This window comes from Triticum urartu, chromosome 1 (assembly GCF_003073215.2).
Source record: "Triticum urartu cultivar G1812 chromosome 1, Tu2.1, whole genome shotgun sequence".
Taxonomy (NCBI): Eukaryota; Viridiplantae; Streptophyta; class Magnoliopsida; order Poales; family Poaceae; genus Triticum; species Triticum urartu.
This window is the reverse complement of record NC_053022.1, coordinates 333,488,610-333,632,788: the sequence shown is the minus strand read 5'-3', so window position 1 is coordinate 333,632,788 and position 144,179 is coordinate 333,488,610.

The following is a 144,179-nucleotide window of genomic DNA, read 5'->3' as shown; positions in this document are numbered from 1 at the left end:
CAGTAAAATCATTTTAATAATACCAAAATTAATTCAAATTTATTTCTCTCCAATTTTCTTATGTAGGGATTCATATGTTACCCTATTTTTCGTATATTTTATTTTTGGAGAAAAATAATTTGAATAAAACGCAAATAACTCCAAATTGAAAATAAGTTCAACGAAACTTTGAATTTAATTCTTTTAAAACTCCCAACTCATATTTCATATAATTTGAAGAAGTCATTTTATCTTCTCTCGTGAAAATCATTGAGTTGCATAAAGTTTCAGAATTGGAAATATTTCCAAGTGAAATTCAAATATTTTCAAAAACCCTTTTCATTTATTTAAATGGAAGAAGTCATATCATCTTCACTCAAGAGTTTTGTATTTGAAAAGTATTTGAATTCACGAAGATCAAAATGCAAAAATGAAAGTTTGGGAAAGTCCTTTTATTCCCTCTCATTTAACTTTCAAAAAGTTTCAAATTCACTCACTTTCAGTCAATCAACCACACAACAAACAAACAAACAATCAGATCTATCTATTTATTATAACATTCCAAAATTTAGAATTTTGGGATGTTGCAAACCTACCACCCTTAAAATGAATCTCATCCTCGAGATTCGGAGAGGTTAGCAAGAAAAAGGTTAGGGTTTGGGGGTCTCCTCAAAATCCATCAATCATCACCGGGGTCTGGGGCGCTACCACCCTTTGAAACATCGTTACGGTCCCATCAATACTCATATACTCCATCCTTATTCTTGACAGGGCCGGTCTTCTCAGATCTTTAGGATAATTCCTCCTCTAGCTCTTCCGGTAGTGGCATAACCTTTACCACAATTCTTCTGTACTTTCATCCTGGTAAGGTTATTCCGAGACTGGGTCTTCTTAGCTGACGGGTCTGGCGCCAATACTGAAAAACTATCGATATCTCATGGTGGTCAATGATTTATGGTTTCTCCTGCAGGAAATGAGTCTGGGCTGAACCTCACCGTATAACCTATGGTTGGCAAAAGCTGCCTTGTACCAGGGAAAATTGCTATACCATTCTAAGGTTCAAACAAGGTTTAATACCGTTGTCTCTCTACTATAGGTAAGTCACTCAGATTTACCATCCCATATAGCAAGGCGAATAATAAGAGTAAGTCGGTATGGTGATCACTCCATCCCGCACCCAAATCATTACCCTGTATACGGTTTAGCGAATCTCGCATTCTAACACTCGGTCATCCTCACAAGCATTGCAGAATTTCTCTTGTCGATGAACTGGGTTCGGAAAAATCCATTGATTCTGCAAGCCAAACAAACATCTATCGTTCCTTCACAACCCTCAGGTTTCGCGTAACTCCTATAAGATCGTCGATTGATAAAGTCGTAACTCCTTCCAGGGTTTTTCCTTCAGCAGGAGTGTGCTTGCCTCTTGGCAGGTCTTGGGGCCTGTGGGTTATGGCCCATCTCATCACTTGTAGTCCTTGAACTTATCATCGGGCAACTGATCATTACTCTAACTTCCAACTTCCTAGTATTCTTAAATCCATCCCATTGTACTATCTCTTCTTCCTTCTTTTGGCACCAACTAATACGTGATTACTCAAACTCATCATGGGGTTTCAATTGCTCCATATTTCTGACATCATACCTCCTTTATATCCAATAGTAATTTATCCCTTCATCCTTGTGGGATATCCCACATACTGAGATAAAAACTTATTATTATGAAGTCCATATTCAACTTCATGGAACATCATTATCCTTTCCAGGGTCAAGCGTTCTCACAGGGTAATGTTGGCCATCTCTGCATGGCACTTCTTCCACTGGGAAACGTGAAACACATCATGAACTCCTGACAGTCCTTTGGGTGACTCCAACTTGTTGGCCACTTCTCCCATACACTCCAAAACTCGGTATGGTTCTACAAATCTCGGGGCTAACTTTCCCTTAACTCCAAATCGCTTAACTCCTCGCAGAAGGGACACATGAAGACATGCTCTGTTTCCAATTTCATAGACTACCTCCTTGTGTTTTTGAGTCTGCATAACTCTTCTGCCTGGACTGAGCTACCTTCAGTCTATCTCAAATCAACTTAACATTCTCTTCTAACTCCTTGATCACATTTGGTCCAAACAACCGACGGTCTCCAACTTCATCCCACATACTCTTGGGGTATCACACATACCGAGACAAAACTTGTATTCATTTTTTCCAAAATCCACTCAGTGGGGTATCCTTATCTTTTCCAGGGGTCAAGGGTTCTTACAGGGTACTACCACCCTTAAAATGTACAAATCTTCCATAGACCATATTTATCATATCCAAAAAATGGTCAAAATCCTTCTTCATAGAGTAACAACTCATAAAATCCATATCAGTACCAACGATGCTAACTTTATTCACTCTCAATTGATTACAATCTCTCGCTTTTCCATTACATGTCTCAACTCAACACCTCAATATAAAAGAAAAAAAATGCTCTCACTACTACTACTATACTTCTCACAGACATCACTAATTATCACAAGTCTCCTTCTCCTTAGGGCATTCTCTGGAAAAATGCCCTGCTCCATTACAACGAAAACATATTACCTCTGACAAGTCTCGAGGTTTCCTTTTTGGGCAATTGCGGAGGTAGTGCCCTGACTCCTTGCACCTATAACAGGTGATATGACTCAGATCCTTCCTGGAATCCACTCTGCTTCTCTTTCTGGACTTTTCCATTCCAATTAGGACTTCTATTTCCTGTGGGTCATACTATACTTCCTCTGTCGGGAATACTACTAGATCCCCATTCAAACAATTCTGGGAGATGTGTCCTTCTTCTCCACATGAATAGCATGACTTGGTGCATGGTTTAATTGGTTCTTCTTTGGGTGTGTCCCCCACCTCTTCATTCATCAAAGTTTCTTCTAAAATTTCCATGAGGGCTCCTTTCATTACTTCTTTCTTCTGCTGTACGGTTCTTCATACCATGGGGTAAACGTGACACTGAGTAGGATAGTGGGTAGTCCCTTCACACAAGAAACAAGTAATCTGCCTAGTTGGGCATTCTTCAGCTGGGTGACTTCCTTCACAATTAGGGCATTCATCCTTGTGTTCTTTGTGGGTGTGTCCTATTTCTCCCCAAATCTTGCATGCACAAGGTTTCTTTATATCCTTTCCATAAGGCTTCAACTTCTGGGACACAAGATGAGATCTTTGTAGAGTCAACTTAAATTCTTTCCAAGTGGTTACTCCTTGCCATCCTTTCATGGTTTGGTACATCCTCCACCAAGTAGCAACACCTCTTTCAAAACATTGAAGAGCATGCTGGGTCATATCATGTCCAACTATAGGGTTATTCTCCATGTGATCCTCCATGTTCTGAATCCATCGGTCTGTCTCCAACTGACTCATCGGTCCAGAAAGTACAAGCTCATCTCCATTCATCCTCTATTAGGTCCAAGGGTTTGGGATGAGATAAGAGAGATAGAGAGGGATACACACAATGCAAACAATAGTTTTAAAAAGACAGATTTTATTGTGGATGTCGAAAATCATCAAACAAATGACAGCTCACAATCGTCGCATCTAACGTAAGCATATAACAGGGGTTGGGTATTCTAAAGGTCAATAAATCTTCGATGTCATCAAACTCTTCAAGTCTTGTTCATGTCTCCGATGGCTTCTTCTGATCATGCTTGTCCTTCTAAAATTCTTTTGCTAGATCATCTCTGTTGACGCGAAATCTCTCGTGACATCCTTTAATATTTCTGGAGTTGCATTCCAAACTTCTGGGTTTCATCAACCTCGACATGGACCATGATCCTACTGTCCTTCAGTTCATATCGAATCTCCGGTATCTCGAGGTTTTGCTCCTCCAGCTTGGCTACTTTCAACTTCTGGGTCCTGAGTTCTTCATGAAATACTTCCTTGTCAAATAAGGCCTCCTGCAAGTCCATCTTAACTTCTGCGCCAAATCCTGGGGATTCACCAGCTAAGGTTAAAACTTCATCTTTTACTGATAGGTGCTCCATCAGCCTTCTACCATCCAATCCTTCCAAATAAATGCATACTTAACTCAGCACGCTTACAATAGCATAAGCGGGCGATAACCTCATGGATAGCCGTGTTTCTGCTCTTGTCATTTCCATGAGCTATCTCTCCATAGTTGATATCTCCTGCCTTAGGGTTTTCCTTGACATAACTTTGAGTTTTTAACTCTCCATGCTCCGGTCTTTCTCCGATACACCTTGATCTCGGGTATTGACAACTTCCATAGTATGCCAAGTTCCATAAGGGTAGCCTTCCTAGGTCACACAAATCTGGAAATTCTTCGGAGCCTCCAATTCTCCTAGTCTTCACAGTCTTCAACAGTTGTAGTTTCCATTATCATAATGTATGGTAAAATCCTCTTCATTTCGAATGGTCTCGGTTGTCCGATATCTTGTACTTCTTGGAGTGGTCTCATTAGTCGAATCTTCATGTGGTCAAAAGGGAAAAGGGGGGGGTATGGTCTCACTAAAAGGGGATATTTGAATAAGCTCAGAAGAGAAGAGAGGTAAAAGATCTTTTTGAAAAGTAAAGTTTTAGAGAAAATCTTTCCTATGGGCTTGCCAGTTTCTAGGGTCACGTCCTACAGTCAAGATGTGCTCTGATACCATCTTGTAGTGACCTGACCTCAGACGGTCAAGTCTCTGTGCTTAAGTGTCATCCCTGGATCGGTATGCTGACACACACATTACTCGAGGATTTATAACAGAGGTAAATCACATGTACAAAGTAACGTAAAATACTATTACCTCAATCCAAAATAGTGGAAGTAACAAGGTTGTGGATTCCCATCAACACCAACGACAAAGTTGAGTGTAGAAATCGTAACCCTAACGTATCACTTACTCGTTGTAAGATTGCTGCAACATGAGACGTTGCGGCCACAAAGGGTCAGTATATTGAATGTACTGGCAAATTCACACTGTAGAGCAATGCTGATATTTGGCTATCACTACATGCATATTTGGCCGGTGGAAAAGCTCTATGGTTATAAGGTTTTTGCGTAAAGCCAATTTTTCCCTACTGCAAAGGAATAAATTTTATTTAACTATCATGGTGGTTGTTAAACATTGAGAGTGTAGACACCCTCTCAATCCCAATTAAATATCATCATTAAAACCCAACAAAATTAATTAAAGTAACATGATGAGATTCACATGATAATCCAAGTACTAGATACTCAAGATGTCCATAACCGAGGACACGGCTAACCTTGATTAGTTTATACACTCTGCAGAGGTTTGCGCACTTTTCCCCACAAGACTCGATCTCCTCCGTTGGGATTCTCGCACTTCATGGTGTTTGAGAAACGGATGACCGAGACATAGTCTTTCAGAAGCGCTAGCACCTTACGATCGGGTAGACCGTTACACCTACTTTCCCCTACATCTGCTAGTCTACCACTGTAAGAGTTCAACGACTTAATCAACTATGCTAGAGCCCATAGTAGCTTGTGGCTGCACACGGAAGTTTCTAGTATGAATAATCCCATGATCCCTTTAAGCCTGGGTGGTGGTCCATAAAAAACAAGAAATTGCTGGAATACCCAGGTGCCTAAACAGACAATTGCTGGAATACCCAGGTGCCTCAATCCACCCAGATGTGTGTTGAAGTTGCCACCTTAAGTAAACCATTAATTAACAATCTCACATCTGTCAGGAATACTCTCAAACCCAATCCACGTCTACGAGCATAGCATAGCAATATAAGCAACGTAATAGTAAATCCCAAGGTTTGAATGCAGGGAAATAGGTTCCTACCTCATCAACTACTTCCCAATACCCACATGTTATCAATGCTACTCATGCAATGTTTGCGGGTGAAACTAATGCATAAAAACTGGGTATGAAAGGGATATGATCAAAGTGTGAACTTTCCTACAATGTTGATGAAGATGATTCACACTCATAACTCTTGGTAGTTCTACTCATCACACTCTGGTCAATCTATTGTACGCAAGCAATAGAACCACACATAAGCAATCACTCAGAAGATCAGAAAGGTCGAAGAAGACGATTCGGAAAACTTCAAAACCAAGCAAATACCTCTTGCAACATAAAACAATTTCTAACAGTACCAAAATTAGGTGAATTTGGCCTTATCGGAAAGTCTAGGTCAAGAGCTTCGATTTGCAAAAAGAATCAACTAAAACGGAGCTACGAAACTCAAGTTATGATCAAACAAAGTTTGAATCTAAATCTGATCTAATTCAAAATTTAAAATTTCAAAAAACGTGTTTGAGTTGGATTAATGGATAGAGGAGATCGTAACGAAGAAGTGGGCATTGGATTCGTTGGATTTGGATAAACGGGTAAAAAGTTGTGATAGATTGAAGAACAGGGACTAATCTGTAAAGAAAAACATCACATATAGGTCCCTGGCCGGAATTAACAACAAACGAAAAAGACTAAATTACGAACGTTCGTTTATAAGAACTAAACAGCGGATGTTCGTTGTATAATAAAACCTAAAACAAACAAGATCTAGGGCTCGAAGAAAAAAAACGTAAAGAAAACCGGGAAAACCAATCGGTTTATTTACCGGTTCGGGACAGTTTTTCCGTCGAAAACCACGGCGGCTGGCTCTGGCGACGAGGCGAGATGCGGGCGGCGGCGCAGGCGAGCGGCGAGGGGAAGCGGCGAGCGGCGGTTGCAGGGAAGGGCGACGGGCATCGAGCAGCGACAGCAGCGGGCGGCACAGGCGGCGGCGGCGGGAAGTGCGGTGCGGCACGGAGGTTGAGGGGAGGAGAAGGAGAAGAGGAACAGGTCCCGGGGCGTCGACTTATATAGGTGGGCGGGGCGGCGCGTTGCGTGGAGGAGGGGGCAAGGCGGCGTCGTGTCCGGCTCGGACACGACCGGTGGCGTGCGGCGGCGGGAGGAGGAAGGCGACGCGGCTATGGGCTGTTGGGCCGCGGCTGCGGTTGTCCTTGGGCCGGCCCAGTCGGCGACGGAGATCTTTTTTTTAAATACAGTCAATAAAATAATAAAGCAAAAGAAAACAAATTATTAAATAGGCATATAATATATTTAAATTTTTCAGAAAAAGTTTTCCTACAAGATGAACCTTTTCCTAGCATTAAATAAAATTCACACAAATTTAGATAATTCAAAGAGTGCTACTGGTCTAATAAAATCCAGTAAAATCATTTTAATAATACCAAAATTAATTCAAATTTATTTCTCTCCAATTTTCTTATGTAGGGATTCATGTTACCCTATTTTCCGTATATTTTATTTTTGGAGAAAAATAATTTGAATAAAACCCAAATAACTCCAAATTGAAAATAAGTTCAACGAAACTTTGAATTTAATTCTTTTAAAACTCCCAACTCATATTTCATATAATTTGAAGAAGTCATTTTATCTTCTCTCATGAAAATCATTGAGTTGCATAAAGTTTCAGAATTGGAAATATTTCCAAGTGAAATTCAAATGTTTTCAAAAACCCTTTTCATTTATTTAAATGGAAGAAGTCATATCATCTTCACTCAAGAGTTTTGTATTTGAAAAGTATTTGAATTCACGGAGATCAAAATGCAAAAATGAAAGTTTGGGAAAGTCCTTTTATTCCCTCTCATTTAACTTTCAAAAAGTTTCAAATTCACTCACTTTCAGTCAATCAACCACACAACAAACAAACGAACAATCAGATCTATCTATTTATTATAACATTCCAAAATTTAGAATTTTGGGATGTTACAAAAGCGCTCAAAATCCTCATCATCCTTTTTGTTGGATGGTTTGGGAGGAAAAGGCATGGGTTTCTGAACCCATGGCTCTCTTTCTTTACCATGTTTCCTAGAAACAAAGTCTTTCTTGTCATAACGTTGATTCTTTGATTGTGGGTTATCTAGATCAACAGCAGGTTCAATTTCTATATCATTATCATTGCTAGGTTGAGCATCATCATGAACATTATCACTAGTTTCAGGTTCATTACCAGATTGTGTTTCAGCATCAGAAATAGAAATATCATTTGGATTCTTAGGTGTTTCAGCAATAGGTTCACTAGAAGCATGCAAAGTCCTATCATTTTTATTTTTCTTCCTTTTAGAAGGACTAGGTGCATCTATATTATTTCTCTGAGAATCTTGCTCAATTCTCTTAGGGTGGCCTTCAAGATACAGAGGTTCTTGAGTCATTCTACCAGTTCTAGTAGCCACTCTAATAGCAAAATCATTATTCTTACTATTCAATTCATTGAGCAAATCATTTTGAGCCTTAAGTACTGAAGGAAATATGCCCTAGAGGCAATAATAAAGTTATTATTTATTTCCTTATATCATGATAAAAGTTTATTATTCATGCTAGAATTATATTAACCGGAAACATAATACATGTGTGAATACATAGACAAACATAGTGTCACTAGTATGCCTCTACTTGACTAGCTCGTTAATCGAAGATGGTTATGTTTCCTAACCATAAACAAAAGAGTTTTTATTTGATTAACGGGATCACATCATTAGGAGAATGATGTGATAGACATGACCCATTCCATTAGCTTAGCACCCGATCGTTTAGTATGTTGCTATTGCTTTCTTCATGACTTATACATGTTCCTATGACTATGAGATTATGCAACTCCCGTTTGCCGGAGGAACACTTTGTGTGCTACCAAACGTCACAACATAACTGGGTGATTATAAAGGAGCTCTATAGGTGTCTCCAAAGGTACATGTTGGGTTGGCGTATTTCGAGATTAGGATTTGTCACTCCGATTGTCGGAGAGGTATCTTTGGGCCCTCTCGGCAATGCACATCACATAAGCCTTGCAAGCATTGCAACTAATGAGTTAGTTGTGAGATGATGTATTACGGAACGAGTAAAGAGACTTGTCGGTAACGAGATTGAACTAGGTATTGAGATACCGACGATCGAATCTCGGGCAAGTAACATACCGATGACAAAGGGAACAACGTATGTTGTTATGCGGTCTGACCGATAAAAGATCTTCGTAGAATATGTAGGAGCCAATATGAGCATCCAGGTTCCGCTATTGGTTATTGACCGGAGACATGTCTCGGTTATGTCTACATTGTTCTCGAACCCGTAGGGTCTGCACGCTTAAGGTTTCGATGACAGTTATATTATGAGTTTATGCATTTTGATGTACCGAAGTTTGTTCGGAGTCCCGGATGTGATCATGGACATGACGAGGAGTCTCGAAATGGTCGAGACATAAAGATTGATATATTGGAAGCCTGTATTTGGATATCGGAAGTGTTCCGGGTGAAATCGGGATTTTACCGGAGTACCGGGAGGTTACCGGAACCCCCCGGGAGGTATATGGGCCTTAGTGGGCTTTAGTGGAAGAGAGGAGAGGTGGCCAGGGCTGGGCCGCGCGCCCCTCCCCCCTAGTCCGAATAGGACAAGGAGAGGGGGGCGGCGCCCCCCTTTCTTCTTTCTCTCCTCTTTCCCCTCCCGAATCCTATTCCAACTAGGAAAGGGGGGGGGGAATCCTACTCCCGGTGGGAGTAGGACTCCTCCTGGCACGCCCTCCTCCTGGCCGGCCGCACCCCCCTTTGATCCTTTATATACGGGGGCAAGGGGCACCCCTAGACACACAAGTTGATCCATGTGATCATATTCTTAACCGTATGCGGTGCCCCCTTCGACCATAGTCCTCGATAATATTGTAGCGGTGCTTAGGCGAAGCCCTGCGACGGTAGTACATCAAGATCATCACCACGCCGTCGTGCTGACGGAACTCTTCCCCGACACTTTGCTGGATTGGAGTCCGGGGATCGTCATCGAGCTGAACGTGTGCTAGAACTCGGAGGTGCCGTAGTTTCGGTGTTTGATCGGTCGGGCCGTGAAGACGTACGACTACATCAACCGCGTTGTGCTAACGCTTCAGCTGTCAGTCTACATGGGTACGTAGATCACACTCTCCCCTCTTGTTGCTATGCATCACCATGATCTTGCGTGTGCGTAGGAAATTTTTTGAAATTACTACGTTCCCCAACAGTGGCATCCGAGCCTAGGTTTTATGTGTTGATGTTATATGCATGAGTAGAACACAAGTGAGTTGTGGGCGATATAAGTCATACTGCTTACCAGCATGTCATACTTTGGTTCGGCGGTATTGTTGGACGAAGCAGCCCGGACCGACATTACGCGTACGCTTACGCGAGACCGGTTCTCCCGACGTGCTTTGCACAAAGGTGGCTAGCGGGTGACAGTTTCTCCAACTTTAGTTGAATCGAGTGTGGCTACGCCCGGTCCTTGCGAAGGTTAAAATAGCACCAACTTGACAAACTATCGTTGTGGTTTTGATGCGTAGGTAAGATTGGTTCTTGCTTAAGCCCGTAGCAGCCACGTAAAACTTGCAACAACAAAGTAGAGGACGTCTAACTTGTTTTTGCAGGGCATGTTGTGATGTGATATGGTCAAGACATGATGCTAAATTTTATTGTATGAGATGATCAGGTTTTGTAACCGAGTTATCGGCAACTGGCAGGAGCCATATGGTTGTCGCTTTATTGTATGCAATGCAATCGCGCTGTAATGCTTTACTTTATCACTAAGCGGTAGCGATAGTCGTGGAAGCATAAGATTGGCGAGACGACAACGATGCTACGATGGAGATCAAGGTGTCGTGCCGGTGACGATGGTGATCATGACGGTGCTTCGAAGATGGAGATCACAAGCACAAGATGATGGTGGCCATATCATATCACTTATATTGATTGCATGTGATGTTTATCTTTTATGCATCTTATCTTGTTTTGATTGACGGTAGCATTATAAGATGATCTCTCACTAATTATCAAGAAGTGTTCTCCCTGAGTATGCACCGTTGCGAAAGTTCTTCGTGCTGAGACACCACGTGATGACCGGGTGTGATAGGCTCTACGTTCAAATACAACGGGTGCAAAACATTTGCACACGCAGAATACTCAGGTTATACTTGACGAGCCAAGCATATACAGATATGGCCTCGGAACACGGAGACCGAAAGGTCGAGCGTGAATCATATAGCAGATATGATCAACATAGTGATGTTCACCAATGAAAAAACTCCATCTCACGTGATGATCGGACATGGTTTAGTTGATTTGGATCACGTAATCACTTAGAGGATTAGAGGGATGTCTATCTAAGTGGGAGTTCTTAAGTAATATGATTAATTGAACTTAAATTTATCATGAACTTAGTCCCTGTAGTATTTTGCAAATTATGTTGTAGATCAATAGATCACATTGTTGCTTCCCTGTGTTTATTTTGATATGTTCCTAGAGAAAATTGTGTTGAAAGATGTTAGTAGCAATGATGCGGATTGGATCCGTGATCTGAGGTTTATCCTCATTGCTGCACAGAAGAATTATGTCCTTGATGCACCGCTAGGTGACGGACCTATTGCAGGAGCAGATGCAGACGTTATGAACGTTTGGCTAGCTCAATATGATGACTACTTGATAGTTTAGTGCACCATGCTTAATGGCTTAGAATTGGGACTTCAAAGACGTTTTGAAAGTCATGGAGCATATGAGATGTTCCAGGAGTTGAAGTTAATATTTCAAGCAAATACCCGAGTTGAGAGATATGAAGTCTCCAACAAGTTCTATAGCTAAAAGATGGAGGAGAATCGCTCAACTAGTGAGCATGTGCTCATATTGTCTGAGTACTAAAATCGCTTGAATCAAGTGGGAGTTAATCTTCCAGATAAGATAGTGATTGACAGAATTCTCTAGTCACCATCACCAAGTTAGTAGAACTTCGTGATGAACTATGATATGCAAGGGATAACGGAAACGATTCCCAAGCTCTTCGTAATGCGGAAATTGACAAAGGTAGAAATCGAGAAAAACATCAAGTGTTGATGGTAGACAAGACCACTAGTTTCAAGAAAAGGGCAGAGGGAAGAAGGGGAACTTCAAGAAGAACAGCAAGCAAGTTGCTGCTCAAGTGAAGAAGCCCAAGTCTGGTCCTAAACCTGAGACTAAGTGTTTCTACTGCAAAGGGACTGGTCACTGGAAGCGGAACTACCCCAAGTGATTGGCAAATAAGAAGGATGGCAAAGTGAACATAAGTATATTTGATATACATGTTATTGATGTGTACTTTACTAGTGTTTATAGCAACCCCTCAGTATTTGATACTAGTTCAGTTGCTAAGATTAGTTACTCGAAACGGGAGTTGCAGAATAAACAGAGACTAGTTAAGGGTGAAGTGACGATGTGTGTTGGAAGTGGTTCCAAGATTGATATGATCATCATCGCACACTCCCTATACTTTCGGGATTAATGTTGAACCTGAATAAGTGTTATTTGGTGTTTGCGTTGAGCATGAATATGATTTGATCATGTTTATTGTAATACGGTTATTCATTTAAGTAAGAGAATAAATTGTTGTTCTGTTTACATGAATAAAACCTTATATGGTTACACACCCAATGAAAATAGTTTGTTGGATCTCGATCGTAGTGATACACATAATCATAATATTGAAACCAAAAGATGCAAAGTTAATAATGATAGTGCAACTTATTTGTGGCACTGCCGTTTAGGTCATATTGGTGTAAAGCGCATGAAGAAACTCCATGCTAATGGGTTTTTGGAATCACTTGATTATGAATCAGTTGATGCTTGCGAACCATGCCTCATGGGCAAGATGACTAAAATGCCCTTCTCCAGAACTATGGAGTGAGCAACTGACTTATTGGAAATAATACATACTGATGTATGAGATCCGATGAGTGTTAAGGCTCGTGGCGGGTATCATTATTTTCTGACCTTCACAGATGATTTGAGCAGATATGGGTATATCTACTTAATGAAACACAAGTCTGAAATATTTGAAAAGTTCAAAGAATTTAAGAGTGAAGTGGAGAATCATCGTAACAAGAAAATAAGAGTTTCTACGATATGATCGCAGAGGTAAAATATTTGAGTTACGAGTCTGGCCTTCAGTTAAAACAATGTGAAATAGTTTCACTACTCACGCCACCTGGAACACCACAGCATAATGGTGTGTCCGAACATCATAACCGTACTTTATTAGATATGGTGCGATCTATGATGTCTCTTATCGATCTACCACTATCGTTTTGGGGTTATGCATTAAAGACAGCTGCATTCACGTTTAAAAGGGCACCATCTAAGTCCGTTGAGACGACACAATCTGAACTGTGGTTTGGCAAGAAACCAAAGTTGTCGTTTCTTAAAGTTTGGGATTATGATGCTTATATGAAAAAGTTTCATCCTGATAAGCTCAAACCCAAATCGGAGAAATATGTCTTCATAGGATACCCAAAGGAGACTATTGGGTACACCTTCTATCACAGATCCGAAGGCAAGACATTCGTTGCTAAGAATGGATCCTTTCTAGAGAAGGAGTTTCTCTTGAAAGAAGTGAGTGGGAGGAAAGTAGAACTTGATAAGGTAATTGTACCTTCTCCCTTATTGAAAAGTAGTTCATCACAAGAAATCTGTTCCTGTGACTACTACACCAATTAGTGAGGAAGACTAATGATGATGATCATGTAACTTCAGATCAAGTTAATACCGAATCTCGTAGGTAAACGAGAGTGAGATCCGCACCAAAGTGGTAGAAGTCATGTTACTAGACCATGACGAACTTGTGAACTATGAGGAAGCGATGATGAGCCTAGATTCCGCGAAATGGCTTGAGGCCATGAAATCTGAGATGAGATCCATGTATGAGAACAAAGTATGGACTTTGATTGACTTGCCCAATGATCGGCGAGCCATTGAGATTAAATGGATCTTCAAGAGGAAGATGGACGCTGATAGTAGTGTTACTATCTACAAAGCTAGAATTGTCGCAAAAAGGTTTTCGACAAGTTCAAGGTGTTGACTATGATGAGAGTTTCTCACTCGTATCTATGCTTAAGTCTGTCCGAATCATGTTAGCAATTGCCGCATTTTATGAAATCCAGCAAATGGATGTCAAAACTGCATTCCTGAATGGATTTCTGGAAGAAGAGTTGTATATGATGCAGCTAGAAGGTTTTGTCGATCCAAAAGGAGCTAACAAAGTGTGCAAGCTCCAGCGATCCATTTATGGACTGGTGCAAGCCTCTCGGAGTTGGAATAAACGCTTTGATAGTATGATCAAAGCATATAGTTTTATACATACTTGCGATGAAGCCTGTATTTACAAGAAAGTGAGTGGGAGCACTACAACATTTCTGATAAGTATATGTGAATGACATATTGTTGATCGGAAATAATGTAGAATTATTCTGCAAATCATAAAGGAGTGTTTTTAAAGAAGTTTTTCAAAGAAAGACCTCGGTGAAGCTGCTTACATATTAAGCATCAAAATCTATAGAGATAGATCAAGACGCTTGATAAGTTTTTTCAATGAGTACATACCTTGACAATATTTTGAAGTAGTTCAAAAATGGAACAGTCAAAGAAAGAGTTTTTGGCTGTGTTACAAGGTATGAAATTGAGTAAGACTCAAAAGCCCGACCACGGCAGAAGATAGAAAGAGAATGAAAGTCATTCCCTATGCCTCAGCCATAGGTTCTATAAAGTATGCCATGATGTGTACCAGATCTATTGTATACCCTACACTGTGTTAAGCAAGGGAGTACAATAGTGATCTAAGAGTAGATCACTGGACATTGGTCAAAATTATCCTTAATGGAATAAGGAAATATTTCTCGATTATGGAGGTGACAAAAGGTTCGTCGTAAAAAGTTACGTCGATGCAAGTTTTGACACAGATCTGGATGACTCTAAGTCTCGATCTAGATACATATTGAAAGTGGGAGCAATTAGCTAGAGTAGCTCCGTGCAGAGCATTGTAGACATAGAATTCGCAAAATACTTACGGATCTGTATGTGACAGACCCATTGACTAAAATTATCTCACAAGCAAAACATGATCACACCTTAGTACTCTTTGGGTGTTAATCACATAAATGATGTGAACTAGATTATTGACTCTAGTAAACCCTTTGGGTATAGGTCACATGACGATGTGAACTATGGGTGTTAATCACATGGTGATGTGAACTCTTAGTGTTGAATCACATGGCGATGTGAACTAGATTATTGACTCTAGTGCAAGTGGGAGACTGAAGGAAATATGCCCTAGAGGCAATAATAAAGTTATTATTTATTTCCTTATATCATGATAAAAGTTTATTATTCATGCTAGAATTGTATTAACCGGAAACATAATACATGTGTGAATACATAGACAAACAGAGTGTCACTAGTATGCCTCTACTTGACTAGCTCATTAATCGAAGATGGTTATGTTTCCTAACCATAAACAAAAGAGTTGTTATTTGATTAACGGGATCACATCATTAGGAGAATGATGTGATTGACATGACCCATTCCATTAGCTTAGCACCCGATCGTTTAGTATGTTGCTATTGCTTTCTTCATGACTTATACATGTTCCTATGACTATGAGATTATGCAACTCCCGTTTGTCGGAGGAACACTTTGTGTGCTACCAAACGTCACAACGTAACTGGGTGATTATAAAGGAGCTCTACAGGTGTCTCCAAAGGTACATGTTGGGTTGGCGTATTTCGAGATTAGGATTTGTCACTCTGATTGTCGGAGAGGTATCTCTGGGCCCTCTCAGTAATGCACATCACATAAGCCTTGCAAGCATTGCAACTAATGAGTTAGTTGTGAGATGATGTATTATGGAACGAGTAAAGAGACTTGCCGGTAACGAGATTGAACTAGGTATTGAGATACCGATGATCGAATCTCGGGCAAGTAACATACCGATGACAAAGGGAACAACGTATGTTGTTATGCGGTCTGACCGATAAAAGATCTTCGTAGAATATGTAGGAGCCAATATGAGCATCCAGGTTCCGCTATTGGTTATTGACCGGAGACATGTCTCGTTCATGTCTACATTGTTCTCGAACCCGTAGGGTCCGCACGCTTAAGGTTTCGATGACAGTTATATTATGAGTTTATGCATTTTGATGTACCGAAGTTTGTTCGGAGTCCCGGATGTGATCACGGACATGACGAGGAGTCTCGAAATGGTCGATACATAAAGATTGATATATTGGAAGCCTATATTTGGATATCGGAAGTGTTCCGGGTGAAATCGGGATTTTACCGGAGTACCGGGAGGTTACCGGACCCCCCCGGGAGGTATATGGGCCTTAGTGGGCTTTAGTGGAAGAGAGGAGAGGTGGCCAGGGCTGGGCCGCGCGCCCCTCCCCCCTAGTCCGAATAGGACAAGGAGAGGGGGGCGCCCCCCTTTTCTTCTCTCTCTCCTCTTTCCCCTCCCGAATCCTATTCCAACTAGGAAAGGGGGGGAATCCTACTCCCGGTGGGAGTAGGACTCCTCCTGGCGCGCCCTCCTCCTGGCCGGCCGCACCCCCCCTTTGATCCTTTATATACGGGGGCAAGGGGCACCCCTAGACACACAAGTTGATCCGTGTGATCATATTCTTAACCGTGTGCGGTGCCCCTTCCACCATAGTCCTCGATAATATTGTAGCGGTGCTTAGGCGAAGCCCTGCGACGGTAGTACATCAAGATCGTCACCACGCTGTCGTGCTGATGGAACTCTTCCCCGACACTTTGCTGGATCGGAGTCCGGGGATCGTCATCGAGCTGAACGTGTGCTAGAACTCGGAGGTGTCGTAGTTTCGGTGCTTGATCGGTCGGGCCGTGAAGACGTACGACTACATCAACCGCGTTGTGCTAATGCTTCCGCTGTCGGTCTACAAGGGTACGTAGATCACACTCTCCCCTCACGTTGCTATGCATCACCATGATCTTGCGTGTGCGTAGGAAATTTTTTGAAATTACTACGTTCCCCAACAAGTACTTGTTCTACTTGAGTGGTAACCATAGAAGCATGTTTACTAATGAATTTAAGTTCACCTTTGACATTAGCCATATAATCACCCAAGTGTTCAAGCATATTTGAATTGTATTTCAATTGTCTACCAAAATAAGCATTAAAGTCTTCTTGCTTAACCATAAATTTATCAAACTCATCTAAGCATGGGCTAGCAAACTTAGTAAATGGGATTTCAGCTTTATCATATCTATAGAGAGAATTTACCTTTACTACCTGTGTCGGGTTATCGAGACCATGAGTTTCTTCAATAGGTGAAGGATTAAGATCATATGTTTCTTCAACAGGCGGTAAATTAAGACCATGTATTTCTTCAATAGGAGGTAAATTCTTAACATCTTCAGCTTTAATACCTTTTTCTTTCATAGATTTCTTTGCCTCTTGCATATCTTCAGGACTGAGAAATAGAACACCTCTTTTCTTCGGAGTTGGTTTAGGAATAGGCTCAGGAACTGGCTCAGGAAGTGTCCAATTATTTTCATTTTTCAACATATTATTCAATAGAATTTCAGCTTCATCCGGTGTTCTTTCCCTGAAAACATAACCATCACAACTATCCAGGTAATCTCTGGAAGCATCGGTTAGTCCATTATAAAAGATATCAAGTATTTCATTTTTCTTGAGAGGATGATCAAGCAAAGCATTAAGTAACTTGAGAAGCCTCCCCCAAGCTTGTGGGAGACTCTCTTTTCTTCAATTTGCACAAAATTATATATATCCCTTAAGGCAACTTGTTTCTTATGAGCAGGGAAATATTTAGCAGAGAAGTAATAAATCATATCCTGGGGACTACGCACACAACCAGGATCTAGAGAATTAAACCATATCTTAGCATCACCCTTTAATGAGAACGGAAATATTTTAAGGATATAAAAGTCGCGAGTTCTCTCATAAGTAGTGAACAGGGTAGCTATATGATTTAATTTAGTAAGATGTGCCACAACAGTTTCAGATTCATAGCCATGAAAAGGATCAGATTCAACCAAAGTAATTATATCAGGATCAACAGAGAATTCATAATCCTTATCAGTAACAAAGATAGGTGAAGTAGAAAAGCAGGGTCAGGTTTCATTCTGGCATTAAGAGATTGCTGCTTCCATTTAGCTAATAACCTCTTGAGCTCGTATCTATCTTTGCAAGCTAAAATAGCTAAAGAAGCTTCTTTATCAAAAACATAACCCTCAGGAATAACAGGCGAGTCTTCGGCATCACTTTCATCAATATTATCAGATTCAATATTTTCATTCTCTCTAGCCCTAGCAAGTTGTTCATCAAGAAATTCACCAAGTGGCACAGTAGTATCAAGCATAGAAGTAGTTTCATCATAAGTATCATGTATAGCAGAAGTGGCATCATCAATAACATCCGACATATCAGAACGAATAGCAGAAGCAGGTTTAGGTGTCGCAAGCTTACTCAAAACAGAAGGTGAATCAACTGCAGAGCTAGATGACAGTTCCTTACCTCCCCTCGTAGTTGAGGGATAAATCTTAGTTCTTGGATCTTTCAAGTTCTTCATAATGATAAGCAGATATATATCCCAAGTGACTCAAAGAATAGAGCTATGTTCCCCGGCAACGGCGCCAGAAAATAGTCTTGATAACCCACAAGTATAGGGGATCGCAATCGTTTTTTAGGGTAAAGTATTCAACCCAAATTTATCGATTCGACACAAGGGGAGCCAAAGAATATTCTCAAGTATTAGCAGCTGAGTTGTCAATTCAACCACACCTAGAAACTTAATATCTGCAGCAAAGTATTTAGTAGCAAAGTAATATGATAGTAGTGGTAACGATAGCAAAAGTAATGTTTTTGGTATTTTGTAGTGATGATAGCAATAGCAACGGAAAAGTAAATGAGCGAAGAACAATATATGGAAAGCTTGTAGGCAATGGATCGGTGATGGAGAATTATGCCTGATGCGGTTCATCATGTAACAATCATAACCTAGGGTGACACAGAACTAGCTCCAGTTCATCAATGTAATGTAGGCATGTATTTCGAATATAGTCATACGTGCTTATGGAAAAGAACTTGCATGACATCTTTTGTCCTACCCTCCCGTGGCAGCGGGGTCCTAACGGAAACTAAGGGATATTAAGGCCTCCTTTTAATAGAGTACCGGAACAAAGCATTAGCACATAATGAATACATGAAACTGTGGTCATCACCGGTAAGTATCCCGATTATTGTCACTTCGGGGTTAACTGATCATAACACATAATAGGTGACTATAGACTTGCAAGACAGGATCAAGAACTCACATATATTAATGAAAACATCATAGGTTCAGATATGAAATCATGGCACTCGGGCCCTAGTGACAAGCATTAAGCATAGCAAAGTCATAGCAACATTAATCTCAGAACATAGTGGATACTAGGGATCAAACCCTAACAAAACTAATTCGATTACATGATAGATCCCATCCAACCCATCACCGTCCAGCAAGCTTACGATGGAATTACTCACGCACGGCGGTGAGCATCATGAAATTGGTGATGGAGGATGGTTGATGATGACGATGGCAAGCAAAAACTAGTATATGCAAGGAGGCAGAAAGAAACAATAGCGATCTCAACATAACGAGAGGTAATTTAGTAACATGAAAATTTCTACAATCATATTTTCCTATCTCATAATAATGACATGTGGGATCATAAGAAAATTCAACAAAATAGTTATCACATAAAATATTTTCAACATGATCCACATGAATGCAAAGTTGACACTCTTCCAAAATAGTGGGAATAACATTAACTAAAGTCATGACCTCTCCAAACCCACTTTTATCGAAAACTTCATAAGATTGAACATTCTACAAATATGTGGGATCTAAATTTTACACTCTTCCAAACCCACTTTCAATAATATTGCAAACACTATTATCAATCTCATATTCATCATGGGGCTTAAATAAATTTTCAAGACCAAAAGAAGAATCACCCCAATCATGATCATTGCAACAAATAGTAGACATACCAAAACTAGCATCCCAAAGCTTAGGGTTTTGCATATCATTAACACAATTGACATTAATAGAATTTATAATAATATCATTGCAATCATGCTTTTCATTCAAGGAGCTATCGTGAATCACTTCATAAGTTTCTTCTTTCAACACTTCATCACAATTTCCAGATTCACAAATTTCAAGCAAAACCTCATAAAGATAATCTAGTGCACAAGACTCACTAGCAATTAGTTCATCATAATTGGATCTTTTAAAAAGATTAGCAAGAGGATGCAGATCCATAACAATAGATTTTTAGCAAGAGAAGATGCAAGCAGATAGAAGGCACATGGTAACACGAGCAAACAGAAGGATGAACGGAAGAGGGGCAAATAAAACGACAAAGGTGAAGTGGGGGAGAGGAAAACGAGAGGCAAATGGAAAATAATGTAATGCGAGGGATAAGAGTTTGTGATGGGTACTTGGTATGTCGTGACTTGATGCAACCTCCCTGGCAACGGCGCCAGAAATCCTTCTTGCTACCTCTTGAGCATGCGTTAGTTTTCCCTCGAAGAGGAAAGGGTGATGCAACACAGTAGCGTAAGTATTTCCCTTATTTTTTGAGAACCAAGGTATCAATCCAGTAGGAGGTAAAACACAAGTCACCTAGTACATGCACAAACAAACAAGAACCTCGCAACCAACGCGATAAAGGGGTTGTCAATCCCTTCACGGTCACTTACGAAAGTGAGATCTGATAAAGATAATAAGATAAATATTTTTGGTATTTTTATGATATAGATTGGAAAATAAAGATTGCAAAATAAACGGTAATAGAAATAGAAAATTGATATGGAAATAATATGATGGAAGATAGACCCGAGGGCCATAGGTTTCACTGGTGTCTTCTCTCAAGATAGCAAATTCTACGGTGGGTGAACAAATTACTATGGAGAAATTGATAGAAAAGCGAATACTTATGTGAATATCTAGGCATGATCATGTATATAGGCATCACGTCCGCGACAAGTAGACCAGAACGATTCTGCATCTACTACCATTACTCCACACATCGACCGCTATCCAGCGTGCATCTAGAGTATTAAGTTCATAAGAACAGAGTAACACATTAGGCAAGATGACATGATATAGAGGGATAAACTCAAGCAATATGATTTAAACCCCATCTTTTTATCCTCGATGGAAACAATACAATACGTGCCTTGCTACTCCTACTGTCACTGGGAAAGGACACCGCAAGATTGAACCCAAAGCTAAGCACTTCTCCATTGCAAGAACGATCAATCTAGTAGGCCAAACCAAACTATAATTCGAAGAGACTTGCAAAGATATTTAAATCATGCATAAAAGATTTCAGAGAAGAATCAAATATTTTTCATAGATAATCTTGATCATAAACCCACAATTCATCGGATCTCGACAAACACACCGCAAAAAGAGATCTCCAAGAGAATCGAGGAGAACTTTCTAGCTAATAACTATGGACCCGAAGGTCTATGGTAAACTACTCACACATAATCAGAGAGGCTATGGTGTTGATGTAGAAGCCCTCCGTGATCGATTCCCCCTCCGGCAGAGCACTAGAAAAGGCCCCAAGATGGGATCTCACGGGTACAGAAGGTTGCGGCGGTGGAAACAGGGTTTCGTGGTGCTCCTGGATGTTTTCGAGGTATATGGGTATATATAGGAGGAAGAAGTACGTCAGTGGAGCTGCGAGGGGCCCACGAGGGTGGGGGCGCGCCTACCCCCTGGGCGCGCCTCCCTGCCTCATGGACTCCTCGCTTCTTTCTTGACGTCCACTCCAAGTCTCCTGGATCACGTTTGTTCCAAAAATAACTCCCCCGAAGGTTTCATTCCGTTTGGATTCCGTTTGATATTTCTTTTCTGTGAAACACTGAAATAGGCAAAAAAACAACAATTTGCACTAGGCCTTTGGTTAGTAGGTTAGTCCCAAAAATAATATAAAAAGGTAAATTAAATCCCATTAAATATACAAAACAGATAATATAATAGCATGGAACAATAAAAAATTATAGATATGTTGGAGACGTATCATTTACCTTCTTCCTTCAAGCAAGTTTTAGATTCTATATTTGAAAACGGTTTTCTTGAAGGGGATGCCTTTGATACTTATGAAAAGATGAAAGCCATATTTGGGCACCCTAAAGGAGAAAATGTTGAATCAACTACTCTTATGTGCTTTTAACAAAATGAAATAATTAAAGAGATGAAGGTTAGTTTAGATACGAATTTTCGCAGCAAGCTTAATATTTCTTCTGCTATCAATGGCCATGTGCTTTCACAAGATAGGAAATTAAATGCCATTGATATAAAATTTTCCCTTTTCTTTCCAAGGATCAAAGATGAAAAAACTTAGATCCTTGCTTTATGCCCAGCTAAGGGCGTAAAACTATAGTGCTTGTTGGGAGGCAACCCAATGAATAAAATTTATTTTTGCCTTTTTCTTTCTGTTCTTCTGTGTTAGCACAATTGTGCTACTATTATGATTGTGTTTTTCTGTTTTAGTTAGTGTTTGTGCCAAGTAAATCCTTTAGGATCTTCTTGGGTGATAGTTGTTTGATCTTGCTGAAAAAACAGAAACTTTTACGCTCACGAAATTAATTTTCATTTTTTACCGAAGAGCGATAAAATACTCATTCCAATTGAAGTAGATCAATGTACAAATTTCTCAGGTCTTTCTAATTTCTCAGAATGTTTGGAGTTACAGAAGTAGTTGAAATAGTCAGATTGCTACAGACTATTCTGTTTTGACAGATTCTGTTTTCTTTGTGTTGTGTGCTTATTTTGATGGCGCTATGGTTTTCTTTGATGAGTTTTTTCCATAGAAAAGTTGGAATACAGTAGATATAATACAAAAACAAAAACAAAAACAAAATATGAATTGTTTGATACAACACTTATAGTAGTGGTTCATTATTCTTATACTAACGGATCTCACGAAGGTTTTGTTGAGTTTTGTGTGGTTGAAGTTTTCAAGTTTTGGGTTATCTTATGATGGATGAAGGAAGGATGGAAGAGCCTAAGCTTGGGGATGCCCTGGCATCACAAGCTATTATCCAAGAATGAGCAACCAACTAAGCTTGGGGATGCCCCCGAGTGGCATCCCCGCTTTCTTCCAACAACTATTGGTATTTTACTCGAGACTATATTTTTATTCGTCACTTGATATGTGTTTTGCTTGGAGCGTCTTGTATGATATGAGTCTTTGCTTGTTTTATTTTTTGTTTTAAGTCATCAATCCTTGCCGGACACACCTATTTGAGAGAGCCAAAATTATGTCATCACTTGTTAGAATTGCTCTCTATGCTTCACTTAAATCTTTTATGAGCTAGGACTTGCTCTAGTGCTTCACTTATAACTTTTGGAGCACGGTGTGCTTAGTATTTTTGAAGAAATGCTCTCTTGCTTCATGTAGACTTATTTGAGAGTTAGTAAAATTTTGAAGAAATTCTATCTTGCTTCACTTAAATTATTTTGAGAGAAAGAAAATTTGTTATGCTCATGATCTTCGCTTATATTTGTTTGAGCTTATGAAAAGCAATACATGAAAATTAGTCCCAAAGTGATAGATATCCAAGAAGGATAAAGAAAATAAATGTGTCATGAAGATCATTGGACAAAATAAACTTGATTCTTAGTAATAGTTTTGAGATATGATGATGTGATATGTGAGTCATCTTGATGAGTAATTATGTTTTAGTAAGAATATCGGTGTTAAGGTTTGTGATTCCCGAAGCATGCACGTATAGTCTCTCGTTATGCTATGATGTTGGAGCACGATTTATTTTTGATTGTCTTCCTTATGAGTGGCAGTCGGGGACGAGCGATGGTCTTTTCCTACCAATCTATCCCCCTAGGGGCATGCGTAGTAGTACTTTGCTTCGAGGGCTAATAAACTTTTGTAATAAGTATATGAGTTCTTTATGACTAATGTGAGTCCATGGATTATACGCGCTCTTACCTTTTCGCAATTTGCTAGCCTCTACAGTACCATGCATTGCCCTTTCTCACATCGAGACGTGGTGCAAACTTCGCAGGTGCATCCAAACCCCGTGATATGATACGCTCTATCACACATAAGCCTTCTTATATCTTCCTCAAAACAGCCACCATACCTACCTATTATGGCTTTTCCATGGCCATTCCGAGATATATTGCCATGCAACTTCCACCGCTTCCGTTTGATGACTTGAGCATTCGCTGTCATATTGCTTTGCATGATCATATAGCTGACATAGTAGTTGTGGCTCAGCCACCATTCATCATTTTTTTCATACATGTTACGCTAGATCATTGCACATCCTGGTACATGCCAGAGGCATTCATATAGAGTCATACTTTGTCATAGATATCGAGTTGTAATTTTTATTTCTTTTGAGTTATAAGTAAATAGAAGTGTGATGATCATCATTATTCATTTTTAGAGTAGTGCCCTAGTGAGAAAAGGATGATGGAGACTATGATTCCTCCACAAGTCGGGATGAGACTCCGGACAATGAGAGAAAAAAAGGAAAAAAAGGGAAAAGAAAGAAAAAGAAAAAGAAAAATAAACAAAGAGAGAAGGGGCATTGTTAGTATCCTTTACAACACTTGTGCTTCAAAGTAGCACCATGTTTTTCATATGGAGAGTCTCCTATGTTGTCACTTTCATATACTAGTGGGAATTTTTCATTATAGGATTAGATGCACACCCCACTTAGTTTCCATATTGAGCTTTCATACACTTATAGCTCTTAGTGCATTCGTTGCATGGCAATCCCTACTCCTCACGTTGATATCGATTGATGGGCATATCCATAGCCCATTGGTTAGCCACATCGATGTGAGACTTTCTGACCTTTTTTGTCTTCTGTATATTTACCCCTATCATCATACTCTATTCCACCCATAGTGCTATATCCATGGCTTGCGCTCATGTATTGCGTAAGAGTTGGAAAAGCTGAAGCGCATTAAAAAGTATGAACCAATTGCTCGGCTTGTCATCGGGGTTGTGCATGATAAAGACTTTGTGTTAAGAAGACAGAGCATGACAAGACTATATGATTTTGTAGGGATAACTTATTTTAGCATTGATATTTTTGAAGACATGGTTGCTTGTTGATATGCTTGAGTATCTAAATTATCATTTCAAAACTAGACTATTGCTTAGAATCACATAAAAAGTCCAAATGTCCATGCTATAAAGAAAAGAATATGATATGACATGTTAAACATCACTCCACATCAAAAACTCTGTTTTTATCACTTACCTACTCGAGGACGAGTAGGAGTTAAGCTTGGGGATGCTAATACGTCTCCAAAGTATCTATAATTTTTGATTTTTCCATGCTGTTTTATTATCAATCTTGGATGTTTTATAATCATTTTATAGTCATTTTATATCATTTTTTGGGTACTAACCTATTGACATAGTGCCAAGTGCCAGTTCCTGTTTTTTCGTGTTTTTTACATCACAAAAAAACAATATCAAACGGAGTCCAAATGCCATGAAACTTTACGGAGATTTTTTATGGACCAGAAGGAACATGTTGGGCCCTGGTTGCACCTAGGGGGAGTCCCGAGGAGGGGACAACCCACCAGGGCACGCCAGGAGGCCCAGGCGCGCCCTGGTGGGTTGTGCCCATCTCGGGTGCCCCTTGGACCGCCTCTTTGCTCTATAAATACCCCATAAATACCAGAACCCTAGGGGAGTCGACAAAATATTCATCCAGCCACCACAGTCTAGAACCACCAGATCCAATCTAGACACCATCTCGGATGAGGTTCACCACCTCCATTGGTGCCTCTCCGATGATGTGTGAGTAGTTCTTTGTAGACCTTCGGGTCTGTAGTTAGTATCTAGATGGCTTCATCTCTCTCTCTCTCTTGATTCTCAATACAATGGTCTCTTGGAGATCCATATGATGTAACTCTTTTTGCGGTGTGTTTGTTGGGATCTGATGAACTTTGAGTTTATGATCAGTCATATCTTTTTATATCCATGCAAGTTATTTGATTTTCTTTAATCTCTTATATGCATGATCTCTTATAGCCTTGTATTTCTTCTCTGATATTTGGGTTTTGTTTGGCCAACTTGATCTATTTATCTTGCAATGGGAAGAGGTGCCCGGTAGTGGGTTCGATCTTACGGTGCTTGATCCCAGTGACAGAAAGGGAATCGACACGTATGTATTGTTGCTACTAAGGATAAAAAGATGGATCTATATCTACGCAATAGATAAACGGATCTTGTCTACATCATGTCATCGTTCTTATTGCATTACTCCATTTTCCATGAACTTAATACACTAGATGCATGTTGGATAGTGGTCGATGTGTGGAGTAATAGTAGTAGATGCAGGCATGAGTCGGTCTACTAATCTTGAACGTGATGCCTATTTAATGATCATTGCCTGGATATCGTCATAATTATTTGAGGTTCTATCAATTGCCCAATAGTAATTTGTTTACCCACCGTTTGCTATATTTCTCGAGAGAAGCCACTAGTGAAACCTATGGCCCCGGGGTCTTCTTCCTCATATATTTGCTTGCGATATACTTTTCCTTTGCATTTTTATTCAGATCTATTAAACAAAAAATACAAAAATACTTTGCTGCACTTTATTTTATTTGCGATCTATTATTTCAATCTACTACAAATTTCTGGCATCGTTACCCGAAAGGGATTGACAACCCCTTTAACACGTCGGGTTGCGAGGTGTTGTTATTTCTGTGCAGGTGCTATTTACGTTGTGTTGCTTGGTTCTCCTACTGGTTCGATAACCTTGGTTTCTTCACCTAGGGAAATACCCACCGTCGCTATGCTGCATCATCCCTTCTTCTTTGGGGAAATATCAACATAGTCCTAGTAGACATGAGCTTTTCTGGCACTATAGTTAGAGAGCGATTAGTGGCATGACAATACATCTACCAAGGTTTCATGTGTTTCTGATATTTTTTAATTTTTTGGAATTTAAGTGTCATAGCCGTCAGACCAATATGTATGAAAATTCCTTCCAATTTACTGCACATGGGATTAAATCGCACACAAGTACACAAAATATGACTTTTCAATCCGTTATGGTTAGCTGTTGCATGTACATGTAGTTCAAATTTCAATTACGTTCATTAAATAGCTAGAAAATCACTTAAATGTCTTAAAAGGTCAAATGACCCCTGAAATTTTCCAAAATTTGATATGACAGTTGTATTAGTACTACAAATTTTCTCGTACATTTAAAACACCATCTGTTGCCACTTTACTTCAAATGTGTCTTTCACAGCTAATAAAAAATATCTAGAACATCACACACAGTTGTTTTGTAGGAACCGTTTGCGATGAAAATATCTGAGTCTATTTAAGTCTTCCTCCTTAAGCTTCGCCGGCTCGTCTGCTCTAGTGCTGGCAACCCCCGATCCCCATTCCCACACCCCTTCTTACAAAGATGACACCATGGAAACGCTTCATGAAAGCACGTACGATGGACGCTGAAAGCACAAGTGCTCCCTAGGTGGTTTTGATAATTGATGACAACATATCTCTTGTTGGACTAACATTTCTATCTAGCATGTTTCAGATAAGTTCAACAATGGAGTGGCATGGACTAAAGGTTGTGGGAACTCCTTCAAGATGCTAAGGACAAAGGATTGGCTAAAGCTTCAAGCTCAAGACTCTTCATTTTATATTTTAGTGATCCAAGATCACATTGAGTCTTTAGGAAAAGCCAATACTATCAAGGAGGGATGAGGTGTTGCTTAATGAGCCTCTTGCTTCATGTGCTTAGTGATATGCTCCAAAACCCTCAGCTACTTTGCCACTTCCACATATGACCTAAACCCTAAGCCAAACTCGGTCCTACCGATTCTTCCCATCCGGCGACACCGAGTTTCACTTGTCATTAGCCACTGCCAAACCCTAGCAATTCGGTTCTACCGATAGGGATCTCGGTCTCACCGAGATGGGATTGCAAACTCTCTGTTACCTATTGCAATATTCTCGGTCCCACCGAGATATGCAATCGGTCCCACCGAGATTGCAATGTAAATTCAGTGTTTCCTTTTTGTAACTTTTCGGTCTCACCGAAAGAGCAAATCGGTCCCACCGAGTTTGCCTGACCAACTCTCTGGTTAGCTAATTTCCAAATTCGGTCTCACCGAATTTGTGTAATCGGTCTCACCGAGATTACGTTATGCCCAAACCCTAACCATATCGGTCCCACCGAGTTGCATGTCAGTCCCACCGAAAATCTCTAACGGTCACTAGGTTTACATTTTCGGTCCGACCGAGTTTGTTGATTCGGTCCCACCGAGATTGGAAAACTGTGTGTAACGGTTGGATTTTGTGTGGAGGCTATATATACCCCTCCACCTCCTCTTCATTTGATGAGAGAGCTATTAGAACGCATACACCATTCCAACTCATATGTTCTGAGAGAGAACCACCTACTCATGTGTTGAGTCCAAGATATTCCATTCCTACCATATGAATCTTGATCTCTAGCCTTCCCCAAGTTGCTTTCCACTCAAATCTTCTTTCCACAAAATCCAAATCCTATGAGAGAGAGTTGAGTGTTGGGGAGACTATCATTTGAAGCACAAGAGCAAGGAGTTCATTACCTACACACCATTTGTTACTTCTTGGAGAGTGGTGTCTCCTAGATTGGCTAGGTGTCACTTGGGAGCCTCCGACAAGATTGTGGAGTTGAACCAAGGAGTTTGTAAGGGCAAGGAGATCGCCTACTTCGTGAAGATCTACCGCTAGTGAGGCAAGTCCTGTGTGGGGGATGGCCATGGTGGGATAGACAAGGTTGCTTCTTCGTGGACCCTTTGTGGGTGGTTGCTTATTCGTGGACCCTTCGTGGGTGGAGCCCTGTGTGGACTCACGCAACCGTTACCCTTTGTGGGTGGAGCCCTGTGTGGACTCGCGCAACCATTACCCTTTGTGGGTTGAAGTCTCCATCAACGTGGATGTAGGATAGCACCACCTATCCGAACCACGGGAAAAACATCCGTGTCTCCAATTGCGTTTGAATTCTCCAAACCCTTCTCTTTACATTCTTGCAAGTTGCATGCTTTACATTCCGCTACTCATATACTCTTTGCATGCTTGCTTGATATGTATTGTGTGTGTTGAAATTGTGCCTAAACTCCACTTAAACCGAAAAAGCTTAAAAATTGCAACTTTAGCATTAAGTGTATAATCACCCCCCTCTAGACACATCTACTTCTAGATCCTACAAGTGGTATCAGAGCATTGGTCTTCATTGCCTTGGTTTAACCACCATTGGAGGAAGATGGATGTGTCTACTCTAGGGAGTCTTAGACATAGAGTGCCTATTCTTGATGGAAAGTATTTTCATGAGTGGAAAAATGAGATGCTTGTAATCTTCAATCAATATCGTTTGAACAAGTATATTGCTAGCCCTTGTGCACTTCATATTGATCCTTTGCATCCTACCCTAGATGAAGATATTGACATGATTCGCAATCTTAGAACTATTGAGCTCATCATTAGAGGATTGCCCAAAAACTTGATTGCTAGTTTGCCTACTCAAAATTGTGCCTATACTATATGGAAATTTCTTGAGGAACAATTTCCCGATCATTCCTTGAAAACTTTGGATGAAGTTTTCCATAAATCTATTGCCTTGAGTAAGATGAATTCTAGCGATCCTAGTTTTGGTAAATGTCTATTTGAACTTACCAATCTTAAGCATGCTAAAGGAGATGTTGGAATCATTAATGATATCATATTCAAAGCTATAAGAATTCATAAAAGTGACCACTTTGATGATCATTTATCTAATGAATTACCCTCTCTAGGAAATGATGAGTCACAAGATCATGATGAACATGAATATTATGATGATGATAGTGACTTCGATCTTGATGATGCAATGAGACATTTTGGTCTTATGGCAAATCTTCGGGGATATGAATCAGGAGGAAAGGAATGGGTTCTTGATAGTGGATGTACTGATCATATGACCGGAGATGAAGAGATGTTTCGTGAGCTTGCTGAAAATGACGGCCCTCGAAAATATGTCACCTTTGGTTATAATTCAAAGGGTAAAGTGGTTGGCCTTGGTAAGGTGGCCATCTCACATGATAGTTCCATTCAAAATGTCATGCTCGTTGAATCTCTTGGCTACAACTTACTTTTAGTATCTAGACTTGCTGATTTCGGTTTGAATGTCCTATTTACTGAGGTAGATTGCCAAGTATTTCGTCGAGACAATCATAAAATGGTCTTTACGGGTATGCGCAGAGGTGATCTTTACATTGTCGATTTCTCTAAAAAGGCACAACCTAAAACTTGCTTTGTTGCTAAATCCTCAAAAGGTTGGCTGTGGCATAGACGACTAGGTCACGTTGGCATGAGAAACCTTGACAAGCTTATTAAAGGAAATCATATCCTTGGAGTCAACGATGTCATATTTGATAAGGATAGACTTTGCAGTGCTTGTCAAGTAGGTAAACAGGTTGGAGGAAGACATCCCGTGAAGAACATCATGACCACAAGGAGGCCACTCGAGCTACTTCACATGGATCTTTTTGGTCCCAACGCCTACAAGAGTCTCGGTGGAAATTCCTTTGGTCTAGTTATAGTTGATGATTTTCAAGATTTACGTGGGTGTTCTTTCTTAATGACAAGTCGCAGGTCCAGAAGATCTTCAGAAACTTCGCTAGGAAGGCCCAAAATCAGTTTGATGTGAAGATCAAGAAGGTTCGGAGTGACAACGGAATGGAGTTCAAGAACGCAAATGTGGACACCTTTCTTGATGAAGAAGGGATTTCACACGAGTTCTCGGCTACGTACACATCTCAACAAAATGGAGTTGTTGAGAGGAAGAACCGGACGCTCATCGAAATGGCAAGAACGATGCTTGATGAATACAAGACGCCAAAGCACTTTTGGGCAGAAGCGGTTGAGACAGCTTGTCACGCAACAAATCGCTTATATCTTCACAAGCTACTCAGCAAGACGGCATACGAGCTTCTCACCGGTAACAAACCACAAGTTGGATACTTTCGAGTATTCGGCTCAAAGTGCTACATTCTTGATAAGCATCGTCGTTCAAAGTTTGCTCCTAAATCTCATGAAGGTTTTCTACTTGGTTATGGCTCAAACTCTCACACTTACCGTGTCTACAACAATTTCACCCGAAAGGTTGAAGAGACGGTAGATGTGAAGTTTGATGAATCTAATGGCTCGCAAGTAGAGCAATTGCCAATTGATGTAGGAGACAAAGACCCTTCAGAAGCAATTCAAGACTGTCCATTGGTAAAATTCGTCCAATGGAGGTGAAGGAGAGTACTTCATCCGTCCAAGTGGAAGCTTCTACTTCACGACAAGGTGAACCAAGAATCGACACGGAAGCATCCACAAGTGGGACACACCAAGATGAAGAAAACGAGGAAGTACGTCAGGATGAACATCAACAACCTCCTTCTCCACCACGACAAGAGAACGACAACGTCAACAATGAAGAAGGCCAAGAAGAAGAACAAGATGAAGAAGATGTTCAACGAAGACCCATGCAAAAGCTCTCACGAGTTCGAGCAAGAATTGCCAAAGATCATCCCGTCGAGCAAATCCTCAATGATATACAAACCGGGAGAATCACTCGCCCCAAAACTCGTTTAGCTAACTTTTGTGAAAACTATTCATTCATATCTAGCATTGAACCTATGAAGGTTGAAGAAGCATTGGAAGATCCAGATTGGATAAACGCTATGCATGAAGAGCTACATAATTTTGAGAGAAACCAAGTTTGGACATTGGTCGAGAAGCCCAACAACAACCAAAACATCATTGGTACCAAATGGGTGTTCCGCAACAAGCAAGATGAAGATGGACAAGTGGTTCGCAACAAAGCACGTCTCATCGCCCAAGGGTACACACAAGTCGAAGGTATGGACTATGGTGAGACGTATGCTCCCGTTGCTAGACTTGAGTCCATTCACATCTTACTTGCCTATGCTAATCACCATAATATCACCTTGTACCAAATGGACATTAAAAGTGCTTTTCTAAATGGTGAAATAGAGGAGGAAGTTTATGTCAAACAACCTCCCGGCTTTATCAATCCTAAGAAACCAAATCATGTTTACAAACTTTACAAAGCTCTTTATGGTCTTAAACAAGCTCCTAGAGCATGGTATAAATGCTTGACCAAGTTCCTTACTACAAGTGGTTTTGAAATTGGTAAAATTGATTCTACTCTTTTTACTAAAAGGGTTAATGGAGAACTATTTGTATGCCAAATTTATGTTGATGATATCATATTTGGTTCAACTAACCCTCTCTTTAGTGAAAAGTTTGGAAAGCTAATGTCAGAGAAGTTTGAGATGTCTATGATGAGTGAACTCAAATTCTTTCTCGGGTTGCAAATCAAGCAAACTAAGGAAGGTACATTTGTCTCTCAAACAAAGTACACCAAGGACTTATTCAAGAAGTTCAATATGCAAGAATGCAAAGGTATGTCTACACCCATGCCTACTAGTGGACATAATGATTTAATCAAAGATGGTGAACCAGTTGATCAAAAGGTTTATCGCTCTATGATTGGTTCATTGTTATACCTATGTGCTTCACGTCCCGATATTATGCTAAGTGTGTGCATGTGTGCACGATATCAAGCTGCTCCTAAAGATTGTCATCTTAAGGCTGTGAAAAGGATAGTGAGATATTTAATCCATACACCAAATTTTGGCATTTGGTATCCTAAGAGGTCTTCTTTTGATCTTGTTGGCTATTCTGACTCGGATTATGCCGGAGACAAGGTTGACAGAAAGTCCACTTCGGGTACTTGTCAATTTCTTGGTAGATCTCTTGTGTCTTGGTCTTCCAAGAAACAAAACTCGGTATCCTTATCCACCGCCGAAGCGAAATACATTGCCGCTGGTTCATGTTGTGCTCAGTTACTTTGGATGACCCAAACTCTTAAAGATTATGGGATTTATGTGAAACATGTTCCACTGCTTTGTGACAATGAAAGTGCTATCAAAATTGGTCATAATCCTGTACAACATTCTCGAACTAAGCATATTGAAGTTCGTCATCATTTCATTCGAGATCACGTTGCTAAGGGTGACATCAATCTTAAGCATGTTCGCACCGACAAGCAATTAGCGGATATATTCACTAAACCACTTGATGAGAAAGTGTTTTGCAGGTTGAGAGGAGAATTGAACATCATTGATGCTTCGAACTTGGAGTAGAAACTCCATTGGATACATGCAAGATATGAGCTTATGACTAATCCATGATATATCTCTTATAATAACTATCTTGTCTTGGATATATTTGCACCTTGCATGTTGCCTAACCCATGTAGGTGCTTGGTTGAATCTAATTCCATGAGATTGCGGCTCACTCACATCTTGAGCAATCTCTACAAGACCAAGACTCTACACAATAGTGGTTGAAGACAAGGAAGCACAAAACCATTCAAACATATCCTTTGACAAATTCTTTTGGATACACAAGTGCTCTTCCTTGCAAGAACTAACCCATGTAGGTAGATGAACTCAAACTCCAAGTGGTGCTCCCAACTCTTGATGAGCTACATCAACCTTGAGCACCCACACAAGTTCAACTACATGAGCAAGAACCACACCACCACCCAAGGTATGTTATCCCATCTTAGAGAAGCTTTACTCCAAGACATGAGTCAAAGCAACTCAACAAGATGTGAATACATCAAGATGCTTAAACGAAAAATGGTAACCCCATTTTGAGCTTAAACGATGAGTATGACCTATGATCAAGTGTTCTCACTTGACTCCTAAGTCAATATACTCTAACATAGGTGACTATGTCACCGCCCAACTCTAGATGAAGCTCTCTTGTGTTCTTCCTTTGTGTTATTGCATTTGTCTCATGCATGTTTATTTTTCCTTCTCTTTTTCAAAAAAAAACTTCATCTAGATCTTTCAGTTTCTTCTTTTCTCTTTGTTTTTGTTCTGCATTTTCTGCATTTAATTCCTTGCAAATCCTTCAGGTAATTCACTGCAAATCTTTGTGAGATCCTACATGTCTAGTGAGCTGAGGTGACAAGTGATTTTCTCTGTGTAAACTCGCTTTCACCGACTTGCAATTTTCGGTCCAACTGAATCTTTTCGGTACCACCGAAATATGCCACTCGGTGCCACCGACTTTGCAATCAGAAAAACAGTTTGCCACTTGTTCTACATTTCTTCTGATCCAGCTCCACTCTATGAATCTTGTCCTCTACAAGCATCACAATTTTATCCTCTGCTTTGTGCTGAATCTCAAGGACCAAACCTATTCGACGGATTCCAGGAAAAACCTTCTTGGAAATTGATGTCAAAGGGGGAGAGAGAGATCACATCAAAGCTTGTAGGAGAGAGAGATCACATCAAGGGAGAGAAACAGTCTCAAGGACCAAACCTACAAGAGAGAAAGTATTAAGGGGGAGAGAGAGACCTCAAGGGGGAGAGAAAGTCTCAAGGATCCCAGATGTTGTTAAGGAGGAGAGAGAGATTTCCAGGGAGAGAAAATACTCAAGGATCCCAGATGCTTGATGTTCAAGAGGAGAGATGTCACATGTCTTTTTGGGGGAAAGACATGTATTTGCATTAAGTTCCATCCATTCGTATCCTTCAGCTCTGATTTTCTGTTCCCTATCTTCTCCCAACATCCCATGTAAGATTCAGGGGGAGCAAGACACCTAAGGGAAAGAAATCAGTCAGATTCATTGCATATCTTTATTCTTGGGGACATGTTGAATTCAATGTGGTACCTTGTACTCACTCTCTACATGTCATCCCAGTCTTGGTATTCTTGTGGTTTCTTTTGTTTGCTCTGGCTAGTGGACGTACCTGTGTTATCTAACCTTGTTTGTGCAGGTTCATTCCATCCTAAGCCAACTCAAGACCACAAGGTAAGTATATGCATCAAAATCATGAGTATGAGGAGTTCTTGCTTATGTACATACTGTTGCAAGAAGGACTCATGAGCATGAAGGTATTTTCCTTGATAATCTTTTGCTCTGATGCATATGGCCAAGATGCATGTAACACATTGCCTACTCTGTCATGGTTATGCTCTCACATGTCTCTATATTTCATATTACATGAGTGCATACATGTAGGGGGAGTCTATGCTTGTTACATGTCCTTCCAAAGCTTTACTTGCTGTTCTTTATATCTTTATCTAAAGCTTTGATGTATGTTGCCATCAATTACCAAAAAGGGGGAGATTGAAAGCACAAGTGCTCCCTAGGTGGTTTTGATAATTGATGACAACATATCTCTTGTTGGACTAACATTTCTATCTAGCATGTTTCAGATAAGTTCAACAATGGAGTGGCATGGACTAAAGGTTGTGGGAACTCCTTCAAGATGCTAAGGACAAAGAATCGGCTAAAGCTTCAAGCTCAAGACTCTTCATTTTATATTTTAGTGATCCAAGATCACATTGAGTCTTTAGGAAAAGCCAATACTATCAAGGAGGGATGAGGTGTTGCTTAATGAGCCTCTTGCTTCATGTGCTTAGTGATATGCTCCAAAACCCTCAGCTACTTTGCCACTTCCACATATGACCTAAACCCTAAGCCAAACTCGGTCCTACCGATTCTTCCCATCCGGCGACACCGAGTTTCACTTGTCATTAAGCCACTGCCAAACCCTAGCAATTCGGTTCTACCGATAGGGATCTCGGTCTCACCGAGATGGGATTGCAAACTCTCTGTTTCCCTTTCGTAACTTTTCGGTCTCACCGAAAGAGCGAATCGGTCCCACCGAGATTGCAATGTAAATTCAGTGTTCCTTTTATAACTTTTCGGTCTCACCGAAAGAGCAAATCGGTCCCACCGAGTTTGCCTGACCAACTCTCTGGTTAGCTAATTACCAAATTCGGTCTCACCGAGTTTGTGTAATCGGTCTCACCGAGATTACGTTATGCCCAAACCCTAACCATATCGGTCCTACCGAGTTGCATGTCAGTCCCACCGAAAATCTCTAACGGTCACTAGGTTTACATTTTCGGTCCGACCGAGTTTGTTGATTCGGTCCCACCGAGATTGGAAAACTGTGTGTAACGGTTGGATTTTGTGTGGAGGCTATATATACCCCTCCACCTCCTCTTCATTCGATGAGAGAGCCATCAGAACGCATACACCATTCCAACTCATATGTTCTGAGAGAGAACCACCTACTCATGTGTTGAGACCAAGATATTCCATTCCTACCATATGAATCTTGATCTCTAGCCTTCCCAAGTTGCTTTCCACTCAAATCTTCTTTCCACACAATCCAAATCCTATGAGAGAGAGTTGAGTGTTGGGGAGACTATCATTTGAAGCACAAGAGCAAGGAGTTCATTACCTACACACCATTTGTTACTTCTTGGAGAGTGGTGTCTCCTAGATTGGCTAGGTGTCACTTGGGAGCCTCCGACAAGATTGTGGAGTTGAACCAAGGAGTTTGTAAGGGCAAGGAGATCGCCTACTTCGTGAAGATCTACCGCTAGTGAGGCAAGTCCTGTGTGGGGCGATGGCCATGGTGGGATAGACAAGGTTGCTTCTTCGTGGACCCTTTGTGGGTGGTTGCTTCTTCGTGGACCCTTCGTGGGTGGAGCCCTGTGTGGACTCGCGCAACCGTTACCCTTTGTGGGTGGAGCCCTGTGTGGACTCGCGCAACCGTTACCCTTTGTGGGTGGAGCCCTGTGTGGACTCGCGCAACCGTTACCCTTTGTGGGTGGAGCCCTGTGTGGACTCGCGCAACCGTTACCCTTTGTGGGTGGAGCCCTGTGTGGACTCGCGCAACCGTTACCCTTTGTGGGTGGAGCCCTGTGTGGACTCGCGCAACCGTTACCCTTTGTGGGTTGAAGTCTCCATCAACGTGGATGTAGGATAGCACCACCTATCCGAACCACGGGAAAAACATCCGTGTCTCCAATTGCGTTTGAATTCTCCAAACCCTTCCCTTTACATTCTTGCAAGTTGCATGCTTTACATTCCGTTGCTCATATACTCTTTGCATGCTTCCTTGATATGTATTGTGTGTGTTGAAATTGTGCCTAAACTCCACTTAAACCGAAAAAGCTTAAAAATTGCAACTTTAGCATTAAGTGTCTAATCACCCCCCTCTAGACACATCTACTTCTAGATCCTACAGACGCAGCCCCCCGAGCGCCGCCGCCTGCGCTGAGAGCGCGGTCGCCTACGCCGAGAGTGCCGCCACATCCGCATTGAGCGCGGCCGCTTCCGCCGAGAGGGCGTCTGCAGTAGCCGACAGGGCAGCTGCAGCAGCCGAGAAGGCTGCAACTGCTGCTGAAACGACGGTTGCAAACACCAAGAGCGCTCGAGCTGCCGTCTGTGCCGCCGATGTCGCCCTGGCCCAGGTCGAGGCCATCCACGCCAAGATCGAGGATGCACACGCCAAGATATTCCAGGCCACGTCGGAATCCGGCATGCAACCCACGTTCGAAAAGGCGGTGGTGTCCATGGAGCACCTGCTTCCTCATGATGTCGTCGAGCGGGAGGTGGAGATGCAAGAGGCGGCAGAGATCGAGGAGCGCCGGGAGGAGGAGTTGCGCATGACCGAGGTCGAGCTAGATAAGAGTTTGTCCGTCGAGGAATTGGCGGTGGAGTACCAACGCGAGCTCTGGCGCAGCCACTACTACGAGTACTACAACCTTGAGGGCGGCGCCGAGGACGCGGTCGACTTCAGCAGGGGGGACGCGGAGTGCACCAACGGCAGCATGTCGCCAGGACAAGTCATCGACGTCTCATCTCACACCGGTGATGCATAGGCCAGCACAGCGGCGAATTTATTAAAATTATGCATACTTAGGTTTGTTTTTAATGCTTGTCTTTTGTTAGAGCAATGTTTAGGTCAACTGGCTTTGTTTAATTACTAAAATTGCTCGATTTAGTAAGTGTTGTCTGTCTGCTGTATGCTCTTTTGTGTTCCCAAATTAGCAAGCGATGTTAAATTATGCAATGACGTACCCGGGGAAATTTCCACCAAAATTTGAATTATCAAACTCATCCCATGCGCGTAAAGCAGAAGTATCGTTTGCGATGCACACAATCGTTCAAAGTGAATGGTCTGGCGGCACCGCTTGCAAAGTTTCCCTCCACATTTTCAAAATTTTGGCCTACCGCCAAAATATCTACCCCCGCCCCCCTCCCCCCCCCCCTTTTTCCCCCGACCACAAGTCATATTTCCCCAGTTTCCTCCTCCCCTCCTTCCTTCCTAAGCTATAGCAGCTTCCTCGCTTGCTTCCTCACTCTCGTTGTCTCGCATCCTACCGCCGGGGTCACCATGGTCTTCTTCAAAGACCTCTCCAGCGGTTCCTCCTCCGGCGACGGCTCCTTCACCACCCAGGTATGCCTCTCTTCTCTCTCTGGGGCTATGACTTGGAATGGAGGATTTTTACCCAATGGTTGATTTGAGTCATTTCTTCCTCTTGTAGCTCCCTAGGACCATCAGTGGCAACGAATGGAGCGGGGTGGCTGAAGATCTATCTGCTCGTTGTCACCATCAATCTCCATGCGTGAAGCTAGTTGCGTTTGAATTTGTGGACAGTGGGAGGAAGTTTCTGGAATGTGCAAAGAAGGTTAGACCCTCTTTTGTTGTTACAAATCAGTTGTTAGATGTGATTCAGATACTGTCACGGTCCCAACCCATTCATACCACACCTTCAACCAAACACATCGTAAGATAGTGTCACAGTTTGTACCTAGTATCTAAAATTGTTGCCATCTCATCAGCGGTGCCATTAGAAAATTATTTGGCACCGCTTCAGCAGTTTGTGCAGCCAACTTTGGTCCACACATCCGAGCAGCCAAGCAGTAAAATACTAAAACTTAATGGCATGAAGGAACTGGGCATCGGAGCAAATAGGTGCTCCGGAGTCTGGGTCCCTGATTTTTTTCCGCTACATCGACACCAGTGCAGGGCACCGGTGCGAGATATAGCAACAGTTTTCTTTACACCAGTTTTGCCATACATAGTGGACGACCTTAGTGCTATTAGTACTATGTTACTAAATTTGTGCATGTACACACCTATTAGTATCAATTTGCTGTCATCCAAACACTGTCGCTATGCTGTTGCAGTTATATTTACCTTCCTCATAAAATGTTCAATTTGTTATTTATTGTACATGAGTAAGAACTTGTAGCGTTGTTGTAGTTAATTATAGCTTCTGATGTTCCAGAATTTGGTTGTTGTCTCAGTAGCAATTAATTCATTTGCACATTGATCTTTTTGAGAAGATATGTCATAATTAACATGTTTCTTTAGTTTTTCAAAATAAGCATTGGTGATTTTCTATGTTGCTATAAACCCATTTCCCCTACAATTGTTACTGGTCTAGTTTTAAATATTATAGGATGAACAAAAGTATTCTTACTTGGAGTGGGTTGATCAAGAGTGGCCCCTGTCTTTGCAGATGTGCCTAACAAAGCTCTAGATCATGTATGAGGAAGAGAACAGAGGTAGGCTTATAGAAAGTGTTGTCAATGCTGAAGAATATTTGAAGATGCGGGCCAAAAGGAGGAAGGTGGAGAATGAGCTCAAATTGTTTAAACCAGACTTTGCTAAGATGGTGTTGGCGAAGGAGGAGGCACTTTCCCAGTTGGCGAGTGCAAAATAGGTTCTTACTGAACTAAAAGCAGAGGTGGATAAGGCGAGCCTGGATGATCTTGATTAGGGAAATGAATATATTGTTCTAATATTGTTCTAATGAAGTTGAACTAGCTATATGTTGTACTGTGTTGTTTTCAGGTAGCTATCATATTGTGATGTTAAAATATATTTATGTGCCTGATATGAAATTGGCAAACAGATGTTCGATATGAAATGTGAATTTGTGTAATACTGGAATTATTAATTGTAAACTAATAAACCTGCTAAATGCGTCATGGAACTTTGCAAACGGTTCTAGCAGTAAAAGCTCTTGTGATGGATAGCCCAATGCCACACAGTTTTGTTCATCAAATCATGTGTGATGTAGTTGATAAAAGCAAACGGTTAACCAAGGCAGAGCGTGTGTGATATACATACGAACGGAAACGTTTTCCCTGGGTTGACTGTGTGGGATGTACATACGAACGGAAACGTTTTCCCTGGATTGATTGTGTGGGAAATACATTCGAACGGAAACATTTTCCCTGGATTGACTGTGCGGGATGTACATATGAACGGAAACATTTTCCCTGGATTGACCATGTGGGATATACATAAGAACGGAAATGTATTCCTTGGATTGAGTGTGTGTGATATACATACGAATGGAAATGTTTTTCTAGGATTCACCATGTGGGATGTACATGCAAACAGAAATGATTAGGTTTCGATACCTCGCCCGATCGCACACGAGCTCATTTTGCCCCAACCTCTGTCCCAGGAGGGCCTATTGATAACCCACAAGTATAGGGGATCGCAACAGCTTTCGAGGGTAGAGTATTGAACCCAAATTTATTGATTCGACACAAGGGGAGCCAAAGAATATTCTCAAGTATTAGCAGCTGAGTTGTCAATTCAACCACACCTGGAAACTTAGTATCTGCAGCAAAGTGTTTAGTAGCAAAGTAATATGATAGTGATGGTAACGGTAACAAAAGAGTAATGAAAGCAAAGTAATGTTTTTGGTATTTTGTAGTGATTGTAACAATAGCAACGGGAAAGTAAATAAGCGTAAACGAGTATATGGAAAGCTCATAGGCATTGGATCAATGATGGATAATTATGCCGGATGCAGTTCATCATGTAACAATCATAACATTGGTTGACACGGAAGTAGCTCCAATTCGTCAATGTAATGTAGGCATGTATTCCGAATATAGTCATACGTGCTTATGGAAAAGAACTTGCATGCCATATTTTGTCCTACCCTCCCGTGGCAGCGGGGTCCTAATGGAAACTAAGGGATATTAAGGCCTCCTTTTAATAGAGAACCGGAACAAAGCATTAGCACATAGTGAATACATGAACGCCTCAAACTAGGGTCATCACTGGTAAGTATCCCAATTATTGTCACTTCGGGGTTAACGGATCATAACACATAATAGGTGACTATATACTTGCAAGATAGGATCTAGAACTCTCATATATTGACGAAAACATAATAGGTTCAGATCTGAAATCATGGCACTCGGGCCCTAGTAACAAGCATTAAGCATAGCAAAGTCATAGCAACATCAATCTCAGAACATAGTGGATACCAGGGATCAAACCCTAACAAAACTAACTCGATTACATGATAAATCTCATCCAACCCATCACCGTCCAGCAAGCCTACGATGGAATTACTCACGCACGGCGGTGAGCATCATGAAATTGGTGATGGTGGATGGTTGATGATGACGACGGCGACGAATCCCCCTCTCCGGAGCCCCGAACGGACTCCAGATCAGCCCTCCCGAGAAGTTTTAGGGCTTGGCGGCGGCTCTGTATCGTAAAACATGATGATTTCTTCTCTCTTATTTTTTCTCTTCCCGAAACAGTTATATAGAGTTGGAGTTGGAGTCAGGGGGTCTCCAGGGGGCCCACGAGGTAGGGGGGCGCGCCCTGGGGGGGGGCACCCCCCACCGTCGTGGCAAGGGTGTGGGCCCCCTGGTCTTCATCTTTGGCGAGGATTTTTTATTATTTATTGTAAGATATTACGTGGAGTTTCAGGTCATTCCGAGAACTTTTGTTTTCTGCACATAAAACAACATCATGGCAATTCTGCTGAAAACAGCGTCAGTCCAGGTTAGTTCCATTCAAATCATACAAGTTAGAGTCCAAAACAAGGGCAAAAGTGTTTGGAAAAGTAGATACGACGGAGACGTATCAACTCCCCCAAGTTTAAACCCTTGCTTGTCCTCAAGCAATTCAGTTGACAAACTGAAAGAAATAAAGAAAAACTTTTACAAACTCTGTTTGCTCTTGTTGTTGTAAATATGTTAAGCTAGCATTCAAGTTTTCAGCAGAGATTATAACTAGCCACATTCGCAATAACGCATAGTCTCAAGTTTACTCATATCAATAGCATAATCAACTAGCGAGCCATAATAATAAAACTCGGATGACAACACTTTCTCAAAACAATCATAATATGATATAACAAGATGGTATCTCGCTAGCCCTTTCTGAGACCGCAAAACATAAATGCAGAGCACCTTTAAAGATCAAGGACTGACTAGACATTGTAATTCATGGTAAAAGAGATCCAATCATAGCTACACCCAATATAAATTAACAACAATGAATGCAAATGATAGCTGTGCTCTCTAGCTAGTGCTTTTTAATAAGAGGGTGATGACTCAACATAAAAGTAAATAGATAGGCCCTTCGTAGAGGGAAGCAGGGATTTGTAGAGGTGCCAGAGCTCGGTTTTGAAATAGAGGTGAATAATATTTTGAGCGGTATACTTTCATTGTCAACATAACAACCAAGAGATGGCAATATCTTCCATGCTACACACATTATAGGCGGTTCCCAAACAGAATGGTAAAGTTTATACTCCCCCTCCACCAACAAGCATCAATCCATGGCTTGCTCGAAACAACGAGTACATCAGGTCCCAGGGGGAGTTTTGTTTGCAATTATTTTTGATTTAGTTTGCATAAAGCATGGGACTGGGCATCCTGGTGACTAGCCCTTTATCTCATGAGTGAGGAGCGGAGTCCACTCCTCTTGAGAATAACCCGCCTAACATGGAAGATACAGACATCCCTAGTTGACACATGAGCTATTCGAGCATACAAAACATGATATTTATTTGAAGGTTTAGAGTTTGGCACATACAAATTAACTTGGAACGGCAGGTAGATACCGCATATAGGAAGGTATAGTGGACTCATCTAGAATAACTTTGGGGTTTAAGGGATTGGATGCACAAGCAGTATTCCTGCTTAGTACAAGTGAAGGCTAGCAAAAGACTGGGAAGCGACCAACTAGAGAGCGACAACAGCCATGTACATGCATTAAAATTAATAAACATTGGATGCAAGCATGAGTAGGATATAATCCACCATGAACATAAATATCATGAAGGCTATGTTGATTTGTTTCAACTACATGCGTGAACATGTGCCAAGTCAAGTCACTTAAATCATTCAGAGGGGGATACCACCCTATCATACCACATCATAACCATTTTAATAGCATGTTGGCACGCAAGGTAAACCATTATAACTCATAGCTAATCAAGCACGGCACAAGCAACTATGATCTCTAATTGTCATTGAAAACATGTTTATTCATAACAAGCTGAATCAAGAACGATGAACTCATCATATTTACAAAAACAAAAGAGGTCCAGTTCGTACCAGCTTTTCTCATCTCAGTCAGTCCATCATATATCATCATAATTGCCTTTCACTTGCACAACCGAACGATGTGAATAATAATAAGAGTGCACGTGCATTGGACTAAGCTGGAATCTGCGAGCATTCAATAAACAGGAGAAGACAAAGCAATATGGGCTCTTTTGTCAGATAAACAATAATGCATATAAGAGCCATTTCAACAACTTAATCATGGTCTTCTCCAACCGACCCCAAAGAAAGAAAGAAATAAAACTATTTACACGGGAAAGCTCCCAACAAGCAAAAGAAGAACAGGAAATATTTTTTGGGTTTTCTTTTTAATTACTACTACAAGCATGGAAAGTAAATTAATTAAAAGCTACAACTAATTTTTTTTGTTTTTCTTAAGGTTTATTAAACCCACAAGAAGAAAGCATAAAAAGGAAAATAAACTAGCATCGATGATACAATGAAAAAGTATGAGCACCGACATCTAGCAATGAGTGTGTGTGAACATAAATGTAATGTCGGTGAGAAATACATACTCCCCCAAGCTTAGGCTTTTGGCCTAAATTGGTCTATGGCCACGGCTGGCCTAGCTGATATCCATAATAATAGTTGGGGTCGTACTGCGATGAGGAAGAAGAAGGCTCCAATTGCCACTGGCTGGCAATCATCTCCGGATCCCATTGTTAGTTAGACTGTCGTGAAGGATCAAATTGTGGTTCTGGTTCTGGCTCCTCGGCTAGTGCAGGGTTCCGGTAGGCGTGGATAGCCGTCAACGGAACAAGGTACTTGCCTACAGTCAAATCAAACAAAGAAGGAGCAGGCAAGGTAATAGTCTGAGGATGTTGTTTATTAAAGAACAATTGATATTTAAGCTCTCCTGCCCTATTCTTAACAATAAAATCATGTGCCACCATTCTTTTATAATCTAGATAAACACGAGGCAGCACTTTTTCTTCCTTCTCAGCATGCCTAATGGGTATGTTAAAATGTGTAGCTAGGCGTGTAGCATAGATGCCTCCAAAGATGGGACCCTTAGTACGGTTCATACTTAACCGTCTAGCAATAATGCCGCCCATACTAACAGTGTTATCACTATATAAACCTTGGAGCAGAATAATTATATCAGGGATACTACGGTTTCCACAGTTTCCGCGTCCAATTAAGCAACGACTAGCAAATAATGCAAAGTAACGTAAATCAGGAAAATGTATGCTAGTGATTCGTGCATCGGAAACCTTCCTAGTTTCCCCTATAGTGATAGTATTAATAAATCCCTCCACATCATCATGATGTGGTTCTTTTGTCTTGCCCCCAAAAGGGACTAAACAAATCCGACAGAATTCATAAAGTGACATCTCCTTATGCTCATCATATAAATGAAACTCCACCGTAGATGGTGAGTTCCTAGAATGAAAATGAAAGTTTTGCACAAAGGTATTTGTGAGTAAGAGATACTGATCGCATTGGTCGTGGAGGAAAGCGGTGAGGCCTGCATTATGAGCCAATTCATGAAAATCTTCATAAATCTCGGCTGCTCTCAAGAAATCCTCGGAAGGCCATTCACACGCCCGAACCTCCGCGGTGCGCGGCAAATTATACTTAGGCTTCGGTGCCTTTTCCTTCGAGCTTTGGCTCGATGAGCCCCTCAATAATCTCGTCATCATTTTCTAAAAAATTCTGAAATTTTTAGTAACTTCAAAATAAAAGTAAACCAAACTCAATAATATTGATAGCAACTACTCCTACAAGTGCCTAGAGCCTATATCATGCATCAAAACTACTTTTGACCATATAAATTTGACATGCAAGCTCAGGAACAGGGTCACCTAAGCAGCAAACATTTGCAATGAATAAAGCACTAGAACAAAAACTAATTGGACCAATGGAGGAGTCACATACCAAGGAACAATCTCCCCAAGCAGTTTTGTGAGAGGTGCTTTGAGCAAGGAGATCGAAAATGGCAGCAAAACGAGCTTGGACTTGGGTTTGAGCTAGTTTTTCGTGTTTGTGTGAGGAAGAAGAAGAGGATGGGTGCAGGAATAAGTGGAGGAGGGCCACCGTGGGCCCATGAGGTAGGGGGTGCGCCCTAGGGGGTGGGCGCGCCCTCCACCCTCGTGGCAAGGTGGTTGCCCCCCTGGTGTGTTCTTTGTTCCATAAATCCTCAAATATTCTATAAAAATCATATTTAATTTTCAGGGCATTTGGAGAACTTTTATTTTCGAGGTATTTTTATATTGCATGGATAATCAGATAACAGACAGAAAATTATTTATTTTTACTTTATTTTAACTAAATAACAGAAAGTATAGAGAGGGTACAGAAGGTTGTGCTTCTAGTTTCATCCATCTCATGCTCATCAAAAGGAATCCACTAACAAGGTTGATCAAGTCTTGTTAACAAACTCATTCCGATTATCATGAAACCGAAGAAATTTCGAATAACACTAGGTTACCTCAACGGGGATATGCACATCCCCAATAATAAGTATATCATATTTCTTCTTGACAGTAGGAAAAGGAAATTCAAAACCTCCAAATATAATCGATGGAATTTTTCCGATAGAATTGATACTATGAACTTGAGGTTGTTTCCTCGGAAAGTGTACCGTATGCTCATTACCATTAACATGAAAAGTGACATTGCCTTTGTTGCAGTCAATAACAGCCACTGCAGTATTAAGAAAAGGTCTTCCAAGAATAATAGACATACTATCATCCTCGGGAATATCAAGAATAACAAAGTCCGTTACAATAGTAACGTTTGCAACCACAACAGGCACATCCTCACAAATACTGACATGTATAGCAGTTGATTTATCAGCCATTTGCAAAGATATTTCAGTAGGTGTCAACGTATTCAAATCAAGTCTATGATATAAAGAGAGAGGCATAACACTAACACCGGCTCCAAGATCACATAAAGCAGTTTTAACATAGTTTCTTTTAATGGAGCATGGTATAGTAGGTACTCCTGGATCTCCAAGTTTCTTTGGTATTCCACCCTTAAAAGTATAATTAGCAAGCATGGTGGAAATTTCAGCTTCCGGTATCTTTCTTTTATTTGTAATAATATCTTTCATGTACTTAGCATAAGGATTTGTTTTAAGCATATCAGTCAATCGCATACGCAAAAAGATAGGTCTAATCATTTCAGCAAAGCGCTCAAAATCCTCATCATCCTTTTTCTTGGATGGTTTGGGAGGAAAAGGCATGGGTTTCTGAACCCAAGGCTCTCTTTCTTTACCATGTTTCCTCGCAACAAAGTCTTTCTTATCATAACGTTGATTCTTTGATTGTGGGTTATCAAGATCAACATCAGGTTCAATTTCTACATCATTATCATTTCTAGGTTGAGCATTATTATGAACATCATCATTAACATTTTCATTAGGTTCATGTTCATTACCAGATTGAGTTTCAGCATCAGAAATAGAAATATCATTTGGATTATCAGGTGGTTCAGCAATAGGTTCACTAGAAGTTTGCACAGTTCTATCATTTTTCTTTTTCTTCTTTTTAGAAGAACTAGGTGTATCAATTTTATTTCTCTGAGAATCTTGCTCAATTCTCTTAGGGTGGCCTTCAGGATACAAAGGTTCCTGAGTCATTCTACCAGTTCTAGTAGCTACTTTAACAACATAATCATTTTGCTTACTATTCATCTCATTGAGCAATTCCTTTTTAGCTTTAAGTACTTGTTCTACTTGAGTGGTAACCATAGAAGCATGTTTGCTAACAAGTTTAAGTTCACCTCTAATATTAGCCATATAATCACCCAAGTATTTAATCATATCAGCATCTTGTTTTAATTGTCTACCAAAATAAGCATTGAAGTCTTCTTGCTTAACCATAAATTTATCAAACTCATCTAAGCATGGGCTAGCAAAATTAGTAAATGGGATTTCAGCTTTATCATATCTATAGAGAGAATTTATCTTTACTACCTGTGTCGGGTTATCAGGGTCTGGAGGTTCTTCAATAGATAAAGGATCAAGATCATATGTTTCTTCGACAGGCGGTAAATTAAGACCATGTATTTCTTCAATAGGAGGTAAATTCTTAACATCTTCAGCTTTAATACCTTTTTCTTTCATAGATTTCTTTGCCTCTTGCATATCTTCGGGACTGAGAAATAGAACACCTCTCTTCTTCGGAGTTGGTTTAGGAATAGGATCATTAATTGGAGCAGGAGCTGGCTCAGGAGGTGTCCAATTATTTTCATTTGTCAACATATTATTCAATAAGATTTCAGCTTCATCCGGTGTTCTTTCCCTGAAAAGAGAACTAGCACAACTATCTAGGTAATCTCTGGAAGCACCGGTTAGTCCATTATAAAAGATATCAAGTATTTCATTTTTCTTAAGAGGATGATCACGCAAAGCATTAAGTAACTTGAGAAGCCTCCCCCAAGCTTGTGGGAGACTCTCTTTTTAATTTGCACAAAGTTGTATATTTCCTTTAAAGCAGCTTGTTTCTTATGAGCTGGGAAATATTTAGCACAGAAGTAATAGATCATATCCTGGGGACTACGCACACAACCAGGATCAAGAGAATTAAACCATATCTTAGCATCACCCTTTAATGAGAACGGAAATATTTTAAGGATATAAAAGTAGCGAGATCTCTCATCATTAGTGAACAGGGTGGCTATATTATTTAATTTAGTAAGATGTGCCACAACAGTTTCAGATTCATATCCATGAAAAGGATCAGATTCAACCAAAGTAATTATATCAGGATCAACAGAGAATTCATAATCCTTATTAGTAACACAGATAGGTGAAGTAGAAAAAGCAGGGTCAGGTCTCATCCTAGCATTTAGAGATTGCTTATTCCATTTAGCTAATAAACTTTTGAGTTCATATCTATCTTTGCAAGCTAAAATAGCTAAAGAAGCATCTTGATCAAATAAATAACCCTCAGGAATAACAAGTGATTCTTCATCATCACTTTCATCTTCATAATCAGATTCAATATTTTCAATTTCTCTAGCCCTAGCAAGTCGTTCCTCGAGAAAATCACTAAGTGGCATAGTAGTATCAGGCATAGAGGTAGTTTCATCATAAGTATCATGTATAGCAGACGTAGCATCATTAATAACATGCGACATATCAGAACGAATAGTAGAAGCAGGTGTGGGTGTCGCAAGCTTACTCAAAATAGAAGGTGAATCAAGTGCAGAGCTAGATGGCAGTTCCTTACCTCCCCTCGTAGTTGAGGGACAATTGTTGTCTTAGCGTCTTTCAAATTCATCATAGTGTCCAACAGATATAAATCCCAAGTGACTCAAACAATAGAGCTATGCTCCCCGGCAATGGCGCCAGAAATTAGTCTTGATAACCCACAAGTATAGGGGATCGCAACAGCTTTCGAGGGTAGAGTATTGAACCCAAATTTATTGATTCGACACAAGGGGGGCCAAAGAATATTCTCAAGTATTAGCAGCTGAGTTGTCAATTCAACCACACATGGAAACTTAGTATCTGCAGCAAAGTGTTTAGTAGCAAAGTAATATGATAGTGATGGTAATGGTAACAAAAGAGTAATGAAAGCAAAGTAATGTTTTTGGTATTTTGTAGTGATTGTAACAATAGCAACGGGAAAGTAAATAAGCGTAAACCAGTATATGGAAAGTTCGTAGGCATTGGATCAATGATGGATAATTATGCCGGATGCAGTTCATCATGTAACAATCATAACATAGGGTGACACAGAACTAGCTCCAATTCGTCAATGTAATGTAGGCATGTATTCTGAATATAGTCATACATGCTTATGGAAAAGAACTTGCATGACATCTTTTGTCCTACCCTCCCGTGGCAGCAGGGTCCTAATGGAAACTAAGGGATATTAAGGCCTCCTTTTCATAGAGAACCTGTAACATCCCAAATTTTCAATTTGGAATGTTATACACTAGATCATCATTGCATATCATATTTATTGCATTTTGGTTGATCCTATAAATTTCACGCAAATCAAGGACCCTCGGAGAGAGTTGGGGGTTTCGTTATTTTCATATTTGAGTTGTCTCAAATTTTGAAAATAGGACCTTTTGATTTTATTTATTTTATCTTCAATTATTTCTATTACAAAAATATGAGAGAGGGAATAAAATGACTTCCCAAAATAAAGAAGTATTGAGGATTTAATAAAAAATCAAATAAGATTTATTTTGGTTTTATTTGTTATTTTATTTGAATTTAGGAAAAATGCGTGTTTTTCAAAATAGCATTTAGGCCCCAAATAAATGCTCATCTTGTGCGGCTTGATTTTAGAAGCCGGGGAAAATTTATTTCGGGATTTTTGGAGTCCGTTTAGTAGTCCTTTTGTTTTTTTCCGAGCGTAAGTATTTAAAAAAACGTCTGAACCGACCTACGGGCCGTGCTAGGCCCGGACTCCTCCGGCCTCAGCCCTTATAAGCCGTCGGCCCACCCCGGGCCGAAACCCTAGCCGCCGCCCGCCTCGAGCCCCGCGCCCGCGCCGCCGCTGCCCTTCGCCGCCGCCGCCGCCACGCCCGACACCGCCGCCCCGCGCCCGACGCCGAGCTGCCGCGCCCGACGCCGCCGCCGTCGCCCTCGCCGCCGCCCGTCGCCGCCGACGCCGCCGCCCCGCGCCGCCCCGCCGGACGACGCCGCAGCCACCGCCGCCGCCTCGCCGGAGCCGCCGCCGCCCGTCTCGCCGCCGAGTTGCCGGGGTTGACCCGCCGGTTTTCGTTCGGTTTTCATCGGTTTTTGTTCAGTTTTTTTAGCTTCGTTTTTTTCTTTAGATCGGTTTTTTCGGTTTAGGCTAATTAGCGAGCATTCGCTCGTTCGTTTGTTTTAACGAACGCGTTCTTCGTTTAGATTCAGTTAACGAACGTTCGTTCGTTAAACTGTTCGTCGTTTTTCTTTTTCTCGGATTAAATCCGCGATTTTTCTGATCGCGATTTCTGATCCGAATTTTCGGTTTAGTCTAACTTTTCGCTCGTTTATCGGAATCAGGCGATTCAAGCGCCTGGAGTTTCGTCTCGAAACCCTCTTTCCGTTTAACCAATTTAAACAAGTTTTTGCCACTGTAAAAATTGCCTTAGATCCAGAATAGTAAACGAAGCCTGTTTCTTTTGCCTTTTGTCTTTCGTTGCTTCGTTCGATTTGACTCTTTTTGCCAACCAGAGTTCTTAAGTTGAACTTTCTGGTTAGATCTCTTATTTGAGTTTTACCTGTGCATTAGTGAGTACTTATTGTATGCTTGTTTGTTTGCGATAGAGTACCTGGAGTGCGCCACTTGCTACTTCGAATCGCTAGGTTTCCCGGACCATCAGCAAGGCAAGTGACACTTTGATCATGTTTTTCCCTCTACCCAGTTTTATTGCATTAGATCAATCCTTACACATTGCATGATTAGGATCTAATTAAATTGTGGGTTTGGGAAGTAGTTGAGGTAGTACCTATTACCTGTTTATTATCAAACCTTTGGGAGTTACTTCTACGTTTGCTTATTATGCCATGCTATGCTAGTAGACGTGGATTGGGTGAGTGTATCCATGATAGATGTGAGATTGTTAATTAATGGTTTATTTAAGGTGGCAACTTAAACACACATCTGGGTGGATTGAGGCACTTGGGTATTCCAGCGATTGCCTGTTTTTCATTATGGACCGCCACCCAGGCTCAAAGGGATCATGAGATTATTCATGCTAGAAACTTCCGTGTGCAGCCACAAGCTACTATGGGCTCTAGCATAGTTGATTAAGTCGTGCGAACTCTTACAATGGTAGACTAGCAGACGTAGGGGATGTAGGTTGGTACGGTCTACCCGTTCGTAAGGTGCGCTTCTGAAAGACTATGTCTCGGTCATCCGTTTCTCAAACACCATGTAGTGTGAGAAATCCAACGGAGGAGATCGAGTCTTGTGGGGAAAAGTGCGCAAACCTCTGCAGAGTGTATAAACTAATCATGGTTAGCCGTGTCCCCGGTTATGGACATCTTGAGTATCTAGTACCTGGATTATCATGTGAATCTCAACATGTTACTATAAATTAATTGTGATGGGTTTGTTTACTGATGATGCTTAATTGGGATTGAGAATGCTGTCAACCATTCTCAATGTTTAACAACCACCATGATAGTTAAATAAATTTATTCCTTTGCAGTAGGGAAAAATTGGCTTTACGCAAAACTGTAACCATAGAGCTTTCCACCAGCCAAATATGCATATAGAATAGCTGTTTCATTCCATTACTCTCTATGTGTTACTTTGCCAGCATATTCCATGTGCTGACCCGTTTCGGGCTGCAACGTTAATGTTGCAGACTTTTCAGATGACGATTAAGGAGTTTTTAGGTCGTGGTTCTATACTCAGTGATGCTGTTGGAGTTGATGGACTCACTTATCTTCCAAGCCTTCCGATGTTATCGTTATTAGATGGCCATAAGTCATATTGATTGTAATAAGTTCTCTATTGAGACACTCGATGTAATAAGTGTGTGATTGCTACTCTGTTATAAATCCTTCAAGTACTGTGTGGTGTCAGCATTACTGATCCAGGGATGACACCGGAGCACAGAGATTGGACCGTTTGAGGTCTGGTCGCTACAAGATGGTATCAGAGCACACGCTGACTATAATGTTGACACCAGGAGAACCAGATGTGCGCCGACATGATAGATCTGAAGAAGGCAAGGACAAGAATCAAGGAACTGGAGGAAGAACTCAAGGCTACTCGTGAAGATTATGAAGAGCAAATTGGAGTATTAGTGGATAAGAATGCCGACCTAACAATGAAGATTGGAATATTTATGGGAGTCCCTACACCAGTAGAAGAAGACAAAGAACCCAAGGAGATTCGCCCGGAAGACTACATCATCATCGACGACACCGACTCGGATCCAGATGATAGCGATGATGACTACGTTGATGAAGCTGGAGCAGATATCATGGAGTCTGCAACCGAAGAATATTTCTAGTAGACCACCTCATCAGTAGTAGTAGTCCACCATGTAAATATTATAGTCCGAGCACTTTTGCGATAGTTAGATCGATTGTATGCCCTTGTTTGATTGATTAAATGAAGTGAATTGTTTGCTTTTGCCTCATGTGCATATGGGTAGTGTTTTCTCTTTAGACCCCCTCTATTCTTAAATCTTATCTTTTCTAAAAACCCTCAGATGCCTCCGAGACGTGACCCCGGATTTACCTTCCCACCGGAGCTCACCCAGTTGATCCAGCAGCAGAACACATTGATACAGTTACTAGTCCAGAATCAGAATCAAGGGAACAACAACAACAACCCACCACCACCACCACCTGTTGATCACTTAGCCCGTTTTCTTAGGCTGAATCCACCGGTGTTTTCCATTAGCACCGAGCCGATAGGAGCAGATGATTGGCTCCGCAAGACAGCTAGAGAGTTGACCATAGCAGGATGCACGGATGCGGAGAAGGTGAAGTTTGCCGCACATCAGCTTGAAGGACTCGCAGCATCATGGTGGGAGAATTTCACAGCCACTTTCCCTGTCGACACTGTCACGTGGGACCAATTTCAGCAGGCTTTTCGAATTGTCCATGTTTCAGCAGGAGCTATGGCCATGAAGAAGCGAGAGTTTCGCAACTTGCACCAAGGAGGACGGACAGTTGGCCAGTATGTGGAGGACTTTAGTAAATTAGCACGTTATGCCCCAGATGACTTTGCTACGGATGCAGCAAAGCAGGAGAAGTTTCTGGAAGGACTGAATGATGAGTTGAGCATGAAGTTGATGGTAGCAACCTTCAACAACTACCAGGAGTTGGTAGATCATGCTCTTATGATTGAAGGGAAGCAGCAGCAGATTGAGAATCGCAAGAGGAAGTATGGACAAGGGAAGCACAATTCAGGAGCTCAACAGAAGCCACGTTTTACCCCTAGACCGGGAGGACATTTTCATCATACACATGGAGGAGGTAGCTCACACAATCACAATGGCACCAAGAATGGTAATGGGAATGGAGGAAGTAACGGCCAGAACCGTACCAACCCATCGACCCCAGCCAAGAGAGACCTGAGCCAAGTCACTTGCTTTAAGTGCCAGAAGACCGGACATTATGCCAATGAATGTCCTGAATCACAGAATGGAAATGGCAATGGAAGCTCTGGGAAGAAGCCGAACCCTTTCAATAGGGGACAGGTGAACCACATTAACGTGGAAGAGGTTGAAGAGCAGCCGGATGCAGTAATCGGTAAGTTTTTGGTTAAGTCATTTACTGCACTCGTTCTTTTTGATACTGGTGCATCACATTCATACATATCAAGGGGATTTGTGGATAAGTATAAACTGCCAACCCAAGCCCTTAGGTCACCCATGTTAGTAACCTCGCCTGGAGCAGAATATATGGCTAGTCTATGGTGTGATCGGTTACCATTAAGGATTGGTAACTACGTATTTCCATCAGACCTAATAGTGTTGGAATCTCAAGGATTGGATGTGATATTAGGCATGGATTGGTTGTCAAAGTATGAAGGGAATATTGAATGTGCCAGTAAGTCAATTTTGCTTACCACCCCAGAAGGGAGAAGGATCAAGTATGTATCCCGACATGTGCCAAAGAGGACTCAAGCAAATTGTTTAACAGGAGTTGTGCTGGAGGAAGTACCAGTAGTGAAGGATTTCCCCGATGTATTTCCAGAAGAATTGCCAGGCATGCCACCGGATAGAGATATTGAGTTTTTGATTGAGCTTTTGCCAGGCACAGGGCCAATATCAAAGAGACCATATAGGATGCCTGCAAAGGATTTGGTGGAAATTAAGAAGCAAATTAAGGAGTTACTGGATAAAGGATACATTCGCCCAAGTTCTTCACCTTGGGGATCGCCAGTACTTCTAGTGGAAAAGAAGGATGTATCATTAAGGATGGTTGTCGATTATCGAGGATTGAATGAAGTAACCATCAAGAACAAATACCCACTACCGATGATCAATGATCTGTTTGATTGATTGCAAGGAGCTAAGGTATTTTCCAAGATCGATCTGCGATCAGGATACCACCAATTGAAGATTCAGGAACAGGATATACCCAAGACGACTTTTACCACCAGGTATGGGCTGTACGAGTATACCGTTATGTCATTTGGTCTGACTAACGCACCTGCATATTTTATGAACATGATGAACAAAGTGTTTATGGAGTTCTTGGATAAGTTCGTCGTAGTGTTCATTGATGATATCCTGGTTTACTCGAAGAATGAAGAGGAGCATAAGGAGCATTTGCGTTTGGTTCTTGGAAAGCTCAGAGAACATCGGTTATATGCCAAGTTTAGCAAATGTGAGTTTTGGTTGAAAGAAGTTGGATTTCTCGGACACGTTATATCCGGAGAAGGTATAGTAGTAGATCCCACTAAAGTTGATAATGTGACCAAGTGGGAAGCACCAACCATAGTTGGAGAGATCTGGAGTTTTCTTGGACTCGCAGGATACTACCGGAGGTTTATTGAGAATTTCTCAAAGATTGTGAAGCCTATGACGGAGTTGTTGAAGAAGGATACCAAGTTCATATGGACTGAGGAAATGTGAGGCTAGTTTTCAGGAGTTGAAGAAACATTTGGTTACCTCACTAGTGTTGATTTTGCCAGACCAGACCAAGGATTATGAGGTGTATTGTGACGCTTCACGTCGAGGACTTGGAGCTGTACTTATGCAGGAAGGAAGAGTTGTTTCATATGCCTCACGACAGCTTAAGCCTCATGAGTTGAATTATGCTACGCATGATTTGGAGTTAGCAGCCGTAGTGCATGCACTGAAGACTTGGAGACATTTTTTGATTGGAAACCATTACGAGGTGTACACGGATCACAAGAGCTTGAAGTATATTTTCACACAGAAGGAGTTGAACCTCAGACAAAGGAGATGGTTGGAGCTCATCAAGGATTATGATATGAAATTGCATTATCACCCTGGAAAGGCTAACGTAGTAGCTGATGCGTTAAGCCGTAAGAGCCATGTCAACACCCTAATGACGGGAGATTTACCAAGGGAGTTAGCCGAAAATCTTCGAGAGCTATGTTTGGAAATAGTCCCGAGAGGCTATGTAGCAGCATTGGAGATTCAGTCTACTTTGATGGATAAGATCAGAGAAGCTCAAAGGACCGACAAGGAGATTGCTTCTATTAAGGAGAAAATGAGCAAAGGAAAAGCTAAGGGATTTCGTGAGGATGAGCACGATACCTTATGGTTTGAAGACCGTGTCTATGTGCCAAATGATCCGGAGATCAGGAAGTTAATTTTACAAGAGGCCCATGATTCACCCAGGATTCACCCAGGATATTTTCTGGTGGACCGGAATGAAGAAGGATATTGCGGAGTATGTAGCAGTTTGTGATGTATGTCAGAGAGTGAAGGCAGAGCATCAGAAGCCAACATGATTGCTACAACCATTGCCGATACCCGAATGGAAGTGGGATAAGCTAGGCATGGATTTTATTACAGGATTGCCCAGAACACGTTCAGGCTATGACTCGATATGGGTTGTAGTCGATCGTTTGACAAAGGTAGCTCATTTCATTCCAGTGAAGACTACCTATACCAGTGCAAAGTTGGCAAAGATATACATGACCAGGATCGTATGTCTGCATGGAGTTCCAAGGAGCATTGTATCAGATAGAGGAACCCAGTTTACCTCAAAGTTCTGGAATCAGTTGCATGAGACTTTGGGTACCAGACGGGAGTTTAGCACAGCTTTTCATCCGCAGACAGATGGACAGACCGAAAGAGTCAATCAGATTTTGGAGGATATGCTAAGAGCTTGTGCGCTAGATTACGGATCTAGTTGGGATGAGAATTTGTCGTATGCAGAGTTCTCTTACAACAACAGCTATCAATCCAGTTTGAAGATGGCCCCTTTCAAAGCCTTGTACGGAAGGAGGTGCAGGACCCCATTGTCCTGGGATGAAGTTGGAGACCGCCAGTTGTTTGGACCGGATCTGATAAAGGAATCTGAACAGAAAGTGAAATTAATTCGCGACAGGCTGAAGGTAGCTCAATCCAGGAAGAAGAGTTATGCAGATTTTAAACGCAAGGAGACAGTTTACGAAGTCAGAGACCGAGTTTATCTTCGAGTATCACCACTTCGAGGAGTTAAGCGCTTTGGAGTTAAGGGAAAATTAGCGCCACGCTTTGTAGGCCCATACAAAGTTTTGGAGCGTATGGGAGAAGTAGCCTACAAGTTGGAATTGCCCGAAGGATTGTCAGGAGTTCACGACGTGTTCCACGTATCCCAGTTGAAGAAGTGCCACGCAGAGATGGCTGACATACAGCTGAGAGATACGGTACCACTGGAAACAATTCAGTTGGATAGTGATTTGACTTATGAGGAGAAACCAGTTAAGATTCTAGAGTATGCCAGTCGAGTCACCCGCAGCAAGGTTATCAAGTTTTGCAAGGTTCAGTGGAGCCACCACACGGAGGATGAAGCCACCTGGGAACGAGAGGAAGAATTGCTGAAAGACCACCCTCACCTATTTTCTAGCCAACCCGAATCTCGAGGGCGAGATTCATCTTAAGGGGGGTAGGTTTGTAACATCCCAAATTTTCAATTTGGAATGTTATACACTAGATCATCATTGCATATCATATTTATTGCATTTTGGTTGATCCTAGAAATTTCACGCAACTCAAGGACCCTCGGAAAGAGTTGGGGGTTTCCTTATTTTCATATTTGAGTTGTCTCAAATTTTGAAAATAGGATCTTTTGATTTTATTTATTTTATCTTCAATTATTTCTATTACAAAAATATGAGAGAGGGAATAAAATGACTTCCCAAAATAAAGAAATATTAAGGATTTAATAAAAAAATCAAATAAGATTTATTTTGGTTTTATTTGTTATTTTATTTGAATTTAGGAAAAATGCGCATTTTTCAAAATTGCATTTAGGCCCCAAATAAATGCTCATCCTGTGCGGCTTGATTTTAGAAGCCGGGGAAAATTTATTTCGGGATTTTTGGAGTCCGTTTAGTAGTCCTTTTGTTTTTTCCGAGCGTAAGTATTTAAAAAAACAAACGTCCGAACCGACCTACGGGCCGTGCTAGGCCCGGACTCCTCCGGCCTCAGCCCTTATAAGCCGCCGGCCCACCCCGGGCCGAAACCCTAGCCGCCGCCTGCCTCGAGCCCCGCGCCCGCGCCGCCGCCGCCTTTCGCCGCTACCGCTGCCTTCCGCCGCCGCCGCCGCGCCCGACGCCGCCGCCCCGCGCCCGACGCCAAGCCGCCGCACCCGACGCCGCCGCCACCGCCCTCGCCGCTGCCGCCGACGCCGCCCCGCCGGACCCCCACTACCGCCGACGCCGCCGCCTCGCCGGAGCCGCCGCCACCCGTCTCGCCGCCGAGTTGCCGAGGTTGACCCGCCGGTTTTCGTTTGGTTTTCGCAGGTTTTCGTTCGGTTTTTTTAGTTTCGTTTTTTTCTTTAGATCGGTTTTTTTCGGTTTAGGCTAATTAGCGAGCGTTCGCTCATTCTTTCGTTTTAACGAACGCAGTTCTTCGTTTAGATTCAGTTAACGAACGTTCGTTGTTAAACTGTTCGTCGTTTTTCTTTTTCTCGGATTAAATCTATGATTTTTCTGATCGCGATTTCTGATCCGAATTTTCGTTTTAGTCTAACTTTTCGCTCGTTTATCGAAATCAGGCGATTCAAGCGCCTGGAGTTTCGTCTCGAAACCCTCTTTCCGTTTAACCAACTTAAACAAGTTTTTGCCACTGTAAAAATTGCCTTAGATCCAGAATAGTAAACGAAGCCTGTTTCTTTTGCCTTTTGTCTTTCGTTGCTTCGTTCGATTTGACTCTTTTTGCCAACCAGAGTTCTTAAGTTGAACTTTCTGGTTAGATCTCTTATTTGAGTTTTACCTGTGCATTAGTGAGTACTTATTGTATGCTTGTTTGTTTGCGATAGAGTACCCGGAGTGCGCACTTGCTACTTCGAATCGCTAGGTTTCCCGGACCATCAGCAAGGCAAGTAACACTTTGATCATGTTTTTCCCTCTACCCAGTTTTATTGCATTAGATCAATCCTTACACATTGCATGATTAGGATCTAATTAAATTGTGGGTTTGGGAAGTAGTTGAGGTAGTACCTATTACCTGTTTATTATCAAACCTTTGGGAGTTACTTCTATGTTTTCTTATTATGCCATGCTATGCTAGTAGACGTGGATTGGGTGAGTGTATCCATGACAGATGTGAGATTGTTAATTAATGGTTTATTTAAGGTGGCAACTTAAACACACATCTGGGTGGATTGAGGCACCTGGGTATTCCAGCGATTGCCTGTTTTTCTTTATGGACCGCCACCCAGGCTCAAAGGGATCATGAGATTATTCATGCTAGAAACTTCCGTGTGCAGCAACAAGCTACTATGGGCTCTAGCATAGTTGATTAAGTTGTGCGAACTCTTACAGTGGTAGACTAGGAGATGTAGGGGATGTAGGTTGGTACGGTGTACCCGTTCGTAAGGTGCTAGCACTTCTGAAAGACTATGTCTCGGTCATCCGTTTCTCAAACACCATGTAGTGCGAGAAATCTAACGGACGAGATCGAGTCTTGTGGGGAAAAGTGCGCAAACCTCTGCAGAGTGTATAAACTAATCATGGTTAGCTGTGTCCCCGGTTATGGACATCTTGAGTATCTAGTACCTGGATTATCATGTGAATCTCAACATGTTACTATAAATTAATTTTGGTGGGTTTGTTTAATGATGATGCTTAATTGGGATTGAGAATGCTGTCAACCATTTTCAATGTTTAACAACCACCATGATAGTTAAATAAATTTATTCCTTTGCAGTAGGGAAAAATTGGCTTTACGCAAAACTGTAACCATAGAGCTTTCCACCAGCCAAATATGCATATAGAATAGCTGTTTCATTCCATTACTCTCTATGTGTTACTTTGCCAGCATATTCCATGTGCTGACCCGTTTCGGGCTGCAACATTAATGTTGCAGACTTTTCAAACGACGATTAAGGAGTTTTTAGGTCGTGGTTCTATACTCAGTGATGCCGTTGGAGTTGATGGACTCACTTATGTTCCAAGCCTTCCGTTGTTATCGTTATTAGATGGCCTTAAGTCATATTGATTGTAATAAGTTCTCTATTGAGACACTCGATGTAATAAGTGTGTGATTGCTACTCTGTTATAAATTCTTCAAGTACTGTGTGGTGTCAGCATTACTGATCCAGGGATGACACCGGAGCACAGAGATTGGATTGTTTGAGGTCTGGTCGCTACAGAACCGGAACAAAGCATTAGCACATTGTGAATACATGAACTCCTCAAACAACGGTCATCACCGGTAAGTATCCCGATTATTGTCACTTCGGGGTTAACGGATCATAACACATAATAGGTGACTATAGACTTGCAAGATAGGATCTAGAACTCTCATATATTGATGAAAACATAATAGGTTCAGATCTAAAATCATGGCCCTCGGGCCCTAGTGACAAGCATTAACCATAGCAAAGTCATAGCAACATCAATCTCAGAACATAGTGGATACTAGGGATCAAACCCTAACAAAACTAACTCGATTACATGATAAATCTCATCCAACCCATCACCGTCCAGCAAGCCTACGATGGAATTACTCATGCACGACGGTGAGCATCATGAAATTGGTGATGGAGGATGGTTGATGATGACGACGGCGACGAATCCCCCTCTCCGGAGCCCCGAACGGACTCCAGATCAGCCCTCCCGAGAGGTTTTAGGGATTGGCGGCGGCTCCGTATCGTAAAATGCGATGATTTCTTCTCTCTTATTTTTTTCTCCCCGAAAGCAGTTATATAGAGTTGGAGTTGGAGTTGGGGGGTCTCTAGGGGGCCCACAAGGTAGGGGGGCGCGCCCTAGGGGGGGCACCCTCGTGGCAAGGGTGTGGGCCCCCTGGTCTTCATCTTTGGCGAGGATTTTTTATTATTTATTGTAAGATATTCCATGGAGTTTCAGGTCATTCTGAGAACTTTTGTTTTCTGCACATAAAACAACATCATGGCAATTCTGTTGAAAACAGCGTCAGTCCGGGTTAGTTCCATTCAAATCATACAATTTAGAGTCCAAAACAAGGGCAAACGTGTTTGAAAAAGTAGATACGACGGAGACGTATCACCTATCCCCGACAGTTTCTGGGTCGTTTGGGAAGGACCCCCCTATCGCCCACACTCACTTGGTGACGGTTCCAAATGCCATTGCGGAAAGGGGTTAAAAACCATTTGTATAGCACCAACACGTACTAGTGATAGATCTGATCATAAACTCATAGTTCATCGGATCCCAATAAACACATCGCAAAAAGAGTTACATCAAATAGACTCTAAGAGACCATTGTATTGAGAATCAAAAGAGAGAGATGAAGCCATCTAGCTACTAACTACGGACCCGTAGGTCTGCAATGAACTACTCACGCATCATCGGAGTGGCACCAATGAGGATGATCAACCCCTACGTGATGGTGTCTAGATTGGATCTGTGGTTTCTGGAACTTGCGGCGGCTGGAATTGTTTTTCGTCGACTCCCCTAGGGTTTCTGGAATATTGGGGTATTTATAGAGCAAAGAGGTGGTGCGGGAGGCCACCGAGGTGGGAACAACCCACCAGGGCGCGCTTGGGCCCCCAGGCGCGCCCAAGTGGGTTGTGCCCCCCTCGGGGCACCCTCTAGTACTTCTTTGGCCCAACGTGTGTCTTCTGGCCTAGAAAAATTCTCCAAAAAGTTTTGCTGCGTTTGAACTCCGTTTGGTATTGATTTTCTGTGAAGTAATAAACAAGCAAAAAACAACAACCGGCACTGGGCACTATGTCAATAGGTTAGTCCCAAAAAATGATATAAAGTTGCTATAAAATGATTGTAAAACATCCAAGAATGATAATGTAACAACATGGAACAATAAAAAATTATAGATACGTTGGAGACATATCAGCATCCCCAAGCTTAATTCCTGCTCGTCCTTGAGTAGGTAAATGATAAAAACAGAATTTTTGATGTGGAATGCTGCCTATCATGTTCATCACATATTATTTTCTTTGTCGCATGGATATTTGGACTTTTATATGATTCAAAGCAATAGTCTACTTTTGACATGAAGATTTCAATACTCAAGCATATCAACAAGCAACCATGTCTTTCAAAATATCAACACTAAAGCAAGTTATCCCTAGCCCATTATGCTCAATCATTGATCCATTCATGAAACACACTCGCATATTAGCTACACCCAATGCTACGATCATAGTGCCCCTTAGTTGGTGCTTTATAAGAGAAGATGGAGATTCAAATAAAAATTGCATAAAGTAAAAGTGAGGCCCTTCGCAGAGGGAAGTAGGGATTTGTAGAGGTGCGAGAGCTCAAAGAGAAAAAGATAGAGATAAAAACATTCGGGGTGGCATGCTTTTCCTGTCAACGAAAACGATCGAGTAGTTCCCGATACTTTCCATGCTAGATATATCATAGGCTGTTCCCAAACAGAAAATAAAGTTTATTCCTTTTTCCACCATACTTTCACATTCCACGGCTAACCGAATCCACGGGTGCTGTCCATACCAACACTTTCCAAGGAATTTATTATTTGACAACATAAAGTAAATTCACTTTTCATTTCGGGACTGGGCATCCCTAATACCTTTGTTGTACTCTCGTGCAATAACAAGTGAATGAACACTCATCTTGAGAATAACACATGTAGCATGGAAACATATCAACCAACCCTACCGTTTCATGAGTGGTACGAGCACACAAAAAGAGAAATTTATTTTAAAATTAGAGATGGCACTTACAAATTTGCTTAGAACGGCAAAATAATACCGCATAGAGGTAGGTAATAGTGGACTCATGTGGCAAAACTGGATTTAAGGATTTTGGATGCATAAGTAGTGATCATACTTAGTGCAACTAAAGGCTAGCAAAAGATTGAGAAGCATCCAACCAAGAAACGAAAAATCTCATAAGCGAGCATTAAGCATAACTAACACCAAATAATGCACCACGAGTAGGATATAATTTCATTGCATAACTATTGACTTCCGTGCTTGCATAGGGAATCACAAACCTTAACATCAATATTTTTACTAAAGCGTAACTACTCATCAACATGACTCACATATTATATCATCATATCACAAAACTATTACAAGGAATCAAGTTTATTTTGTCCAATGATCTTCATGAAAGTTTTTATTATATCCCTCTTGAATATTTATCACTTTGGGACTAATTTCATATGTTGCTTTTGATAGCTCATACAAATATAAGTGAAGAACATGAGCATAAAAAAAATTCTTCTCTCAAAATAATTTAAGTGAAGCATGAGAGAACTTCTTAAAAATTTAATAACTCTCAAATAAATCTAAGTGAAGCATGAGAGCATTTCTTCAAAAATACTAAAGCACACCATGCTCAAAACGATATAAGTGAAGCACTAGAGCAATTCCATAGCTCAAAAAGATTTAAGTGAAGCATAGAGAGCAATTCTAACAAGTCATAGCATAATTTTGGCTCTATCAAATAGGTGCGTGCAGCAAGGATAGATGACACAAAATAAAAATAAAAACAAGCAAAGACTCATACCATACAAGACGATCCAAGCAAAACTCATGATATGCGACGAATAAATATATAGTTCCAAGTAAAATACCGATGGTCGTTAGAAGAAAGAGGGATGCCACTCGGGCATCCCCAACCTTAGTTCCTTGCTTCTCTTTGAGATAATGGCTTGGGATACCATGGAGAATCCCCAAGCTTAGGCTCTTCTCACTCCTTATTCCTTCATCCATCGTGATCTCATCCAAAACTTGAAAACTTCAATCACACAAAAACTCAACAAAACCTTCGTGAAATCCGTTAGTATAACAAACCAAATCACTACTATAAATACTATTGCAAACCCATTCATATTTTATTTTTTTGCATTATATCTACTGTATTCCAACTTTTCTATAGCTTGTACCCTCCAATACAAACCATAGATTAATCGAAATAAGCACACAACGCAAAGAAAACAGAATCTGTAAAAAACAGAACAGTCTCTAGTAATATGAAAACTTCGAATACTTCTGTAACTCCAAAAATTCTGAACAATTAGGAAAACTTGGGAAATTTGTATACCAATCTTGTGTACAAAAATCAGGATTTTATCTCGCTCCTGTTAAAAACGAAAATTGTTTTTCTGGACACAAAAGTTTATGTTTTCAACAAAATCAAATCAACTATCACCCAACATGATCCCCAAGGCCTTGCTTGGCACAAACACTAATTAAAACATAAAAACACAATCATAACAGTAGCATAATTGTGCAAACACTCAAAAAAAGAAAGAAAAAGACAAAAATAAATTTTATTCATTGGGTTGCCTCCCAACAAGCGCTATTGGTTTTTGCCCCTAGCTAGGCATAATGCAAAGATCTAAGTATTGCCATATTTATTTCTAGATCCATTGGATACCCTCATGATTGACTCATATGGCGGTTTAATCCTTGTTCTAGGGAAGTGTTTATACCCTTCCTCAGTGGAAATTGAAATTTAATATTGCCTTCTTTCATATCAATCACGACACCAATAGTACATAAAAATGGTCTACCAAGTATAATTGGACAAGACGGATTGCAATCAATATCAAGAAAAATAAAATATATGGGCACATAATTCCTATTTGCAAGAAGAGAACATCATTAATTCTTCCCACAGGCATCTACTGCATCACTATTTTTCTCAATCAAAGTAGACAAAGGCACATCATTAAGATCAATAGGAGCATGTTTATTAGAAACCAACTTCATAAGAGCATCAACTTTTTCACTCAAAGAATTTATTTCTTCTATCGAATTAACTTTTTTAATAGTAGGAGCTCTTTCGGTATGCCATTGCGAATAATTTGCCATAATATTATCAAGCAATTTAGTAGCTTCACCCAAAGTAATTTCCATAAAAGTTCCACCTGCGGCGGAATCTAAAAGATTTCTAGAAACAAAATTCAATGCCGCATAAAAGTTTTGTATGATCATCTAAAGATTTAAACCATGAGTAGGACAATTTCTTAGCATCAATTTCATTCTTTCCCAAGATTGCGCAACATGTTCATGCTCAAGTTGCTTAAAATTCATGATTTGTGTCCTAAGGGAAATAATTTTTGTGGCCGGAAAATACTTACTAATAAAAGCATCTTTGCACTTGTCCCAAGAATCGATACTATTGCGAGGCAAAGAAGAAAACCAAATTTTTGCACGATCTTGCAAAGAAAACGGGAATAATTGCAACTTCACAATATCATTGCCGACATTTTTTTATTTTGCATATCGCATAATTCCACGAATGTGTTAAGAAGGGACGCGACATCCTCATCAGGAGTACCGGAAAATTGATCTTTCATGACAAGATTCAACAAAGCGACATTAATATCATAAGATTCCGCACTAGTGACGGGAGGAGCAATCAGAGTGCTAATAAAATCATTGTTGTTGGTATTGGAGAAATCACACAACTTGGTGTTCCCTTGATTCATCATGACTATGCAACAAGATTGCACTAAAAACAGATCTAACGAGAAAACAACGAATGAAAAAGAGGGCGAATAAAACGACAAATTTTTGTGAAGTGGGGAAGATGAAAATGAGAGGCAAACGACAAATAATGTAAATTGCAAGGAGATGAGTTTTGTGATTAGGAACCTGGTAGATGTTGATGATGTCTCCCCGACAATGGCGCCAGAAATTCCTTTTGACGCGGCTTGAACTACGTCGGTATTTCCCCAAAGAGGAAGGGATGATGCAGCATAGCTACGGTAGGAATTTCCCTCAGTGATGAGACCAAGGTTATCGAACCAGAAGGAGAACCACACAATACTTATAGCCCCGTATTTGTTCTTTATGTGCAGGTGCCATTCGAAGAAGAAATACGGGGCTATAAGTAATCATGCATATAAGAGATCAAAAGACTCAAATAACTTTCATGGATAAAAACATAGATCTGATCATAAACTTAAAGTTCATCAGATCCCAGCAAACACACCGCAAAAAGAGTTACATCAAATAGATCTCCAAGAGACCATTGTATTGAGAATCAAAAGAGAGAGAGGAAGCCATCTAGCTACTAACTACGGACCCATAGGTCTACAATCACTACTGCAGGATGCTACTAACATGACACTACGATCAGACACCCTTCGATGGAACTGTGTGCGATGCAATAATCACAAAGAGTGGTGGAAAAAACCCGTCAAAAAAGGTGCAAAACATTTGCAATGACGGATGCATCAAACACGGTTCAGATTTTAGTTGCGTGTGTGATGAAGGGCATACGGTTCAGTTCAATTAACTGTTTGTGATGAGGAGGAACAAAAGAAACGGGCAGCCAGAGGAAGGTGTGTGCGATATACAACATACGGTTCACTCAGATGAACAATCTGTGATTAGGCAACACAAAAGAAATGGTCAGCCAGATCAAGGTGTGTGCGATATATGGCATGTGGTTCACTCGACCTTGTCGTCAGCGTGTGACCTCTGTGGCAACCGTTCACTCCCCACTAGTCTCTTCTTGTGCCGTGGCAACCGTCCACCGCCTCTTCGCCTTTCCCTCTCGATTTGGAACTGCCGTCGCATGCTCTTCCTCCCTCCATTTGCCTTCACCCTTCCTTCTGCCATTGTTCGATTGTTTTCTCCATGGAGGGAACAGGCCGGAAACGACCCCGTTATTCTTGCCCCGATCTGAAAGATGACGTGGTGGAGGAACTCATTGACCGGTGTGACGTCATCACCTCGACTAGCATGGCAGGTTCGTTCAAGTCCATTCTCGACTCAACAAATAACATCATTGCAAAGAACCCATGTGTTCACGAGCGGTTTGGTCTCCCCTATCTTCTTTTCCATGACGCTGGTCGCCGGCGTGGGGACGATGGAAGCGTCACCTTGTGCAAGTTGATGCCGCTTTATAATGATACGTGTGATGTTAAGATGCCATCGCTTGAGTGTAAGGCTTGGGCAGGCGCAAATGGAGATTGGGTTATTTATATTCAGTATAACTGCGAGTGGGAACTTGTGAATGTGTACACTCGTCACCGGGTTCCACTTCAAAAAATCACAGACTGCCCTGAGGTTGAGCACACAGATGATCTACGTACGTTCAAATACGATCATGGTGACTGTCCTCTACGGAAGATAACAATTTGTCGAGTTCTCAGCCGCTCTTGGGATTATAAGAACTATGAAGTTGTTGCTATCTTCGACAAGCTTGTTGCCGTCCTTACTTCCACGCCTCGATGGATATTGCTCAAAAATCAATTTTTGTACACAGATGAGTACTGTGATGCAGTTCAATACAAGGGTATTGTGTTTGCTGCCACCACTCGTGGCACTGTTTTTGCATAGAATCCTTATGGTTTCGGTACATTTGTCTTCCACGGTAATTATAATTGTTTCAACCACATGCATGCGGGTTAGCTAGTTTCCCTTTACTAATTAACCTTCTTGTGTTTCCAAGGTCCTCTGAACATTCCACCACCTATACTTGAAAATTTTTATAACCAAGGGGGAGATGACGATGGTGATGATCATGAGCATGAGGACGAGCAGGACCTATATACTCAGTGGAGCCTGGCAACTTATTCCAATGGATCACCTCTTCTTGTATGTATACATGGCACTGCTGATGTTACTGATGAAGCAGGTGTTGTCTCCCATGGTCGCACTCTCCAGACCTATTCCAACATCCGTTGCAAGGTATTCGGGATGGATACTAGTGTGCTAGCACCAACACCTTCTCCCTGGTTCAGTATTGATAGTCTTGGAAAAACTCGCTCTTCCTTGGACAAAATTATCTAATGATGGTGAAAGGCGATCCAGCTGCTGTTGACACAACGTTACTACCATTTATGATAAGCAACTGTATCTATATCACAATATGCGTCATGATATAGGCCACTTTAGCCTGGATGATCAGTCCTACATTGGTCTCGAGATTGACAATAGCTGGCCCTTCCCAGAGAATCAGTTATGGCTCAAAGCAAGAGTTTCCAACGCCGAGGATTGGTTGAGCTGAAGTTCATTTCATCGCTTTGATATTTTTTGTGTGAGAAAAACTTTAGTATTTACTAGAATGTTTTGTTGGAAATAATCTATAATCCCACATGTATCCTCGTTATCGTTGTGTGTTGATGACTTGTTGTATGTAATGAATGGTACATTTGCATATGCGTCCCGTCAACTCACGCCTGCTCGCATGGCACACGGGTCGCATGGCGGCACATATATTATTTCTTCTATTTGGATGATTAATGCTACCGCTTTATTGCTTAATTGAAGCATGACACATACCCATTGTTGGTCTAATGCTCACGGTTCGAATAAATAATCCGTTTGGGATATTGGTTCCCAATTATTAATAATCTCCCGTCTATAATTAGATAAAAATTACATCAAAACTGGTCTCAAATTTGACAAAAAAAAGTACAATGCCAATTTGTATTGGTGTCCATATGAACAGTGCTAGTGATTTTAGTTGCAAAAATTAGATAGTGCTAGTGATTTTTAGCTGCATATCTTGACAAATCGGAGTGTTACAAGGTTGACAAATGGCAATGTTACTAGATCAACAAATGTTAATCTTTCCATTTGACAAATGGCAACATACCCAATATGACAGATGCAAATCTTACCAAATTGTTTGTACGTGGTTGCACACAGGTCATCCAAAACAACCGTTTGCGTTGAAGGGATGCACAAATCCTGCTCTGCACATTTTCTCTTGGCTTCATGGGAAGCTGTCGGTTTGCATACGGGTGTTCTAACTAAAACGTTTGCGATCAAGAGCTGCACAAATCCTGCTCGGCACATTTTCCCTTGGCTTTCTGGGGAAGCTGTCGGTTTGCATACGGGTGTTCTAACTAAAATGTTTCTGATGAGGGTTTTCTATTTAAAAACCATTGACATTATTTTCAAAAGAAAATCGTTTGATAAGTTTGTGAATTATAAGAGAAAAATGCAAGTTCGTTCAAACCATATCTTTCATTCGGTCACACTACGGATTTATACTCATATGATCGAGAATTCGAGATACAGTATTAAACCCCCCAAAAAACTATTTCTGGCGGCGGCGGAGGCGGCATGCTGCGCCGTCATTGTTGTTGTGATCCTCCGGGATGCCGTTGTTGAAGTCGTCAAGGCAGCACAGAATGTTCTTGACTTGAAAATCAAACATCATGTCATCGCACGATCGACAAGCGAGGCATAGGAGGACGACAACTGGCGCCGCTGAGAGGTAGCGGTCGACGGTGGCGTCCCATGCGGCTGAGGGGGGCGCGCGCACGGGCACGGGCGCGGTGGGTGCAGGCAAATGCACGGGGACCGGCGCTGCGGTGGGTGGAGGGGCGCACACGGGAACGGGCACGGGCACGACGGGTGCAGCCAAACGCACGGGGATCGGTGCCGCGGTGGGTGGAGGGATGTGCACGGGCACGAGCATGGGTGCTGGCATGTACACGAGCTCGCCCGGGTCCGCGGAGACCTCGCTGACGCCCGCGGCTTCTAGCTCTGCGATAGTGCTCAGCGACTAGCCCGTCAATGCTACGGGGATGGTCGCTAGCGCGGGCGCGGGGATGGGAGCTGGGACAAGAGCGGGGGCAGCAACCGCCGTGGCCAGCTCGTTTAGGGCCATGTCCATGAGGCCCTATTCCTCCTCATTTTCTATCTCCTCCGTCTCGGTGGCAGATGATCATTCTGCTCCATGGCATTGGTGGATGTCTGCGGGAGGGAGGAGAATGGGAGGCGAACAGTAAGGCCACCCATATTAAACAACGGCTCGGGCACCATTAATGGAGAGGAAGGCGTGCGGCCTTGGAAGTCAAAGGGCTCGCTTCCCAGTGAGCCTGCGCAGCGTACAGCTCACACGCTTCCCGGTGAGCCTGCGCATTGGAGGACAGCTTGCATGCCTCTCGGTCAGTCTGCGCACCAGACTCCGCTCGCACGCCTCCCATTCAGTCAAGCAGATGTCTGCACGACACCTCCTATAGCCATTAAAACCAAGGCACGTCGCGTCACATGAATGGTTAACAGAACACACAGGATTTGAACTATACAAATGTTTGAGATATTAAAGTGGCAGCTATTTTTTTGAAATGCCTTTGTTGGCTGTTATTCGAGTGCGCCTTCTCTCAAAATGGACAAGAAAAATACCAAAACATGTCGGGTGCCATTCCATGATAGCATGCCAAGTTTTGTGAATTTCACACAAGTTTTGGATTTACTAGAATTCAAAAACAAAGTATCTCAACGTTTTGTCGGCAATCAACAGTGCCCTAGTGTTTGAAATTCATTCCCATTTCTTGCATGGGACCTAAGCATGCACCCAAGGACACATATTTGATTTTTCAACCAATTTATATGCACTGGAGCATGTGCATGTAGTTCAAATTTGAATTATGCACATAATATGCCTAGAAAATCCAGTTAATGTATAAAAATGTCCAAACGAACCCTGAAAAGTTCCAAAATTTAACACGACACTCCTCTTGTGCTATGTTAACACTAGAAAAAATTTGAAAGCAATAAGAGGCAACGAGTATTGTTTCATCCCCAAAGGTGGTATGTTCCCTACCGAAACCATCAGGCTTGTTGTGAGAAGCTCTGGTTTGTGAGAAGTTTATGCCCAAACCTGCCCCAAATGGGACAATTTTTTTACCACGACATGTTGATGCCGCTCCATGATAGCATTCCAAGTTTCATGAATTTCAGACGAGTTTTGGATTTACTAGAATTTAAAAACCAGGTATCTCAATGTTTGCGGCCGAGTGACGGTGGTTGGGTGTTTGAAATTCATTCCCATTTCTTGCATGGGACCTAAGCTTGCACCCAAGGACACATATTTGGTTTTTCAACCAATTTATATGCATTGGAGCATGTGCATGCAGTTCAAATTTTAATTATGCACATAAAATGCCTAGGAAACCCAGTTAATGTATAAAAATATCCAAACGAATCCCAAAAAATTCCAAAATTTAACACAACACTCCTGTTGTTCTATGTTGACACTAGAATTTTTTTGATAGCAATAAGAGGCAATGAATATCGTTTCGTCCCCAAAGGTGGCACGTTCCACGAAACCATGAGGCTTGTTGTGAGAAGCTTTGGTTTGTGATAAGCTTATACCCAAACCTGACCCAAATGGGACAATTTTTTTACCATGACATGTTGATGCCGCTCCATGATAGCATGCCAAGTTTCATGAATTTTAGACGAGTTTTGGATTTACTAGAATTTAAAAACAAACTATCTCGATGTTTTGCTGGCAATCAACAGAGCCCTTGTGTTTTAAATTCATTCTCATTTCTTGCATGGGACCTAAGCATGCACTCAAGGACACATATTGGATTTTTCAACCAATTTATATGTACTGGAGCATGTGTATGTAGTTCAAAATTGAATTATGCACATAAAATGCCTAGAAAACCCAGTTAATGTATTAAAATGTCCAAACAAACCCCAAAAAATTCCAAAAATTAACACAAAACTCCTGTTGTTCTATGTTGACACTTGAGAAAAAAATTGAATCAAGAAGAGGCAACGGATATTGTTTCGTCCCCAAAGGTGAAACGTTCCCTACTGAAAACCATCAGGATTATTGTGAGAAGCTCTGGTTTGTGACAAGCTTATACCCAAACCTGCCCCGAATGGGACAAAAATGTTACCACGACATGTCGGTGCTGCTCCATGATTGCATGCCAAGTTTCGTAAATTTCAGACGAGTTTTGGATTTACTAGAATTTAGAACCAGGTATCTCAATGTTTGCGACCGAGTGACGGTGGTAGGGTGTTTGAGTTTCATTCTCATTTCTTGCATGGGACCTAGGCATGCAACCAAGGACACATATTTGAATTTTCTACCAATTTATATGCATTAGAGCATGTGCCTGTAGTTCAAATTTGAATTATGCACATAAATGCATAGAAAACTCAGTTAATGTATAAAAATGTCCAAACGAGCCCCAAAAAATTCCTAAAATTAACAGAACACTCATGTTGTTCTATGTTGACACTAGAAAAAAATTGAAATCAAGAAGAGACAACGGATATCGTTTCGTCCAGAATGGTGAAACGTTCCCTACTGTAACCATGAGGCTTGTTGTGAGAAGCTCTGGTTTGTGAGAAGCTTATATACCCCAACCTGCCCCAAATGGGACAATATTTTTACCACTTCATGTTGATGCCGTTCCATGCTAGCATGTCAAGTTTTATAAATTTCAGACACGTTTTCGTTTTACTAGAATTTAAAAACCATGTATCTCAATGTTAGCGGCCGAGCGACGGTGGCAAGGTGTTTGACATTCATTCTCATTTCTTGCATGGGACTTAAGCATGTAACCAAGGACACACATTCCAATTTTGAACCAATTTATATGCACTGGAGCATGTGCATGTAGTTCAAATTTGAATTATGCACATGAATGCGTAGAAAAGCTAGTTAATGTATAAAAATGTCCAAATGATCCCCGAAATTCATCCACATTTCTTGCATGGGAAATAAGCATAAACCCATGGACACATATACGATTTTACAACCCATGTTGTTGCACCGGAGCATGTGCATGTAGTTTAATTTTGAATTGTGCACCTGAAATGGCTAGAAAACCAATTTAATGTATAAAATTTCCAATGAACCCTGAATAATTCCAATTCTTTTACGACACACATATAGTTGCATGTTCTCTGCAGATAAGAGTTGTAGCAATTCAAACACCGTCCATTGCCATTGTGACCCCATTATGTAATTCATATGAAGATGAAAAATCATGTAGATCCCACACTGATTATTATCACCAACTGTGTGAGATGCAATACAAAATATCCTGGAGCACCGTCTAATGACACTTTGCGCGCCAGTTTTTTCGCTGAAGCGATTCAAAATTTTCGGCTTCCGCGGAAATATCTACCTCCTTGCCCCCTCCCGCTTACCAAGAGCCACATTTTCCTTGTTTCATCCTTCCTTTCCAACTTGAAACCTTCACTCCTTGCTTGCAGCGCCGCCTCCTCGTCGACGACCCTCCTTCACGCTGCTTAGCCTCGCCTATCCAAGCAGGTAATCCACACCCGACCCCCATCCTCCTCCTCCTTCCACATCCCACATGCCTCGACCGTCGACGCGGTACCTTCCACCCAAATCACCGACCCCTCCACCAAATAAGCACTGCCCTAAGACATGGTGCATGCAGTATAGCCAGGATATCAAGGAGCATTTGGAAGTGGAGAAGCAAATCGCGGCCTCACGCTCGGATGAGGTCGCGATGGCTGCCATTCATGCCGACCCCCAGATCTTGGAGGAGCACCTCGCTATCGAGGCCACCATCGACACCTCGCGCACCTACGTCACGATGCGGTTGGATGCTTTAAACGACAGTTCATGGTATTTTCTCGAGGACACCCTTGGTGCCTTCGACAAAGACTACAAGGTGTTTTCTCAGCGTGCACGTGTTTACCTCTTGTCGAGAGCCAGCAGGTTGGTGCCCGGAGCGGCTCAGGCAACTCACCACTACGATGAGGGCACCCACGATGCGGAGGCCTCGCCCTCTTCCATGTCCAAGGAGCCAATCGTCATCGATATCTCCGACAATGAGGAGTAGCTTTTGTCTTATTAGCTCACTATAAGGATCCATGTTCAGTTTGCTAGATACCGCCTTTCCTTGACAAATTCTTGTGAATTGTGCTATCTACTTTTACCATGCAATCTGTTGCTCTAGTTTATATGTTCTATATGTCGTGCAATGTGGTGCTCACTTATTAACTGTTGGTTAATTAGTTGTCGTGTTCAGTTAATTGTTTTGTTCAATTCTGCAAATGTGATGTTCAATTCTTTAGGGTGAAATTTTGTATTGTCTTACATGTGAGAAATAAAATGATTTTTCTTTACAAAATACATAAGAAACATATACAATTGCTATATTTCCAAGTTGTCAAGCATGTTTGGTATCGTTAACTGTTTGATCTTCTAGTATGTTATACATTGCGCAATGTGGTGCTCAGTTAACGTTTGGTTCATTTGTTGTGGTGTTTAGTTAACTGTTTGGTTCAATTCTGCAATGCGATGTTCAATTGTTGTGGGTGCATTCTGTTATTGTATACCATGTGAGAAATAAATTGAATTTGGATGTAGTAAATACATGAGAAACAAATACAATTTCTATATTTTCGAGTTGGTAAGCATGCTTGGTTTGGTTAACTGTCTGATCTTCTATTAGGAGTATGTTATATTGTGCAATGTGGTGCTCAGTTAATATTTGGTTCATTTGTTGTGGTGTTTAGTTAACTGCTTGGTTCAATTCTGCAATGCGATGTCCAATTGTCGTGGGTAGAATTTTGTATTGTTGTGCATGTGAGGAATAAATCGAATTTGGCTGCACTTAATACATGAGAAACATATACAAGTGCTATATTTCCTAGTTCTTAATCATGCTTGGTTTGGATAAATGGGTTTTCCATGTGGTTTGAATTAATCTGATGAATCTACAATGTGCTTATTTTCCATCAACATATTTTACTGATAGCATGTGAACCCTTACTTAACCTGATGACTAACTACCTTATATGTGTTGCAGGGAAACAATGGGAAGCACTGAGGTTTACAATGGAGGTTAGCACGTGCATGGTCCGTTGTCTAATAGCACATTATTGTGCAATTGCAGGAACCATTCTAATATTTATGTTTTTAACAATTTGGTCTTGCACATGTAGGTCTTGCTATCAGAGGTTTTGACCCACTGTTCGACCCTTTTTTCATATGAGGAAATGACTTGTCCATGAATATCAATCAAATCAAGAAACTCAGAAAGATTGTTAGGATAAAGAAATTAGAGACAAAAAACAACAAGATCTTTGTCTGCACAATGAAGAAGACATCAGTTAACTACAAGATGGGACTAACTATTATACCTTGCCTTTTTTATTCCTTTGCCCCATTTCCAATATAGAGAAGATATTTATGCACATCCTTGTTTTCAGGCGTTTCCAAAGGAGTTCCTTGATAATTACCTCTCAAACCACCTCTATGGCCAGGAGGCGAGGAAGCTTTTCATACAACACCCACAGTTCAATATTGAAGTGTTCCTGAAGAGGAAGAAGGATGGGCGGTCAATAATCCACAGGCACTGCCCTAAAGTTGCAAAGACCCTCAACATGAATGAAGGCTCAATATTTGACTTCCGCTTCAGCAGTTTTCCACATGAGATGCATCTTTCTATGTACCGTATATGATGCTAATTTCGAAAGGTTCTAGATGTTGCATGTCAAACTTGGTGCTGGTGTAGTTGTGTAATGGGGTAGCTGAGTGCTGAAGCTATATCATGTTGTACTCTGATGTATTTCAATTATGAAATCCGGCTTCCTTAATATGGAAATGAAATATATTATGTGCTTAAGATGAATGTCAATTAGATTAATAAATGGATTATTAATAATAGGGCAATTAGCCTGCTCATTTCTATTGCAAATGGTTATTCAGAAAACACCATGGACGATGACCTCAGGCAACGCACATAGTTTCTAGGAATAAACTGTGTTGGATCAATGAACAATGACACACGACATTCTCTTGAAATCTGTTTGCGTTAGGCCACCTTGCGCAAACGTTTACCACATAAAAACTGTGTGTGATGGACAGCCATTAACACACAGTTTCTTCTATGCACCATGCGTGATGCATTCAATAACGCAAATGATAAAATTGTTAATATCGTGTGCAATGGCAACGCTATCATAAACAATTTAACGGGGAAAATTGTGTGTGTTGTACATGCGAAGGGATACATTTTCCTTGGAGCGACTGTGTGGGATGTTCATACAAACGGAAATGTTTAGGGAGGACTGACTGTGTGGGATGTACTTACGTCTGGAAACGATTTCGCCTGTATAATTGTATTTTTTAGCATTACTATACGTATAACCGTATTTGAGCACTCGCCGGTCACACACAACCTCACTTTACCGAGCGTGTGTGCCAGTAGGGCATATCCCCGATAGTTTCTGGGTCGTGTGGCAAGGACCCCCCCTATCACCCACACTCACTTGGCGAGGTTCGAAATGTCGTTGTGGAAAGGGGTTAAAAACCGCTTGTATAGGACCTCGCTGTATCAGTGAATGAACTACTCACGCATCATCGGAAAGGGACCAATGAGGATGATGAACCCCTCCGTGATGGTGTCTAGATTGGATCTGTGGTTTCTGGAACTTGCGGTGGCTGGAATTGTTTTTGGTCGACTCCCCTAGTGTTTCTGGAATATTGGGGTATTTATAGAGCAAAGAGGCGGTGCGGAAGGCCACCGAGGTGGGCACAACCCACCAGGGCGCGCCTAGGCCCCCACGCGCACCCAGATGGGTGGTGCCCCCTTGGGGCACCCCTCTAGTACTTCTTTGGCCCAATGTGTGTCTTCTGGCCCAAAAAAATTCTCCAAAAAATTTCGCTGTGTTTGGACTCCATTTGGTATTTATTTTCTGCGAAGTAAAAAACAAGCAAAAAACGACAACATGCACTAGGCACTATGTCAATAAGTTAGTCCCAAAAAATGATATAAAGTTGCTATAAAATGATTGTAAAACATCCAAGAATGATAATATAACAACATGGAGCAATAAAAAATTATAGATATGTTGTAGACGTATCATCGGAAGAGGGTCCCGACTGGTTTTTCGTGGCTATAGAGGCTTGCAGCGGCGAAACTTCTCATCTAGGGTTCTTTTTGGGTTTTTTGGTATTTATAGGAATTTTTGGCGTCGGTCTCACGTCAAGGGGGTGCCCGAGGGGCCCACAAGCTCGGGGGGCGCGCCCTAGTGGGGTGGGCGTCCCCCAGGCTTGTGGCCTCCTCGATCACTTCCTGGCCCAACTCCGGTGCTTCGGGAGTCTCTTTTGGTCCATAAAAAATCATCGTAAATTTTCAGTCCATCCTGAGAACTTTGAATTCTACACAAAAAACGACATCACGGTAGGTCTGCTGAAAACAACGTTAGTCCAAGTTAGTTCTAATCAAATCATACCAAAACTATATAGAATTGTTGTAAACATGGCATGAATACTTCATAAATTATAGATAAATTGGAGAAGTATCAACATCCGCAATCTTAATTCCTGCTCGTCCTCGAGTAGGTAAATGATAAAAGAAATAATTATTAAGTGCGAATGCTAGCATAGTGCATAAATTTGATCAATGATAGTTCCAAACACTTTTTCTAGTATCGTTATATATCATAAACTGTAGCTCATATCATAAAATTTCTCATGATCAAGTAACAGGCTATTCACATGTTAAAGCATAGACCATAAACTTTTTGAAAACTAACAAAATACGTTCTTAGTCATCAAACAATTGCAATTCATCTTATTTTCAGGAAGGGTCTATGTAAGAGCTTTGATTCAGCAAATTCCACATACTCAACTATCATATAGTCTTCTGATACGTCCATTTTGCATCATGTTTTCTTATTATTATTTATAGTGTTTTTATGCATAATAATACTTTATGGAGTAATTCTAATGCCTTTTCTCTCATAATATGCAAGGTTTACACAAAGAGGGAGAATATCGGCAGCTGGAATTCTGGACCTGAAAAAGCTACACTAGAGATACCTATTCTGCACATCTCCAAACACTGGTGCGCATTGGTGCTATCCAAATGGTTCTTAACCCATTTCCGCGACGACATTTGGAACCGTCGCCATGTGAGTGTGGGCGATAGGGGGGTCCTTCCCACACGACCCAGAAACCGTCGAGGATAGGGAGGCAAGATGCATATAAAGTACTCCTACTCGTTTGTACTCGCATTGCCATCGCAGTTGGTATTCTGTGGTGCTACGTTTACGATGCGCGATCCATCACAAATGGTTCACTATTATAGAACGTGTATGATAAGCATACAATCACACACATTCGCTTGTCCCAAACCATATGCGATAACTAATTAAGAAGATTAGCTAATCGTCGTACGAGTGTCGGATAGGATTATGAAACGTCGGACAGTCATAACATCGTCATACACGACAACTATCGCACATGCTATTCTGTGGTGCAACGTTTACGATGCATACTTCATCAGAAACAGTTCATGGTTGTGAATCATGTATGATAAGGCAACTATCACAAACATTTAGTTCTATGACCAAACATTTGCGATGCGCACAACATCACAAATAGCCCATAATTTCGAAGCGTGTGTGATAAGGTGACTATTGCAAACATTTACTAAGAAAGATCTGTGTGCGATGCTGTTGTTAATCGCACACGTTTTTTGGCTGATCGTGTGTGTAGTGGATATTGATCGCACACGTAGAGGATCCTAGAAACGTGGCTGATCTCCATGTCTATCGCAGACGTTTCGCTTTCGCCAACCGTGTGCAGTGTAATCCCTAATTACTCCCTAATTTAAAAATCATATGTTTTGAATTTGATAGTAGGAAATAACTTATTTCATATCCAACCATGTTTATTACAAAATAGGTTCAACCATGAATGCATAATTTGATGCACATGTACATATACTGAAGAACTACAGAAGCACCAAGTAAAGAATGATGAACTACAGTTGTACTAAAGACTGTAAAGAGAGAGGCAAAAGACATTCTGGTTGCTGGAGAAGGTGAAGTGGAATGCCCATATTGTGCCCTCGTCCATGCATAATGCGCGCACGACTCTAGGCCAACCCCCTGTGATGGCTGCCCATCCATCCTGCACTATCTTCATTACGGCTTCTCGATGCTCATTGTAGTCTGGATGAAATACTTTAACCTTCATTGCGTGTCCACCAATCATGTACTTTGCGAGGTAATCTTGAGTGAACTTCTTCAGGAACCACCGCGAATGAAAAAGATTTAGACATTGTTGCCTAATAACTCATTATGGGCAGTAAAAAGAGAAGGCTGCAGAGATTGTAGTTACCATCCTACAACTCACTGTTGTGTTGGATAGAGCATAAACAAATAATTTTCTTGCCATCATTCATATATTTTTGCTAATAATCCTTATCAGTTTCCTCACGTGATGCTTGTTCATGAATATCTCATTGCCCCATATGCAAAAAGGGTCGATGCGTGGATCCTTGCCAAGGGCATATGTACCTACAAGCAACAAGTCAATATTAGAAGCTAACAAGTGTCCATTCCTGGATCTATATGCACTACATTATGGAACGATGGGGGGAGTACAAGCCGAGGGATGAAGCTAACCTTGGCGGAAAATGGTGGCCACTCCCGTTGTTGTCCTGCATAAGTAGTGGAAATGCATGATAAGTAAAGCAACCTTAACATCAAACAAATATAACAAAGGTAAACAACATCATCTCCAAATGATAGCTTGAATGTGTTGGTTTCAACATGCTGTCAAAGCATATATAAAATGGAAGGCAATGTTACCGACAGCAGGCTTAACAGCCATCAAATACTGCAATTCAAACTAGTATTGTTGAAAATGAATAGAACGTAGGTAATGCTTAAACATCACACTGGATAAATGTGTAAAACTGAAATAAAGGGCATGTGTTAACTACACTAGGCATAACTGGAACCAAATATAGCCGTTCAAGCTGGTATTGATGCAGTCGAGCGTCATAGTTCCGACTTGCACATAATGAACAACACATTGTGAATGACTGAAATAAACAAGGCATAAATGATCAGTATAACAACCAAATATAGCCATTGAAAACTGGACAGAGTCTCAATGCAACCAACCTAACAAGCAAATACAGATAAACATGGCATATGGTTGAAAACTGGACAAATGCTCACTACAACCAACCTAACAAGCAAATACAGATAAATAAGGTATCTGCTTGAAAACTGGACAAATGCTAAAAAAAGCAAACTAACAACCAAATACTGTTAAACAAGGCTCTGCTTGATAACTGGACAAATGCTCACTGCAACCAAACTAAGAACCAAATACATATAAACAAGGCATCGGCTCGATAACTGAAAAAATGCTCACTTCAACTAACCTAACAACCAAACACAGATAAACAAGGCATCTACTCGCTATAAACAACCAAATATAGCCATTCATGAAACTGAAGTGGACAATTCATACTTAAACATCACATAGCCCTATTGAACAATACATTTTTGCATAACTGAGATACTTAAACATGACACAATTATAGCACCGCACGGCCAATGATACTACAACAAAGGGTATGGGTTGGCAAGCTAGAAAAGGTAAGATTTGCTGATAGGATGTTGCCTCACATTTCATGGAAGGGATCCTTCCAGTTGGAAGCGCACAGACCCATGGTGTACTCTCTGATGTCATAGATGGGTTGTTTCACCTTGGAAGAACCTTTGTGCGTGCCCTCCTCGTGGTCGTGGTCGATGAGATCTGACTTAGAAATTGAGGATCCCAAGCCGCCGTCGTAGAACGTGTCCTTCAGAAATGACAAATGGGCTCGATGGCGAATAAGGATCACAAATCCTTGACCGCTGGCGGAGGAGATCAGCGGCATGGCCGTCGAAGAGATCGATGGCGGTTGAACCCGAGGGGTTGGGGATGGACCATGTAAACTATGACATGGCCCACATGAAGCCGTCGCTGTCGACGAGCTTGATGTCGTAGCCAGCTTTCCCGAGATACAGTAATACGCAAGCCCGCTAACATGAAGTCTTCGGCATGGCAATGTAGTCAACGTCTTCGCCGGCTTCCGCGGCGACGTGTTGCTCCAGGATCGACAGGTCGGGGCGAACGGCGGCCACCTCACCAACGTCCGTCAGAGAGGCCATGATAAACCTCTTTGGCCGAACGCTTGTCTGGCTCCCCGGGATATGTGGTTGAGCTTAGGCTGCGACATTCTAGAGCAGGGGATATGGATCTGGTGGGGAGGGACACATCAGGCCTCATCTAAAAACTCAGGGGCATGGGGCGATGGTATGGGAATCGCTGGGTAACCTAAACTTTATTATCAAAGCTAGGAGGAACGGGCAGACCACCATGGGTTGGCGGCGGCGCCGACGGTTGTGAGCTAGGGTTCAACGGGGGGAGGGGGCCGGTTGGGGGACTATGGAGGGGGGATGGTGGTGTTTGAGGATACAGAGCAGCTACTAAAAATTTTAGTAATGGTGGGTGGATATGGTGGTGGACAAGGGAGGGCGACGGTTCAAATGCATCGGCTACTGTAATTTTACTATAAGGTCGGTGCTGGAGGAGTGTGGGCGATGGTTTAAGTACGACGGCTACTAAAATTTCCGTAAAGGGATTGATGCGGGCGGGAGTGCGCAAGATCGTGCACGGTCCAATAAGAATATGCGTGTATGATAATAAGGAAAAGTGGCGGAATTGCCAATTTTTGCAACGCACAAGGCGGGTAGTTTGTTTTTATATTTCTAGCTAGCTGGTCTATCGCACATGGTTCATCCTAATTTCTAAATAAACTTACCCGCTTTTATCTTGCGCAGTCGTGGTGATTTTACAACGCACTTGCATCGCACACGGTTAAGCTAGTACCTCCACCATTTGCTCGCGCTTGCACAGTCATGGTGAGTTTACAGCAAAAAATAACCTATATAAACATAGTATACAAATTAGCAAAACAAGGATCCCAAGGTTTATATAATCAGCATGTCAAGTCATTATAGAGATAAGGTAAGTATAGAGATATTTGTCTCTTTATCTCTATAATGACCGTGTCATGGCGATTAAATGAATCTTGAGATATGTAACCTCCCACCGGGTCACCCATCCTTGGACTGCTCCAGCCTGAGCACGCTTGACTTTTGCGTTCTATTCGACTAGGCTAGCGGATGGGAAGCGGCACCTTGCTGATAGGAATTGCATCCTTGCCTTTAAGGCGTTTCACGCTGGTCACCCTATGGGATCTACTCCCTCCTATCACGCACATTTGTGCTTTTAGAAACTGCGTGCGATATTTACATGGCTGGTGTGTCGCCGTCTAGCCTTCAATGAGCACTAACACTGGTAGCGGGAAACCGATGGGAGAAGAGGCGGGAAACCGATGAAAGGAGTGGCGGGAAACGGTAGCCTGTTTAGAAAATGTATTAGAGAAGGAAGCATGAGCTAGCACGACGCATGCTCACAGTGCTTACCCATGTACTGCATGTGCTGTCGAAAGGGCTGAGGGTTGTCGTTCGATCTGGGAGCATCCAAGGGTGCTGACGTACGATCCATGGGGTTTGGGTTCTGGCCAATCAGAACGCATGATTTAGATCGCGCGCGTAGCAGGGGGGAAGGGGGGGGTGTCTCGGCCACGGTTTGGTAGGCACACGGCTTTCATGAGTGAACCGTGTGCTATTTGAAAACATTTTGTGAGAAAAATCTCGGTTTTTAAATCCCAGTAAATCCAAAACTCACCCGAAAATCGTGAAACTTGGCATGGTGTCACGACATGGCACATATATGTCGAGGAATTTTTTTCATCCATTTTGGCGCAAGTTTTTACAAGCCTCTTACAAACCGGAGCTTCTCTCACAGAAGCCTCGTGGTTCCGATAAGGAAACGTGTCCCCCTCGTGGGCGAAACAATAATCACTGCCTCTTTTCGCCTTGTATTTTCTTCTATCGGCAACATGGAACGACAAGATATCCATGCTAAAATTCAAACTTATTCAGGGTTCGTTTGGCCTTTTTATGCACTAATTAAGTTTCCTAGGCATTTAATGTCCATAATTCAAATATGAACTACAAATACATGCTCCAGTTCACCAAAATGACTAGAAAAATTCTACATGTGTCCTTGGGTGCATGTTTAGGTCCCACGCTAGGAATGGGAACGAATTACAACCGTACCGGCGTCCTGGCTCGTCCTCAAACATTTGGAATCTTGGTTTTTAAATCCCCATAAATCCTAAAGTCACCAAAAATTCATGAAAGTAGGCATGGTGTCATGTCATGGCACATATATGTCGTGGTAAAAACATTGTCCAATTTGGGCCAAGCTTTATTACAAACCTCTTACAAACCGGAGCTTCTATCAAAGAAGCTAGCCTCATGGTTCCGATAAGGAAACATGTTCCCCTTGTTGTCAAAACATAATAACTGCCTCTTTTCGCCTTGTATTTTCTTCTAGGGGCAACATTGAACGACAGGATATCTGTGTTTAAATTTAAACTTACTCAGGGTTCGTTTGGCCTTTTTATACACTAATTGAGTTTCCTAGGCATATTTAATGTCCATAATTCTATCTAAATTTCAAATACATGCTCCAGTTCACCAAAATGGCTAGAAAAATTGTACATGTGTCCTTGGGTGCATGTTTAGGTCTCATTTAAGGAATGGGAACGAATTACAACCGTACCGGTGTCCTGGCTCATCCTCAAAATCTTGGTTTTTAAATCCCCATAAATCCTAAACTCACCAGAAAGTCATGAAAGTTGGCATCGTGTCACGTCATGGCGCATATATGTCATGGTAAAAACATTGTCCAATTTTGGCCAAGCTTTATTACAAACCTCTTACAAACCGGAGCTTCTCTCAAAGAAGCCTCATGGTTTCGATAGGGAAACGTGTTCCCCTTGTGGTGAAACGTAATCACTGCCTCTTTTCGCCTTGTATTTTCTTCTATGGGCAACATGGAACGATAGGATATCCATGATGAAATTTAAACTTATTCAGGGTTCGTTTGGCCTTTTTATACACTAATTGAGTTTCCTAGGCATTTAATGTCCATAATTCAAATCTGAACTACAATTACATGCTCCAGTTCACCAAAATGGCTAGAAAAATTATACATGTGTCCTTGGGTGCATGTTTAGGTCCCATGCCAGGAATGGGAACGAATTACAATCGTACCGGCGTCCTGGCTCGTCCTCAAACATTTGGAATCTCGGTTTTTAAATCCCCGTAAATCCTAAACTCACTAGAACGTCATCAAAGGTGGCATGGTGTCACGTCATGGGACATATATGTCGTGGTAAAAATATTGCCAATTTGGGCCAAGCTTTATTACAAACCTCTTACAAACTGGAGCTTCTCTCAAAGAAGCCTCGTGGTTTCGATAGGGAAATGTGTTCCCCTCGTGGCGAAACGTAATCGCTCCCTCTTTTCGCCTTGTATTTTCTTCTACGGGCAACATCAAACGACATGATATCCATGCTGAAATTTAAACTTATTCAGGGTTCGTTTGGCCTTTTTATACTAATTGAGTTTCCTAGGCATTTAATGTCCATAATTCAAATCTAAACTACAAATACATGCTCAAGTTCACCAAAATGGCTAGAAAAATTGTACATGTGTCCTTGGGTGCATGTTTAGGTCCCATGCCAGGAATGGGAACGAATTACAATCGTACCGGCGTCCTGGCTCATCCTCAAAACATTTGGAATCTCAGTTTTTATATCCCCATAAATCCAAAACTCACCAGAAAGTCATCAAAGGTGGCATGGTGTCACGTCATGGAACATATATGTCATGGTAAAAACATTGCCAATTTGGGCCAAGCTTTATTACAAACCTCTTACAAACCGGAGCCTGTCGCAAGAACCCTCGTGGTTTCGATAGGGAAACATGTCCCCTTGTGGTCCTAACGATAATCGCTCCCTCTTCTAGCCTCGTATTTTCTTGTACACGCAACACGGAACAACGGAAGATTCACGCTGAACTTTGAAATTATTCAGGGTTCGTTTGACCTTTTTATTCATTAATTGAGTTTTCTAGGCATTTAATGTCCATAATTCAAATCCGAACTACATGTATACATGTTCCAGTGCACCAAAATGGCTAGAAAAAACATACATTTGTCCTTGGGGTGCATGTTTAGATCCCATGGAATGAATGAAAATGAATTCAACCGTCTTGCTGTCCTGCCTTGGCCACCAACATTGCGAATCTCGGTTTTCAAATCTATGTAAATCCAAAACTCACCAGGAAATCATGAAACTTGGCAAGGTGTCACTACATGGTACACCTAATTATCCAATTTGGGCGAAGCTATATTACAAACCTCTTACAAATCAAAGCTTCTCGCAACCCTCGTGTTTCGGTGGGCGAAACGATAATCGCTGCCTCTTCTAGCCTTGAACTTTGTTTTCTACAGGCGACATCGAATAACAGGAGTGTCGTACTGAAATTTGAAACTGTTGAGGGATCGTTTGGCCATTGTATATATTACTAATTAAATTTTCTACGCATTTAATGTAGTCCATAATTCAAATTTGAACTTCAAGCACATGCTCCAGTGAAACAAAATGGGTGGGAAATCGTACATGCGTCATTGGGTGCTTCAAGGAGTGGGAATGAATTACAAACTTGTCGTCATCCTAAAACATTGAGAATCTCGGTTTTTAAATCCCAGTAAATCAAAAACTCACCCAAAAAACATGAAACTTGGCATTGTTTCATGACATGGAACATATATGCTGTGGTAAAAAAATCGTCCAGTTTGAGAAGAGGCGCACACATTAGTAGCCAACGAAGTCCTTTTTGAAACAAAAATTTGACACGTTAATATCGCAAACGGTTACATTATACGAACCGTGTCAAAATTTAACCATACTCGGTGGCGTGCGTGCAGCTATTTGATTAGATGGGACGAGCGCGAGAAGTTCGCCGTGTAGGCTCAACGGGACGCGTGCGGGCAGTCCGCCACGCAGGCTCGACGGGACGCGTGCATCATGTCCACCTCGCAGGCTCGACATGACCCGTGTGAGCAGCAAGGCCGCCGATGCTCACCGGGAAGCGAGCTCTTTGACCTCCATGCACCAGCTGCCGCCCGCCTCGCTCACAACTTCTCCATTAATGGGTTAATTAAATCACCTGGACGGAGGGTGTTTGCTTTTGATCCCATGGAAGCATTTGCTTTGCTCGACTTTTCAACTCATATTCCGGTCTAATTTAAATTGCCACATAGGGCAACGGATAATACGACCACAAATAAAATGGCAACGGATAATACGATGATAAATTTACAATGGCACAAATAATAATTGTCTTAAATATTCCGGATAATTTAAAATGCCACATGCGGCAAAGCCCAGAAGACACGGGGGCAAGAGAAGAAGGAAATCGCAGACAACAATCTAGATCGCTACTATCTCTACTCGTCGACGGATCGTCAGGCGATGACATCCTCCAGCTCCTTCTTCAATTCCTCATGACTTTGCTTGAAAGCAGCCACGAATTCCTCCACCTCCTGCTCGCTCTTGATCCGGAGCTTCCTCAAGTCACCCATCACTTCCTCGACAACTGTTGTTCGCGTCATCCCCAAGGCATTGCTCTGCTCATGCAGCATCTTCTAGGCGGCGGCCTCCTCCTCCTTCTTGGCGAGCGGCTTGAGGAGCTTTGCATTGTCACCCATGAGTTGCTCTACGAGGCCGGTCGCCTTGTCAACCGAGGCATTGCTGATCTCACGCAGCTTCATCAAGCCATCGACCAGCTCCCACTGCTTAATGAGGCCAGCGAGAATGTCGTTGTCGCCGGCCAATGACTTCAGCAACGCTAGCTCGCCGTGATCGCCAACGCGGTGAGTGCGCTTGTGAGAGCCCTCGCGTGCCTGTGAGAGCTCGTTTGAGGGCTCCACGGCGCGTTGGGACATCTCTGATGCGGTTGCCGCTTCGCGGTGGAACCTCTCTAGTGCTTTGGGGGCCTTGGTCTTGACTGCCTGGTTATATGTCCACCCGAAACTCCTCCTACCAGTCATGGCGGAACGACTTGACAGGAAAGACCAGTTTTGGGGGTGATGAGGAGAGGAATTTTGAAGTAATTTCCGAGCGGGTAGTTTTTATTGCCCAACGCTAAGTGTGAACACATATTAGTTTGATCGGTGTGAACACATATTAGTTTGATCTGTGTGAATAGATTTGTAATTACTTATTGCGTTGTAATCTGCAATGTGACATGAAACAAAGTCAAAATTTATTGATGGTTCTGGGCCTACAAAGCCTCGTTTTTGTTGTTCTGGCTCATCCCAAACAATTCTTTTGGATCAACTGTATGCCACACATCAGAAGCCCGAAATGTGGGCCCTTGTTCGCGGGTGTACGTGTACGTGTCTGCCCACTATCACACACGGTCATGATATCACCATCGTGTCCTATGGCTGCGTCGTCGCGTCTCCCACGGGGTGCCAGAAGGTTGACCATGTGGCTGCTCGCCATGGCGTCCCTGCGCATGCTCTGCTCGCTGTTGAGGCAAATTTACAATAGCAACGGTTAATAATTGTCTTACATATTCAGGATAATTGAAAATGCCACATGCGGCAAGGCACAAAACACTCCCGACCTACATATGCATACACTTATAATAGAATATAGGCTAGAAAGCTGAACCGGCAGCCTTCCGACGACTTCTCGGACTCCATGATCAGCATATCACCCTTGCGGTCGTTCATTATGTGTAACTTACTAATCATCGCACACGAGTACTCACAGACGCATCGTGTGCGATACTCCTAGCCACCGCAAGCAACTAGTTTGCATTTTTCAAAGTTTTTTGTACAAACAGAATAGCACACGAACTTACTATAGTAACCATCTGTGTTATAATTTCTCATCGCAAATAGTTCATCCGAATGGGCTGTTTGCTGCGTGTCACACACATCTGGTTTACATGAATCGTTTGTGTTCTTTCGGCTCATCGCAAATGCCGCATATCACACACATCTTGTTAAGATGAACCGTTTTCATTCTCTTGCCTAATCGAAAATAGTTTGTCCGACTGAACCGTATGTCGTATATCACACACACCTTGATTTGGCTGACCGTTTCTGTTGCATTCCCTAATAGCACACAGTTCATCGGAGCAAACTGTATGCCATATATCGCACCCACATTGATATGGCTGCCTGTTTCTGTTGTTCTTCCTCATCGCAAACAGTTCTGCTGGATCAACCGTATGCCCAGCATCGCACACGTAACTAAAATCTGAACCGTGTTTGATGTGTTTGCCATCGCAAACGTTTTGCATCTTTTTTGACGGTTTTTTAACATCCCTGTTTGCGATTAATGCATCGCACATAGTTTCGTCAAAGGGTCTCTGATTGTAGTGTCGCGTTAGTAGCATCCTGCAGTAGTGAAATGAGCTGAAATTTTATGGAGAGTTATTTTGGAATATATAAAAAATCCTGGAGCCAATAATCACCAGAGGGGGGCCACTTGGTGCCCACAAGACACCCAGGCGCGCCCTGGTGGGTTGTGGGCAGCCCAGCCCACCTCTGGTACCTATCATCTGGTATATAAGTCATTTTGACCTAGAAAAAAATAGGGAGAGGACTTTCAGGACGGAGCACCGCCGTCTCGAGGTGGAACTTGGGCAGGAGCACTTTTGCCCTCCGGTAGAGCGATTCCACCGGGGGAACTTCCCTCCCGGAGGAGGAAATCAAAGTCATCGTCATCACCAACAACCCTCTCATCTTTGGGAGGTCAATCTTCATCAAAATCTTCAACATCACCAACTCCTCTCAAACCCTAGTTCATCTCTTGTGTTCAATCTTTGTACCGGAACCTCAGATTGGTACATGTGGGTGACTAGTAGTGTTGATTACATCTTGTAGTTGATTACTATGTGGTTTATTGGGTGGAAGATTATATGTTCAGATCCATTATGCTATTTAATACCCCTCTGATATTGAGCATGAATACCATTTGTGAGTATTTGCTTTTGTTCTTGAGGTCACGGGAGAAGTCATGATGCAAGTAATCGTGTGAATTTGATATGTGTTTGATATTTTGATGATATGTATGTTGTGATTCCCTTACTGGTGTCATGTGAACGTCGACTACATGGAACTTCACCATCTTTGGGCCTAAGGGAATGCATTGTGCAGTAGTTATTAGATGAAGGGTTGCTAGAGTGATAGAAGCTTAAACCCTAGTTTCTGCGCTACTTTGTAAGGGACTGATTTGGATCCATATGTTTAATGCTATGGTTAGATTTTATATTAATACTTTTCTCATAGGTGCGGATGCTTGCGAGGGGGTTAATCATAAGTGGGAGGTTTGTTCAAGTAAGAAAAGCACCCAAACACCGGTCCACCCACATATCAAATTATCAAAGTAGCGAGTGCGAATCAAACCAACATGATGAAAGTGACTAGATGAAATTCCCGTGTGCCCTCAAGAATGCCTTGCTTATTATAAGAGACCGTTTTGGCATGTCCTTTGCTACAAAAAGGATTGGGCTCCCTTTCTGCACTTTATTTACCGTTATCATTACTTGCTCGTTACAAATTATCTTGCTATCAAACTACCTGTTACCGACAATTTTAGTGCTTGCAGAAATTACTTTGCTGAAAACCACTTGTCATTTCCTTCTGCTCCTTGTTGGGTTCGACACTCCTACTTATCGAAAGGACTACGATTGGTCCCCTGTACTTGTGGGTCATCATCTTCCATGATTGCTGACACTCAAAGCTTATTTTTAGAACAAATAGCATGCATCAAACATAGAGAAAGATAGGGGCTTAATGTTTCACCTCCCAACTTATTTATCATATAGATAATTGTCAACAATAATAATTCATGATCAAATATATTTGAATGGCCATATATGCTTGGATCTTTCCCCACCACATGATACTTGCCAACAAGAGAATAACTGAGGTTGAAATGAGAAGGAATACTACTAATTCTTGCATAACAGTAAAAGATAAGCCCTTCGCAGAGCGAAGGAGGGATTTGTAGAGGTGCCAGAGCTTGAAGCTTTTAAAACATAGATGAATATAATTTTGAGAGGTATGCTTTCATTGTCAACTTAACGATCGAGAGTTCCCAATATCTTCCATGCTAGACACATTATAGGCGGTTCCCAAACAGAAAGGTAAAGTTTTTACCCCCCCCTCCACTAACAAACACAAGCCATGGCGAGCCGAATCCTCGGGTGCCCTCCATACCAACAACGATCCAGTGGAGTTTTGTTTCATTATTATATTTTGATTTTGGTTTTGATCATAGGACTGGGCATCCCAATTAGCAGCCACTTTCTCGTGAATGACAACCGAACACACACTCATCGTGAGAATAACCCACCTAGCATTTAAGATACAAAACAGAGTATTATTTGAAGATTTAGAGTTTGGCACATGCAAATTTACTTGGAACGGCAGGTAAATACTGCATATAGGTAGGTATGGTGGACTCATATGGAATAACTTTGGGTTTAAGGAAGTGGATGTACAAGCAATATTCTCTCTTAGTATAGGTGAAGGCTAGCAAAAGATCGTAAGAAGGCACCACATGCTGGGGGATCCATAACAATATAACTTCTATACAAATATACCCAAACATAACTCATTACGTTGTCTTCCTTGTCCAACTTTAATTAACATGCTCAAGTTTGAAAATAATTAATGGGGCTCACAATCATAGACGATGTTCAAGATAGTATATTTATATGTGAAATCTCTCTTCCTTTAGTATTCTTTCATGAATTGTTCAAGTGACAAATGCTGTGTTTGCTAAATTTTAATAAATTGTACCACATATACTTCTTATATGTGAAGTCATTACTCCCCATGCGATAAGCATATGAAACATATATAATTTCAGATTTATGATATACAATTCATTCAACCATTTACACATAGGATATAAGTGAAGCATGAGAGTAAATGACGAACTACTCAAAAAAGATATAAGTGAAGATCAATGAGTATTCAAATAGTTAAGTAGCTATTTGAAGACTCTCTCTCTCATCTAAGAATTTCAGATCTTAAGTATTTTATTCAAACAACAAACAAAACAAAATGAAATGACAATCCAAGAATAACACACATCATGTGAAGAAGCAAAAATTTAGGCTCAACTGATACTAACTAATTTTTTAGGAAGAAAGGTAGGATGCCTGTCGGGGCATCCCCAAGCTTAGATGCGTGAGAATTCTTTAAATATTAACTTGGGATGCCTTGGGCATCCCCAAGCTTGAGCTTTTGTGTCTCCTTAATTCCTCACATTTCACGGTTTCCCTAAATCTTAAAAAACTTCATCCACACAAAACTCAACAAGAACTCGTGATATTAGCTAGTATAAATCAATGCAAAACCTTATCATTATGTACTGTAGAAATCACTAAAATTATAATTTAACATTTCATACTAAATGCCTCTTCATATTTAATACTCCTATCCTCAAATAGAATCATCAAACTAGCAAACATATGCAAACAACGCAAACATAACAGCAATCTGTCTAAATAGGACAGCCTGTAAAGAATGCAAGAAAATTCTGAAAAATTACCACACTATAGAAAATTTGTCATATCATACTATGTAGAAACTTCAAGATTTTATCATGTTCTATCTTTCTAGAAGATTTCATACAATAATAGAGAACTCTATGTTTTCAAACAACAACATATAGACTTGCAAAATAGGCATGGTAAAGGCTATACTTGACATTTTTATTGTAATTAAAGATGGAAACATTATTCTAAATGATAGCAAGAAAATCTAAACAAAATAAAATGATGCTCCAAGCAAAACGCATATCATGTGACGAATAAAAATATAGCTCCAAGTAAGGTTACCGATAATGTTGGAGACAAAAAAGGGGATGCCTACCGGGGCATCCCCAAGCTTAGTTGCTTGGGTATTCCTTGAATATTATCTTGGGGTGCCTTGGGCATCCCCAAGCTTAGGTTCTTGCCACTCCTTATTCTCCTCATATCAATATCTCACCCAAAACTTGAAAACTTCAATCACACAAAACTTAATGGAACTTCGTGAGATGCGTTAATATGATAAATAGCAAGTCATTCACTTGGGTACTATCAAAGACAAGATTCATAATTGTTCTCACACAATGCCTACTGTACCTTATAATTTCCACAATTTGTATCACTTGATATAAGCTACGGAAACACTAAAACAAGCAAACTATGAATTAAAACAGAATCTCTCAATAACAGAACAGTACGTCTGTAATGATCTGGACAATGAGCATACTTATGTTACTCCAAAAATTCTGAAAAATTTGGATGTAGTGCACAATTTGTATACAAATCTTGTGTAATGAATTCAAGAATTTATCGCATTCCAGCTGACCAGATCAATTATGTTACTTGGCTCAAAAGTTTCTATTTTCTCACAGAATCAAATCAACTATCATCCATATTATCCCAAAGGCTTTGCTTGGCACTTTATTGAAACAAAAGATATAAAAAATGATTACTACAATAGATTAATCATGTGAACACACAAAAATAGTAGGTATAAGTATTGGGTTGTCTCCCAACAAGCGATTTTATTTAATGCCTTTTTAGCTAGGCATGATAATTTCAATGATGCTCACATAGAAGTAAGGACTTGAAACATAAAGGGAGCATCATGAAGCACATGACTAGAACATTTAAACCTAACGTACTTCCTATGCATTGGTATTTTGTGAACAAACAATTTATGGGAGCAAGAATCAACTACCATAGGAAGGCAAAGCAAGCATAACTTCAAAATTTTCAACACATAGAGAGGAAACTTGATATTATTGCAATATGTAAAAGCACATGTTCCTATCTCACAATAATTTTCATTAGCATCATGAATGAATTCAACAATATAATTATCACATAAAGCTTTCTTTTCATGACCCATAAGCATAGAAATTTTATTTCTATCCACATATGCAAAATTCTTCACATAAATATTAGTGGGAGCAAACTCAACAAAATAACTATCATGTGATACTTCATTAACATAATCAACTTGAGCACTAAAATCATGGTGACAAGTTTCATGGATATCATTATTCTTTATAGCATACATGTCATCACAATAATCATCATAGATAGCAATTTCGTTCTCACAGTCAATTGAAACCTCTTCCAAGATAGTGGATTCATCATTAAATAGTCATGACCTCTCCAAATACACTTTCATAAATATTACAATAAGATTCAACACCCTCCAAAATAGTGGGATCATTAGTTCCTAGAGGTGAGACTCTTCCAAACCCACTTTCATCAATATACTCATCATAAATAGGAGGCATGTTATCATCATAATACATTTTCTCAACAAAACTTGGGGGACTAAAAATGTCATCTTCATCAAATATAGCATCCCCAAGCTTATGGCTTTGCATATCATTAGCATCATGGGTATTCAAGGAATTCATACTAACAACATTGCAATCATGCTCATCATTCAAAGATTTTATGCCAAACATTTTATTGAAATCTTCTTCTAACACTTGAGCATAATTTTCCTTTCCATCATTTTCACGAAATACATTAAAAAGATGAAGAATATGAGGCAACCTCAATTCCATTTTTTGTAGTTTTCTTTTATATAGACTAAACTAGTGATAAACAAGAAACTAAAAGATTCAGTTGCAAGATCTAAAGATATACCTTTAAGCACTCACCTTCCCGACAACGGCACCAGAAAAGAGCTTGATGTCTACTACACAACCTTTCTTCTTGTAGACACGTGTTGGGCCTCCAAGCGTAGAGTTTTGTAGGACAGTAGCAAATTTCCCTCAAGTGGATGACCTAAGGTTTATCAATCCGTGGGAGGCATAGGATGAAGATGGACTCTCTCAAACAACCCTGCAACCAACTACAAGAAATCTCTGGTGTCCCCGACACACCAAATACAATGGCGAATTGTATAGGTGCACTAGTTCGGCGAAGAGATGGTGATGCAACTGTAATATGGATAGTAGATATAGGTTTTTGTAACATAAATATATAAACAGCATGGTAACAGTAACACAAATGAGCAAAACCGGTATTGCAATGCTTGAAGACAAGGCCTAGGGTTCATACTTTCACTAGTTCAATATCTCTCAACAATGATAACGTAATTGGATCATATACACTCCCTTAACGTGCAACAAAGAATCACTCCAAAGTTTCTATCAGAGAGCATAGGACGAAAACATGCATCAACCCCTATGCATAGATGACCCAAATGTCACCTCAGGAATCCGTGAGTTGAGTGCCAAAAGGGCCCCAATTGATTTTTCGTGGCTGGAGAGGCTTGCGGCGGCGGAACTTCTCATTTAGGGTTCTTTTCGAGGGTTTTGGTATTTATAAGAAGTTTTGGCGTCGATCTCACGTCAAGGGTGTGCCTGAGGGGTCCATAAGCTCAGGGGGTGCACTCCCAGGCTTGTGGCCTCCTCACTTCCTGGCCCAGCTCCGATGGTTCGGGGGTCTCTTTTAGTCCATAAAAAATCACCGTAAATTTTCAGCCCATTCCGAGAACTTTCATTTCTGGACAAAAAGCGACACCACGGTAACTTTGTTGAAAACAATGTTAGCTCGGGTTAGTTCTAATCAAATCATACCAAAACCATACAAAACTATTGTAAACATGGCATGAATACTTCATAAATTATAGATACGTTGGAGACGTATCAGCCCGCACGGGCGCCACGACCGCGACCGCTCGTCTGCAGCGGCGCGCCCACCACCGTGACTAGATCCCGCGTTGTGGGGCGGAGACCTCCTCCAACGCGAGCGAGGACGCTGCCCCGGAGCCAAGCGCCGGTCAGTCGCCGACCACACGCCGTATCCCCATCCCACTAGCGAGTAGCAAGCAGAGAGCGAGCGCTTGCCTCCACCGGCTCCGCACAGGCTTTTCCTGCCGGAGGCCACCGACGATGGTGATGTGGAGAAGGAGGTGGGAGGGGAGAGGTTGTGGGGGCGGGAGCCGCCGCCCGTGTCGCCCCGGGGAGGGAGCAGCGCGGGGGCCATGAGGATTTCTTCTGCGCCATCCTTAAGAAATTCATGGTGTGTCTTGAAATTCTATTTTTTAAAAGAAATACAGGGTTCTTCCAAGCTAGTTCGCTTACCAATTCATCCATCCTTCATCCAGCTTACTACACGTAGTTTCGGAGACATATACAAATTGGTACAACTGTATGTAAAGGTGCAATGTGGGATTATTTAAAATAATTTTTCCTTATTTCCCAGATAATTGGGCCAGCTAACTTGCGTGGGATGTGTAAGGCCCAGTCAGCAAAACGACCTATGTTTGTAAGGCTCGAGTAAAATTATAAAAAAGACCAACTGAAGGATCGAACTCACGACCTCGAAGACTAGACCAAGTCCTGCCAGTCAATCGAACAAACAAGTCCGACTAACGAATGGCTAGCGCAAATATTTAAGAACATATTACATCGTTAGATTTGAATTTTTTTCGATTTTTTTTAACTTTTAAAAAATAATTACTTTTATGAATTACTGAATATTTTTGGAAACCTGTACAATTTTTGAAATCCCAATTTTTTTTAAAAATGTGACTAATTTTCGTAAATTCCGTACATTTTTTGGAAAGTAGAAGCAAAATTTGAAACGAGAGCATTTTTTAAAATTCATTTTTTTTGAAAACATGAACCTTTTATAAAAAACACATACATCTTTTGATTTTGTGAACAACTTTTGAAAATAGGAACATGTTTTGAACGTTCACAACAATTTTAGAAAATGTGTATTTTAAACACGAACATTATTTTTAATTTCTGTACTTTTCACAAAAAATATATTTTTTGGATTCGGAGTATTTTTTAGAATGAAATTTTATTTTTAAAAATCTTGATCAATTTTAGAAAACACAAACATTTTTTGAGAAATATTCCATTTAAAAAAAATAAATTCAGGATCTTTTTCCAGCTAGCTCACGTACCAATCCATCCATCCTTCGTCCAGCTTAATCCATCCATGCTTCATCCAACTTATTACGACAAGTAGTTTCGTACACGGACATGTATATAAATTGTTATGACTGTATGTAAAGGAGTAACATAGGACTATTTAAAAAAATTGCCTTGAATTTCTGAACATTTAATTAAAACAAGAATATTTTTCAAATTTGAAACATTTTTGAAAATCCAAAACAATTTTAGAAAACTAAAACATTTTTGAGAAAGGAATATTTTTGAATTTTGAGCAACTTTCGAATGAGGAAGAAAATTAAAGTTATGAACATTTTTCAAAATGGGAACAAAATTTTGGAATTTTGAACATTTTTCAAAATTGAGCAAAAATTTGAATTTTGAATGTTTTTTGAAAATTTTGAATTAATGAAAAAAGTAAAAAAAAAGCAAAATAAACTTGGAAGGAAAAAAGGGAAAAGAAACAGGAAAAAGAGCGAAAGGAATAGAAAAAGAAAAACAGAAATAGAACACAGAAAAAATGCAAAATGGGCTGGCCTAGTCTTGGGCGACGTGTAGAAAGCTCCGACTATTTACCGCCGTGTGCGGCAAATCGATTTTTCCCAGCTGCGTGGGCAGGAAAATAAATGGGATGGCTTCGCACGTGGCCCATGTATGAAATTCCGGACAAATCATTTTTCCTTTTTTAGCATACTGATGCACAATGATATAATACCACCTTGGATAGGAAAATAGTCTTTTCGGCTATGAACGGATGAAAAAATCAGAGTAACGCACCTTGCTTTATTAGTAGGTATAGAAGTAATTAAGCTTCGCCTTAAAATGCTACTCCCTTTAACTAAATATAACATGTGTTGTAGTAGGTTGTACTCAGCAAAGTACAAATGTAGATTAGATTATCCCATGTGGTTCAAAAGCCACATCGGACACAGAGGGCCAAACCCTCAACATTGGTGTGTGTGGGATAAGGGGTGCATAGCACACGATTGTGATGAAGTGGTCTGCCACACATAATTTTCTAATCATGGGCATTGTTATAGTAACAAGGATGCTACTAATAATGAGAACACATATCGACCAGAACAATGGAGTTGGATAGACTCAACTTATGAGTTACTCAAAGATAATATCGTTCTTATGCTGCCGGTATTTTCATATAAAGTGTTAATGTTTACTTAGTTTATAAGGACATGAGAATATCGTATGCCAGCATACCGGGAGGTTACTTTGAGGTTACCGAACGCACTCTGCAACTGGGTGATGATACGTCTCCAATGTATCTATAAGTTTTGATTGTTCCATGGTATTATATTATCTGTTTTGGATATTTTATATGCATTAATGTGCTATTTTATATTTTTTGGGGATTAACCTATTAACCTTGAGCCAAGTGCTAGTTTATGTATTTTCCTTATTTTTGAGTTTTACAGAAAAGGAATCTCAAACGGAGTCCAAACGGAATAAAACTTTCGCGATGATTTTTCTTGGACTAGAAGACATCCACAAAACTTGGAGAGGGGGTCAGAAGATGGCCGAGGAGGCCACAACCCACCTAGGCGCGCCCTGGGGGCGTCCTGAGGGCTTGTGGGCCCCTCGGGTGTCCTCCAACCCTAATTCTTGCTCCATAAATACCCAAATTCCCAAACCATCAGAAGCATCCACCAAAATACTTTTCCGCCGCCGTAAGCTTTTGTTCCCATGAGATTCCATCTTGAGGCCTTTTCCGGCACCCTGTCGGAGGGGGATTCGGTCAGGGAGGGCATCTACATCAACCTTGTTGCCCTTCCAATGAAGTGTGAGTAGTTTGCCACAGACCTAAGGGTCCATAGCTAGTAGCTAGATGGCTTCTTCTCTCTCTATGATCTTCAATACCATGTTCTCCTCGATGTTCTTAGAGTTCTATCCGATGTAATATTCTTTTGCGATGTGTTTGTTGAGATCCGATGAATTGTGGATTTATTATCAGATTATCTATGAATTTATTTGAGTCTTTTCTGAACTCTTTTATGCATGATCAAATATGTTTGTATTTCTCTTCGAATTATCGGTTTGGTTTGGCCAACTAGATTGGTTCTTCTTGCAATGGGAGAGGTGCTTAGTTTTTGGTTCAATCTTGCGGTGTCCTCACCTATTAACATAGTAGGGGCAGCGAGGCACATATTGTATTGTTGCCATCAAGGGTAAAAAGATGGGGTTTTCATCATATTGCTTGAGTTTATCCCTCTACATCATGCCATCTTACTTAAGGCATTACTCTGTTCTTATGAACTTAATACTCTAGATGCATGCTGGATAGAGGTCGACGTGTGGAGTAATAGTAGTAGATACAGAATCATTTTGTTCTACTTGACACAGACATGATGCCTATATTCATGATCATTGCCTTGGATATCATCATAACTTTGCACTTTTCTATCAATTGCTCGACAGTAATTTGTTTACCCACCGTATGTTTTCTTTCAAGAGAGAAGCCTCTAGTGGAACCTATGGCCCTCGGGTCAATTTTCCATCATAAATTTTTCAGATATTTAAACCAAAAAACCCAAAAATACCTTGCTCCAATTTAGTTAGATTTATTTTAGTTTGCCTTTTTATTTATGTTTTATACCTATCTCTATTAGATCCCACTCTTGTTCGAGACCGTGAAGGGATTGACAACCCCTTTTTCGAGCTGAGTGCAAGTGTTTGTTAGTTTGTGCAGGTGCATAGATTGGAGAATTGCTTGTGCCTCCTACTAGATTGATACCTTGGTTCTTAATTGAGGGAAATACTTATCTCTACTTTGCTGCATCACCCTTTCCTCTTCAAGGGAAAAATCAATGCAAGCTCAAGAAGTAGCAGGTGAGAACAAAAGTAACTTACAGGTATACGGGAAACGTATGTCTCAATATTGATAGTTCAAGACTAGGATATGTTCCTCTGACGATGGATAAATACTCTCTAGGCCTACTTGGTGTTACAATATAATTATTGTATAGTATGTGATGAAGATCATAGGGATACTAGATTACAAATACGATTTAAGAGAACCAACTTAGTAAATAGGATAACCAATATAGTGATCAAGGATATGGTCACGTGGATACCAATAATATCTCATCTTGGGTTTTGTAATGTATCATGAAGAAGAGGGAATGTGTGACGCCCCCGTTCATAATCGTGCACTAGCCATATACGTATCATGCACGATCATGAACCGTGACTCATGTGAATATCACAATACAATTCTACGACACAAATTTAAACATAAATCTTTATATTAGAAGCCAGGGTCACGAAGACCCATGAAAGCAAATATTATTTGAGTACACACATAGTTAGAAAAGTTTTGCCTTAAGAAAGCTGAGCAAAACAATGACACTAGATCGAAAGGCAAGGCCTCCTGCCTGGGACCTCCAGACTATTCCTGGTCATCGGTATCCACATAGTAAGCATCACTGGGGTAACCTACATCGGCGGTGCTACCAGCCATTGCAGCAACCGGGTTGAATGAAAAGAGTAGCAAATCTACCGTGAGTACTCATCCGAAGTACTCACAAGACTTACATTAGATCTATACTAGATATGCATCAGTATCAAAGGAATGGGGTAATATTTGCCGACTATACTGTAGAAATGCCAAAATAAGGGGGACATGATCATCCTATCAAAGACTACCATCGTCTTGCAACAGTAGAAGAGATGACCGTATATAGTATGAACTTGTATGAAATTATAGCAATATCCTGCCGGAGATCCTCTCCTTGTCTCCCCGAGAGAAAGCAATCACCGGGTATATATTTTTGATATCTGGGTGTGTTTTATCAAGTATCTGGTTTAGTTGTAAGAGGTCAGGATACAAATCCAAGTCGTCTTGTTACCGTGAACACGACTATTCGCATAGTTTAACTTTTCTACAAGGGTGCACCACATTACCATATATGCTTGATTGCCTCTAGTCGAACACACTTTTCTGGGTAATGTCTGGCCTCGGGAAATCGACACGCCGTAGTCCTACCTAGTCTTTCTACAGAGGCCAACGTGCCGTTCTAAATCCTAAGCGCGAAGGGGTCATGGACCCATTATCCTAAGCACTCTTGCATGTTGCGTGATTGGTCGGGGACCAAGCTCGCCTATGTAAACACAAGCAGGCATTTCCCTCTCACCCCAACAATCAACCCGCTCCACTGTTACATCTGACAGAGCTTTCAGGAGGCACATATGGCATAGAGGGCCCCATAAGTTTGTTGCTCATTACTTATGGCATGTGAGCGGTATTTCAATCACTTCACATTTCAGATGAAAGTTGCAAGTGTTAGATGATTCATACTCAAAATGACTTCAAAAAATCCATCAAATGGAATTTCTCCATGCGGGTTTCTCCAATGTGACCAAACGCAGTGCCACACAAATGTGGTATTCTTTTAGTCTTGCCACATTTAGCGTCAGTGTTATGGATGTATTATATTATCATCAGTATTCATAACATACGTCCCATTCATAATGGAGGCATGGCCCTTATGTTACTTATAACACCAAGCAACAATTGTTCTCTTATGAACAACCTTCTTACAACATACTTTATGAAATGGTCTAGAGTGTATGAAACCCCAAAATGAATTATGAAAATAAATACAAAGGTAATACACCGACGGACGGTATAATAACTTTTACTATATTCCCAGCGCATATCTAAACCTCATTACTGGTAAGTCTTTTTAGGCTGTAGTATTTCTTGCATCGAGCTGCAATAGAATGCAATCGAATGGGTTGTGATCAACTTTTAATCACAATACCCAAGAATCATTGATTAACAACTTAATCCTAATTCCCAATAATTACATCTTTGACCAGACTCCTATACATCTATAACTCGTATGACATTCATACATGAGCTGGACATTCTAGTCTTGTTCCTTTTTGCATTTATACTTCTAACAGCTTTACTTCCAATATTTCTCCTAATCTCAGAAGAAGTACCCAACTTTAAGAGTGTCGTCAGTGCCAGACTTCCTAGGCGTGTAAGTCCCACTAGCACCCTTTAGACTTTTCTTTTCTCTTTAAATTGTTATTTTATTCACCTTCATCACATGACATACGTTCTTCTGGATCTATCTCTTATTAGTCTAATGCATTGTAAACAATTTTCTAATACTTTGCAAACAAACATTGCTTTGGATATCTCATATCTTTTAGCCTTTGTTTGTATCTGAAACTAATTTTCAGTTCCATGAATATCACATAACTGTCCCAAACTTTTGATGTTCGGGTCTCATGGAAGCAAACATATTGCACTTGACCGTAACGGAATTCTAGCTTTTGGATCTACGGACAAGAGTCACATCATCCATAGCATTAGCGGGAGAATACCAAAAGCATGCGATAGGAAAAAGTCACTCTCAGCACTCTTGAGGAGAATCCTCACATTGGATTACCAATCATAAAGTTTTAACTAGATAAATAACATTTATTCAATTTTAACAGGGAAGGTGGAAACGCGAGCCATTATTCTACAACTATCATACAAACCACACTTAGACTTTGTCCATAACTAATTTGCAGTAAGAATTAAATAAGTTAATTCTAAAGTGTGGTCCCACTCAAATCAATATCTCTCATAATTGATTGTGAGTGATACAAGACCTGTATTGAAATTCAATGCCATTGATGTTAGTCATCATTGATGACGAAAATCTCAATCAGTAGGCCAACTTGCCAATCACATCTCTATGTGACTCTTGTACATCTTTAGATGGGCGTGTCCCGAGCTCAGGACATTCCTTCCATGAACTTCAAGACAACCAAGTAATCTCGCAGTGAGGTCTGACCTTCACCTGCCTCATACTTCTCAATTTGTTCGTACCCATGTTGACACGGCGCACCCCAAAAAAACACATATTTCAGACGGTGCTACACTTGGAAAAACACTAACTATGTGATATTTTAAGTGAGAGATCACCCTAATGAAAGTGACTACTTCGCAATCGAAAGGGTGCCAGAACAAAGGATAAACATCTCAGGAAATTCTTAATAGCATGATATTGTATAGCCCTTTCTGACAGAGAAGTCTTTATATTCTTCGTCTTCGGCATTTGCGTCGGTGTCCACCTTCGCAAAACTTGTCACCGCTTTGAGGATGCATTAGCTGATATTGCTATCACTATAGCTAATAAAATTAATGCATTACAACAAGGTTGACACATAGGTCATTAAAGTGACAGTCATCTGGCTCCAGCCATCATGCCGAATCATGACACACATGTCATGTTAACTAATTTACGTTATATAGCCATCTCATACATAATCCCATTAAATATGACAAAGACTATACCACATCACATGCACATCCTGTGAAACCAAGTTAGACGCCTCTAAATGGTTCATACAAGATTTTATTTTTACGCGGCTTCTAAAGTTTCAATCAAACTGCAGCTACCAATTTTCCTCATCAAGTATGATTATTCAAGTCACTAGATTAAATTTGCAGGGAGTATGAAACACGAGACAAAAAAATCTCGAGCCCCATACTAAACTTTGTCATATGCATGATCTTCGTACATATCATATCTGTATTTCCCTTTAGTCTGTGAAATTTCTTATTTCTTTAACTATGGTGGAATCCAAAGGACTGAAGCACTTCATTGATCTGCCATGACCGCGGATTCCTAGAACTTTGTAAAACTCCACCATGTCGTCAACATCACAAATACGCAGATTCAAGGGAAGCAATAAGAATGTCAGGTAATAGATTTCATCTACTACCCGCACAAATAATTTTCATCAATAGACCTCATATACTACAAAATTATATTGTGCAATACCCTTACATATCATGTATTCTAGATCGTAACCTTCATCTACGCATAGCACGGCTTAGGATGCCACTTTAGGGTAACACAGTAGAAAAAAAAATATTTCCATCCTACGCACCAAGCTAGGACCACTATGAAGATGCATACAAGGTTTTGATGTGATCACTACTAACTCGTAGCGCAGTGAAAGTAGAGTTGGTGAAGATAGTTGGTGTATATCCCCACAGCTAGGAATTTACAACCTCCCAACTGCGAGTATTTTCTCCCTCGGACGATCTATCGAACAACCCTTTGGGAGGCCCTCGAATAATTTCTCGGACGGTCCTCCGGACATCCCTTTGGGAGGCCCCTCGAATAGTCCCTAGGACAAAAGATCGAACATATGACCTCTCTACTTGGTTTTACACATGCGGTGTCACTTATCAAGTAGGGCTTCACCGCCCAGAGCTAATCCCTACCAGAAACTAGACAACCTAGCAGCTGAACGAAACTATTTCGTATGAGGGAGAGGGAAATGGTAGATCATGCATGTCTTGTGTTCAGATAGTTGGATTGATTTGGAGAGTGCCTCTCCACCTCTATTTATAATGGAGGAGGGGGTGGTGGTGGTTGAAAATTTCAGCCCCAAAACTGGGTGGAACCCACACAAAAGCAACCCACCAAAGGTGGAGAAAAGCCCCACATGGGGACTTTCCTCATGGGGGCCCACCTCCCACAAAACACTCCCCCACAAAAGGGGGATGTTCCCTCCACAAAAAGACATCAAAAGGGGCTGCCCCCCAAAGGGGGCACCCCAATGAAACAACCCACGATTTGTGGGATCTTGTCACCTCACATTGGGACAAGATGTTTTCTATGACTGTTTCTTTTGGAAAAAAATTCCGGAAGGTCCCAAAACATTTCTGGAACCCTCTAAAATTATTCTAGGAACATTTCAAAACACTTCAGTATGATGGTTTTATTCCGAAACATTTTTGTTTTCTCCGAAAAATTCTGGTAGCTCAAAAACACTTCCAATTTTCTCTCCAAAACTTTCCCGTCGTCTCCAAAACTTTTTCGGTAACTTTCTCTTAGACTCCCCGTCTAGTTCTTAGTAGATGGATGACCCTTAAGTGTGTGACCCTGTAGGTTCGGTGAACTATAGACATGACCAGAACTCTTTCCAATCAATGATCAATAGTAGAACCGTGGACATCCATATAACCCCTATACCCACACGAATAATTATTTGAGTGAACCTACAGTTGCCTTGTGCTATTCCTGTTGCTTCGCGATATGTTAAAAATAACCGAGGTGAGATTTTTAGGCATCCCCATGGATCAACAAATTTGTCCACTATGTCAGTTTCCTTGTTATCGATTTTGTTCTCTTTTCTTGTTCCCGTGTTCCAGCATCCCTGTCGGCGTTCTGGGAATGGGGGTCCCCAGACTTGCCTGCCTGCGGCCCGCAGTGTGGCTCCACCAGCGGCCCTATATGGCCCATCTTCACCAGCAAACACTCAAGACCCTCGCGAGGGACCAAGCCTTGCGAGGCGGACGACGCAAGACCTCCTCAGGGGCGGCCTCACCAGGCTGGCTCGCGAGGGGCAGAGAGATCAAGGCAAGGGACACCTCGCGAGGTTTGTGTGACGCAAGCCATGACGACTGGAGCCAGGCGGGCGCCAACACACATAGTGTCCTCGTTTCCTCTTTGGTGCTAAAGGGGCATGCGCAGGCGAGGAGTCCCGAGGCATCAGGCAAAGGTTTCCATATTGGTGCAACAAGACCAAGACCAGCAGGACGGCAGGACGGAGGTCACCGTGGAGCCCAAGACGGCGTCGCCACCAGAGCCTTTGGCAGGCGAAGACTACTTTTGTCAGGATAGCTTGTACTAGCTGTCTCCCTTCAAATTGGCCGTTGTGGGATCCCTTCCCGCTCAATATTTGGGAAGAGGACCTGATGTCTACTACACAACCTTCTTCTTGTAGACGTTGTTGGGCCTCCAAGTGTAGAGGTTTGTAGGACAGTAGCAAATTTCCCTCAAGTGGATGACCTAAGGTTTATCAATCCGTAGGAGGCATAGGATGAAGATGGTCTCTCTCAAGCAATCCCTACAACCAAATAACAAAGAGTCTATTGTGTCCCCAACACACCCAATACAATGGTAAATTGTATAGGTGCACTAGTTCGGCGAAGAGATGGTGATACAAGTGGTATATGGATAGTAGATATGGGTATTTGTAATCTGAAAATATAAAAACAGCAAGGTAACTAATGATAAAAGTGAGCGTAAACGGCATTGCAATGCTAGGAAACAAGGCGTAGGGTTCATACTTTCACTAGTGCAAGTTCTCTCAACAATAATAACATAATTGGATCATATAACTATCCCTCAACATACAACAAAGAGTCACTCCAAAGTCACTAATATCGGAGAACGAACGAAGAGATTATGGTAGGGTACGAAACCACCTCAAAGTTATTCTTTCCAATCAATCCGTTGGGCTATTCCTATACGTGTCACAAACAGCCCTAGAGTTCGTACTAGAATAACACCTCAAACCACCTCAAAGTTTGCACCAACTCTCAATGTGAGAAAGGGTAATGCACGGTACCGAAGAGGCTAGCAAGGATGGAAGGGTGAGAGTGCGTATAATCCATGGACTCAACATTAGTCATAAAGAACTCACATACTTATTGCAAAAATCTAGAAGTCATCGAAAACCTCGGCACTACGCGCATGCTCCTAGGGGGATAGATTGGTAGGAAAAGACCATCGCTCGTCCCCGACCGCCACTCATAAGGAAGACAATCAAATAACACCTCATATTTCAAATTTGTTACACAATGTTTACAATACGTGCATGCTACGGGATTTGCAAACTTCAAAACAAGCATTTCTCAAATTCACAACTACTCAACTAGCACGACTTTGATATTATTACCTCCATATCTCAAAACAATCATCAAGCATCAAACTTCTCTTAGTATTCAATACTCTATATGAAAGTTTTTACTATTCTTGGATGCCTAGAATATTAGGATTATTTAAGCAAATTACCATGCTATTTAAAACTCTCAAAATGATATAAGTGAAGCATGAGAGTTCATCTATTTCTATAATACCACCACCGTGCTCTAAAAAGATATAAGTGAAGCACTAGAGCAACAACAAACTACTCCGGAAGATATAAGTGAAGATCAATGAGTAGTCGAATAATTATGCAACTACGTGAAGACTTTCTAATATTTAATAATTTCAGATCTTGGTATTTTATTTAAACAGCAAGCGAAACAAAATAAAATGAAATGACGCTCCAAGCAAAACACATATCATGTGGCGAATAAAAATATAGCTCCAAGTAAAGTTACCGATGAAGGAAGACGAAAGAGGGGATGCCTTCCGGGGCATCCCCAAGCTTAGGCTTTTGGTTGTCCTTGAATATTACCTTGGGGTGCCTTGGGCATCCCCAAGCTTAGGCTCTTGCCACTCCTTATTCCATAGTCCATCGAATCTTTACCCAAAACTTGAAAACTTCACAACACAAAACATAACAGAAAACTCGTAAGCTCCGTTAGTATAAGAAAATAAATCACCACTTAGGTACTGTTGTGAACTAATTATTTATTTATATTGATGTTAAACCTACTGTATTCCAACTTATGTATGGTTTATAAACTCTTTTACTAGCCATAGATTCATCAAAATAAGCAAACAACACATAGAAAACAGAATCTGTCAAAAACAGAACAGTCTGTAGTAATCTGTATCAAACATATACTTCTGGAACTCATAAAATTCTCAAATAAATTTCTGGACGTGAGGAATTTATCTATTAATCATCTTAAAAAATAATTAACTAAATAGAACTCTCCAAATAAAAATGGCAGCAATTCTCGTGAGCACTAAAGTTTCTGTTTTTTACAGCAAGATCAACAAGACTTTCCCCATGTCTTCCCAACGGTTCTACTTGGCACAAACACTAATTAAACACATAAAAACACAGCTAAACAGAGGCTAGATGAATTATTTATTAATAAACAGGAGCAAAAAGCAAAGAACAAAAATAAAATTGGGTTGGCTCCCAACAAGTGCTATCGTTTAACGCCCCTAGCTAGGCATCATGATTTCAATGATGCTCACATAAAAGATAAGAATTGTAACATAAAGAGAGCATATTGAAGAATATGACTAGCACATTAAGTCTAACCCACTTCCTATGCATAGGGATTTTGTGAGCAAACAACTTGTGGGACCAAGTATCAACTTGCATAGGAAGGTAAGAAAGGATAACTTCAAAACTTTAAGCACATAGAGAGGAAACTTGATATTATTGCAATTCCTACAAGCATATATTCCTCCCTCATAATAATTTTCAGTAGCATCATGAATGAATTCAACAATATAACCAGCACCTAAAGCATTATTTTCATGATCTACAAGCATAGAAATTTTATTACTCTCCACACAAGCAAAATTCTTCTCATGAATAATAGTGGGAGCAAACTCAACAAAATAATTATCATGTTAGGCATAATCCAATTGAAAACTAAAATCATGATGACAAGTTTCATGGATATCATTATTCTTTATAGCATACAAGTCATCACAATAATCATCATACATAGCAACTTTGTTCTCATAATCAATTGGAACCTCTTCCGAAATAGTGGATTCATCACAAAATAAAGTCATGACCTCTCCAAATCCACTTTCATCAATATAATCATCATAAAATAGGAGGCATTCTTTCATCATAATAAATTTGCTCATCAAAACTTGGGGGACAAAAAATATCATTTTCATCAAACATAGCTTCCCCAAGCTTGTGGCTTTGCATATCATTAGCATCATGGATATTCAAGGAATTCATACTAACAACATTGCAATCATGCTCATCATTCAAATATTTAGTGCCAAACATTCTAATACATTTTTCTTCTAACACTTTTGGCACAATTTTCCTTTCCATCATACTCACGAAAGATATTAAAAAGATGAAGCGTATGAGGTAAACTAAATTCCATTTTTTTATAGTTTTCTTTTATAACTTAAACTAGTGATAAAACACGAAACTAAAAGACTCGATTGCAAGATCTAAAGATATACCTTCAAGCACTCACCTCCCCGGCAACGGTGCCAGAAAAGAGCTTGATGTCTACTACACAACCTTCTTCTTGTAGACGTTGTTGGGCCTCCAAGTGCAGAGGTTTGTAGGACAGTAGCAAATTTCCCTCAAGTGGATGACCTAAGGTTTCTCAATCCGTAGGAGGCGTAGGATGAAGATGGTCTCTCTCAACCAACCCTGCAACCAAATAACAAAGAGTCTCTTGTGTCCCCAACACACCTAATACAATGGTAAATTGTATAGGTGCACTAGTTCGGCGAAGAGATGGTGATACAAGTGGTATATGGATAGTAGATATGGGTATTTGTAATCTGAAAATATTAAAACAGCAAGGTAACTAATGATAAAAGTGAGCGTAAACGGTATTGCAATGCTAGGAAACAAGGCCTAGGGTTCATACTTTCACTAGTGCAAGTTCTCTCAACAATAATAACATAATTGGATCATATAACTATCCCTCAACATGCAACAAAGAGTCACTCCAAAGTCACTAATATCGGAGAACGAACGAAGAGATTATGGTAGGGTATGAAACCACCTCAAAGTTATTCTTTCCAATCAATCCGTTGGGCTATTCCTATAAGTGTCACAAACAGCCCTAGATTTCGTACTAGAATAAAACCTTAAAACACAAATCAATCAAAACCCTAATGTCACCTAGATACTCCAATGTCACCTCAAGTATCCGTGGGTATGATTATACGATATGCATCACACAATCTCAGATTTATCTATTCAATCAACACATAGAACCTCAAAGAGTGCCCCAAAGTTTCTACCGGAGAATCACGACGAAAACGTGTGCCAACCCCTATGCATAGGTTCATGGGCGGAACCCGCAAGTTGATCACCAAAACATACAACAAGTGAATCACTTGATATCCCGTTGTCACCACAGATACGCACGGCAAGACATACATCAAGTGTTCTCAAATCTTTGAAGAATCAATCCGATAAGATAACTTCAAAGGGGAAACTCAATCCATTACAAGAGAGTAGAGGGGGGAGAAAACATCATAGGATCCAAATATAATAGCAAAGCTCGCGATACATCAAGATCGTATCACCTCAAGAACACGAGAGAGAGAGAGAGAGAGAGAGATCAAACACATAGCTACTGGTACATACCCTCAGCCCTGAGGGAGAACTACTCCCTCCTCGTCATGGAGAGCACCGGGATGATGAAGATGGCCACCGGAGAGGGGTTGCCCCCTCCGGCAGGGTGCCAGAACGGGTCTAGATTGGTTTTCGGTGGCTACGGAGGCTTGGCGGCGGAACTCCCGATCTATTGTGCTCCCCGACCGTTTTAGGGTATATGGAGATATATAGACGGAAGAAGTACGTCAGGGGGGCACGAGGGGCCCATGAGGGTGGAGGGCATGCCCAGGGGGTGGGCGCGCCCTCCTGCCTCGTGGCTTCCTCGTAGATCCCCTGACGTGCACTCCAAGTCTTCTGGGTTTCTCTTGATCCAAAAATAAGTTCCGTGAAGTTTCAGGTCAATTGGACTCCGTTTGGTTTTCCTTTTCTGCGATATTCTAAAACAAGGAAAAAACATAAACAGGCACTGGGCTCTGGTTAATAGGTTAGTCCCAGAAAATGATATAAAAGTGTATAATAAAGCCCATAAACATCCAAAACAGTAGATAATATAGCATGGAGCAATCAAAAATTATAGATACGTTGGAGACGTATCAGGACCCGGGCCTCTATATATAGGACTAGCCACCACCGTAGGGGGGCATCAAACCCGGATCTAGAGGCTCATCCAGAAGGAGAGAATCCTCAACCACACAAGCTCACCAAGCACAAGAACACCTCACCTCGCGAGGCTATTCTTCCCTTGTAACTATTCATCCTCAGCCCAAGAGACAATCCACCACACCACACTGGAGTAGGGTATTACACCACAACGGTGGCCCGAACTAGTATAAACTCTTGTGTCTCGTGTTCTTGTGGTCCGTCGAGCTAGGTCGTGAGATCATACGGAGTGCGAGCTAGAGAGGGGGAGAGATCTTTGTGCTTACCCCAGTGTTCAAACCTCAAGGGTTTTGCTGGAACCCGAAATCAAACATTTGGCGCGCCAGGTAGGGGTGCGCCGGAGCTTCTCTTCCCCCGGTTGATCCGCCGCCACTCCGTGGTTCCGATGTCCGGCGACCATGGACCAATGCCGACCGCTGGGCAGCTTGGCCGGCCCGGGCGGCACCGTCCGCCCAAGAAGACCTCGACCCAGTGCCCCAGGCAGTGCGCGCACCGCCAAGCACCGCGGGGCGCGGGTGGCGCAGTCAAACGCCGTCCACCCTCACTCCATGACAAGTGAGGGCGGCCGCAAGGGCCTCATGCCATGCTGCGGCCATGGCGCCGCACACCTGACGGGAACAAGCAAACATGAGGGCCGCACTCATGGTGGCTCGGGAGCTGCTGCGATGCTGGGTGATGGAGAGCGGCCGGGATGCATTGCTGGAGCGCTTCACCGAGCTACTGGGCGCCGCGACCTCGGGAGAACCGCCCTTCTGCTCCCTCTTTGCACCTCAGGCCACGGCCGGATCGCATGGCGGGCCTCGCCGCACCCGCGCACCCCCAGGTGCGCCAGGAGGCTTCATCGACACCGGCGCGACTAGAAGCGCCAGACGCCCACTCGCACCCGCGCCACCTCCGATGGGCGCGGGCACGAGCGTTGCCACCCGCGGCCTCAGCGGAGTGCCGCCCTACCATCCTCAGGGCGGCGCAACATGGAGCGTGGGGCACTTCGGCGAGGTCTTCGGGGCGGCGGCCTCGGAGGCCTATGTGCCCCGCATGATAGACTAGGAGTATGCGCTGGAAGACGACCCCGGGCTAGGAGGAGAAGGCGCTGGAAGGTCAGCCCTTCCAGGAGCCCCCTGAGCGCGCCGTGAGCCTCACCAATCATGCTGGCGACGACAGCTACAGGGTACCACTAATTTCTCAGGAGCAAGCTTATGCTAACCATGTGTCGCAGGAGGATCAGGTCACAACGGCGGATGGCAGCCCCAGCTCAACGGCCTCCCTCCCACCAGGAGGAGCGCATTGGGGGCTGCAGGGGAGGGGCTGGGAGCCAGGTCCCTCCCAGCATCGCGTGGAGCAAGGTGTCCCCCGGAGGTGGGCCCTCTGTCGGGGAGGTGCTGGTGAGCCTTCCCCCGGCAGAGGACCCGTGGTCTCCGAGGGCGCCGCTAGCGTCCCCTTTGCCCCTTGGCTCGTCCTGGTCTCTGGTCACACCAACGGTGGTCGAGGGCGGCGCAAGGCGGGGCCCTCGTATGGTGATATGAAGTAAGGCTCGCGCCTGTGAAGATCGCCGCTCGTGACACTCTCATGTACTCCCTCCATTCCATATTACTCGTCGCGAAAATGGATGTATCTAGAACTAAAATACATCTAGATACATCCATTTCTACGACGAGTAATTTGGAACGGAGGGAGTAATAATGAGTGGGGCTGTACACGCCCCGGAGTCTCAGGAGTGCCGCCCTCGGGCCTCGGGGGCTCCCTCCCATGTCTAGGTGGCAGCACTTAGCTCCGCGCTGGTGAGAAGACAAGAAGACTAGACTAGGTGCCAGACGCGGCCATTTGCTCTTCGAGGCCCGCTCGGACGGATCGGCAAGCCCTTCAGGAGCTCACAACCTCACGAGCTGGTCGGGAACAGGTCCTGACTAAGGTAAATTTCAGCAGTAAGCTCACGGCGTGACTCGCGGGCCCATAAAACACATCTTCAGCTTGGCCTAAGGAATATAGGCAGTAATCTGTTTATATGAGGGGCTCCCCATCCCAAAATGCTCTTACAACTTTCAGGGCCGTGCCCAAGTTTTCACTTACAGGGTCAGGAATGAGGAAGCACGGGCTCAATCGGACATATCGCTCACCGCGTCCTCCGGGTCGCCCTCAGACGCGTCGCTAGCATCATCGTCACCATCACTGGCGCCACCGTCCTCGTCACCGGCATCACCGTCACCATTCCCGGTGTCGCCTGCACCATCGTCGACCACGTCGCCTTCATCCACAACGACCACCATCGCGTCATCCTCGAAGGTGAAGGCTCTGACTAGAGCATCCACATTGTCCTCTACCCAGCGGGCCAGGTCGCCCCGTATGGCCTCGGGCACAGGGGCAATGGCGGCGTAGAAGTCAAAGTTGGGGTAGGTGTTCTGTAGGTGGCTGAAGACACGAGAGAACTCGCGCTTGAGAAGGCCGCGACTCCTCTCCTCAACAAGCACGCGAGCCCTCTCAGATCGATTCTCCAGGCGTGTCACCACATCGGTGAAGAAAAGGAGGTGACTAGCGTAGTCGTTCGAGTGGGGATGCGCTGCATTTTCGTTGCAGACGGCGCCCAACGCCGCATTGGCTCTGACCCTGAGGCTTTGGAGCACGGGGGCGTGCTCGCGCTCCAGCATCTGCCGCCGGAGCGCTTCCTCCCTGCTCTGCCACGCGGAGGATTCAGCGCTGGTGACCCGCTGCTGAAGGGAAAATAGCTCTGCACAAGCGGAAGCCAGCTCAGCTTGCACTGAGGACAGGGCGACTGCGGCGGCTTTCTCGCGATGTTCCGCCGCATCCAACCCTGACCCGAGGGCATTTGTCCTACCCACAGCCTCGGCTTCCACAAACTTCAACTTCAGGTCGTACCTGTCCACAAGATCCACGTGAGCCTCGGCCACCCGGCGGTCGACTTCCTCCTAGGCCTTGCTCTCGCGCACGCCGACATCATCCTCAGCTTCGGCAACCTGGCGCTCCCTCGTCTCCAACCACTCAAGCTCAAGGCTGTGCTCCATGGCTTCCAGTGCCAGCGCTTCCTCGCGCCTTAGGATCTCTTCCTCCTCGGCAGGCATCCCTTTCATCGATGCTAGGGCGGCCTTGCGCTCCTCCACTTGCTGCTCCAGGGAGGCACTCCAGGCTTGGAACTCCCACACGCGTTTCTCTACGATCTCGTGGTGTCGATCAGCTTCCCGGGCATCTTCCAAGGCTCGGGCGCAAGCTTCGCGCAAGGTCGCAAGAGACGCCTCGGCCTTCGCGTTATCAAGATCGCGTTGGTGACGCCCGAGGTTAATGGCCACCTTCTGTTTATGCCTCCACTAGCCGAAGACCCTCGGCCTCGAGGCACGTGTCTACATCCACGAGCTCCCCGCCAAGCTGGCTTATCGCGCCCATCGCCTCCCGGAAGAGCTCGCGGCGGACGACGCTCCGTTCGTGCGTAACCTTGAGCGTGTGGCCGACTTCGTCCTCCACAGCAGGGGCCGTCGACGGGATCCGAAGTGGCTCGCCCCCTTCCCATAGGGGGCTGGGGGCTGGAGCCCCACCGGTCGCCGACTGGGCTTCGGCAGGAGCCCGGTTGGGTTGAGGCTCGCCCCTCGAAGAAGGAACCAACACCGAAGACATCCAGCCATCGTCTATAACCAGAGGAGGAGCCCTTGTTATGCTCCTCACACCCCCGACGAGGCCATGAAGAAGAGACGGCAGGAGCGCGGGCTCAAAGCCCCAAGCTAGCGCGTCTGCCTCTCCAGCCAACCTCGCGACGGGGGCAACATGCTGGCCTGGGATGCTCAAGGCCAGCAGGAGATCCGAGGTAGGCGGAGGTTGCTTCTCGAGGGGCTTCACGGCCTTAGCATATGGGATCCTGAAGAGCCACTATCAGGAAGGGAAGCAGCACTCAAGGAATTACAAAGATAAGCACGGACTTGTCAAGTCGGGCAGTTGCCGAGGCAACATGGGGAAGCGGAGACACCCATGTCCAATCAGTCGGCACGCGCCAACCGTGGCCGCAAGCTGTTGGGGCCCGCGGTGCTCCGCACTTGCCCTTTGGCTTCGGCTCGAAGCCAAGCCCGAGCGCGCCTTGGGCCCCGGGGCTACTGTCGGCGTTCTGGGAACAGGGGTCCCCAGACTTGCCTGCCTGCAGCCTGCAGCGTGGCTCCACCAACGGCCTTGTACGGCCCATCTTCACCAGCAAACACTCAAGACCCTCGTGCGGGGCCAAGCCTCACGAGGCGGACGATGCAAGACCTCCTCAGGGGCGGCCTCACCAGGCTGGCTCATGAGGGGCGGAGAGCTCAAGGCAAGGGACACCTCGCGGGGTTTCTGTGACGCAAGCCATGATGACTGGAGCCAGGCGGGCGCCAGCGCGCAGTGTCCTCATTTCCTCTTTGGTGCTAAAGGGGCAAGCGCAGGCGAGGAATCCCGAGGCATCAGGAAAAGGTTTCCATATTGGTGCAACAAGACCAAGACCAGCAGGACGGGAGGATGGAGGTCACCGCAGAGCCCAAGACGACGTCACCACCAGAGCCTTTGGCAGGCGAAGACTACTTTTGTCAGGATAGCTTGTACTAGCCGTCTCCCTTCAAATTGGCCGTTGTGGGATCCCTTCCCGCTCAATATTTGGGAAGAGGACCAGGGCCTCTATATATAGGACTAGCCACCACCGTAGGGGGTATCAAACCCGGATCTAGAGGCTCATCTAGAATGAGAGAATCCTCAATCACACAAGCTCACAAAGGACAAGAACACCTCACCTCGCGAGGCTATTCTTCCCTTGTATTTTTTCATCCTCAGCCCAAGAGGCAATCCACCACACCACACTGGAGTAGGGTATTACACCACAACGGTGGCCCAAACCAGTATAAACTCTTGTGTCTCGTGTTCTTTGGGTCCATCGAGCTAGGCCGTGAGATCATACGGAGTGCGAGCTATAGAGGGGGAGAGATCTTTGTGCGCACCCCAGTGTTCGAACCTCAAGGGTATTGCCGGAACCCAACATCTGACAATCCCCGTGATCAAATAATGTTGTGTTTGTCCAGGCGATGATGGATATTGTGACACCGAGAGGGCCCAAAGAATATCTCTCCATCGTCGAAGGAGCAAATCCCAATCTTGAGCTATCAAGTTCCTTGTCGTACTTTTCCATGAACTCCTAAGCCACCATAATAGCCACCCTATTATGGATAACATTTAACAAACCCCAAAGTTCATGAAGCAAGCATGAAGGAACTCAATACTCTCATGGTCCAAGGAATTATGCATGCGTTAACTTTCTCTGTGTTATATACTATCAACTTATGACGAATGTACTTCATAGCATAATATCAATTGGATCGATTCAACACAAGTGTTCTTCTTGATGGAAATATGTCCTAGAGGCAATAATAAAGTGGTTATTATTAGATTTCCTTACACTACAAAAAAATACACATCCGTGACATTTTGGGTCGAACGAATTTTTTTCTGTCATACTTATGACACTTCTATGATGATAATTGTGACAAAACCCGGTATCATCACAGATGTGGTGGGGTCCTACTTCTATGACAAAAAAGCATGACAGAAAATGGGCTTTTTGTCCTGGGCGGGTCGGAGACGCAGCTGCATGACATTCTTTGGGCCGTCCGTGACGGAAAAAACGATGGCAGAAGCAAGGACGAGGAAAATATCGGGTAGTTGCTGGTTACGATGGGTGGTCGGGGGACGAGCGATGCGCGTTTCTCTCGTACGTACGCGCATGTGTGCGAGGCATTGGGCTCTAACTGAACCCAAGCGAGGCGGTGGGCTCTAACTGAACTCGAGCGATTGCAGTGCAGGCTACGCGTTACTCAACCCGAGCGATCGATCAATCCCTTGCTGTTAACTGAACCTGGGTGATTCCTTCGCTACTGCTGCTAACTGAAGACGATCAATGTTGCCTCCTTCCCTTGATGAACAGTGAGCGTTGTTGAGGAGGTTTGGACTAACAGTTCCCGGTGGGGGGTTGGATGAATAGGACCCCGTGGTAGTAGAGGCCGTTGCCGATGGATGAACAGGACCCCGATCGATCGAGTTGGTGGATGAACAGGACCCCCGTGGAGGGCTGGATGAACAGGATCCCGTGGAGGGCTGGATGAATAGTAGCCGGTGGAGGGCTGGTTGAACAGCAGCCGGTGGAGGGCTGGATGAACAGTAGCCCTTGGAGGAGTGGTTGAACAGGACCACGTGGAGGGGGTTGGTTGAACAGTAGCCGATGGAGGAGCGCGCGGTGGAGGCTGGATGAACAGGAGCCCGTGGAGAAACAGTCGCAGGTGGAGGCTGGAGGAGGTCGACGGTGGATGAACAGTAGCCCGTGGAGGCTCGAGGAGGTCGACGGTGGAGATGAACAGTATCCCGTGGAGTCCCGTTTTGCGGTACGCCACACCCCTCCTGATGAACAGGACCCCTGTTTCGACCGTAGCGCTCCAACACAAGTCCGTTTCCTCCGTTTTGCGGTACGCCACACCCCTCCCAATCAACAGGAGCCCGTTTCGACCGTAGGAGGTCCGTTTCCTCCGTTTTGCGGTACGCCAGAACCCTCTTGATGAACAGGATCCCGTTTTGACCGTGGCCGGTCGAACACAAGGCCGTTTCCTCCATTCTGCAGTACGCCGGGCCTCGTTTCCATCGGCTGTTCCGTCCAAGCCGGTTGGCTCCCGATGAACAGCACGCATTCCGCTGCCTCCCGATGAACATGACGCATTCCGTTGCCTCCCCATGAAAACGACGACGACGCAATTTCTCTGTTCCAACCCAGCCACAGCCATGTACACGAGCCCTGGACGTACGTATGCATGAGTAGGCATTCGAGACCCCGCCCGTATGTACGTACGTGGCTGTATTTACTTTCTTGCACCTTGGCTGCTATACGTACGTGTACATGCTACATGCGCGCCTCTACTACGACACGCACCCTTCTTTACACGACCACGGTTCATCGCCGCAGCCTGCAGACAGACCGATCGTATGTACGTACACGTTCGCGACCAGAATGTCAACACTACATATGCTTCGACCGGGTGGGTCCCGGCTGTCAGGCACTTCCTTGTGTGTGAAGATGTAGCTGGTGGGTCCTAGCAGTCAGGGGGGAAACATTTTTTCATGAAATACGGTCGCCCGTTCGGTGGGTCCCTGCTGTCAGGTGGAGGAATCATTATTTTCCACGTAATAAGGAGGCACTTCCTTGCTGCGGCCGTGGACCCAGTTATTAGCCTCTCCACATACAGTACTCTTCCGATCGAAGTCGTTCATTGACCATGTTGACCACGCCGCACCGAGAGCAATAGGGCGGTGGATGACGGCGAGGCCTAGGAAGGGGACGACATGGAGTCGGGGAAGACACGACAGCGGATGCCCACACGGAGGGGAGTACGTGGGTTGACTGCTTCGGATATGTTGCGAGGCTCCCGTCGCCGGAGAATAACAGGAGGTGTGGGTGAGTATAGAGGGGTGGTATGGCCAACGGTGGCAGCACTGGCGGACACGGGAGGCAAGAGCCGGCGGCACGACCGATGCTTGTTTGGGCGGCTGGAGCAAGAAGACCAGAGGTTGAAGAAGCACTACAACCATTGGATGGACATCGTACAGTCACTGGAGCTAGAATCATTCATATTGACTAGGTTGACAAAGCCCTCCATCCCCATCATCTTAGTAGGCCCACAAGGCAGCCTCCCACAATGGTGGGTCCCAACTAGCAGGGGGAGTATTCATTTTTTTGTGCGTAATAAGGAGGCACTTCCTTGTGTGCGAAGATATAGCTGGTGGGTCCGAGCCCTTCCGGTGGGTCCCAGCTGTCAGGTGGAGGAATCATTATTTTGCGCGTAATAAGGAGGCATTTCCTTATGTGGACCCCTACTGTCAGCCTCTTCTGATGGCTGTTGTTTGTTGACCATGTTGACCTTGCTGCGCCGAGAGCACAAACGCAGTGGACGAGGGCGAGGCCCAGGAAGGGAACGACCCGGAGCCGGCGAAGCCACCGCAGCGGATGCCCACGCTGAGGGGTGTACGAGCACTGACTGGTCGGCTGTGGGGTGAGGCTGACGTCACCAGAAAATAACAGGATGTGCGGGTGGGTAGAGGGATGGCATGGCAACAGCACAGCCAGCAATGGGAGGAGGGAGCAGGCAGTCTCGCCAGCGCTGGTTTGGGCGGCTGGAGCAGGAAGATCAGAGATTGAAGAAGCACGGCGGCCATTGGATGGACATCCAACAGTCATTGCTCTGTGTTGACTAAGTTGACAAAGCCTTGCGTACGTGTCAATTTTTTTAGGACAGCGTCATCGTCAACCTAGTAGGCGCAGAAGTCAGCCTCCAAATCTGTGGAAAACAACATACAACCCATTAGCCATTATTTTCAATAATATATATCCCATTTGCTAATTCTTAAGGATATTTGAAGCCCATATTCTTTTTATTAGCATTACAGACCATATATTCTGGGCACTGCTAAAAAATTCAACGAAATTTTTCATATTTCGGTGGGGTCCGAACTCTTTTAATCACGAAATTTCGAGTCACGTTAAAAATAATTTTTAAAAAATTATATCAAAATAAAATTCAAAAAAAAATTCTCCGCAAAAAAGAAATTTAAAATCTTAACTAGCAAGATGCCCGTGCGTTGCACGAAACATGAAGATGCATTTGTATGAGTAGTTTATATTGTGGGAGAAAAGACGATCTTTTAATGTAATTGCGAGTTGGCTTTGGTTTTTATAAGAGTAGAGAGTAGAGAAATCCAGAAAAATGATATTTTAATGTAATTTCCGGTTGGCTTTGGTTTAAAAATTTATGTCCCATTTCTTACAACTTATAGCCCATTTTATAGGGAAGCCCATTCCTTACTACTTTACATCCCTCCCTCCTTGTCTTGAAAGATTTGCTACCCAGCAGGGCTGAGAAAAGCAAGTAGGCCTCGGTTTTGGTGTTCTCCAAAAAAAAAGAACTGGGCTAGCCATTTTCAGAAGAAAAAAAGATATCAACTGGACTCGTCATGTGCTTTAATAAAAGCGTAAGCGTGGGCTAGACGGGCCACAGCCCCCGCACATTGCGTAGTTGAGCTCCGTCCCTGAAACTAAAAAAACAACTGGGCGAGCTGCTGGGTCCCTGGTGTTATCCGCTCGTTGTGTAATTTTAACAAATCCTCCGCCACACCGGCCTATGCATCGCCGGTGTGAGATGAGACGTTGATGACTTGTCCTAGCTTGTAATAACGAGGCACCTGCTTGCGTAATGCAATGACCCTGGTGGGTCCCTACTGTCAGCCTCTCCACATACAGTCATCTCCTGATTCCTCTTGGTTGTTGACCATGTTGACAATGCTAGACAGAGGCGGGCACAACGAGCGAACAAATGCGGAGAACGACGGCGAGGCCTCGGACGGGAAGGAACAACAGCCGTGGAAGATGTGGCAGTGTAGTGGCAGGTGGAGGGGAGTACGAGGGCAACAACATGCAACTCAAGCTTACCAATGGTACAAAAAGCCCAAGGATTAATTGTTCATCAAATTTTTAGACAAAACCCATATTGAACATGGCAGTAACATCTAACCCAACCACTCCTTTTCACAGTCACAAACAAATGGATCGGTTTGATCCATAAAATCAACATCCTGTGCATAAAAAATTATTGCACGATGACTACAACTTGTTGTAAATAGAAGCCGAGCACGTTTAGAAGCCCAGTTGTCCACCTGAAACTTATTTTCTTGCTCTTCAACGTGTCCGTCCGTGAGAAATCTATTGCGGTAAAACTTAAGCCTCAGGGACAATAGTAACCTCGAATTCAACAGGAAGAATGTGACAAAACTTCTGTTTCCCTTGTTGGATGCATATCCTTCCATCGTTATTGTCCTCAAACGAATGTCATGAGAACTGAGAAAATCCTGGTGCTTATTACGCCACCGATTGGTTATACATTTTTGTCCATGTACTTGCAGTACCTAAGTAGACATGAAGATTTGAAAACAGTTAAGGTCTGAATAAAGAGTATGTCGAAAGAGCAACACCTGAACGGTTAATTCTAGTACAATATATACAGTCTTTCAATGTGCATGAAATCATCACCTCCATATATAAATTCTCCAGAGACCGAAAGCATCGCAGCAAGCCAATAATTATGTTCAGATCATAACTATACATTCCGATATATAAGATCTTGACAGAATCCAACAACATTGATAGGCTATCCGTGGACGAACTCTTCATTGAGCATATAACATAATATTAGTACCCAAAGTGTACTCCAAGATGATATAAAACTTATGCGGACAAATGAAAAATTCAGCTTATGATTACAAATGTGTAGATGATAATATACGGTACCTGAAAAGGTGAGGAGTCAAACACCAACTCTTTGTGATCATTAAACGGATCACGAATTACACCCAAGGTCTCCAGTTTGGGCGCAGAGACGATAGTTATTTGCGAAGGTTTATAACAATTATCAAGGAGCAACCTTTCAAATGAAGGGGCATCTTCAATGATGAGCTGCTTTCCTTCAAAACAAATTCCAATGCATTTAAGATGATGAGACTTTATTTGGAGACAACTGATAGGGATTTCTATTCCAAAAACAATCTGCAAGCGCTCCAGGGCAGGGCAACTGGAGGGGTTGATGTTGTGTAGTGAGGCCTCCGACAGATAAACCACCACAAGCGAAAGTTTTTTAGCCATGGGAGTCGAAGCATTTGTACTAGATCGTCTGCTAGATGGCATCGGGCGAAGGTGGCGGTGTGGAGAGAGGAGGAAAACCGTGAGATGGACGACGATGGTGTTGGCACGAATTCTTGGTATGTTCGTGGTATGAAACTTTCATGGTAATGGTAGAGCTCAAACTGTTGGAGTTTTCCGAATTTAGGGGATGTCAGCCAAGCGTCCACCGTGTCGGGTATGGACATCAGGTGGCGTGTCGGGATGCAGAGGCATTGAACGGGGCCCTGCTGGTGAGAGGAGATGATGGCTCTGAGGAGATCAAATTCAGGAAGGACAGATATCTGACGATAGTCGAGATTGAGGGGCGTGGTGCGCCATAGAGGGCGCCACCGAGTTGATAGGACTTGCGTGCGGTAGCAATCCTTGGTGGGGAGAAGCGAGATGATCTCCTCAAGGACGACGTCCGGGAGATCGCTGATGCAGTCCACCAGAGATTCTACCGGTTCCTCAGATCCGGGTGGGGGGCTCGCCGCTTCTCCCCGTGATGCCGGGTGCTGGATCTACAAACGGCTTCGCCGCTGGCAGGAGCCTCATCTTCTTGGTGCTGGGGCTAGCCGACTACATTTGCCTTGTGGGCGTCGCGCCGAGCTCATAGGTTTGAGCAGAGTAGCCAGAGATGAGCCTAGTGGCAGTGTGAGTGGGGAAGAAGGAGGGCTGGGGTTTTCTGTAGGAGTGGCAGAAGAGGAGCAGGTGTTTTCTATATGAGTCAGGAAGAAGGTGAGCAGTGTTTTTTTGGAAGAGTGAGGAAGATGGGGAGCGGGGTGAATTGGGGTGAGACAGAAGCGTAAGTGGAAGCGAGGAGGAAGGATGGTTTTCCTGGGATCGCCCCCTCTTCAAGAAATATGGGCTTCTCCTCGCAAAAAACAAAAACAAATGGGCTTTAAGATGGATAGGCTTTTGTATCGGCCCAGTCGGCTGCCCATATTTCGTAGTGGAGGGCCTTGTGCTAGAGGCGGCCCGAGACACTCTCCAGCTTATTGCCCATTCGAAAGAAAAAAAATACGCCTCCAGCTTATGGCTACTCATCGGTAACCTTCTTCAATTTGGCATCCACCAAATTAGAGGATGTGGTACTGGATGCAGACACTCACACTGGTTGCGTAGCGTGGAAAAGTGAGGTGTCAAATAACAAGCCTACAATATACTGACTAGATTGTGAAGGTTCATAGGCTAGTAAACATTTACATTAAACTAAGCTTCAGAAGATACAGTACGCATACTAACATTCAGAAGAACAAAAGTTGAGCATGTTTATGCATCTCAATTATTCACCATACTATAACCAATACAAAGCTGTGAGAAGGTGTGGAAATAAATAAAATCGATCGATGCTTCTCTGAGCGAAGGGCCTGCCTACGCACGCATTAATTTCCTGGGCATGCTTGTTTTTTCTCAATGTTGCGTGCACTTTGAGCATGTTGGCAACTCCACAGCTAGCTAGCTGCCTCATCTTGCAATTGATGCTGACACATTTGCAGCAAACACGTGAGGCAATAGAGATGACTCAACATGAGTCCATATTGTGTAGTTCCCCTGAAATCATCTTCATTGTCCTGAATCTGAAAAGATAGGAAAACAATAGCTATACTTAAACGGTGTTGCAAAACAGTAACACATATCAATAGCTCGGCATGACAAAACATGATCATCTGTACGAAGGGGATACTGACCTGCCTGAGGAAGATTATATATAATTTCATAAGTCCTTGGTTGATTTCCACCTTTGGATGCACTGCTTGTTTGCTACTCCACACATGACAGGATCGTTCCGCACTGCAATCAGCAAGTCAATGTACGAATAAGCTTATTTCATCTTGGGGTGGTGATTGTACCTGGAGCACCATGAGGTTAGCTGATAGTAGGTAGATGTAGCCATATAAGTTTTGTGCGGTGCTACCAAAATTGAGGTTTGTATCCCTTCCCGTTATGAGAATTCTTCTTGAAGTTGGTAGAATGTGACAGCTTGTTCTTTGCATCAAACTTGCCTTTCCCCTAAGATTTATTCTTGCTGTTTTGGGGCTGGTTGGGCTGGAAGTTCTTCTCGTGTACCATGTGGGCACTAGAAGCTCCCTCAGCGACCCAAGCACGTGTGTCTTTTTCCCTCACCTTCTCTTCAAAATGAAGAGTGCTAATGAGATACGAAACGGAAAACTCATGTATCTTGTTTTTTAGAGAAGTAGCAAAATTGTTCCACGAAGGTGGAAGCTTGGCAATGATGGTCCCAGCAACAAATTTGTCCGGCAACACACACTTGAAGTACTCAAGTTCCTTAGCGAGTGACTGTATCTCATGAGTCTGCTGAACAACAGAGCGCTCATCAGTCATCTTGTAGTCACATAATTCTCCATGATGTACAACTCGTTGCCAGCGCCCGAGGCCCCAGGCGTGGCCTCGAGCGTAGCCCACATGTCTTTGCCACTTTCAAACGACATATATGAATCCACAATGGAATCGTCAAGAACACTCAGTAGGGCGGCTTTGAAGAGGGTATCCATGTTCTCAAAAGCTTCCTGCTGTGTAGGATTAAGATCGCCCTCAGGCTTACCCTTAGTGGCGTCATAGCAGTACATGATCTGAAACCAATATACTGCTCTTGTGCGCCACCTTTTATATTGCACCCCCTTAAAAGTAGGCGGCTTCAAAAGCGCAACAAAACCACTCGGAGTAAATTGCCTATAATCAGGTTTTTGGATTGGATTGTTGAATATATGAGCAATTTAGAGCATCTCTAGTGGCTTGTGTAAATTTGGTAGTCTATATCTTCATATACACAATGGTGTAATTTTTTTTATTTTAGACAACCTCAGTTTTCCAGTGGATTTTCTAAATTTGGTAGTCTATGTCTCCAACAGCTATATTTTCAACAGTTTTCAACACAAAGAGCAGCAGGAGCAATATTCAGATATTCAGAGAACATCACCAATATTCAAATATTCAGAGAACAACACCAAAATTCAGGGAGCCGGCGCTCACGCACACGCTCCTGCCTCGCAGCCGCCTCGTGCTTGTGCCTCACGGCCGCCGCTCACGCACACGCTCACCGCCAGTGCCCCAGCCGCTCGCGCACAGGCTCGCACCCGCCGCTCGCGCACATGCTCGCCGCCGGCGTCGCACTCGCAGCCAGATCCCCATCTCTCTGCCCCTTCTCTCGCATCCACTTCCGCAAGGGCGACAGTTGCCGGCGGCGGCGGCCGGATTTGGCCTCAGATCCATCGGCCCCATCTCCCTGCCCCGTCTCTTCAATCACTCTCCCTTTGTCCGAATCGGAAAAACCAGAGCGTACCTCAGCGACGGCGAGCTCCTCGGGGCAGTGGCGTGGGCATCTCCTTGTCTTCAACTTCTCCAGATCGGCGCGGGAGCGATCTCGAGAAGGGGCAGCTCTGTTTGGACGTCCTCGCTCCGTCGTCTAAATATGGACTATGCGTAGCGATTCGGATGGATGTCTAAAATTTAGACTAGCACATACACAAGCCGCTGGAGACATTTTTTGCCCTCTGATGGTCTATATTTGACATAGACTATGGGATACACAAGCCACTAGAGATGCTCTTACTATGAGATGTAATCCGAATCAACAGTAAATAGATCATGACGACAATTACAAAGACCAAAGTAATGATGCGGACTAAACCAGGAGGACAGAATCACATACTGTACAGCGGGAGCAGAACCGATGTGGTTGATGTTGTCACTCATGTCGTTGATGAAGAGGTTACCGAGGTCGGGGAAGAAGGCTGTCATTCAGGAAGTCGTCGCTGGTAGCAGTCACAAATGTGTGCTCCCCAAAAACCTGATCGCCCCTCTCCCGTATAGGATGGCGGGGTTCGGAGCACTGCTGTCCCTTCTCGCGGTGCACGCCGGAAGGAGGGACGGAGAAGAATTGCATGGCGGCGCTAAGGTATGGAATGGTGCAAAACCATATGATACAACGGTGGCTAGGGTAGAGCCTGTCAGGTCGGTTGTGCGAGTAAGACCAAGTACTACATAATAGTAGGCCTTTGGCCCAAATGCCATGCCCTAGTCAATAATAGCCGCACTATCCAAAAGAATCAGAAACGGCTGAGTAATTAAGGCGTCCGTTAATTATTAATTAATGACTTAATAAATTTTCTGACTCACACCACACTTAGGGCATGGTTAATAGTATAGCCAACATCCAGCTATATGAAGTTGACACATCATCTAGTATTATACGTAGCCTGCTTACAATAGTTAGTCCCTTTAGTATAACACTATATCATTAATAATGGCCCCACCTTTTATCTCACAAAGTATGTGTAGTTTGAAATGCCGGGCGTGTAGCGGGCGGTGCCCTCGGTCAGCGCGCCGCTTCAATGGCGGAAGTAGTGAGAGGTCGCGTCGCCCTGACTTGCCATCAATGTGGAGTGGCGGGCTCAGCTGGTGCCGGGCAGGAAGGTTTTGATTTTTGATTCAGTTGCTGTGCTGCTACCGTCCAATATTCGCGTGTGGTTGTTTCTAGAATAAAAAAGGAGGTGCTCCTACCTATGTTACTCCCACTATGGCTAGCCTTGCGCTTGGCTCTTCGCCTCTTCCGGAAGTCGAACTACAGAAAAAGACACATCCGTGACATTTTGGGCCGAACGAAATTTTTTTCTGTCATACTTGCGACATTTCTATGACAATGATTGTGACAAAACCCGGTATCATCATAGATGTGGTGGGGTCCTACTTCTATGACAAAAATCATGACAGAAAATGGGCTTTTCATCCTGGGCGAGCCAGAGACGCAGCTGCATGACATTCTTTGGGCTGTCCATGATGGAAAAAACCGTGGTAGAAGCGAGGGCGAGAAAAATATCGGGGAGTTCCCGGTTACGGCGGCTAGTCGGGGGCCGAGCGATGCGCATTTCTCTCGTATGTACACGGGTGTACCCGAGCGATTGCACTGCAGGCTACACATTACTGAACCCAAGCGATCGATCGATGGCTGTTAACTGAACCCGATCGAGCGATTCCTTTGCTACTACTGCTAACTGAAGCAGATCGATGCTGCCTCTAGATGAACAGTGAGCATTGTTGGGGGGTTTGCATGAACAGTTCCCGGTGGGGGTTGGATGAACAGGAACCCGTTGTAGTAGAGGCCGTTGCCGCTGGATGAACAGCACCCCGATCGATCGAGCCGGTGGATGAACAGGACCCTGTGGAGGGCTGGTTGAACAGTAGCTGGTGGAGGGCTGGTTGAACAGTAGCCGGTGGAGGACTGAACAGTAACCTGTGGAGGGGTGGTTGAACAGGACCCCGTGGAGAGGGCTGGTTGAACAGTAGCCAGTGGAGGCTGGATGAACAAGAGCCCATGGATGAACAGTGGCTGGTGGAGGATGGAGGAGGTCAACGGTGGATGAACAGTAGCCTATGGAGGCTGGAGGAGGTCGATGGTGGAGATGAACAGTATCCCATGGAGTCCCGTTTTGCGGTATGCCACACCCCACCCGATGAACAGGACTCCCGTTTTGACCATAGCACTCCAACACAAGTCTGTTTCCTCCGTTTTACGGTACGCCACACCCCTCCCGGTCAACAGGTCCCCGTTTCAACCGTAGGAGGTCCAACAAAAGTCTGTTTCCTCCATTTTGTGGTACGCCAGACCCCTCCCGATGAACAGGATCCCGTTTCCTCCATTCTACGGTACGCCAGGCCTTGTTTCCATCGGTTGTTCCATCCAAGCCTGTTGGCTCCCAATGAATAGCACGCGTTCCTTTGCCTCCCGATGAACACGTCACATTCCGTTGCCTCCCCATGAACACGAGGCGATGCAGTTTCTCCGTTCCGACCCAGCCACAACCACGTACACGAGCCCTGGCCGTACATATGAGCGAGTAGGCGTACGTATGCGCGAGTAGGCATTCGATACCCCCCTCGTATGTACGTACGTGGTGGTATTTTCTTTCTTGCACCCTGGCCGCTGTACGTACGTGTACATGCCACGTGCGCGCCTCTACTACCACACATGCGCGCCTCTACTACCACACGTGCGCGCCTCTACATCGACCAGTATGTACGTACACGTTCGCGACTGGAATGACAACGCTACGTACGCTTCGACCAGGTGGGTCCCGACTGCGGCACTTCCTCGCGTGCGAAGATGTAGCTGGTGGGTCCCAGCAGTCAGGGGGGCAAATGATTTTTTTGCCCGTAATATGGACACACTTCCTTGCATTCGGAGATGTAGCTGGTGGGTCCCAACAGTCAGGGGGGAAAACATTATTTTTTAGGGTAAAAAGGATGCAGTTGCATGCATGCGCCCATGGGCATGGTGCGTCCCCACTGTCAGCCTCCCATGTAGAGTCATCTTTCGATGACTCTCGGTTGTTGACCACGTTGACCACACCGTGCCAAGCGCACCAAGGCCGGTGGACAACGGTGAGGCCCAATACTGGAACGACCCGGAGATGGCGAAGACATGGCAGTGGAGTCGCAGACGGAGAGGAGTGGGAAACTTGACTGTTTCGGGTGTGCGTGAGCACTGCCGCCCACGGGAGACAGGAGCAAGAATAGAGGTTGAAGAAGGAGCACGACTGCTGGATTAACATCCAACGGTCTAGCTGCTAGAATCATTTGTTGATTAAGTTGACAAAGCCCTGCATACACGTCTGCTTAGTAGGCCCACACGTCAGCCACGAAATCTGCTGGGTCCTAGCTATCATCGGGAGGAATGATTTTTTTCGCATAACAAGGAGGCACTTCCTTCCGTGCGAAGATACAGCCGGTGGGTCCCAGTAGTCAGGGGAGGAAACCGCTTAATAAGGAGGAACTTTCCTTGTGTGTGACCATGGACCTCGTGGGTCCCAGCCGTCAGGCTCTCCAAGTACAGTCCTCTTCTGATGACTCTCATTTGTTGACCACGCCATGCCGAGTGCAGCGAGGCGATGGACGACGGCGAGGCCCCAGACTGGAATGACCCGGAGATGGGGAAGACGCGGCAGTGGAGTCGCAGACGGAGAGGAGTGGGAAACTTGACTGGTTCGGGTGCGGGGTGGGCCTACACTTGGCAGAGAATAATAGGAGGTGCGGAGTGGGGGGATGGCCTGGCCATCGACGGGGTAGAGTTTTGCTGAGGTGCGCAAAACAACATCGCTGGACGCCAGAGGCTGGAGCAGGCGGTCCCGACAGCGCTGGGGGAAGAAGACGAGAGATTGAAGAAGAATGCCGGTCGTTGGATGTAAATTCAACGCCTTGTTAGGCTTCGACCTACTGGCCCACATGTCAGCCAGTCTATTTGTTTTTTAGTCCATTTGGTGGGCTGGGTGAAACAATGATGTAGCATCTATGCAACCCATTTATATATATGGTAGTATTTAAAGCCCATTTACATTTTTCTCGAAATCCGCGGACTTGCTGGGCTGGGTGAAAATATCATGTTGGGCTGGATGGAGAAATGTTATAAAAACATAAACACTACATAATTGGACGTCTATTACTGCATTGGTGAGTAAAATCTTTGCAAGCTTATGTACGCAATCACTAGGAGTTAACTTGCCAAGTTATATATATATAAATATTATTATTATTTTGTAAGAACTTTCAACTTACGAAATAAAATATCATTTTGATTTGATGAGTTAATAGGATGTGGGGTATTATTATTTTTAGGCTAGACGTGGGACAGTTGAGTTGGTTCTAGGGAAAAGTACTGGGAGAAAACTCAGTTTACATACAAAAATAAAGTGGGAGAAAATTCAGATATAGGATTAATGAAAACAAAAATAAAGGAGTTGGGAAGGTCTGTAAAATGGTTGGACGAATGATAGGTTTAACAGAACCTTATGTTATTTCTATTATATATATATGTAATAAAATAAGATATAAATATAGATTCAGTTTTGCATTCTTATAGAAAACATAGGTTCAGTTTTGCATTCTTATAGAAAAATAGAACTAAGTTGTGCGTCGTCTTGAAAAAACAAACATAACTTGGGCTGCTGATATTATAGACAAGCTAGGTTGGGAGGCCCAGAGGCCGCTTGATACCTGCTGGATCCAAAAATGTTGAAACATGTCGTGAGCTGCCCATGTTAAGCAACAAAACCTAGGCCATGGACCTGGTGGGACCGGGACTGTCAGACTCTCGACGAACAGTTGTCTCCCGATTCCTCTTGTTTTGCTGACCATGTTGGGAATGACAGACGGCGGCGCCGTAGCAAGAGCACCAAGGCGGAGGACGACGTCGAAACCTCAGACCGAACGAACCAGAGCAGGGGAAGACACAGGCAGAGGGGAGTATGAGGGTTGACATGTTCGGGTGCAGGGTGGGCCGGTGGAGGTGCCGCCGCCGTACAATGTGTGGGAGTAGAGGTATGGCCAGCCGCTGTATAGGAAGAGGACGAAAGATTGAGCAAAATAAAGAACTACAAATGGATAGGTGGTTGGTCCCATATGTCTGTGTACGAGACCTGCTGGGTCCACCTGAGAAGGGGAATATGTTGGCAGGAAGGAGATTCGAAGCACGACAGCCGAGTGAACTAGTTTTTTTAAATGGACAAGTGAACAAGTTACATACCTAAGCAAATAGCCACTAAAAAAGCAAACAGGATAATGCGTTCTTAAAAGAAATATTTCGGACAAAACAGATAATTATGACACATAGGCTAATGCATGAAACACTCAGATGATAAAGGTGCGTATAAACAGATAAAGTACAACATCTAGACCTTCCTGGCACGCTTGATCATGACACTATGGCTGTATGTGTACTCGTCGGTTACGGGAAGCAGACACGCCCTCATGTCCAAGATCCGCCTGTACATGTCGTAGCATGCGTATGCGTCCTTGGCCGCATAGGTTATGTAGGCTAGATTCAAAGGTACCTCCCATGTGTTCAGGTCCTTAGTATCGTTTTCTTCTTTCATGTTGGCGTATCACGGGTCGATGATGGTCTTGGCGAGGTCAATCACGGAGTCCTTCTCCTGCCCGTTGCCGATGATCTTGTATTGCTTCTCGATGTCGACAAGCTTGTTGCACTAGATGGCCGAATCATCGTGTTCTTCCTTCTCTCCATCGTAGTGAAGGTGCAGTCAGCGCTGCCGATGAAACGGGCGAATGCTCCAGAACCTCTGATGGCCCTACAAGAGTGGTAGACGAGAACCTCGTCCCGCACATATACCTGGGTGACGGCGATCCGCTGGTCCCTGTTAGGAGATGAATGGATGGACACAAGGTCTAATTCCTGCGACCTTGTGCTTTCTCATCCTATAGGTACTGCTTGAACTCGGCGAGGCAGAGCTTCACCGAGTCCGGATCATTGGTGTACATCACATTCAACTTGGTGCAGCCATAGGACTGAACGGCGAACTCAAAGGGGAACTCCTTGCTGGAGTCCATATCCAGCAGGCTCACCCCTCGGATCGCCATTGGAGTCTCAAGTGAACGAGTGGGTAGGCGGTGGCAGCATTTCATTTTTCAGCTCTTGGGGAACTGGATTCAACAGTAAACTGAGTGTGTACATGTGACAACAGTTACTACCCATCCCTCACCTGCTGCACGCCCGGCAGAAGATGCACCCTCATTGCATTCAAATTCCTCCATTAAGAAACCTACTCCAGCCACACGTCGGTTCATGAGCGGGTCTGTATTGGCACTTTCACACTGATAATACTACCAAGTTTGAACTTTTTGTTATGGTTGTTGTCCTCTGCATCATCATGCGTGTTTCCCAGCTTGCAAGATTTGGAACCAACAAATAAGATCCAAATAATAAGTACAACAAAGATGCCTAGACATCTCATTGATTCCCAGCTTGCAAAATTCATAACCAACAAATAAGATTCAAATCATAAGTACAACAAATATGCCTACACATCTCATTGATTCCCTGCTTGCAAGATTCAGAACCAACCCATTAGAGCCTTTTGATAAAGTGAATATTGGTATTAAATCAATCTTGGCTAGCCGTGTCATACAACTGAAGAACTTGGCGAATGCTCTTGACCATCACAACATCTGTAGTTGAGTATTACTGTTTGCACAACACAAATAAGAAGAGCCTGATTACTATAATTGTGGCACTCCTTGAACTCAACATGTAGCTCCACTCGGATGAGGCCTGCCTGGACTTCCATGATTCAATTCATGCATCTTTTCTGTAGTTCACCTGAAATGAAGCAAAGATTGCATCATTCAGCTAGCAAGAAGTACTTGCTCTCGTGAGCTGGCAGGTTCTTTAGTAGTTGCACCAAAATTGAGGAATGTTAAGGTTGGATGTCCTGCTCATGTAAGGTGCAACTATAGTTTGATAATCCTTTTGTGCAGTTCCACTAAAATAAAGTGCCATTGTGGTGACAGTGACGACTCATCTTGCAAAGGCTAATCAAATGTTGGACGAGATTATCAGCAGAATTTGATAGAGATTTTGGAAACTCCAATCACCATTTTGTGCAGTTCCAACAAAATTGAGAGATCTTGCCCACGTGACATTTTAGTTGAACTGCACAAGACACTCATTCCAAAAAAGAGAGTGTTTGGTGCAGTTCACCAAAAGGTCACAATAGCAACAAGGTGAAATGGATATCCCTATCTGCACAAAAGATAGAAAGTAAACAGTTGTTGGTCAATAAGAATATACGAAACATACACGAAATGAAAAGAAGCATCTTAATTATGTTCATGGTAATCACACAAGGACAGTAGAAATTTTAAAACATCAGCAATGCTTCATGTTACCGGAAGCATTATGATCAACAATGACATTCGTAAAATATGGGATTACTTTAATGGTGGCATTGCTTGTTTACTAGATACAGTAAATCAAAAACAGCTAAAGAGTTGGTTTAAGCATGGGACCGTGGGCACACCAGGACACTCAGTAGCGTAAAGGAGCAACTTACTTATCATAATGGGGAAAATAGCAGGAGTACCATTTGTAACACAGTTTAATTGCATCGTATCACTGGAGGCATTAGATTAACAATACCACTGGTTAGACATGTCCCTAAGGTAACAGTGTGATCACTTCATTTTACATGCGCCCTTACATTAACAACAGCAAAAGGTTGGTATAAGACATGCACCAGTGGACGCATCAGCACAATGTACCTACAAGGAGGCATAAAGTGGTGATGCCGAGTTTGTTCATGCTCTCTGAGGGCAGCAAATCTAATCCCGGAGACCTTTTACTATGTGAGGGCAACAAATCGAATCCTGGAGACCTTTTACTATGTGAGGGCAGACCTTTTAGTATGTGAGGGCAGCAAATCTAATCCTGGAGACCTTTTACTATGTGAGGGTAGCAACTCTAATCCTAGAGACCTTTTACTATGTGAGGGAAACAAATCTAATCCTGGACATACTCTGTTGACTTGTCCACTAGCCGCCACTTTCTATCCTTTTTTCAACCAATAATAGATCTATTCCTTATCCAGTTTGTACTGTGTTTTCCCATTATTTCCCTTTTCAACCAAGAGACCGGTTGGGTATCCGGTCTCTACTACTTTCACCATATTATTTCCTCTTTGAATCAAGTCCTAGATTCATGCTACAACTTCCCCCCTTTCTTCGTTGTTTGAACCAAGTCCTAGATTCGAATGCATGAAGTAGCTTTTACCTCTAATAATACTAAAAATTTAGGTGGTTTTGGAAGAGCTGATGGGAGTAGAAAAAGATGCACATGCAGACACATGGGGAGCTGGGGCAGTAGAGCAAGGCCGCTTTTGAAGAACTTATACCTGAGGGTCGTCGGGCTATCGGCGGCGGCAGGTCGGATCTGCGCACAATACGACAGGGAGGAAGAAGGGTCGGAGGACCTCCCGAGCCAGCGCTGTGTCGGAGAGAACGACACGGGCAGAGGATTGGGCCCCTCCGGCAGCTGTGGGTTTCCTCCCTCGTCGGTGATGACCGCATGAACGATGCACCTAGTCCTCTACACACAAACCAGCCAAAGGGATACGGCCGGATCTATGACCACAGGTGAGTAGAGAGAAAATGTCGCAACCGCTGTCTTATTTAGATCTATAGAGGATGAGAGTATAAAGAGAGCAACCCTAGTAAAGCAAGCGCTCAGGCCCCAGTCTACATATATAGTGGAGTGATTATCTTTTTCTCTCCACAACAAGCATTTCAATTTGTGTACGTGGAATTAAAGAAAACTCTCTATTTAAGGTGAGTAACTAGACGACTCCTACTTACTACTACTACTACCTCCGTCCTGGTTTATTGGTCACCTTTGTAGTTCATGCGAAATTTTGACCAAATATTTAGCTAACAAAATGTTAATGCATGTCAACAAAAATTATATCGTTGGATTCATATTTCAACATAGTTATCAATGATATAATCTTTAGTAACATGCATGAACGTTTTGTTAGTTCAATCTATAGTCAAAATTACTTGTGCTCCCCGGCCCTCCATTCATTGACCAACCCCACGGGTGAATAAACATACAGTACTAGTATTTATATAGAACGAACAAGCTCGAACTATTTTCACGTAGTTAAAAGTTGAGGGCGGGGCTTTTCCCGGGCAGCACGCGCGACAGTTTTTGCGTAGGCGGTTTGACAGAGAGGCGAGGAGGGTGAGGGAGTAGCGGATTCAACTTAGTTACTGCTGGAAAGGTCGGGCTGTCGGATTTGACGGTGCATTACTGCTGGAAAGACTTGTGATATTACTACTCACTATAGTCATGAATTACTGACGGTACGACCGGGGTGATGCCCCCCTTCCGTTCCGCACTCTAATCTTGTGCATGACACGTCGACCCGGATGCTGGCTCTCCAACATGTCGGCGAAGTACGTAGGAGGAGTGCGAACCATGACAGAGGAGTGCGAACCACGGTAGCCCAGTGAATCAGCAGTAGAAAACAATGTGCTGATATGGCCATAAAAAACAATGTGCTACAGTCCAGACTGTAGCATGCACAATACTACTCCTCTTTGTTTGGATCCCTGGGTTAGAGCTAGTTTGGGTTGAAATGGCCTCAAATTATCCAAACAAGAGGGGTTAGTTTGAGCTAGTTTGCTCTAACCCAGCTAAAAAAACTAGGGACTAGGGACTTTTTAGTTGGGACTAGAAAAAGTCCTAGGACTTATGAACCAAACAGGGCCTCAAGCACCTATGGAGGCGACTGCCGCTCTCGTCTATCGCGTGTCAGGAGATGTTCCCATCGACGACGAGGTGCCTATGGTGCCTATTGTGCACCGCGACCAAGGCAGAGAGGAAAACAAGAGAACTATGTATTTATTTACGGTGTAGATTCACTCATTTTGCTCCATATGTACTCTGTCTCGGTGTAGTCTAGTCACTTGTTGAAATCTCTAGAAAGGCAAATACTCCTTTCTGGTTTACAGGGCTATACTAGCAAGTAATAGTGGGATCACATAGCAATTTTGTCTCATGCAAGAGCCTGGCTATATGCGTGCTCCAAGGTTCGAAAGTGCCATGTTCGGGTTGCGCTTGGCTCTTCGCCTACTACTACTAGTTCTACAGTATCGAATCCACTGCTGCATGTCCGTCCACCGCGAGCGGGATGGATAGCTTGTTGTAGTGCTACTATAAGCAAAAGCCTATCCTCATCTGCAAGCCACCACGCGCATGGGCAAGGGAGAAGGCGAGTAGTAAAATCAAGCTTCTCCTCGTTGTAGGAGTTGACATACCCGCAGTGTACAATACTCCATTTGTTGCAACCTCTAACATACCCCACCAGAAATTAAAATATATATTCCTGTCTTGACCAGATGAGCATGCAAACTACAATCACCAGGATGACAGGTAGGGCCATAAGATTATTTTAATAAAAAAAGCATGGAGCTGACCCCAACAATTTTAAAGCTTACAGGCACGATACACGCTATCCTAGACTACTCTACACATGAAACTGCCACACGAGCGTCCGGGCTATGCTTGGCTCTTCGCCTCTTCAGGAAGGCGAACAATGATGGAGTACTACTGCAGTGGGGAGTACTACAGTATGCTTCTGGCCATCTGACACCGATTGAATTGCTGCATGTCCACCGCGTGCGTAAGGGAGAGCGTGTAGCGAATGAAAGCTTCTCCTAGTCCTGCCAGCCACCATGCTCATGAGCGAGGGAGGGACACAACTTCATTGACTTACTGCTCCTGCCTTTGCGTCTATGACAGGTGGGCCCAACAGGTGGGCGGCCCACCTGTCATGCAACCAAAGGCAGGTGCGGTTAAGGCGAGAGGGCATTGTAGTAATCAAACTTCTCGGTCTTGTATGAGTTGACGCGACACATCAAAGCACTGCACTCGATATATTTCAATAATTTGTGTTTACCGATGCATTAATTACAACGCATGCATGCATGTCGTGACTCTCCTTTTGATACTTGCACCTTGAAGTAGTATGAATATGTGACGGTAAAGCTTTGTAATGCCCCGACCCTAAGGCTGGTTGTAATGGTAGTATCATAGCTAGTATCATGCATATAAACTAGGCAATTTTGATGAGGTGTCATAGACTTAAATGAAGAAAGAGAGGGTTGAGTATCATATCATGATACTGTATCATAATAAATGCTATGCTACTATGTGTCATGCATGACAATAAATAGAGGTAGTATCAAACACTAGTATTATATGCATGATACTAGTATATGATACTCCACATTACAACCAGCCTAATAAAGCGAGAGATGGTTGTGCATGAGGAGGGCAGAATTCCGAGGAGGGCGAGATCATGCCGACAGAACAGGACCCAATGATAGAGATCTCTATGGTCTCGATGGACCTCACCTTGCTCCACTACCCCTTATGCCTCCGCCCCTTGAAGCCTCCAGTGTATGAGGTTTGAATACACCTCCTCTGTTCAGTTGATCGAGCAAGGTGTAGGTTTCTTGATTGATGTGTTGTTCGATTGATTTGTGCAGTGCAAGGGAGGGCACCTGGCCTGCCCAGACTGCCGCGTCGAGCGCCCCGGGAACTAGCGGCAGTGCTAGAAGTGCGAGCATGGCGGTGGCTTCGACGTGCGGAACACGGCATTGGACGCCATCCTCTCCTCGGTGAGGGTGGAGTGCCCGCACGAAGGCTGTGGGCTCTAGGTCACTTACCACAAGCTCGCCGATCACCAGACCGTGTGTCCGCTCACGCCCTGCAAATGCCCCGTGTCCGTGTGCAGCTACGAAGGCCCACCGCCGGCGCTCTCCCACCACATTAGCACCGTGCATCCCATGCCCGTGCACAGGATACCATACGGCAAGGTGCTCCAGCTGCAAGTGCCACTGTCGGAGCCACGGCTCTTGCTGTTCACAGAGGAGGACGGCTGCGTTTTTTTCTTGGTCGGCAGCGTGATCGACATCGGCGCGCCTATCACCGTGTCGGTCGTCTGCGTCAGAGCGGGGTCGTCCCCACTTCCGCACTACATAGCCAAGCTGTGGGCGAACGGCCCGCCGGGGGATCCCAAAGGCAGGACCGACACCGTCAAGGTGGAAATGGAGGTGACAAGCAGCAAGGATCCCGACGACATCGCCATGCACGAGCTGACGTTCTTCACAGTTCCGCCCAAGATGCTGGTCGGGGCTAAGCTGGTGTCCCTCCACATTCAGATTGACAAGCTCACGTCCTAAATGATTCTACACAGCCTTCTATCTATCTTAGTAATATGCTAATATAGGGGTTAGCTCGGTCTACTTTAGCTTAAGAGATGGCGGGCTTTGGTGGTGATGCAGCAATTACTTCGACATCAGATCAGCAGTTAAAGTAATTTCCAACAGTTGAACAGATATTTTGTGTCTGTTGGATATAAAGATCCTTTGGGTAAGAAGTATAACTGCTTATAAGAAGTAAGTATAATAGCTTATATACTTGTTTGTTTAGGAAGTGTTGCATACTTGTGCGAGTTGACGCGACACATAAAAGTAGTACTACTAGTATTACTCCCTCCGATCCTAATTTCTTTGCGCATGAGTCATCTTAGATTGTGCACCGCGACCAAGGCAGAGGGAAAATGAGAGAACTTAATTTCTTTTTGCTAATTAATAGCATTGAATGCAATGAACTAACCACTGCATGTCATGTTTGTTAGTCTCAAGTCATTAAAAGCATGCACGGCCCACATCTCTTATTGGTTGATACGTCATGAAACAAGAAACGAGAAGGGAGTTAATTACCGTGCCTAAGTGTTTTGGGTTTATTTCATTTTCGTAAGGTGACTTACACACCTAGACGGAGGGAGTAGTTAAGTTACTCCCACTATTACTAGCCTAATATGTTACCATCACATAGTGCTTTCCAATGCAAAATGAGTTTACAAAGTAATAAATGAAGACATGTAGTACTATGTTATCACATATATGACACTACCCACTATGAAGGTACTAGTAACATAGACTAGTAACTAGTCTATGTTACTCTCCACTATGACCAGCCAAAGTCGAGGCACGGGTACCAACGAGGGCTTGGTTGTGTCTATACTTGGACAACTCACCAGACTGCATGCGCACCAGGCAGACGAAGCTTGTGTCCTTTTGGTGCCGTGTGCGGCCCGCACATTAACCAAAACCTCGCACCTCCATCTTAACCTCCGCGTTTTAAACTTCTCAATGTCAAGGCCAAGGAGCAACGTGAAACCTATGATAGAGCTAATCGGATGGTTGAGAACACTACAATTTGTAGCTACAGATGCGTGTGTGAGAGAGGACGAGTGCGTGTGTGCACCTCTTCTCTTCGTGTATAACATACTAAACTCAGAGTACAAGTGTATGTGGGTGGCATCGACTTAGGGAGCAGTGATGGTACGTGCGAGAAGTCCTGAGAGATAGGTGTAATGCGTCTGAAAAAAAGACTAGTCTATAGCTCGCCACGAGGTTATTCCTGTCGAACGCCAAGCATAAGATATGTATCTGACGGTACCAGTTTTTGCATGTACACAGCTGTAGAAAAAGAACTAGTACCATGGCATATGCTACACCATGGCTGAGAACACGTGCCCATGTTACGCCATCCGGGAATAGTGCTGCACTTCGAAACTAGAACCGTCAATAAATTTTGAGCGCGTCTCGTCACATTCCAAATTACTACTACTACCACGCTATATTTAATTGCAAACCTGTTCATACCGATCACAACCTAAATGGTTTCCCACTTAGGAGCGTATTAGTCGTACTCGGTTATAAATACTACTATGCCAAGATGACCGCACATTCCTCCTCAACTCCTCATCCACAAAAAACAATCAAGTCAATCAAGCCATGGCCAGCGTGAGTTCTGGGTCGAGAGATTTCCACCAGGGAGAGGCGAGCATGGAAGAGGAAGCACAAGAGATGTCCCGCCTCGCCTCGAAAGCAGCCGACATGTCCAGCCGCGCAGCAGTAGCAGCATAGAGGTCCCGCTGCGCCATCGATGTTGTAGACTGGTCCGGCCATGCCGCGGAAGCAACAGAGATGTCTCGCCGTGCCGCTGAAGCAGCACAGATGTCCCACCGCGCGGCGGTGGCTTGGGAAAATTTCTCGCAGGCAGGCGATGACTCTTACAGGCGCATGCATGCGATGGTCCATAGCCAGATGGATCAGATCTCTGGCTGGGCGAGGTTGCAGGACGAGGCTGCCGGCATCATCCGGCAACTAGGGGACGGCAATGCGAAGCTCCGGGGCGAGCGCGACCTGCTGAGGGTGATGGTCACCGGAAGGGCGAAGCAGGAGGAGGAGACCTCTACCTTGTTGTAGAGGACGGGCATCATTGTCAAGAAACTTATGGACGAGAATGCCATGCTTTGCATCGAGCGCAACATGCTGGTGGAGGAATCCATGGATGCTACCAAGCAGCGTATTAAGGACATGAAAGTGATGAAAGAGAACATCGCCTGCCGCGAGAACTAGTCTCCGCGACCTGCAGCGCATAAAGAAAGTAGAGATCAGCGAGCCAGATCGTTGTATGTGTCTTCCTTCTTCTTTTGCCCTTGTGTATTTTGGGCGTAGCCGCATGTGGCCTTTTTAATTATCCTCCTAATTATGTAAGACAATTATTATCCACTCTCGTCGTCCTTATATATATTCATCAGTCTTGCTATAAGTCATAGTAGATGCTATGTAGGTCCGTCGGATCTTACATCAAGATCCATGCAAAATTTTCTTTTGAGATTTTGTTTTCTCTCTCTTAAATCTCAGTCGAGTGAGACATTGCCACACCATTAAACAGAGTCTCGGGCGCCATTAATGGAGACCTTGGGAGAGAGGTGGACGACAGATGGAGGTCAAAGGGCTCTCCTCCTGATAAGCACGCGCAGGGGTCTGATCGCATGCCTCCCGTACTCAAATAGCTACCCTACACGACGCCTCCTAGCTTATGACAAAGGGGACGTGTGGCGGCACGTAAATGGTAAATAGAACGCCCACGGTTTCAATAATACTTGTGTTTCCGATTGTAACGCGGCAACACTTGTTCCAAAATGACTTTGTTGATTGTTAATGTGTGCACCTTCGCAAATCGGACAACAAAATTACCACAGCATGTTGGTGCCATGTCATGACACCAAGCCAAGCTTCATGATTTTCATGCATGTTTCGGATTTACAGGAATTAAAAAACCAAGTTTCTCAATGTTTCCAGCCGAGCAACGACGCCCAGATGTTTGAATTTCATTCTCATTTCTTGCATGGGACCTAGAAATTTACCCGAGGGCACACATGTGAATTTTCAACCAGCTTTGGTGCACTCGACCATGTGCTTGTATTTCAAATTTGAATTATGCACACAAAGGTGACACATTCCTTCTCAGAACCACGAGCCTTCTTGAGAGAAGCTCTGGTTTGCAAGAAACTTATGCCAAAACTTGTTCATATTCTGCCAAAAAATTTTACCACAGCATGGTAGTACCATGACATGACACGATGCCAAGTTTCATGATTTTCAGGCGTGTTTTGGATTTACAAGAATTTTAAAACCAAGCTTCTCAATGTTATCGGCCGAGCCACGATGCCCAGATGTTTGAATTTCATTACCATTTCTTGCATGGGACCTAGAAAATCACCCGAGGACACACATGTGATTTTTCAACCAACTTTGGTGCACGAGAGCATGTGCTTGTAGTTCAAATTTGAATTATGCACATTAAATGACCAGAAACTCAATTAATGTATAAAAAAGGCCAAACGAACCTGGAATAATTCCAAAATTTAACAGGGAACTCATGTAGTTCTATGTTGCCTCTGTAAAGAAACTCAACGGGGCAGCGTATATTGTTTCACACTCAAAGGTGACACGTTCCCTCTCAGAACCACGAGCCTTCTTGAGTGAAGCTCCGGTTTGCAAGAAGCTTATACCAAATCTGTTCCAAATCGGCCCAACTTTTTACCATAGCATGTTAGTGCCATGACAGCATGCCAAGTTTCATGATTTCCAGGAGAGATTTGGATTTACATCAATTTAAAAACCAAGTTTCTTGATGTTCTTGGCCAAGTCACGACGCACAGATGTTTGAATTTCATTCCCATTTCTTGCATGGGACATAGGAATTCACCCAAGGACACACATGTGATTTTTCAACCAACTTTGGTGCACCGAAACATGTGCTTGCAGTTCAAATTTGGATTATGCACATTAAATGTCCAGAAACTCAATTAATGTTTAAAAAAGGCCAAATGAACCCAGAATAATTCCAAATTTAACAGGGCACTCATATTGTTCTATGTTGCCTCTCTAAAGAAAATCTGGGGGGGGGGAGGTAGCGTATATTGTTTCACACACAAAGGTGACATGTTCCCTCTCGGAACCACAAGGCTTGTTGAGAGAATCTCCGGTTTTGCAAGAAGCTTGTACCAAAACTTGTTCCAATTCAGCCAAGAATTATATACATATGAAAACAGGGTTTAGATTACCCCGAAGATCTTTCCACCTAGACCAATGTACTCTAATTTGAATTCAACATAAAATGAATACAAATATTTGAATTGGCGATCGTCTGTTACATGTAGTTTATAGTGAAATATGATTACTGCTATATGCATGTTTTTTGTTATCAGGATAATATTTAAATGATTGTATAACTTGACAACAATCGTATTCAAATAAGGAAAATTGATTCAAATTTAGTCCATATAGTAGACGACAATATATGTGTTCATAGGGTGGAGTAAAATGTTCATATATGATGGAAGATCAAAATGTAGGACTACATCCATTATAAACCGCAAGGTCACCTAACGATATATTCTAATTCAACATAATGTGGATTCAAAATTTGAAGTTCAAGATCCTGGCATTTGTAATCATATAAAAAGGGACATGACTCTTTGTTTTGGTGGGAATTGATTTGTTTTTTGTTGTTGTTGAGGGAAGTGCGAATCGATTTGGTACTGTACAGGGTAATCTTGTTCTCCCGTTTTTTTTACATTTTTCTTGTAGTTTTTTCAATGACATTTATAGAAATATAGTAAAAGGGGACATGACTCTCTTGCGTCTTGTATGAATTGTTTTTTTGTACATGTTAAGTTTGTTCTGCCGAACAAGGAATCTGCGCCATGTTATCCTGAAATTTTAAGCTCGAGTATCTTTTGTCTCATCTGCTCTAAAACTCCCGCCTCTTCAAACCGCGTCGCGCCTTGTTATCCTGAAATTTTGACGCACGCGAAAACTCCCTCCTCATCCAAAATTGGTCAGCAGCCCAGACACGCGAAATCCCCCTTCTACCCCTCAGCCGGAAATGCCGGCTCGACGTCGCGGTGTCAAAACCGGTGGGGGTATGCCGGTAACTTACCCTACATTTCAGACAAGCGCGTCCCTAAGCAATGGCACCCCCTACCTTGCCCTTCGTCCCCCCCATTCATACACCGAGGCCGCCAAAACCCACGAAACCCCACGCTCCTCGGTCGGCCTGTCGACCGCTGCCCAGTCAGAGACTATTCCCCGACGATGTCGTCCACCTCAATAGCTCGCCGTCCCTCATCCACCGCATCGGATGAGGATCCGTCGTCTATCTCGTCGTCCCGCCCGATCAGCCGCCCTGTCCTCCACCTCCAAGGAGCTGCCCCGATGTTCACCTTGTCTATCGTGCCACCTCCATCCACACAGCGTCGTCTTGACCTGCCCCATCGGAACCACAGCACCCTCACCAATTCCTCCGATGAAGCCGAGGCCAACTCGGCGCCACCAAGGAGGTCTACACTCACCGTTGCATTTTATCTTTTATTCGATCTCACAAGGCTGCCTGTGCTCGATACCGAGCAGCCATGGTGGGTCTCCATCGACGGCGCCGTCGCCGGCCACTTCATCCACGACGTCTCTCCCCCATGTCATTGCTTCCTCGGTGGCCACTTCATGCTGCTGCTCTGCTATTGCCGTCGGTCGTGCTGCTGCTCCACACTTGGTCTCATTCCTGCTGCCGCTCTGCTCTTGCTCTCGCTCGTGCTGCTGTTGCTGTTGCACGATCTCTAGCAGCTATAGGACTTGCTGCTTTAGCACTCGCTCGCGGTTCTGCTGCACGACTTGCTCTCTGCTAGTGCGTTCCCTGCTCAAGCGTCTGCTGATTTAGATCACTGCTTCTCTGCTACTAGTGCTCGAACGCCCTAAACATCTATTGCAATGCTCTTCTACTAGTTCAATCAGTTTCAATAGTAAAATCCAGTTTCGACTGTAAAGTTTAGTTTCTTCAGTAAGTTCAGAGTAAACAGTATTTACAACATCTGTCAGAGCGGCCGTGGCGCGGCTGATGCGTTTTACATCTAGCACTTTTTGGTGATGTATTTTACATCATCTATTGCAGATGATATTAGAGTCCCACTTCAGATTAACGTTGTCAGTCTTGTCCTGCTTCAGCCTCGATGCCATACACCTCACCGAAGCTGGTCCAACGATGGAACCATCCATCACAGTGGATAAGTACCCTTGGCACCATTTCCAGAGGCCTCATATCTTCTTCGCCGCCTCCAACAGTCACACCAGCATAACCACCCTCCACGCCAACCCAATGATGCGCGATAGGGCTATGCCAAATAGGTTGTACACTCGTTGCATCACTTTGTTACTGTGCATTCATGTCGATCCCTCAGGGATCCTTTGCTATGGAACTACTATGGTACTACTATTTGTGCATTTGGTTAGGAGTGGAGAAAAGCAAAACTGGAGGATTTTTTTCCTTTGGTGTTTCTTTCAAAGAAAAATGGTAGGAATTTTAATATTTAGTTGGACGTCCTTTTCAAATTAATATGCATGAAGAACATGACTAATTGCATTACTAGCATAATAAGATTTGTTTTTTCATTTTCACATGGTTTGACTTTAATTTGACCATGTTTCTTCATTCCTGTGTTCTTCCAATTCATGTGAACCAAACACCAAGGTTCACAGAAACCCTATGTTTCCAAATGCTCTGTTTCGCATGTGCATTCCTATCATATTCCTGTGTTTTCCCTGTCCCTGCATTTATAGAACCCTCCAATTCTAAGGAGCCCTTACAGATTTACTTCATTTTCGGATAGGCGTCAAAGAAAACTCTGTGTGTTAAGTCCTGCTCCTGTCGTGCCGTCATCCACCCCACGTGAGGTGCACCCTCGACAGAAGCGTTCACTGCAGCAGAGATCCCCCCTGCAAACTTTCTTTCACCGCCTTAGATCATCTTCCCCGTTGCCAGCAGCCACGCCAACTGCATTACCATCATCGACTGAGCAGATGAACCTGAGAACTACACAGTTCCGTAAGAGAGGTCGCAGTCTTTCGTATTTGCTTACGTTATACATCGGTTATTATTACCTGCTACTTTATCGTTCAAACTTGAGTTTTAAAATGCCCCTGGATCTCATATCGAGGCAGCAATGATTAGTATATGTCTACTACCTTGTTCATCTAGGGTCTTCTATGTGGTTCATGTTGGGTGGGCAACAAACAATAGATGATCCATTGTCTATCTTTTTAAACTGAAGCTATAATCTACCTGCTATCAATAGTTTTGGATCTATCCACTCGTTTGCTACCATCAGTCTTGATTTCTACATGCACCCCTTAGGCCTTACAAAATCTAACTAATTTTTTATTATGCATGTCAGTTATTGTACACAATCGTACTAAACATGTAGAGAAAAAGAGAAGACCGTTGCATGTGAATACAATGCCATGCAGACATCACTCCACGGTGGGCGAAGTGCCCCCCTCCCGCCATTCCAGATTGTATTCCAGAGGAACATAACTGTTCAAATGGGGATTCAAAGGGAGCCGACCACTCCTATTTACCACCTGAGGTGTTTGCTCTAACCTGGCATGCTGATGTTGGTCATATCATGCATATGGAGCCTCACATTGCTTACATTATTCATCTTATATGTCATCACTTAGTTTAGATTTGCTTTGTGTGAATGCCACCTGTTTGGTTTCTATATCATACTTCCACCATTCCTAAATATTTGTCTTTTTAGAGATTTCAACAAGTGACTACATATGGAGCAAAATGAGTGAATCTACACTCTAAAATATGTCTATATACATCTGTATGTACTAGTCCATTTGTAATCTCTAAAAAGACAAATATTTAGGAACGGAGGGAGTATATGGGAATTATGCAATGCCATGTTTTTCAGCCAGTTATCATATATGTGAATTATGCATCGCCATGTAGCCAGGCATCATATATGTGAATTATCTCATGGCATCTTTTTTTCATTACGTATTCCATTTGTCGACAATCTGTGTATATTAAACTACTCTTCATGTGTATCAGCCATTTGAGACGGTTATGAAAAAAAATCAAGAGTGAAAACAAGGTCTTCGGAGCAGGCATTGGTACCTATTGAAGCATAGATCTTGATGGTTACAGGGAGCTCCACAGAGGAGGACTCAGAGACAGATGACCAGTCCTATATCCCACCTGAGGTGTATGCTCTAAGTTGCAATGTTTATATTTCTCATATCATGCGTATGGTGTCTGATACGTCTCAGTCGTACCTACTTTTCTAAACACTTTTGCCCTTGTTTTGGACTCTAACTTGTATGATTTGAATGGAACTAACCCGGACCGACGCTGTTTTCAGCAGAATTACCATGGTGTTGTTTTATGTGCAGAAAACAAATATTCTCAGAATGACCTGAAACTCCACGGAACATCTTAGAAAAAACAATAAAAAATCCTTGCCAAAGATGAAGACCAGGGGGCCCACACCCTTCTCACGAGGGTGGGGGGCGACCCCCCTAGGGCGCGCCCCTACCTCGTGGGCCCCCTGGAAACCCTCCGATGCCAACTCCAACTCTATATATTTGCTTTCGGATAGAAAAATATCAGAAAGAAGAAATCATCGCGTTTTATGATACGGAGCCGCTGCCAAGCCCTAAAACCTCTCAGGAGGGCTGATCTCGAGTCCGTTCGGGGCTCCGGAGAGGGGGATTCGTCGCCGTCGTCATCATCAACCATCCTCCATCACCAATTTCATGATGCTCACCGCCGTGCGTGAGTAATTCCATCGTAGGCTTGCTGGACGGTGATGGGTTGGATGAGATTTATCATGTAATCGAGTTAGTTTTGTTAGGGTTTGATCCCTAGTATCCATTATGTTCTGAGATTGATGTTGCTATGACTTTGCTATGCTTAATGCTTGTCACTAGGGCCCGAGTGCCATGATTTCAGATCTGAACCTATTATGTTTTCATGAATATATATGAGTTCTTGATCCTATCTTGCAAGTCTATAGTCACCTACTATGTGTTATGATCCGGCAACCCTGAAGTGACAATAATCGGGACCACTCCCGGTGATGACCATAGTTTGAGGAGTTCATGTATTCACTATGTGCTAATGCTTTGTTCCGGTTCTCTATTAAAAGGAGGCCTTAATATCCCTTAGTTTCCAATAGGACCCCGCTGCCACGGGAGGGTAGGACAAAAGATGTCATGCTAGTTCTTTTCCATAAGCATGTATGACTATATACGGATGAATTGGAGCTAGTTCTGTGTCACCCTATGTTATGACTGTTACATGATGAACCGCATCCGGCGGTGCCTATGATTTTTCCATATACTGGTTTACGCTTATTTACTTTCCCGCTGCTACTATTACAATCACTACAAAATACCAAAAACATTACTTTTGCTGTCTTTACTTTTGTTGCCGCTACCGCCACTATTATAATACTTTGCTACTAAACACTTTGCTGCAGATACTAAGTTTCCAGGTGTGGTTGAATTGATAACTCAGCTGCTAATACTTGAGAATATTCTTTGGCTCCCCTTGTGTCGAATCAATAAATTTGGGTTGAATACTCTACCCTCGAAAGCTGTTGCGATCCCCTATACTTGTGGGTTATCAAGACTAATTTCTGGCGCCGTTGCCGGGGAGCATAGCTCTA